This window comes from Lagenorhynchus albirostris, chromosome 15 (genome assembly GCF_949774975.1).
Source record: "Lagenorhynchus albirostris chromosome 15, mLagAlb1.1, whole genome shotgun sequence".
Taxonomy (NCBI): Eukaryota; Metazoa; Chordata; class Mammalia; order Artiodactyla; family Delphinidae; genus Lagenorhynchus; species Lagenorhynchus albirostris.
This window is the reverse complement of record NC_083109.1, coordinates 71310175-71446995: the sequence shown is the minus strand read 5'-3', so window position 1 is coordinate 71446995 and position 136821 is coordinate 71310175. Positions and strand designations below refer to the sequence as shown.

Sequence of the window (136821 nt, the reverse complement as noted above, 5' to 3'; positions counted from 1 at the left end):
TCAGAAGAGTCTTCTGTGGCTTCTAAATCAGAGGACCTCACTCTGTCACTAGCTTAACCATTTCCTGCTCTTTCAGAGTTTTAGTTTTCTCATTTGTAAAATGAGGTTAGTAATAGCTGCTTTTCCTGCCTACCTACAAGTTTGTTATGAGTTTGACATGCCTTTATGCATTTGAAATTGCTATTCAATTGCCAGTAATGATTATCACCTTTCTGCTTGCTGGTTACATTATTACAGGCACTGGAGAGAAGCAATTTGCTTAGGTCCATGTGACGCCCACAATGAACCGGAGATGCCAGACTGATCAAAACTTCCTCCAGGGTGTGCTTCTTGCTCTGGAACCATTAAGGACCTCATTAAAATCTAGGCATTAACAAAATTCATCCGTTAAAAACACCCACGTTCTGCTTGGCTCCAGTTACAGAACCTAGTTATACTCACAAAGGAAGACATCCTCGGGGATTTTTTTACTTTGCTGTCCTCACTCCCATCCATCTTCTTCATAAGACCAAGTTGTGGCAACTCAAACATTGTTAGCGTCTAGCTCTAAAGCAGCAAATCTCCCAATAATTCAGATGGCTGTGAAATAATATTTGGGTTAAAATACAGGCTAGCAGTGTGATCCTGCGCAAGTCACTTGGCCTCTTAGGAGGGCCAAGGAATTCCCTGGCAGTCCAGTGGTTAAGGCTCCATGCTTCCACTGCAGGGGGCCTGGGTTCCATCCCTGGTCAAGGAACTAAGATCCCACAAGTCGTGACATATGGCAAAAAAAAAAAAAAAGGGTTGGGACAATAATACCCGCCTTACAGGGTTGTTGTGAAGATTTAAAAGAGGTATTCATCAATAGGAACACATTTTATATTTCATGATATATAATGATATGATAGTCTGCCATTAAAAAGAATGAGCAGGGAAGAGGGATAAATTTGGAATTTGGAATTAATAGATACACACTACTGTGTATAAAATAGATAATCAACAAGGACCTAGTGTATAGCACAGGGGACTATATTCAATGTCTTGTAATAGCCTATAGTGGAAAGGAATCTGAAAAAGAATACCTATTTAGATATACATGTATAACTAAATCACTTTGCTGTATACCTGAAACATTGTAAATCAACTGTACTTCAATTAAAAATAAAATTTAGAAAAAGAATGAGAGGGCTTCCCTGGTGGCGCAGTGGTTAAGAATCCGCCTGCCAATGCAGGGGACACGGGTTTGAGCCCTGGTCCAGGAAGATTCCACATGCCGCGGAGCAACTAAGACTGTGAGCCACAACTACTGAGCCTGTGCTCTAGAGCCCATGAGCCACAACTACTAAGCCTGAGTGCCACAACTACTGAAGCCCACGCGCCTAGAGCCCGTGCTAAGCAACAAGAGAAGGCACCCAATGAGAAGCCTGCGCACCACAACGAAGACCCAATGCAGCCAAAAATAAAAATAAAAAAATAAATTTATTAAAAAAAAAGAATGAGAGATCCATAAGCATTAAAAAATGAGCTGCAAGATATATGAATAATGAAATAAGATGTAGAAGAGCACATAAAATATGACATGATTTGTGTAAGAAATCATGCCATCCCATCTCTCTCTCTAGGTAGACAGAAAGATGGTTATAGATAGACAGATAAATAGTTATCAATAGATCTGTCGACCTGTCTTTCTGTATACATAGATATAGGTATATAAAAGGATATAAATATATGTATGTATGTTCATGTATAAGGATTATATAGATAAGGATATATAGACAGAGATTGATATCCAATATCACACGTAGACATCCAAGAGATAGATAGATCTTTATACAATTCTTACACGTATACATACACCCATATATCTATATCCTTTTATGTATCCATATCTAAATACAGAGAGAGACATCTGGAAAATTATGCTATAAACTGATCATTATATTTGCCCCTAGGGAGAGAAGCTAAGGAACTGGAGATTGGGGTGGAAAGGAGATTTTTTTTCCCCTGTATATTTTTTTGTATCATTTGTATTTTTAATCATGTACAAGTATTATTTTCAAATAAAGAGAGATGATCACATGAAAGGGCCTGGAACATGGTAGGTGCTTTAAAGCTATTTGTGGATGTCCAGTGAACCTTGTTCATTTAACTAGGATGTCCCAAATGTATTTAAGTTTTTTCTTTAAAACAAAAATTGAGGGCTTCCCTGGTGGCGCAGTGGTTGAGAGTCCGCCTGCCGATGCAGGGGACGCAGGTGCGTGCCCCGGTCGGGGAAGATCCCACATGCCGCAGAGCGGCTGGGCCCGTGAGCCATGGCCGCTGAGCCTGCGCGTCCGGAGCCTGTGCTCCGCAACGGGAGAGGCCACGACAGTGAGAGGCCCGTGTACCGAAAAAAAAAAAAAAAAAATGAACCACAGCAGAAAGTGGTATGCGGTATCACATGAAGTTTTGACAATGCTTCGCGGATTGTCGGTACATAGGTGTTCATTAAAATAGTGTTTATTCTTGTCTCTATGTTTGAAATATTTCACGATAAAAAAATTTAAGAAGCCTGTTGGGTAGTGACAGGAGGGGGATACAAGAGGGGAGTTTGGGTGGGGTTCTGGTCATGTTGTGTTTCTTGATATGGGCATACAGATGTGCTCACTTCGTGGAAACTCATCAAGCTGTGCACTTATGATCTGTCACTTACCTGAATCTATGTTACAGTTCAATAAAAATTTTACTAAAAAAGCCCCCTCCCTGTTAAATCGAAAAATTTCATAATGACTTAGTAAAGGATTAGTAAAAAATAAACAGTTTGGATATGATTTTTCCTTTGCAAATGATCAGGGTCTTGGGAGTAACTAGAAACCACTCTAAAATCAGTAGCTTTACTTTAGTCTGAATTTGCATTTCTTCATCTTCAGTGACAATGATCTTCAAATCACTCAACCTCCCTTACCCTTTACTCAAGCTTCCTTGGCCATTTCAGTGCATTCCCTTTCTGTTTTGGGAAGTGAAGAGGTTGACTTCAGCATCAGGTGGATCTGTGGGAAGAGAGGGAGGAAGAGAGAAAAGGAGAGAGAAAGAGAAACAGAGAGGAAACGGGGGGAAAGTGGAGAAAGAGGGGTGACAGGCCAGGATGTGTGGAAAGGCCCTGCCACATTCTAACCCCAATATAACAGCTGTTGAACTTGCCCTGAACTTTCCTGTCTCTAGGATTTTGTTCAGACTGTTTCCTCTACCTAAAGTGGCCTCCTTCTTTCCCATGATCTGCTAAGTCCCAGTTTTCTTTCAGGGGAGCATTGTACCCCCAGTGCTAAACAATACCAGACATGCAGCAAGTGCTGAATGAATGAAACCACCTTAAAAAATGTAAAACAGTCACATAAGCATTTGTGGAATAGTGAATGAATACTAGCTAATATTTATTATATGCTTATGTTGTGCAAGGCATTGTCCTAAATGCTTCACATATACTAAGCCACTTAATTCTCATAACACCCTATGAAGTAGGTCCTATCATGGTCCTAACCTGGGGAGACTGAATCACAGAGAGGTTAGGAAATCTGACTAGGTTCACACACTAGTAAGTGATGGAGCTGGGATTCGAATACAAAGTCCGATCCGAAGTTTGCTCTAAGCCTGGCTCCAAAACCTTGCAGCTCATCAGCATCGCGTGGGCGCTTTAAGAAAGTAAACTCCTGGCCCTGAAATTCTGATTGCACAGGTGAGGTGTGTGGTTGGTTGGCTGGCTGTGAGCAAAAACACCCGAGGGCAAAGCGCGGTCGCATCCACGAATCTCGAGACCGCCTCCTCCCAGCCAAGTTTACTGCAGGCCTGACCCTGCCCCCTGCGAGGCGCGAGGGCTACTGAGAGTTGTAGTCGCACGGTACAGTTCGTCGGCGTCTCCCAGAAGTGACGCAAAGATCCCGCCTTCTCCTCGCCGCGTTTCCGCTGCTTCGGCTAAGCGGTGTGATTCTCCCGGAAGTGACGCAAAAGTCCCGCCTTCTCCTCACCGCATTTCCGCTGTTTCGGCTAAGCGGTGTGATTCCGGAGGTCGGGTGGTAAGTACTTCTTTGGCCTTTTGCTTCGGGGGGGGGACCCGGGTTGGGATACGTGCGGAGACTGTGAGGATGGGGGTCAGGAGGTGGCGGCCCGGGCCCCTTCTCGTGGCCCGTGACTTTCGGGCTTTACCGTAGGTCTGGACGCGCCCGCGGCAGCCGCTCCGCGCCGTCGCCATGTCGCGGTTTTTTACCACCGGTTCGGACAGCGAGTCCGAGTCGTCCCTGTCCGGGGAGGAGCTCGTCACCAAACCTGTCGGGGGTAACTACGGCAAACAGTGAGTGAGGGCCTGGGCCATGGGGACGACTCGGTGGGGTGAGGGGTTCGGCAGGCTGTGGAAGGCCGCGTATATGGGAGGGGAATGGAAATGGGGGCGGTGAGAGCGGGTTCTAAGGATGTTGAGAGTTTAAGGGACCGGAGCAGTGTTGGAGGGACAACCGTAACGCTAAGGGTGCTGTGAATTGTGGGAATCCACCCACCAGGCAAAGGATAGAGTCACAGAGAAAAAGGTTTCCCACTGGCTGGGTGTGTTGCATCAGCAAGAAACCCCCAATACTCGCTTGATACCTGGGAGTTCCTTGATCTGGCTCTGAGGTTCTTAAACATCTATTAGTATTTTCCTGTTGTTTATCTCCATTTAAATACTCTTCACCCATCTCTGCAAATTAAAATTCTTTTCTCCCTTTGGAACGTTGTAATGTTTCTCAAACTTCTGTCATACACATGCCACCTTCATTATTTTTGTCACATACCTGTACTTAAGAATATATATACATACCACTTCAAAGTCTTGTTTCAGCATAAAACTCTTTTTTTGTTTGTTTGTTTGCGGTACGCGGGCCTCTCACTGTTGTGGCCTATCCCGTTGCGGAGCACAGGCTCCGGACGCGCAGGCTCAGCGGCCATGGCCCACGGGCCTAGCCGCTCCGCAGCATGTGGGATCTTCCCGGACCGGGCCACGAACCCGTGTCCCCTGCATCGGCAGGCGGACTCTCAACCACTGCACCACCAGGGAAGCCCTAAAACTCATTTTTAAAAGTGAAAAATAGAATCCGTGTATACCCACATGAATATGATATCATATCTGTGTTACAAGTGGAAAATCAACATCACTTGCTATAAAATAGGAAATAATTGGAAAAGCTAATAAGATGGAAAGAAAAGAGATATTGTTGCCAGCTGAATGCTGTCTGTGGTCTGGTTTTTAATTATTAAGTAAAAATATCTAGTAATGGAGGTGTCAAAGCCGTTGAGACTCTTTCCTTGCCCTCGGCCTGTCACACTCTGGGAAATACTGCTTTCTAGGACCTAGTTCAAGTACCACCTTTTCCATTCATTCTAGGTAAAGTACCTCTTTTCTCAACTTCTTTTAGTAATTCTTAGTGACTTGTGTCTTCACATAATTAATTTTTTGACACAGTAAATAAGCACTTTCGTTTGTTTATGTTTGAGAGGCTGGAGACTGTCATTTTTTTAATGTGTTACAACATTTGATAAAAGGCTTTACTTGAAGTAAGCTTAAAAGATTGAGTTCTATATGATGAGGCCGTGAAGAGGAAGAATAAAACAAGATGAGTGTGGTAGGAATGGGTTACCTGCCCCATCGGAGAAGAAAAAGAGAGATCATTTGGAAAGACTGGAGCTAGGAACAGAGGTTAATGGTCTCTGTTCCTTCCAAATAGGCCATTGTTGCTGAGTGAGGATGAAGAAGATACCAAGAGAGTTGTCAGAAGCGCCAAGGATAAGAGGTGAGGCCTTGGGGAGGCGGGGTGATGGGGAGTTTCTGGAGCAGTGGTGGGTTTTCTGGTTGGTGATGGTGGGCATGTGCAATGTGGTATTGGGCTCTCAAACCAGGTTTGAGGAACTGACCAACCTTATCCGGACCATCCGTAATGCCATGAAGATTCGGGATGTCACCAAGTGCCTGGAAGAGTTTGAGCTCCTAGGAAAAGCATATGGGAAGGCTAAGAGCATTGTGGACAAGGAAGGTGTCCCCCGGTTCTATATCCGAATCCTGGCTGACCTGGAGGACTATCTTAATGAGGTGTGATTCCTGTGGGTGCAGGGGGATCTAGAAGGGGATTGTGGGCCTGGAGCTTTCTCCTGACCCACACCCAGGGATCATGTCTCCTCTGAGTTGTTTGCCAGATATTCAGTATTTCCCAGAACATAAGAAATACGTTCTTATAAACATAAGGAGAGGGACTTTTTTATGTTAAGAATTTTAATTGTATATATTTTTATATTAACTCTTATTTGTGGTTTTGTACTTTTGATACATAAATAAAGCATTGGTAAACAATAAGAGGTATAGTTTTTAAGTAGTATAGTTGTTTGTAGATAGCAAGACCCAAAAGTTGTGAAGCCTGAAGTTTAGGGAATACTACTTAATCTCAGATCCCTGTTCTCCCTTTCTTCCCTATTCTTTCCTTCAGCTATGGGAAGATAAGGAAGGGAAGAAGAAGATGAACAAGAATAATGCCAAGGCCCTGAGCACCCTGCGCCAGAAGATCCGAAAATACAACCGAGATTTTGAGTCCCATATTACAAATTACAAGCAGGTGAGGGTGCTAGAGGGAGACTTTCTGAACTTTGGGGGCAGTGACCCCATGACTGAGACAAAAAAGTATTTGCAAATGGGAGGTGTGTGACTGGAGAAGGAATCATGAGAAAGCTCTGTGGGGTGGAGGAGGTGGGATGGGGTAGTTGGCAGGCATCCTTAATTATTCTCTCATTTCCTTCTGTCAAGAACCCTGAGCAGTCTGCAGATGAAGATGCTGAGAAGAATGAGGAGGATTCAGAAGGTGAGTGAGGAAAACCCTTAATTGCAAATGGTTAGGAGCTCTAAAATTAAGGGTTTCCTTGGCTTTTTTCTTGGTTGCCATTCATCTCTTCACTATTCTAACTCTTTTTTTCTCTCCCCTTTCCCACCAGGCTCTTCAGATGAGGATGAGGATGATGAAGGAGTCAGTGCTTCCACTTTCCTAAAGAAGAAATCAGAAGCTCCTTCTAGCGAGAGTCGGAAGTTCCTCAAAAAGATGGAGGTAAGAGCCAGGGTTACACTGAGGGGTGGTTTGTCTGCTGTGGACCATTCTTGGGTCTCTGGGGAGAAGAAAAGACTCACAGAGCCTTAGGGTTGGGAGGGGTGGGATTTAGCAGAGTCTGGTCTGGGGACAGATTTCCTCTTCGATTAGAGCACTGAGTGTCTTGGAATCTGGAGAACTAGATTCTGGGCCCAGCTCTGCCCCAGGGGAGCTGTGTGTCCCTGGAGCAAGTTAGCACTTCTCTTTGGGTCTTGGTGGTCCAGTCCAGCTCTTAAGATCCTGATTCAACCACTCTTCTGCTGCTCCGGAGAGTCTCTGAAACATGTGTCAGCAGGGAGAGCAGAGACACAAGTTAGTCTTCCCATCTTGTTTCTTCTGATCATCTTTTTTTTCTCTAAGGATGAAGATGAGGACTCAGAAGATTCAGAAGATGATGAAGATTGGGACACAGGTTCCACATCTTCTGATTCAGATTCAGAGGAGGAGGAAGGGAAACAGACAGTGCTGGCGTCGAGATTCCTTAAAAAGTAAGAAAAGTAATGGTACTTCGGGCTACAGTGGGAGGGGTAGGAAGCTTTTAATCATCTTGAAAGTTGTTGCTCCTGTGGAGTTCTTTTATTTATTTATTTATTTTTCCCATTTCAGTTGTAATTTTTATTTGTCTTTTATTTTTATTTATTTTTACATTAAAAAGTTTTTTTATTGAAGTATAGTTGCTTTATAATACTTTGTAAATTAGGGGTGTACAGTATAGTGATCCATAACTTTTTAAACTTATTTTTTATATTATTTATTTGGCTGTGTTGGGTCTTAGTTGTGGCATGTGGGATCTGCTCTGCAGCATGCGGGATCTTTTGTTGCGGCGCAGAGGCTCTTCATTGAGGCATGGGCTTCTCTCTAGTTGTGGCTTGCGGGCTCAGTAGTTGTGGCACGCGGGCTTAGTTGCCCCACAGCATGTGGGATCTTAGTTCCCCGACCAGGGGTTGAACCCACGTCCCCTGCATCGGAAGGTGTATTCTTAACCACTGGACCACCAGGGAAGTCCCTAGTGATCCATAATTTTTAAAAGTTATACTCCATTAGTTCCTGGTGTTGTACAGTATATCCTTGTAGCTCATTTTATTCCTAGTGGTTTGTACCTCTTAATCCCCTACTCCTACATTGCTCCTCCCCCAATGGAGTCCTTTTAGGTTGTACAGGCCAACAGAGGGATCTCAGAGTCAAGTATGTTAGTTGGCTAAGATAAAGCTAATGTGTCCTGCAGATGAGATTTGAAGTTTCCAGTGTCCAAATATTTAACCATGACATTACTTGCTGCATGTGGACTGAGTGTTTATCTCTCTTTGGTGCTGATTAGCTGTGTGATATTGGATAAGCTCCTTAACCTTTCCAGTCTTCAGTTTTATCTTTTGTAAAATGGAGTGGTACTTGACCCTGTCTCAAGGATACCTGCAAAAATATAGGGAGGTGATACTCCTGGCTCAGCCCGGGACTGGCATGTGGTGTGCCCTCAGTGACAGTAGCTTCTCTTCTCACTCTTCCTGAGAACCTAGCATATAGCATATAGACTGCAGCAAGCCTTCCTGAACTTTACTAGTATCGTCATGGTATGGGGGAGGATTCTGATTTGGATTCTGGTCACAACCCTTACTACTTCAGTATCTGTCAACTTGGGTGAGTTACTTAGCCTTCTTAGGTCCTAGTTTCCTCCTTTGAAGTCAAGGTGACACCTATCCCTTTGTGTTCTACAGAAGTCGAGTATCAAGCTCAGTGATAACTGGCAGAAATACTGATGCTCTAAGGGTTGCTTTCCTGCTTTCAAAAGTTGGGGTTATGCAGCTTCAGGAGTTAGTGAGTTCCCTCACACTAGAGGGGTCAGACACAGCCATTTTATCGAGAAGCGTTTTTCTTTGTGTGCTCCAGGGAACACTGGTCAAATGCAGGGGGAGTATTGTGTATCTGATGTCTTTTTATTCACAACACTTCTGATACCATATGTGTTTTTTTCTCATACCAGCTAGTTCTCCAACTCTCTGGACACCAACTGGGTGTTCAACACTAAGTCAGTTCTGACACTACCCAAAGTTAGCATAGACCCCATGAGACTGCCACCACCTTAGAGGCCAGTTGTAAGTTCCAAGTGTGGCTCCCGTACTTCTGACCAACCGGCTCTAAATTCAGAGAGTTACTACAGTCCCCTCCTCAGATTCGATAATTTGCTAGATTGACCCACAGAACTCAGGAAAGCTCTTTACTTACTATTACCAGCGTATTATAAAGGATACAACTCAGGAACCGCCAAATGGAGGAGATGCATAGGGCAGGGTATGGGAGAAGGGGCATGGAGCTTCAGTGTACTCTCTGAGTTCACCATCCTCCTAGCACTTCAGTGGTTCATCAACCAGGAAGCTCTCCAAATTATCATTTAAGGATTTTTATGGAGGCTTCATTACATAGCCATGATTGGTTAAATCGTTGGCTGTTGATGATGGGCTCCATTTCCAGTCCCTCTTATCCTCCCCGGTGGTCAGAGGGTGGAGCTATCAATTCCACCCCTCTAATCATGCTTTGGTTTTTCTGGCAACCAGCCCCCATCCTGAAAGCTTTCTAGAGGCCTGTGAAGGCCTCATTAGAATGAAAGATGCTCCTATTGCTCAGGAAATTCCAAGGGATTTAGGAGCTCTGTGTCAGGAACTGAGGACAAAGACCACAGAATTATTTCTTATTACGCCACAGTATCATATTCCCTTCTTGGAGAGTTTACAACCATGTATCAGTTAAGCAAAATAGATCTGTTTAACTTTGTTTCATTAGCTATTTCTTAAATTTGCTTTACTGTGAAACTCATATTTTAAGCCTACTGACATCCTATAGAACTATCAACCTTATTATTGGTTCATATCTTTTATATCTTCTTTGTGTTTTTGTCTTTTCAATAATTGTGTATTGAAGTCTCCATTATTTGGACCAGTGTGTGTAGTGTACACTGCACATGTGCATTGCACAAAGGCTCCTATCTGAGGGAACAAGTGGGGACTAAGGTTAAACTTAGGACATCATGAGAAAAGAAAACAACAGACCAATATCTTTTATGAATTTAGATTCAAAAATCCTCAGCAAAAACCAGTCCAGCAGGGCTTCCCTGGTGGCGCAGTGGTTGAGAGTCCACCTGCCGATGCAGGGGACACGGGTTTGTGCCCCAGTCCAGGAAGATCCCACATGCCATGGAGTGGCTGGGCCTGTGAGCCATGGCCGCTGAACCTGCACGTCCGGAGCCTGTGCTCCGCAGTGGGAGAGGCCACAACAGTGAGAGGCCCGCGTACCGCAAAAAAAAAAAAAAACAAAAAAAAAACCACTCAGCGAAGTAGGAATAGAAGGGGGCTTCCTCTGCTTGATTATAGGGCATCTTTGAGAACACACATACAGTTGACCCTGGAACAGCATTGGTTTGAACTGCACAGGTCCACTTATACGCAGACGTTTTTCAGTAAATGCATGCTGTAGTACCACACGGTACATGGTTGGTTGAATCTTCAGATGCAGAGGACCAACTGTAGAGTCACATGCGGATTTTTGACGGGGGATTGCCACCCCATCCCCATGTCGTATCCCACGTCGATCATGGGTCAACTGTATATCTTCTCCTGTCCTTTTATTTTGTACTTTACCATCGTGTATGTTTAGGGATGTCTCTTACAAACCCAGCTCGGTTTTTTTCTTTTTCATCTTATGATCATTGCTGTTTTTTTTCTGTTTTCAATTGTGCCACTCATAAAATTTACTGTTAATCATTTTTTAAGTGTCCAATTCAGTGTCATTGAGTGCATTCACTCGATTGTGCAACCACCACCACTGTCTCCAAAACTTGATCTCTGCTTTTTAATCTATGCAGGTTAATTTACATTTATTGTGATTATAAATGTATTTTGTCTTGTTCTTGCTCTCTTATTAATGTGCTTTCTATTTATTCTCTTCCTATTTTTAACTTCCTTTTTTTAACATAAATTTATTTATTTATTTTTGCGTTGGGTCTTCGTTGCTGCGCATGGGCTGTCTCTAGTAGCAGCAAGCGGGGGCTGTTCGTTGCAGTGCATGGGCTCTCATTGTGGTGCCTTCTCTTTTTTTTTAATTTAATTTTTTTTTTTATACAACAGGTTCTTATTAGTTATCTATTTTATACATATTGCTGTATATATTGTCAATTCCAATCTTCCGTGTTGGCGTCTCTAGTTTCAGAGCATGGGCTCTAGGCATATGGGCTTCAGTAGTTGTGGCACGTGGGCTCAGTAGTTGTGGCTCGCGGGCTCTAGAGTGCAGGCTCAGTAGTTGTGGCCCACGGGCTCAGTTGTTCCGCGGCACATGGGATCTTCCCAGACAAGGGCTCAAACCCGTATCCTTTGCATTGGTAGGTGGGTTCTTAACCAGTGCGCCACCAGGGAAGCCCACCACACATATTTAAAGTTAGCAATTTGATAAGTTACATGTTTATACTCATGAAACCATCACTACAATCAGAGTAAATAAAATCCATCACTCCTAAAAATTGCTTTATGCCCCTTTGTAAACCTTCTCTCCTGCCCCACTTCTCTTTGCCCTTTCTGTGGTCAACTGCTGATTTGCTTTCTATCACTAGATAAGTTGGCAGTTTTTAGAGTTTTATAGAAATGGATTCATACAGTATATAATTTGGTTGGGAGAGATTTGGTTTTCAGAATAATTATTTTAAGATTAATCCTATCTTTATTATTTTTATTATAGAGATTACCCTTGATAATCTAAAATTAGATTTAGTTAAAATGTCAAGTGTCAGAGGTTGGGTTAACCATGGGATCCTCAAAGGCCTTATTGACATTAAGCGTTTGTGGCTTTGTAGTGTCAAAGAATAATTCAGAGACACTATTGTACTTGTATAACAAGGTAGACCAAGTTTTAAGATCGATTTCCAACCAAGACAAAAAAGAATTTGATAAGAGAAAGAGGAATAAAGAGAGAGGGAAAAACCACAGGCAGTTGTGGGAACGGTGAATTTTGTTTGCACATTTTTGTGTGTGTAAACTCATTAGCTATCTAAGCTAGCCAAGGTTAGTTTCAGTTGTTAATGGATTATCTAGAAACATGACAGGCTGTCCCTATAATGTCTGCCAGCATCCTTTTTCAGCATCTCCATATTAAACCAGTCTATACCCTTCCTCTCGTCAGAATTTCTCAGCTTTCATCTTTTGGTCAAAACAAGCACGTAACGGAACACATTTAATCTCAAGAGCTTCAATTTCTTTGATGTGGGATAATAAGGTTGTCTAGCAACATTTAAGCACCTGGATATTAGATAGTGGGTTTGGGCAGAAAATATGAGGATAGTCACAGATACAGTAAGAAACATTTAGGACCTTTATTTAATTTTCTAATCAGGCTAAGCCTATCTAGGAGAATGTCTTTAAGAATCACTTTAGTGAACTTTTAATCAAGTGGCTTTTTTCTTAATTGATTTGTTTTTTCCAAAGTATTCATCCAGGTTCAATAAGATGTTATTTATTGCACATCTTTATTTATTAGCCTTGACTGACCAGTATTTGAGATCAGTTTTATTTAGGGTTGATTCTTTTTTTTAATTTTTAGCTGAGCCACGTGGCTTATGGAATCTTTGTTCCCTGATCAGGGATTAAACCTGTGCCCTCGGCAGTGAAAGCTTAGAGTCCTAACCACTGGACTGTCAGGGAATTCCCTATTTAAGGTTAATTCTTAGCTAAGGAATTTGTTAGTTTGGGGCTAAAATGTTTAAATTATTTGTTATTTTGGACCATACTAGAGGTAAATTACAGATCACATATTCGTGTTTCTGAATTTGTAGTTGGGGTAGGAATTCTTAAGTACAAACTGATGAAATCTAGTATCTTGGACCCCTTCTCATAAGTTACCATGTTGGAGTCTTAATCAAATGTGGATATTGGTTTGCAACCGTGGGAGCTCCCTGGTAAAATCTGAAACTATCCCTATGCACAGAGGACAAGGAAAGACGGAAGAAAGAGGCAGACCACTCCAGATTGGTAGGTGGCAGGTGTAATAAGCAAGGGAACTTAAATACAGGGTTTATCTTTGGCGGCCTGAAGATGAGTAGATCTCTGCACCTGTCTTCCAGAATCTTAAGAGTTTATGTAGAGGCTATAATAGAGCTCAGTCACATATTCAGATCAGATGGTCTCAACACATTGCTCTCAAGGCTGCATCCTAAGCCTCTCAAGGCTCCTAAGGTGGGAACCGTGAGCAGAACGTACATTCCAAGGACAGAGGAGGGAGTAAGGAGCCTCCAGTACCCTGGGTCCAGTTCTTGGGTCAACCCATGGTCACATCCTGTCAATGACCTCTTCCAATAGTGAGCAACCAAGATTTTTACTGTGAAACTTGGATAATGATGAACTAATACAGAAGAAGTTAAAAGAGGAGGAATACACAGAAAACGTTTGTTGTCTCAATTATGAATCCTAATCTGAAGGGTTTTGGAGGACGTTGTCTACATCTGATATGGTTGCCCTGTGGAATCTCTCCGAGATGCTATCTGCTTCTAAGAGCTACCTGGCTTCTGGAGTCCTTTTTAAAAGTGAACCTCAGGATAGATCTCTGGTGGGACTGGATCTCCAAGTTGTTAGGATCCTAAGGAAGAGTGTATGTCTAGGGCCTCTAGATCATAGTTGTGGTTAAGAGCGTGTGGAATGGTCCTTTTCAGTGTAGTTTTAGGACTAACTTCTATTGGTGTCTCTTAATGTCTTCAGCTTCTTAGCTGTGTAAAGGTGGAGGTGTATTTGGTGATGTCCCTCTAGCTGAGAGCATAAATGTCAGTTTTCTGATCGATTCTAACAAGATGTGAATATACCAAGGTATAATCTGTCATCGGGGAGAGATCAAGTCAAGTTTTAGGTCTTTCAGTTAGAATTTCATAGGGTGAGAGTTTGTGTTTTTGAGGTGTGAATCACAATATCCTGAGGGCTTCGAGTAAAACTTTAGGCCAAGGATAATTAAGTTCTTTTGAAGTTTAGACAGCATTGATTTTTAAATAGCATGAAGTCCTGTGATCTCAGAGCTTTGGGGCTGGATGATGCAGACCAAGCAGTTTCAGCTTAATGAACATACTTCACGTATTTGCAAAGGATTTTACCTATGAAATGAGTTTTTATCATTACAGAATATTGCATTAGTACAGGAGGAAAAACCATTAAGCTTCTATTGAGTTATGGCATAGGGAGTTCCCTGGTGGTCTAGTGGTTGGGATTCGGCACTGCCATCGCCCGGGTTCCATTCCTGGTTGGAGAACTGAGATCCCACAAGTATCCCACAAGACACGTGGCATGGCCGCCCCCCCAAAAAAAATTATGGCATAAATCTTTTGGCAAGGGCAAGTTTTAATCCAACTGGCAAATTTATAAACTATTACTAAAGCATATTCAAACCTTTTAAGCAGTTAAAATGAAATTTATTTATAAACGTTTAAATGATGTTTTAATTATAGATAACTTGAATGTTTGTTCAAGTCTTTCTGGAGAGACTTTTTCCTCAGTATCTTTATAAAGTTTGAAATAATTTTTCCCTGTCATTTGGTTTATATTTCATTATATAAATATTAAAGTCTGGAAATGGTTTCAGACATCAAATAGCTTAAGTCCACTTTGAGGTAGCCAGTGATCTTTTTCTTTTTTGTTGGGGACATTTCGTTGTATTGAACAGTTTTTTTTAATTCAGAATTTATATTAATAATTGTCATAAGAGGGGAAAGAAAGGCAGGGAAAAGCAGCCAGTCTGGGAACCGCAAAAATTTTTTTGCTCTTTTTTTTTTCCTAAGCACTGATTTTTTTTTTTTTTTTTTGGCGGTACACGGGCCTCTCACTGTTGTGGCCTCTCCAGTTGTGGAGCACAGGCTCTGGACGTGCAGGCTCAGCGGCCATGGCTCACGGACCCAGCCGCTCCGCAGCATGTGGGATCTTCCCGGACCGGGGCACGAACCCATGTCCCCTGCATCAGCAGGCGGACTCTCAACCACTGCGCCACCAGGGAAGCCCGCTCTAAGCACTGATTTTAAACTGATAAATCAGTTGGTGATAAAAAGATTAGTCTGGGGACTTCCCTGGTGGTACAGTGGTCAAGAATCTCCCTGCCAATGCAGGGACACGGGTTCAAACCCTGGTCCAGGAAGATCCCACATGCCGTGGAGCAACTAAGCGTGTGCACCACAACTACTGAGCCTGCGCTCTAGAGCCTGGAGCCACAACGCCTGGAGCCCGTGCTCCTCAACAAGAGAAGCCACCGCAGTGAGAAGATGGCGCACTGCAACAAAGAGTAGCCCCCACTAGCCGCAGCTAGAGAGGACCCATGCACAACAACAAAGACCCAACGCAGCCCTAACTAACTAACTAAATAAATAAATAGATTTATTTATTAAAAAAAAAGATTAGTCTGGACAGAGCCACTAGTACCAAAGGACAACTGTGTTGCTTATGGATTCTTTGGAAAACCTTAGAGCTTAGTTGTGGAGCAACATGACAGGCTGATTTCTGTGTCTGTAGCGGCCTGGTTAGCACCCCCGTCTTATTAAACTAGGCCATACTCTTTCCTTCATATGAGTTGCTTAGTGTAATATGGTAACAGACCTTGGTAAGTGGTCTGGCAGATTCAAATGCTTAGTGGTCCTTGCTTTGGTTATGGTTACAGTTATCCATAGGTCATTCTTGTAGAGTGTAACTTGGACCCAGGAATAGAAAAAGAGGAATTTTGTTGGGGGAAGAATCCTCAAGGTGGAGAGGGGGCTGATCCTTCATCTTCTCCTGTGTCTCTTGGCAGGGCCCCCACCACAGAGGAGGACAAGAAGGCAGCTGAGAAGAAACGGGAGGACAAAGCCAAGAAGAAGCACGATAGGAAATCCAAGCGCCTGGATGAGGAGGAGGAAGACAATGAAGGCGGAGAGTGGGAAAGGGTCCGGGGTGGAGTGCCCCTGGTTAAGGTGAGGATTTTAGAACGAAAAGGAATTGGGAAACAGTTTGGGAGAGCATGCAGGTACCCTCCTGGTCGAATTCGGGAGAACAATTAAGGCAAGAATAGGTTTCTGTCGGCCTGCATATAACTTGTGTGTTACCTAGGAGAAGCCAAAAATGTTTGCCAAGGGAACTGAGATCACCCACGCTGTTGTCATCAAGAAACTGAATGAGATCCTACAGGCACGAGGCAAGAAGGGAACTGATCGGTAAGATTCGTGGGCCTGGGCTGTGTCATTACAGGGTGAAAGCTCATTTTCTCTTAAGACACGGGGTGGAGGTTGGTAGGGAAAGTGGTATTTTGGGAAGATCCGTGTGTGGCTACAGTAGAAGGAATGATGTACTTGGACTACACCAGTCTATTTTTTGCTGTTTACATTCTGTTTGACCTTAGATCAATCACTTAACCTTTGGCGGCTGTTTTCCCATCTGTAAAATGGGAATAATACTCTTCTTTAGTTATTCAGTGACTAAAGAGGATGTTAGATTGTTAGCATTATTGCTATTTCTGTTTGGAATTTATGAGAGAGAAGCAAGTATACAGGTGGTGAGGCTAGGGGTGGGTATTGAGAATGAGGCTGCCTTTCTTGTCTGAAGAGGGTGTGCTGTATGACAGGATAAGACTTTTTTATTTGTTTCCTGTGCCTCACCCAATTCTATACCCCTCCAGTGCAGCCCAGATTGAGCTGCTACAGCTGCTGGTTCAGATTGCTTCTGAAAACAACCTGGGAGAGGGTGTCATCGTCAAGATCAAGTTCAATATCATCGCCTCTCTTTATGACTACAACCCCAACCTGGCCACATACATGAAGGTGAGAACAATAACGAGCATCCCACGGCGGAGCTGGTGGGTCATGGGAAGGTGGCTAGTGACTCAAGACTCAAGGACTGTTGGAGCAGTCTTGGTGGTTGAAGGCCCGTGGATTCCTGGTGTAGGGCTCTTGGGAGGCATCTCCTTGTTCCACCTTCACACCTCTGACTGCTGTCTGATCTCTTGGCAGCCTGAGATGTGGCAGAAGTGTCTGGACTGCATCAATGAGCTGATGGATATCCTGTTTGCAAACCCCAACATCTTTGTTGGAGAGAACATTCTGGAAGAGAGTGAGAACCTGCAAAACGCTGACCAGGTAAAGAGGGGATTTGGCAGGCTATTTGGAAGTGTGTGTTGTCTGCTTCGGGAAGCCTTGTTGGAGACAGAAGGGTTGAAGTCTAGGACTGGAATCTGGGCTAATTTATTTCCTCCTTTGCCTTCTGTTCAGCCGCTGCGTGTCCGTGGCTGTATCCTAACTCTGGTGGAACGAATGGATGAAGAATTTACCAAGATAATGCAAAACACTGATCCTCACTCCCAAGGTGAGCCCGAGCAAGCATGGGCATCAGTGAGAGGAAAAGTGCAGGGATTAAAATGAAGGATTATACTAAGTGAGAATGTTCGGAAAGCCAGCCCTTCCTCACCCCAGCATTCATACCACAGGGCCTCTTTAAGATACTGGACCCCACTCCCGTAGCTTCTGATTCAATAGGTCTGGGTGAGATCTCACACTTTGCATTTCTAACATGTTCCTAAGTGATGGTGCTGTCTGCTACTTTGAGAACTGTTGGGGTATAATGATCTCTGTCCACTTGGCTTGTTTAGCTTGTACGCCTTAAGCATTAGAATGGGGAAATGCAGGACATTTACACAGTAAAATGTGAGTGTCCACATGTGTCCACCAAGTCAAAGGTATATTGATGAACAAGACAGCTTGGGGCCTTCATGCTCATGGAGGTTACATTTCGGTGCTGAAGCAAGGCAGCTCTACAAAAAAATGAGCGAGTCAGTTGTAGATAATGTAAAGTGTGAATTAGAAATTCAGATCGGGACATGTGACAGGATGTCTGGAGTGGTGGCTGCTTTAGGTAATGGTTGAAGAAGCATCTGTAGGTAGGGCACATTTGAGGTGAGAGCCGAATGAGAAGGAGGAGGAGGAGTTAATTGGGAGGAATTAGCAGAAGAGAGTGCCTGACAGCAGTGGAGAGTGAGCTTGACATGTCCCAGGAGAGGATGGTATTTTTAGGGCACAGTGGGTTAGACTTTTCTGATGGGTACAGAAAACACATGCAGAGGTAATTGGATTGATGAGGGACATATGATTGGGAAAGCCTGGGTGCCTGGCTAAGCTGAGGGTGGGTGCTCTCCCTGCCAGAGTACGTGGAGCACCTGAAGGACGAGGCACAGGTGTGCACCATCATTGAGCGTGTGCAGCGCTACCTGGAGGAGAAGGGCACCACTGACGAGATCTGTCGCATCTACTTGAGGCGCATCCTCCACACCTACTACAAGTTTGATTACAAGGCCCATCAGCGGCAGCTTACCCCCCCTGAGGGCTCCTCAAAGGTAAGTGCTTGGCCACCATGTCAGAGGGGAGAGGGGTGTGTCCATTGGTTCTGCATGTCTTTCAGGACTTCATGGCAGATCTTCTATTCCCTGGGGACTGTCTGTGGTGGAGCAGAGGGACTAGGAAGAGGCTAGATGGCGTCTCGTCTTTGGTTGCTGAAGGCTGAGCCATTTACAACCATTGTCCTTGACATATTTCCTCCTCCAACAATATCTCCCCCTACCCCCTACCCCTCCAGTCGGAGCAAGACCAGGCTGAAAATGAGGGTGAGGACTCAGCTGTACTAATGGAGAGACTGTGCAAGTACATCTATGCCAAGGACCGCACAGACCGAATCCGCACATGCGCCATCCTCTGCCATATCTATCATCATGCTCTGCACTCCCGCTGGTACCAGGCCCGTGACCTCATGCTCATGAGCCACCTACAAGACAACATTCAGCACGCGGACCCGCCAGTACAGGTAGGATGGGAAGGAGGCGCTGTGGCCCTGGTGGCAAAGGGAAGACCAGGCCAGGCCCCCTGTCCACTCTGTTCAGGCAAAGTGGCTCAGGCAGATTAGCCACGTGTCTGGCTAATGCAGATACAGGGAGACACTTGGTCCTTCCCGAGTGCGAGCATTCTTTGATTCTCCTACATGTTAACATAGAGTTCTCTGGGATAGGATTTGGGTTCAACTAACATTTATTATAACTACTGTGTGTCTGGTTTGGAACAAACATTAGGAGATCATCTTACTTAAAAAGATGAAAAAGAGTTTAAGCAGTTAAACTGAGAAGGACAAGGACCCAAATACAGTGTGATGTGTGAAACATAAAATTTTGTGTGTGGCAGCATTGTGAGGACATTTTTATGTAGGAGTATTATAATTGTGTCTAGGTATAGATCCTATAAATGTGTGTTTAGAACAATTGTGAGGTATTTATGTGTAAAACGTGGTGAGCTTGTCTGGTGGTGCTTTTTGAATAGCACACCTATTTTTTATTCCATTGTATGAATTTATCACAGGTTCTTGATATTTCTCTTGATACCTGATCAACCAGTTTGGGGTATTATAAATGAAGCTCTTGTGATTTATGTATAAGTTTGTGTGGATGTATGGTTTCTCTCAGGTAAATACTTAAGAGTGGAATTGCTGCATCATAGTGTAGGTGTATGTCCAGTTTTATAAGAAGCTAAAAAATGGGACTTCCCTGGTTGTTCAGTGGTTAAGAATCTGCCTGCCAATGCAGGGGACACGGGTTCAAGCCCTGGTCCGGGAAGATCCCACATGCCGCAGAGCAACTAGCCCACAACTACTGAGCCTGTGCTCTAGATCTAGAGCCTGCAAGCCACAGCTACTGAACCCCCGCTCAGTACTGAGTACTCTGCTCAACAAAGAGTAGCCCCAGCTCGCTGCAACTAGAGAAAGCTTGTGCGCATCAGTGAAGACCCAAGGCAGCCAAAAGTAAATAAATAAATAAATTTATATAAAAAAAAAGAAACTCAGAAATGGTTGTACCATTTTTCACTTCTACTTTGTCAATATTTAGTGTTGTTGGTCTTCTTAATTTTGGCCATCATGGTTGTTGTCTAATGGTATTTCAATGTGGGGTTAGTTTGTATTTCCCTGATAACTATTGAAATTGACTACTTTTTAAATGTTTATTGGCCCTTTATATATCTTCTTTTGTGAGATGTCTGGTCAACTTTTGCCCCCCCCCCTTTTTTTAAAGATTGGATTATTCATCTTTTTATTATTGAGTTGTAGGAAATCTTTATATATCCTGGATACCAGTCCTTTGTCAGATAAAAGCTTTACAATTTTTTTCCAGTGTGTGGTTTGCCTATTCATTTTCTTAACCATGTGTTTTGATGTATATTCTAATATATCAGTTTTATCTCTTTTGGTTATTTTCTGGGTCCTATCTAAAGAAACTTTTTCCTACTTGCAATTCATAAAGATATTCTTTCTGTATTTTTAGGTTTTGGAAGTTCTTGTGGTTTTAGCTTTCACATTTAGGTCTATGTTTTCTGCATATGGTGTGAAGTCAGGGTCAGAGACGTTCTTTCCCCATTATATTGCTTTGGTGCCTTTGTGGAAAACCACATGAAAAACCAACCACATGACCCTATAAATGTATTTCTGGGCTCTCTATTCTATTCCATTCATTCATCTTTTTGTCCTTCCTTACGCCAGTTCCACACTGTCTCGATAGCTGTGCCTTTAGGGTTAAGTCTTTTTTTTTAATTAATTAATTTATTTATTTATGGCTGCGTTGGGTCTTCGTTGCTTCGCCCAGGCTTTCTCTAGTTGCGGCAAGCAGGGGCTGCTCTTCGTTGCGGTGCGTGGGTTTCTTATTGCAGTGGCTTCTCTTGTTGCGGAGCGTGGGCTCTAGGCACACAGGCTTCAGTACTTGTGGTACTCGGGCTCAGTAGTTGTGGCTTGCAGGCTCTAGAGCGCAGGCTCAGTAGTTGTAGCGTATGGGCTTAGTTGCTCCACGGCATGTAGGATCTTCCCGGACCAGGGCTCGAACCCATGTCTCTTGCATTGGCAGGCGGATTCTTAACCACTGCGCCACAGGGAAGTCCCTAGGGTAAGTCTTGAAGTCAGGTAGTATGACTCCTCCAACTTTGTTGTTTTTTAAGAATAGTTGGAATGTTCTGTGACATTTGCATTTCCACATAAATTTCAAAATCAGCTTGTCAATTTGTGCAAAAATGCCTGCTGGGATTATATTGAATCTGTAAATCAGTTTTGGGAGAACTGACACCTTAACAACTTTGAACCTGTTGATCTTATGTGTTATTCTTCGTTTAATTTCTTCAGTTTCTCTCTGCAGAGGTAATATACATCTTTTAAAAAATTATTCCTGAGAATTATACGATTTTTGATGCTATCGTAAATGCAATTTTTTAATTTAATTTAATTTTTTATTTTGTCCACATGGCTGGTGGAATCTCAATTCCTCAACCAAGGGTTGAACCTGGGCCACGGCAGAGAAAGCACTGAATCCTAACCACTAGACCACCAGGGAACTCCTGTTAATTTCATTTTTAAATTGTTAACTACTAGTATCTAAAAATAGAGTTAATTTTCTTACATTGGCCTTGGATCCTGCCATTTTGTTAAATTCAGTTTTAGTCTGGCCTTCTGTCCTGTGTATTTGCGGATTCAACCAAGTGCAGATTGAAGATATTTGGGGGGAGGGGGAGGGATTCCAGAAAGTTCCCCCAAAAAACCAAAATTTGCCTTGTTTGGTAACTATTTACATAGCACTTACATTGTATTAGGTGTTACAAGTAATCTACAGATGATTGAAATTACATGGGAGGACGTACCGTAAGTTATATTCAAATACTATTCCATTTCATGTAAGAGACTTGAGCATCTGCAGATTTTGGTATCCATGGAGGGTCCAGGAACCAATCCCCCATGGATACTGAGGGACAGCTGTATTGGGTCTCTGAAACTTTTCTTTCTTTTTTGTTTTTTGCCATATTGTAATGACTCAAATCTCTAATACTTAGTGCTGAATAGAAGTGAGAGCAGACATCTTGCCTCCTTCCCAGTATCAGCAGGGAAGCAGTGAACATTTCACCATTAAGAAGAATGTTACCTATTTTTATAGATAGTATTTTTGTAGATAGACTTTCTCAGATTGATGGAGTTCTCTTCTGATCCTAGTTGGCTGGGAATTTTTGTCCTTAATAGGTGTTGAATTTTGTCAAAATCTTTTTCTGCATCTATTGAAATAATGCACAGTTATTTCTCCATTATTCTGTTTATATCGTGAATAATCGTGATTTTAGATTTTTATATGAGGCTTTCATTCCTGTGATATATCCTACTTGGTCATGGTATATTATCTTTTATGTATTGCTGGATTTTGCTTGCTGGTATTTTTTTAAGGCTCTTTGTATCTAAGTTCATGACCGGTATTGACCTCTATATTTTTGTTGTCAGTAAAGACTTGGTCTTTCCCCCCCATGAAAATCCGTACTACCTACAATCTTCCCTATCTTAATTATTGACAAGTCCATCTTTTCAGTTGCCTAGGCCCAGAAGCCTTGAATTCATCTTTGATTCTTGTTTTTCTCTCACATTGATTCCCCACCCATTTGTGTTGAAAATCCCTATCTGACTACTTATTATCACTTCCACCGCCACCCTCTGGTCTAAGCCACCATCATGTTCCCTGTCTCTCTCTCTCTGCTTCTGCCCTTATATCCCTTCAGGCTGTTCTTTCTTTTTCTTTTTTTTTTTAATGTTTATTCCTTTTACTTTTTTAATTTATTTTTGGCTGCATTGGGTCTCCATTGCTGCACTCGGGCTTTCTCTAGTTGCGGCGAGTGGGGGCTGCTCTTCATTGCAGTGCGCAGGCTTCTCATTGCAGTGGCCTCTCTTTGTTACGGAGCACGGGCTCTAGGGCGCACAGGCTTTAGTAGTTGCGGCGCGTGGGCTTAGTTGCTCCACGGCATGTGGGATCTTTCCGGACCAGGGATCAAACCCATGTCCTCTGCATTGGCAGGTGGATTCTTAACCACTGTGCCACCAGGGAATCCCCTTCAGGCTTTTCTTAATGCAGCAGCCAGAATAACCCTGTTAATAAAGTCAAATTATGTCACTTATTTGCTCAAAAGCTTCCTGTGGTTTCCCATCTTTAAATCTTTTTTTTTTTTTTTTTTTTTTTGCGGTACACGGGCCTCTCACTGTTGTGGCCTCTCCTGTTGCGGAGCGCAGGCTCAGTGGCCATGGCTCACGGGCCTTGCCGCTCCGCAGCATGTGGGATCTTCCCGGACCAGGGCACGAACCCGTGTCCCCTGCATCGGCAGGCGGACTCTCAACCACTGTGCCACCAGGGAAGCCCATCTTAAAATCTTTAACATGGTTTACAACGCCCTGTGCTTGCCCAGCCTCCAGTTTCTGATCACATCTTTTACCAGCTCTAGCCATAGTGCATTCCTTGTCCTTGAATACATCTGGCATAGGGCCTTTGCACTTACTTTTCATTTTTCCTAGAATATTGTTCTTCTTGCAGAGATCTGCATGACTTGCTCTTTCTTCTTCTGTTAGGTCTTTATTAATTTTTTTAAAAATTCAATTTATTTATTTTTGGCTGCATTGGGTTTTCGTTGTGGTGCGTGGGCTTCTCACTGCAGTGGCTTCTCTTGTTGCAGAGCTCAGGCTCTAAGCCCATGGGCTTCAGTAGTTGTGGCCCGCGGGGTCTAGAGTACAGGCTCAGTAGTTGTGGTGCACAGGCTTAGTTGCCCCACGGCATGTGGGATCTCCCCGGACAAGGGATCGAACCCGTGTCCCCTGCATTGGCAGGCGGATTCTTAACCACTGCGCCACCAGGGAAGCCCAGGTCTTTATGTTTTAAACATCCCCTTCAAAATGAGCCCTTCCCTAGTTATCCTACATAAAATTGCGAGTTCCCACCACTTCTGCCACCGCTCAGACTCCCTTCTTAACTCCCTCGTCTACTTTATTTTTCTCCTTAGCTTGCTTCACCACCTGCATATTATGCTTATTTTGTCTTCCACACCCCTGTCCCTAGAGTGTAAGCTCCATGGAAGGGGAGGAACTGGTCTATTTTGTTCTCTGTCCTAACCCTGTGAAAGACTTGCCTTGTGGCTATCACCTCTGAGTTCATTGCCCTTCGCTCTTAGATCCTGTACAACCGCACCATGGTGCAGCTGGGCATCTGTGCCTTCCGCCAAGGCCTGACCAAGGATGCTCACAACGCCCTGCTGGACATCCAGTCAAGCGGCCGGGCCAAGGAGCTTCTGGGCCAGGGCCTGCTGCTGCGCAGCCTGCAAGAGCGCAACCAGGAGCAGGAGAAGGTGGAGCGGCGCCGGCAGGTGCCCTTCCACCTGCACATAAATCTGGAGCTGCTGGAGTGTGTTTACCTGGTGTCGGCCATGCTCCTGGAGATCCCCTACATGGCCGCCCATGAGAGTGACGCCCGCCGACGCATGATCAGCAAGCAGTTCCATCACCAGCTGCGGGTGGGCGAGCGGCAGCCCTTGCTGGGTGAGTGTGCGGCTCTGTAGTGCAGCAGACTTTGCTTGTAATCAAAGGATTAAGAGAAGATAAAGGGAGTAAACTTTCCCACAAGATGATTCCATTTGACTTAATGGCATCTCCATGTATGGCCTAAAAGCATCATTTTTACTAAGTAGTCTCCATGGTCTCTTACCATAGGACACGTTGTCTTAGCTTACAAATTAAGCTCCCTGCTTTCTGTCATTTTCCCCTTCAGTCTTTTTTTGTCAGTAGTATCTTTCTACCAAGTGTATGATGTTATACACCCCCAGCACCTTCAGAAGTTCTTCATTGCCTGTAGAATAAAGTCCAGCCGCCTCAGTCACTAAGTTAAAAGTCTCCATGACCTGATTCCAACGATATTTTTAATTTAGGATAAACTTACATAGTACTTTTTTCTGCCTGGCCCGAAGTGTTTTATAAATAATAATAATTCATTTATTCTTCATTAGTCATAACCCTATGAAGATACTATTATGACCCCCTTTTTCCTGATTAAGAAACTGAGGCACAAAAGTTAAGTGACTTTACCCAGGGATAACACAGCTGGTATGTGTCTCTCTGACCTTTTTCTCTTTTTCCCTTTCATCCATATTATTTTTTAGCTAACTAACTGGACCCTTGGCATTCAAGAATCTAACATTGGCTTCTTTGAGCACTTTTAGAGATCTGATCATTCATTCCAGAGGTTGAGTGAGTTGTGATTTCACTGGGAAAGGAATTTGAATTGCACCCTTCCTGTAAGGCTGGTGCATGGAAGGACTTGGCAACTGAGCCAAGCTTACTGTCCACAGCCACGTCCCTCTACAGATTTGTCCTCTACTGGTTGTGTGTATGGTCATATTAAGTGCAGGCGCCCTTCAGGCAAATTATGTTTGGGCTATGTAGTGATGCTTTACTTTGTTTTGTTTTAATTGGAAAATTGCCAGTGAAAATCTGTATGTCCAGCATCTCTTAGGGCTTCTTGGTTCACATTCCCCGCCTCTCTACTACTGCCTGCAGTGGATGTTAGACATTTTTTTTAGGTCAGTGAACCTTGTAAGAATCTGATAAAAGCTGTGGACCCTTTCCTAGGAGAATGTGCGTAAGAGTACACACAGCAATTTGTCAGCATTTTCAAGGAGTTCACCAATCCCCTGAGGCACATCATAGACTAAGTCTAAATGTAAATACAGTTATTTTGATATTAAGTGACTTATACAGTCACATGGCTACTTAATGGAGAGCTGGGAGAGTCTCAGTCCAGTTGTTTGCTCTCCTAGCCTGGGTTCCTCCTTAAATAGTGCTTGTTGGGGAAGGAGCCCTCATCCCAAGTTTCCCTAGGCCCTCCCTCATTCCCAACCTTTCAGGTCCCCCCGAGTCAATGAGGGAACACGTGGTCGCTGCCTCCAAGGCCATGAAGATGGGTGACTGGAAGACCTGCCACAGTTTTATCATCAACGAGAAGATGAATGGCAAAGTGTGGGACCTTTTCCCGGAGGCTGACAAAGTCCGAAGCATGCTGGTTAGGTGAGCAGAGAACAAGACCCTAGTGGGTGGGGAAGAAAAGACTTGGTCTCCTTCACTGAAGATCTGCCCCTTTTCTCCCTTCTCCCCACAGGAAGATCCAGGAAGAGTCACTGCGGACCTACCTCTTCACCTACAGCAGTGTCTATGACTCCATCAGGTAGGATGGGCCCTGAGGAGGCACAGGAGCCCCAGCTTTGTGGTCGAGGGTCCTAACTGCTCCCTGCTCTTGGCCTTTGTCCCCAGCATGGAGACACTGTCTGACATGTTTGAACTGGACCTGCCCACTGTGCACTCCATCATCAGCAAGATGATCATTAACGAGGAGTTGATGGTAAGGGCCATCAACATGGGCACATGGGCAGGTGGAGTCATGGAGAGATTGGAGTACAGGAGACTGATCTGTCCCTTCCTCGGCCTCACTTCTGTCAGGCCTCCCTGGACCAGCCGACACAGACAGTGGTGATGCACCGCACTGAGCCCACTGCCCAGCAGAACCTGGCACTGCAGCTCGCTGAGAAGCTGGGCAGCCTGGTGGAAAACAATGAGCGGGTGTTTGACCACAAGCAGGGTACCTATGGTGGCTACTTCCGAGGTGAGTGCTTCCATCCCCTCTGCGCTCCCAGGGTCCTGGCCCCCTTACTGCCTCTCCCTTGGCATTCACCCCCCGCCCCTCCCCATCTCTCTCCTGCAGACCAGAAGGATGGCTACCGCAAAAATGAGGGCTACATGCGCCGGGGTGGCTACCGCCAGCAGCAGTCTCAGACGGCCTACTGATTGCTTGACTTCAGTCCCCAGTGCCCTAAACCATTCAGCGTTTAGGTCCAGCCACACCCCAGTCATTAAAGGTCTATTTAGAGTTGCTGCAGTTCTGCCTGTCTGTGTGTCGCCAGAGGTGTGTTGGACACATTTATTTCCTAATTATATTTCTAAGCTTCTGTCCCATGACAGGCACAAGGCTCAGGATGCAGGGATGACTTGCACGTATCCCTGACTTCAAAGAGCTTGTTGCTCTTTGACATTTGACCGGAAAATTGTAATAACATGTGATAAGTTATAACAGGCATTTTTTTAAAACGTGGTGGGCATATTGAATAGGATGTGATTATGGGGCATAAATGTCAGGGAAAGCATAATGGAGGCAGTGGTGATGGACGTTGTGAGTGGATGGGTGGTGGTTCACCAGGCAGGGAAAAGGGAGAGTTAGTCTAGACCCGTGTGAAGTGTAGTCCTCAGACCAGTGTGGATGCACAGTTAGCCTGTCCATGACAAAACAGGCACCATAATTAAGAGTAAGCACTGAGAAGCTTTGCCATTGCTGTGATATCTAAGCATGTGATCGATTTTCTAATTTGTGTGTATAGTGTTTTCGAAAGTATTTACCCACAGTAGGCTGGAAATTTTTTTAATGGCCCTTCACCACATTTGAAAAGCATTGATGTAGGCAAAGGAAAAAGCACTTAAACAGGATGAGAGGAGCAAAAGAATAGTGTGGTTGGTATAAAGTGTTTGTGGAGTATGTGCAGAAGATCAACTAGAGGCTTAATCCGGGGGCCACCTCATGAAGGCTAAATGCTTTGGACTTGTGGAAACAAAATAGAATGGATCCATCTTTAAGAAGGGAAATGGAGCAGTACTGTGGAGTATAGAGTTGGAGGCAGAGAGCCTACCAGAGTAAAAAGCATCTAAAGCCAGGGTGGGGCTTCCCTGGTGGCACAGTGGTTGGGAATCCGCCTGCCAATGCAGGGGACACAGGTTCGAGCCCTGGTCCAGGAGGATACCACATGCCGCGGAGCAGCTAGGCCCGTGCGCCACAACTACTGAGCCTGTGCTCTAGAGCCCATGCTCCGCAACAAGAGAAGCCACCGCAATGAGAAGCCCGTGCACCGCAACTAGAGAAAGCCTGCGCGAAGCAGTGAAACCCAACACAGTCTAAATAAATAAATAAATTTTAAAAATAAATAAATAAAGCCAGGATTGGGTTGGGGTTAGAGGTGAGGGAATGATAGAAGAGGGATGTATGTGTCAAGCTGTGGGGTTCTGTGACAGGTTGAATCTGAGAGTAGTAAAAGCGACAGATATCTCAAGGGATAAATTGACAATAGGGATGTTATCAAGAAATTGTTGGGCTAGTCTGTGTGTACAGAAATACAAGAAGAGCAGGGGTGCAGAGTGGGTTTGATAATGAGGTTGGTTTTACGAATGTTGAGTTTGAGGTTCCTCTGGGACATAAGCAAGGCAGTTGGAGGTTAAGGTTTGGGATGCATATTAATTAGACTATTAAGCTGCTCTAACAAACGGACTCCAAAGTAATGATTCACACAAAATAGTTTAGTTCTCATGTGACAGTCCAGAGGTAGGTGAGTGGCCCTGGCTTGGAGTCAAACAACTATATTACAGGATCATCTGGGGACTCAGGGTCCTACTGTCTTAATGCTTCACCATCCCCTAGGTGGTGGTTCTCATCTGTATGGTTGAAGCTAGTGCACCAGCCCCACATCATTGTTCAGGCCCATAGGAAGGGGAAGAGAAAATAGAGGGCCTGGAAATTACCCTGATCCCATGGGCTAGAACCTAGTCTCAAATTCTTACCATCCTGTGGAGAAGGCGAAAATGCCTCTATCTGGATGGTTGTGTGTTCATTTAAACTTGGGGGTTATATTATTAAAAGAGGAGAGTGGACCATGGGGGCACAATTATTAGTCTGTCGCAGAAGGAAAAGAACAAAAGATATCGGATTGAGTGGCTTATAAATGGTTGTCAAAAGTACAGTAGTGCGTAACATTTATCAGAGCCAGATTATTGACTGCTCACATGCTGGGTGCTTTACATGCCTTACTTCATTTAATCCTTCTAGAATAACCCTGTTATCTCTATTTTATAGTTGGGAAAACTGACGTTAAGTGATTTGCCTGAGATCACATAACTAGGAAGCGCGGTAGATAGATGGCACAATAAGGCAGCCTGACTCTATGATCCTAGCTCTTAACCGTTGTACTTAGTGATAATTATAGTTCAGGAATGGTCAGCATAGAGGAGGAGGCAGCTAATGACTGAACTCTCAACATGTGAGTGGTAGGTGAAAGGGAAGCCAAAGAAAGGAGTGGCCACGGAGGCAGTAGAACCAGGGAGGAGAGGTGATGGAAAGGCTGAAGAATCTGCATCTCTAGACTAGGCTTCCCCGTACTAAATTTGGCCACTTTAGCATCCTTTGGCAGAAGGTAGAGTCATTGTGTTGCCCACTTCCAAGAAGCCCCTTTCCATTTTCCAGTCTAGAACTGGTAACCACTGAACAGTGTTGTCAGAGCCTTTTCTGTCTGGGGCGAGATATTAAATACTTTAAGCTTTGTAGGCCACATGTGATCTGTCACATACACCTTTTTTCTTTTGAACAACTCTTTAAACATGTAAAATCCAGTCTTGGCTAACTGATTGTACAGAAACAATCCACGGACCAGATTTGCCCCAATCCCTGCCCTAGATACAGACAGAGTGATTGGTGCCACCTGGAATTGTACCGCATGGCATTATTTTTTATTTTATTTTTTTTGCGGTACGCGGGCTTCTCACTGTTGTGGCCTCTCCCGTTGCGGAGCACAGCTCCGGACGCGCAGGCTCAGCGGTCATGGCTCACGGGCCCAGCTGCTCCGTGGTATGTGGGATCTTCCCGGACCGGGGCACGAACCTGTGTGCCCTGCATCGGCAGGCGGACTCTCAACCACTGCGCCACCAGGGAAGCCCCACATGGCATTATTGACGGAGGCCTAGAATATGTTCAACATGATTCTGCCTCAGCCTGGCCTTATGGAGGGAGGCAAAATATGACCTCTGCCAATGCACGACCTTCAGGGTTTTTTTTTTAAAGATTATTTATTTATTTATTTTGGCTGTGTCAGGTTTTAGTTGCGGCACTCAGGCTCTTTGTTGTGGCTTGCTGGCTTCTCTCCAGTTGTGGCGTGTGGGTTTTCTCTTCTCTAGTTGTGGCGTGCAGGCTCCAGAGCACGTGGGCTCTGTAGTTTGCGGCATGCAGGCACAGTAGCTGAGGCACGCGAGCTCAGTAGTTGTGGCGCATAGACTTAGTTGCCCCACGGCATGTGGGATCTTAGTTCCCTGACCAGGGTTCTAAGTCCCGTCCCCTGCATTGGAAGGCAGATTCTTTACCACTGGACCACCAGAGAAGTCCCACGCCGTTCAGTTTTTGTGAAAAGCTCAACTTCACAAGTTTTTCTCAAAATTCTCAAGAGTTCACAGAATTTCTCAGTTGTACAAATCTAGCTGAAACAATAGTCTTTTATGAAAATAAGGTCAGATTCAAAAGTTTTCAAGACTTCAGCAGGGTTTGAGCAAACCTAGAGGATAAAAAACACTTTTTGTTAAAAGAAACTCCAATCAAAATGTCTCAAAAGTATGTTCAAGCAAATTTGGATGAAATAAGAATGAAACAGTTTTTGTGAAAGCTAAGCTTAGATTCATAAATTTTCCTGTTATGAATTTGAGAAAATGTAGCTAAGACAGTCATTTTTGTGAAAGCAAGCTCAAATTCACAGTTCTCAGATGCAACTTCCTAGCATCAGTTTATGCAAGTGTAGATGGAAAGCAACAGTATTGGCTCTTGTGAAATTGTGTGAAAGCACAGATCATGAGTTCTCAGAAGTTGCTTCCCAACTTCTGGTGCTGGTCAAGATTTAAGCCCACTACAGCCTATCTCCAACTGATTATAACCAAAAATTGGAAAAAATACAAAAAGTTACTTGAGGATTCTGAAAAATAAGTCAGATTAGGGAGGGGGAGTCAAAACTTATGCAGTCCCTACAGGGCTGAGTTCCTGGTGTTTTTCCTTCTTCATGGCTTTCACCTCTGAGGTCAGGCTGCAAAACCCCCAAAAGAACCCAGCTTAGCTTTGGCCAGAGGACCGGGAAAAGGGACCCTGTGAGCTGGAGAATATAATAGGAAATCCATTTCTTTTTTTCCTCTGCTGGCCCCCAAGAGCAGGCAAAAGTTGCAAGGCTGCAGCACTTTAGCTCTAGCAGCTAAAACTATTATTGTCTGGGCAGAGGAACCAGGAAAAGGGGACACTTGTCTAAAGAAGGGGAATCACCATTCTGTTTCTCTTCCTATTTTGGCCCAAGTATGGCCCCGTCATAGAGCTAGAGCTGTAGTGGTGGCACAGGCAGCTAAAACGTCTAAGGAACCCTATCTTTCTGACAGGTTAAATTGCCTGCCGAAACAAAAATATTCTTGAGGGGATTTAGACAGAATCTGGAGTCTCACAACATAATATTCAAAATGTCCAAGATATCTTCCAGAATTACCATGTGACCAATTCTCAAGCGAAAAGTCCATTGACATGCCAACTCATATCAAAACCTATAAAGCGGGGCTTCCCTGGTGGTGCAGTGGTTGAGAATCTGCCTGCCAATGCAGGGGACACGGGTTCGAGCCTGGGTCTGGGAAGATCCCACATGTCACGGAGCAACTGGGCCCGTGAGCCACAACTACTGAGCCTGCATGTCTGGATTCTGTGCTCTGCCACGAGAGGCTGCGACAGTAAGAGGCCCGCGCACCGCGATGAAGAGTGGCCCCCGCTCGCCACAACTAGAGAAAGCCCTCGCACAGAAAAGAAGACCCAACACAGCCAAAAATAAATTAATTTAAAGAAAAACAAACCTATAAAGCAGCTGTTAAATGTACTGCATGAAATTAATATAAACACACTTAAGTGGATGGAAAGATAGAAGTTCTTAGCAGATTCTCAACAAAATACAAGCAAACTAAATTCAACAGCATATTAGAAGGATTATATGCCATGACCAAAAGGGTTTATTGCAGAAATGCAAGGGTGGTTCAATGTAAGAAAATCAGTCAGTGTAATACACCACATTAATAGGACAAAGAAAAACCCATATGAGCATCTCAGTTGATGCAGAAAAGGCATTTGACAAAACGCAATGCCCTTCCATGATAAAACAATAGAAAACTAGGAATAGAAGGGAATGAATGTTCTTTACATCAGGGGTCCCCAACTCCCAGAGCCCAATCCACGGCCTGTTAGGAACCAGGCCGCACAGCAGGAGGTGAGCGGCAGGCGGGCGAGAGAGTGAAGCATCATCTGTCTCTCCCCATCGCTTGCATTACCACCTGAACCATTCCCCCGCAAACCAGTGGAAAAATTGTCTTCCATGAAACCAGTCCCTGGTTCCAAAAAGGTTGGGGACCCCAGCGTTACGTGATAAAGGGTATTTATGAAAAACTGATAGCCAACATTCTCTGGTGAAAGACTGAAAGCTTTTCTCCCAAGATCAGGAACAAAACAAGGACACATGTTATCACCATTGCTGTTCAACATAATACTAGAAGTTTGAGCCAAGCCAATTAGACAGGAAAAAGAAAAGGCATCCAAACTGGAAAGGAAAAAGTAAAATACTCACAGATGAGGTGATCCTATATAGAGAAAATTCCAAAGAATCCATAAGAAAGCTACTCGATCAGCAAAATTACAGGGTACACAACACAAAAGTCAGTTGCATCAAAGGACACTACCAACAGTGAAAAGGCAACCCACAGAATGGGAGAAATTTGTAAATCATACATCTGATGAGTTATTCAGAATATACAAAGAACTCTTAAAAACAACAACAAAAAGATTTTTAAATGAGCAAAGGACTTGAAGATATTTCTCCAGAAAAGATAAACAAATGGCCAATAAGCACATGAAAAGATGTTCAACATCACTAATTTTTAGGGAAATGCAAATCAAAACCACGAGATACCCCTTCACACCCATTAGGATGGCTGCTATCACATAGAAGATGAGTGTTGGTGAGGATGAGGAGAAATTGAAACTCTCATATGTTGCTAGTAGGAATGTAAAATAGTGAGGCTAGGGCTTCCCTGGTGGCGCAGTGGTTGAGAGTCTGCCTGCCGATGCAGGGGACACGGGTTCGTGCCCTGGTCCGGGAAGATCCCACATGCCACGGAGCGGCTGGGCCCGTGAGCCATGGCCGCTGAGCCTGCGTGTCCGGAGCCTGTTGCTCCGCAACGGGAGAGGCCACAACGGTGAGAGGCCCGCGTACCGCAAAAAAAAGGCTACTACAGAAGACAGTTTGGTGGTTCCTCCAAAAGCTAAACAGAATTACTGTATGACCAAGCAGTTCCACTCCTAGGTATATACCCAAAAGAACTGGAAATAGGAACTCAAAGTGATGCCTGTACAGCAGTGTTCATTGCAGCATTACTCACAGTAGCTAAAAGATGGAATCAACCCAAATACCACCCGCAGAGAAATGGATAAAATGTAGTATATACATGAAGTGAATAATTGTTAGCCTTAAAGAGGAATAAAGTTCGGATACATGCTACAGCCTTGGAAAAATTATGCTAAGTGAAATAAGCCAGACGCAAAGGACAAATATTCTGATAGTCCATTTATATGAGGAATCTAGAATGGGCAACTTCATAGAGGCAAAAAGTAGAATAGAGGTTTTCAGGGGCTGGGGCGGGGGAAATGGGGAATTACTGCTAATAGCTAAAGAGTTTCTATTTTGGGTGATGAAAAAGTTTTGGAAATAGATTGTAGTGATTACTATTACACACCTATTAAAATGACCAAATTCCAGAACACTGACAACACCAAATGCTGGCAAGGTTGTGGAGCAACAGGAAATTTTATTCATTGCTGGTGGGAAAGCAAAATGAATGGTACAGCCACTTTGGAAGACAATTTTGGCAATTATCTACAAAACAAAATATGTTCTTACTATACCATCCACCAGTCATGCTCCTTGGTATTTACCAAAGGAGTTGAAAACTTAACGTCTACACAAAAACCTGCACGTGGGTACTTAGAGCAACTTTACTTATAATTGCCAAAACCTGGAAACAGCCAAGATGTCCTTCAGTAAGTGAATGGGTAAGTAAACTGGTACATCCAGATGATGGAGTATTTTTCAGCACTAAAAAGAAATGAACTGGGACTTCCCTGGTGGCGCAGTGGTTAAGAATCTGCCTGCCAATGCAAGGGACACGGGTTCGATTTCTGGTCTGGGAAGAGCCTACATGCCACGGAGCAACTAAGCCCACAAGCCACAACTACTGAGCCTGAGTGCTGCAACTACTAAATCCCGTGTGCCTAGAGCCTGTGCTGCACAATAAGAAACCACTGCAGTGAGAAGCCCACGCACTACAACGATGAGTAGCCCCCACTCACCACAACTAGAGGAAGCCTGCGCACAGCAATGAAGACCCAACGCAACCAAAAAAAAAAAAAAAGCCATGAAAAGATGTGGAGGACATTTAAAATGCATTCCGAAGAAGAAAAGTTTACATATTGTATGATTCCAACTATGTGACATTCTGTAAAAGGCCCAACTATGGAGACTGAAAAAATCAGTGGTTGCCAGGGATTGGGGGAGAGGGAGGGAAGAATAAGTGAGGCACAAAGGATTTTTAGGGCAGTGAAACTACTGGGTGTGATACTATAATGATGGATACATGTAATTAAACATTCCTCCGGACCCATAGAATGTATAACACCAAGAGTGAACCCTAATGTAAATTATGTACCTTGGGTGATGATGTGTCAATGTAGGTTTGTTGACTGTAACAAATGTACAGGGGGCTGGGGGACATTGATAATAAGGGAGGTTGTACATGTGTGGGAGCAGGGGGTATATGGGAAATTTCTGTACCTTCTGCACAATTTTGCTGTGAACCTAAAATTGCTCTTAATGGGAATTTCCTGGCGGTCCAGTGGTTAGGACTCTGCTCTCTCACTGCTGAGGGCCCAGGTTCAATCCCTCATTGAGGAACCTAAGATCCCAGAAGCTGCAGGGTGCAGCCAGAAAAAAAAAAAAAACTCTTAAAAATAGTGTCTTTTTTTTTTAATGATAAACTTCATCTTATGTACCACAATAAAACAAAAATGGATCAAAGGTCTAAATGTAAAACTTAAAACTATAAAACTGTTAGAAGAAAACATTGGTCGGAAATCTTTGTTACCATGAGTTAAGCAAAGATGTATTAGATGTAATACCAAAAGCATGCTTCAAAGAAGAAAAAAAGATAAATTGGACCATCAAAATTGAGAACTTCTGTTCTTCAAAAGTCACTGATAAGAGAATGAAAAGACAAGCTAGGACTGGGAGAAATTTACAGATCATGTATCTGACAAAGGACTTGTATCCAGAATATATAAGGAACTCTCGAAACTCAGAAAGTAACACGACCCAATTTAAAGATGGGTAAAAGATTTGAACAGACACTTTACCAGATGTATCAATGGCCAATAAGCACATTAGAAGGAGGCTTAACATCGTTGGTTATTAGGGAAATAAAAATTAAAGCCATGAGATACCACTATATACCTATGAGAATGTCTAAAATTAAGCAGACTGACAGTACTAAGTGTTGGGGGCGGGATGTAGAGGAACTGGAACTCATACACGGTTGGTGGGAATGTAAAATGGCATAACCATTCTGGAAAACAGTTTGGCATTTTCTTAAAGCTACAGCTACCATATGGACAGAGGTCTCAAGAGGTTTAGAGCATTGAGGACACCCATATGTAATGCTCTCCATGGCTTGCTTGCCTTTCCTGGGCTGGTGACAACCTTGTGGATAGGAAGGACAGAGTGAAGTGGGAGATGCAGGGCCAGAACCTGGTTTTGGTTCCTCTGCCACCACTTCTGTGTAGGTGTGATCTGGGGCAGATTTCTCTCAACCTCTCTGAGCTTCCATTTCTCCATGGCTACATCACTGGCACACTAAGATTTAACAAGATCTGTGATAGCATAATTGTAAAAAGCTGTTTAAGCATGCAATGTGTTATGTTGTCATAAACATCAGGGAGTTTTAATTGCTTGAGGTCATACAGCTTTTAAATATAAAAGAAATATATGATGCTAGTACTTGAAAGGACTTTCAGGTGTTGTAGTCAACATTTGCCAGATGAGGAAATTAAAATACAAGGAAAGTTATTTTCCCGAGGTCGTTTGCATCCCTCTGTGACTGTCACGAATTCTCACTCCATGACTCTCTCCACCTTAGTGTAGGAAAGAAACTCAGGCCCCAAGTTGTTATCTTCCTGCTACAAGTTATGGATGCCTCTCCTGGAATCTCTGCCACAATTCCTGGGCTGGCCTCCCCAAGAAAACAGGACAAGATTTCCTAGCCCTTGTCTTGGCACATCTCAGTCTAAGAAACAAATTCTGGAGTCTGAAAACAAGCGGCAGCCTTCTTTGGGGTAGAAAGTGGCTGCACAGCCCAAACCTTTAAAGACCACATGGTGTGTCTAAGTCAGGCAGAGAGAAAGGCTATGGCCAATGAAAAGCTAAGGGCATTGCTAACGGATGTCAAGCCCCCACTTGGGTTCAGTCCAGGCGCTGGGGCTATGGGAGGTATGGAATGTGGTAGGAAGGGGCATGTAGTCGAGAGGTGTGGCAGACCCACCAATAACTCATACGTGCAACCTCAGTGATATTTCAAAGAAAAAAAATTTTTTCTGACTATAAAGTCACCCTTCTTGTAGAACACTTGGAAAGTACTAGAAAGTGTAAAACCGATAAAATCACCTGTATTTTTAAATAAACACTTTTAACATTTTGGTGCCTTTGGTTTTTGTTCTGGCATGTGTATATTAGTTTACTACTAATTGGGATCATCCTATATAACTCTCCAGCGGGTGGGGTGAACCAGCAGGAGGGGCTTGGTACATACATGATGGGTGTGTTTTCTTGGCCTCTGGGGAGCAGCCACTGGATCTTTCCAGGGGAATATCTGACCTGGCTACTGGGATTTCTGCTCTGAGTCACGTTCTTTTTAACAGGAAAACTTGTTTCCTTTTGACCTGGGTAACCACTTTTGGGAATAATGTTTCACTTCCCAGTGTCTTATTGGGGGTCAGGAGAGAGACACCCCTTTGTTCTAGTCTAGGGATCACAAGACAATGCCTACAGGAGGCAGTCATGAGTAAATAATGCAGTGAAGCAAGATAAATGAGAAAGGCAACAGGGGATGTGGAAATGTGACAAACTGGAGAGCTTTGCCCTATCTCAGGAGGCAGCCTCTCAGAATATGGGCCCAGTGTTGCCAGAGCTGATTTTTCAAGAGAAGCAGAAATTTGGATTTTATTGTGAAATCTCCTGATCTTGGTAGTTTGGATTTTTTTAAAATTTATTTATTTAATTTATTTATTTTGGCTGCGTTGGGTCTTCGTTGCTGCGCGCGGGCTTTCTCTAGTTGTGGTGAGCAAGGGCTACTCTGTTGCGGTGCGCGGGCTTCTCATTGCAGTGGCTTCTCTTGTTGCGGAGCACAGGCTCTAGGCTCACGGGCTTCAGTAGTTGTGGCACATGGCTTCAGTAGTTGTGGCTCGCAGGCTCAGCAGCTGTGGCGCACGGGCTTAGTTGCTCCGCAGCATGTGGGATCTTCCTGGACCAGGGCTCGAACCCGTGTCCCCTGCATTGGCAGGCGGATTCTTAACCACTGTGTCACCAGGGAAGCCCGGTATGTTGGGTTTTTATAAAACACTTTACTGATCAGTACTTTGTAGGACAAACATAATATTTGCTGGCTAGGTTCAGCCCCAGGGCTCTCAGTTTGTTGAATTCTGCTCTCATCATGCTGTTAGAATTAATTAAGCATTCGGCCAAAATTTAGAGGCTTTCATGCAGGGCTTCGAGGAAGGCACTGGGGTGAGATTCAGTGAATGTCATTCATTTAAAGTCATTTTGGTTCACCTTTTCTGTGCTAGCCCCTGATCTGGGCCCCATGGTTACATATGAACAAGGCCTCACTCTCAAGAGAAAGAGGGGAACGAAGTGCCACCCCTGTGCTCTGGAGAACAGATCTGCAGTCAAAAGAGATGAGAAAGAGATTGTCAGGACAGTCCAGACAGTTGTCACAAAGCAAGCCTTTGGTCCCCTCTTCAGGACCCAGGATGCCCTCAGATCGAACCACCAGGCCCCAGATTCCTCAAGTTTGAGTGTAGAAGAGTCTAGTATTTTGCTGCCTTTCAGTCCTCTGACATCCTTGACCTAGTGTCTGTCTTCACCCTCCGCACTACCTTTATTTCCCCAGGGGGCGCTATTCCCTCACAAAACACAGCCCAAGGCCCGCTCTGTATATCATAGAAGATACAATGCAAAAGAAAGCTGAAGTGTTTATACTAATATCAGGCAAAATAAACTTAAAGAAAAAAATGTTTTTAGAGACAGAGAAGGACATTTTATAATGATAAAAGCATACCATTGTGAAGATATAATAATTAAAAACATATAAGCACCTAACATTAGAACCCCATGAAGCAAAAACTGACAGAATTGAAGAGAGATTACAGTTCAACAATAATAGTTGACGACTCCAGTACCTCACTTTCAGTAACGTATACAATAAGTAGGCAGAAGATTAACAGAAATAGAAGACTCGAACGATGCATAACCAACTAGACCTAACAAGCATCTATAGAACACTGTACCCAACAACAGAATAAACATTCTTTTCAAGTATACTTGGAATATTCTTCTTGATAGAACATATATTAGGCCATGAAACAAACTTCAGTACATTTAAAAAGACTGAAATCACACAAAGTGTGTTCTCCACGCATAAAGGGATTAAATTAGAGATCAAGAACAGAAGGAATACATACATACAATGGAATATTATTCAGCCAGAAAAATGAATAGAATTCTCATAGAAGCTGCAATATGGATGAACGTTGAGAACATTGTGCTAAGTGAAATAAGCCAATCATAAAAACATAAATACTGTATGATTTCAGTTACACCTAGAGTAGTCAAATTAATAAACAAATAGAATGATGGTTGCCAGGGGCTGGAGGGAGAAGATAATGGGGACTTTCTTTTTTTGCGGTATGCAGGCCTCTCACTGTTGTGGTCTCTCCCGTCGCGGAGCACAGGCTCCGGACGCACAGTCTCAGCCGCTTCGCGGCATGTGGGATCTTCCCAGACCAGGGCACGAACCCGTGTCCTCTGCATTGGCAGGCGGACTCTCAACCCCTGCGCCACCAGGGAAGCCCAGGACTTATTTTTTAATGGGTACAGAGTTTCAGTTTTTCAGGATGAAAGGAGTTCTTGAGACAGTGATGATAGTTGATTGCAGTAACCAAAGAAATGTGTTCAGAGAAAATAGACTTGTTTAGACTATTAGTCATTAGGTGAGAATAGTTGCTCAAAAGAGATGAAGAAATTGGGAGCAACATGAATGACAATTAAAAAACAAGGTGAGGGCTTCCCTGGTGGCACAGTGGTTGAGAGTCCACCTGCCGATGCAGGGGACACGGGTTCGTGCCCCATTCCGGGAAGATCCTACATGCGGTGGAGCGGCTGGGCCTGTGAGCCATGGCCGCTGAGCCTGCGCGTCCGGAGCCAGTGCTCTGCAACGGGAGGGGCCACAACAGTGAGAGGCCCGCATACCGCAAAAAAAATAAATAAACCAAGGTGAATGGGAATTCCCTTGTCCAGTGGTTAGGATTCCATGCTCTCACTGCCGAGGGCCTGGGTTCAATCCCTGGTTGGGGAACTAAGATCCCACAAGTCGCATGGACAAAACAAAACAAGGGAATGCTTTCAAGTGGTTTTTCTTGGCTCTTGATGATTTAACAGATGTTACCAATACTGTTTAGTTAGTGTGTTTATTTGAGGAATCAATGTTTGAAGTAACTCAAGAATTAGCCTCTATGAATAGTCTGTGAAATAAGTACAGGTAAGAACATGTTTAAAGAAATTGAGAAAACACTAATTCAGTACAAACTGAAGTGGAATCTGCTAAGATATGTTACAACTGATGTTGGTAAAAATATATGTGGAGTAGAAAAAGCCTTAGTTGGACAAATTTACAAAGCTTGTGAAAATGTGAGGTATTTAAAGCCTATAATTATTAATTGTATTATTCATCAGTAGGTACTTTGCAGAAATTATTTGAATCTATTATATGATATGAAACTAGTACTGTCAGTTGTGAACTTCATTTGCTCTTGTGGACTTAACCATCATAAATTTTTGTTAGAAATGGAAGCTGAATATCCTGTCTTACCCTACCCCATAGCAGTTTGATGTCTTAGCAGTGCTAAAGCTTTATTGTGGTTTTTTGAATTCACAACTTAGATTAAAATTTTTTCTGAATGAAAAGAATCAAACTCAACCACTACTATCCAACACTGAATGGCTTTGGTAACTAGCTTTTGTTGCAGACTTGACAATGTTTATTAATGAATTAAACCTAAAATTACAAGGCAAAATAGCATTTATATACATAAATTATGATGCTGTAAAGTAATTTCAATGACAACATTGTCTGAATCACAAGTAATGACAAGCTGCATTATACACATGATGTCAAAAGTTAAAACAAGAAGCAAGATCTCCATTCCCCCACAAATTTGTAATAGCTATTATTTTCCAAGCTCAAACTACTACAGTTCCAGCAGCATTTTTTAGGATTTTAATACAGGCAGTACAAAGGAAATTTCCATATTTCAGAATCCATTTAACAGTGTGATTGAGGCTATTCCACATAACCTTCAATTGGAAGTGATCAATCTGCAATGTCGTGACATGCTAAAAAGTAAATATCAAGAAAAAAATCTAATAGAATTCTTTAAATGCCTTTCCAAATGATGAATATGCTCAAGTAAAATAAAATGCTTGGGATTTCCCTGGTGGTCCAGTGGTTAAGAATCCTCCTGCCAATGCAGGGACACAGGTTCAATCCCTGGTCTGGGAAGATCCCACATGCTGCAGAGCAGCTAAGCCCATGCACCACAACTACTGAAGCCCACGAGCCCTAGAGCCCACGCACTGCAACTACTGAGCCCCTGTGCTGCAACTACTGAAGCCCGCGTGCCTAGAACCTGTGCTCTGCAACAAAAGAAGCCACCACAATGAGGAGCCTGTGCACCACAACGAAGAGTAGCCCCCGCTCGCCACAACTAGAGAAAGCCCGCATGCAGCAATGAAGACCCAGTGCAGCCAAAAATAAATAAATAAAAAATTTTAAAAAGATTTAAAAAAAATAAGCATCCTATTAAAAAACAATCAAATGCTTGTGGATTGATACCTGTATTTTGCAGTACCTGTCTGTGTGAAAGACACAGATTAAAAATATCATTACAAATCTGAATTAACATATAAACATTTGTGATAGATTTTGATGATAGGGAACACTCACTTTGAACCCCAATTAAGCAAAATGTTATACAAAAAATTCCATTATTTTCATTAGTAGACTTATATTACAAAAATTGTACTCATTGTTATTATATATATATATATATTTTTTTTTTCGGTATGCGGGCCTCTCACTGTTGTGGCCTCTCCCGTTGCGGAGCACAGGCTCCGGACGCGCAGGCTCAGTGGCCATGGCTCACGGGCCTAGCCGCTCCGCGGCATATGGGATCTTCCCGGACCGGGGCACGAACCCGTGTCTCCTGCATCGGCAGGCGGACTCTCAACCACTGCGCCACCAGGGAAGCCCTGTTATTATATTTTTAATCTGGCAAAAAACTGTTTTCTCTCTCGTTATACAAGTACCTATAGTATCCTCATTTTTGCCTCTTGTCCCACAACACCTATAATATTTACTGTTTGGTCCTTTACAGAAAATGTTTGCCAACTCCTGCTCTAGAAAACGCGGGCAATCTGTAGTGACATAAAGCAGATCAGTGGTTGCTTGGATGGGGGGCCTGGAGAGGGTCAGGTGGGAGACATTACAAAGGGTCACAAAGAAACATTTGAGGTGATGGATATGTTTACTATTGTGATTGTGGTGATGGTTTCATGGTTGTATACATATGTCAAAACATACCAAATTTTGCACTTTAAATTTGTACAATTTATTGTATTTTAATTATACCTCAATTTAAGCTGGTTTAAAAATGAATTCTATGAGTTGATGAATTACATATGAATAGTTACATTCACAGTCTCACAAGTTTCTTATATGTAATTCTGGACACTGGTTGGGAAAGATTGGGATCCTGAAACTTGGAATAGGGATGTCTTATATTGAACCATGATGAAACTGATAATCTTGAATACACAAGTTTTCTGGGCCTCCCTTGCCAGTAGAACTATCTTGCCTTCTGACGTCTAAGGACACTAGTGTTCCTTGCTTGAAAACTCTGTGATAACCTCACCTGGGACGGATTCCTTGGAAGGGGATATTCATCCTCCTTAAAACCACCTGTTGCCATTAGATCCATAACAAGGGTCAAATCTTGGTGGGCTCCAGAGGATTTAGGTGCACACTGTAACCCAGGAGGAAATAATTTATACAGCAAAAGAACTGCAAGACTTTGCTAATATATATCAGCAGAAACCTGGGGAATTTGTGCAGAAGGGGATCCTAAGAGTGTTAGACCAAGTAGACCGAAGTATAGCCCTGGGTTGGGTTGACTTCATTGATATGGGTGTACTTGCTAGAGACTCTGGATTTAATGTGTTGGCTCATATAGCTGCAGGTGGCTCTTTAACAGTTTACATAGTAAGTTGACTGCAACGTGAACTTAACAGTGGCCTACCTTCAGTGAAGTTGAGATGCCAGAACTTTCCTGCCATGATGTAGAGCAGGGAATAGAGATAGGAATTTTGGAGTAGATTTATCACATGCAATTAAAATATTCACCACCTAATTACATTTCATGAGAAGGCCTATAAGATATTTCCTTCACAAAGGCATTGAGTAATACATTAGTGAGGAAAACACCTGCATTTTTTTTTTTTTGGCCACGCCAAGTGGCATGTGGGATCATAGTTCCCCAACCAAGGATTGAACCCGCGCCCCCTTCCATGGAAGTACGGAGTCTTAACCACTGAACCGCCAGAGAAGTCCCAACACCTCATTATTGAAAGCTCCGTTTTGCTGTGTGTTTGTGTAAGCCAGGTACTACCATGGAGGATGCCACTGCTGAGATGGGCTCTCTGATTTCAATGGGGATAATGGGAACCTGAGGTAGCAGAGGCCAAATGACAGTATATTACTACCAAAGACAAGATGGATGCATCTGCTGTAAAGGGCAGCAGGATATACCATTAATTGGAATGCCTTGGCCCACAGCAATCTTTGGCAGTGGCTAATTGGTTACCATGTTCCTAAGAACAAATAGATGAGAAGCCTACTAAAAATTTGCTTCGTCTATATAACAGGGGGAAAAAAGCCTGCTCTGGTAGCCAAAAACCTAACTTGAGTCACCACAGTGGAGAGCCCTGGCTTCTCTCCCAGTTTCCAGACCTAAGTCAGCATAGATCCAGAATCCTTTGATTGAAGGGGAGGTTGGGCGTCCTCAAGAAAGGAACTGTGGCCCATTTACTAGAGTGACTGTACATTAGGGAGAAGGAAATACCCAGACCTTCTGAGGATTACTAGATACTGGCTATGTATTGTTGATAACTCCTGGGGATACAAATGCTACTGTGGCTCACCAATCAAAGTGGGGGCTTAAGGTGGTCAGGTAATAGATGAAGTCTTAGCCCAACTCACAGAGGGCTCAGCTGATCCACAGTCCCACCCTGCGGTTATTTCTAAGTTCCTGAGAGTGTAACTAGAATAGACCTTGATAGCAAATGGAAGGATCCCCACAATGGCTCCCCAGTCCATGGAGTGAGAATATTATGGCAAGAAGGGCTAACTATAAGGGCTAAGGGCTAATTATGGCATCACTTGGGCGGCCACACCCTGAAAGGATGGCGCTCTCTTTTACAGCATGGAGTGTATACTTTAGTCAGAGACCGTTATATGATGCTGTTTCCCCTAAAGCCAGAATACATGGGTCTGAGAATCAATGGGTGGAAATGAATCTTGCTCTTCTCATTATTATACTTCATAACCCACTTGTAGAATTTTTGCTTCTCATCTTGGCAACTTTGAGCTCTGCTGATTTGGAGGACTTAGTCCTCAAGGGAGGAATTCTTCCACTAGGGCACACAAGGATGATTCCATTGAATTGGAAGATGGGACTTCCACTGGGCTATTTTGGACTTTCATGCCACTGAACCAATCAGCAAAAAATGGGAGTTACTCTACTGGCTGGAGTAACTGATACTTATGACCAGGGGAGACTGGGTTGCTGCTACACAGTAGGGGTGAGAATGGTGTGTCTGAAACCCAGGGGTTCTCTGGGGTGCCTCTGGGCACTACTTCCATGCCCAGTTACAAAGGTTAATGGAGAGCTACCACAACTAAAAGAAGGCAGGACAATTGAGGACCCTTAAGGAATGAAGCTTTGCATCACTCCACCAGGTAGAAATCCCAACTATCTGAGATTCTGGCTGAGTGCCAAGGAAAGATGGCTTGGATACTTGAAGAAGGAACTATAGTTATTAATTACAGCCTCATGACCACTTACAGAAATGGCAACTGTAGAAGCTAGGAATATTTTCTCTTCCTTTAATATATTCACGTGTTTATTTGTATATGCTAACCAATTTCTTTTTCTCTCTCCTCATTTTTATTTTTATACAAGTTGTTGGGGGTTAACTTTACAATTAGTGCTTAGGTAGTAGAATATTCTGTAGGACTGTGGCTGAATTTGAGGAGTAATTCATATAACCAGCAGTTTATACAATGATGGTTCCCTCATTTTAGGGAACAGGAAAGAACTTCACTTGTATGAAGGGTAGCTGTATCTTATAAGGTGGGAACACAGTGGCATGGGTGTTCTAATGTGTAAAAAAATGGGTGCATACAAAAGCTGAATAGCCAAAGAGATGGCTGCGATGACGGTTATCAATTTATTGCCTCTCAGCTTCAAATCCACCCTTCATTGCTAGGGTTGTGCTGGGCACATAATAGACGCTCCGTTAATGCTGATGCGTAAGTGAATGAATGAGTGAGAGAACGGGATGATGAGAAGGTTACTTCTAGAAATAAGAAATCGTTTTGGAAAGCAGAAGTCAGGAGAAAGGGACATGGGTATGAAATGAATCCAACTAAAAGAGAATTGGAAAGGTTGAAGGAGGAGAGAAGGTATAACTTGCCAGAGAACCGGAAAGAGGAACCAAAGAAAAGAGAACAAAGGGCACCTGGGGAAGTGAATGAAAAAGTAACTCAGTGTGTGGCATTTTAGGCATGAGAGACAGGGGGGCACTGGGGAAATGAATACAGGTCTGAAAGGCAGAAGAGGGTGTTCATGGAGAAAAGTCTGGGCTTGGTTCAGGCTTGGTCTGGGGTTGGACAAGGAAAGTTCTTGAATGTGGACGCATCCATCCAACATCACGAAGAGGCTACGTGGTCAGAGATTTGGAGGGTACTCAGGAGAGGGATCATTTCTAAAGGATTTGAACACTGAGCTATGGGAAGGTCTTTCTCCTTGGAACAAGTGAGAAAGTTTCCAGGGCGAAGAGTCTGCTCCAGAGGTCTCAGGAAACTGACTCTACTTTTTTCCTTCCTCCATGGTCAGGAGACTGGCAGTGGCAACAGGGTTTTCAAGGTGATGATGAGCCCTAGGAATATCATCCTGACCGTTCTGATGAGCAGCACTGCCCTGGCTGTGTGATTTTCTACATCTAAAGAAGCACAGAAGGGCTTCCCTGGTGGCGCAGTGGTTGAGAGTCTGCCTGCCGTTGCAGGGGACACGGGTTCGTGCCCCGGTCCGGGAGGGTCCCACATGCTGCGGAGCGGCTGGGCCCGTGAGCTGTGGCTGCTGGGCCTGGGCGTCCGGAGCCTGTGCTCCGCAACGGGAGAGGCCACAGCAGTGAGAGGCCCGCGTACCGCAAAAAAAAAAAAAAAAATTAAAGAAGCACAGAAGTATCTGGGGGTAGAGAAGGAACAACGTGAAGACCCTAGAGTGAGACAAGAAATAAAAGTTGGGGACATGGTGACATGGCTAGGAGGGGCAGGGCAGCTTGAGAAGGGCAGGAACTTCGCTGCCTTTCTTGTGGAAATCCTGGGATTCTGGACAGGGAGAGGAGAAAATTAAACAATTGATTCTTTGGAAGGAGAAACTACTCTAGCATCCTTATGTATTCCCAGTCTTCAAGATCTGAAAAGCAGCAGATGGAGGGGACAGGGAAGAGGTGCCACAGAGAACTGAGTTCCTGTCCTTGAGGTAGACTTGGAAGCATAGTCCCTATGATCAAGTGGGCTGGAGCTCCCAGGAGGCAGGAGTGCTAGACCCCACTGTTCTCTGGATTACTGGAAGGTGGGGGAGAGATGAAAACATGATATGTAAATACTGAAATACAAAGCCCAGGAAAGTGCAAAGGGATTGGGGGCCAGACACTAGCAAGAGAGAAAGATGGTTTTTGAAGAATGGAGAGGTTCCTGGAAGGAGATGGAAGGAGTTAGCTTGAATGTGTGAGAGAAAATGAGCTCAATCTTTGAGTCTATGTTCAGGAGGACAGAGATAAACATGAGAGACTGGTCAGGGGGGACAAATGAGAGAGCCAGGTCCTAGAAGCAGTGTGAAGAAATGTTTGATGAGCAGGTGCCAAAAGAAGGTGATGGAACTTCTGAGACACCTAAGGAAGATAGAGAAACCCAGTGAATCCAGTGGGAAAATGTGGGTAGAGCATCTGTTAATGTGTCATCGCTCTTGCCCTTACTTTCCTCCTGAAGGATGGAAAGTAAGGATGGAGGAAGGATGGAGATCTGGGCCTAGTGGTCCATTGGGAGGGAAATGAGAAATCCAGAGTCTTCTTTTGGAAAGGAAGTGCAAGATATGCTCAGAAAGGGAGCTTATTCTCCAAACTGATTGCAAAGGCATAGTAAGGTGTGCCTACCTTCTTCTGATGAAGGCTGAAGCAGGTCTTCATACCATATTTGGATAGCATGAGCGGCATTGGAAAGACTTTGGTGAAGGAGGACAGCAGACACTGGGGTTCATCCAACCTGATGGCTGCACACATACATTGTTTGGCACACAAAATATTTCCCCCGAAAAAGAAGAGAAAAATTGGGAGATTTCTATTTTTAAAAATCCAAACTTCTGGCTGCTGCTTCTTTTTTTTTTTTTAAATCAAGATCTCTGGCAACACTGGGACACATCCCTGCCTGGCATTCGTTGGTTGGAGCTGAGAAGCAGGCACCCCTTTTAGATAGGGCACATGCTCTCCAGTTTCACGGTGCCTCTTTGTTTCACCCTATTTTATTACCCGTCTCATGCAGGAATTTGAGTATGGGATCCTTCCTCCAATCCAGCCCCTCCTTTTACAGATTCAGACTGGGGCCCCAGAAGTCCAATCACTTGCCCTCGTCGGTAGAGCTAATAAGAGACAAAGGCAGAGCTAGAGTTCTTGTCTCCGGGGACAGACTCTCTATTCTTTCTGCTACCGTGCAGGCCTTTGTGAAGGAAAACTGCCCCTGTGGGATATCTGTCGGGGAGATGTCGTAGAGCTGGGCTTCATCATAACGGATGTCTCTTGCTGTTCCAGCCACTCTCTCTTAACATGTCTTAAGTGAGGAATGTGGCCTCTTTGTATCAATGGAGTCTAGTAACACCTGAACCTCAAAGTGGGATTACTTTGCAGTGAACACTGGGGTACTGCCTAAGGGTACTCTCAAGAGCTAAAAACTCTTCACCTAATTTATCAACGAGTTTATGAGTGTTTAGTAAATATAATTAGGTGGTTTATTCCTTTCCTTAACTTTAGAGGTATCAAATAATTTTAACTTATTTAATTACATGTTAATTCCTTATTTAAAAAAAATAATTTCAGGGAATTCCCTGGTGGTCCAGTGGTTAGGACTCGGTGCTCTCACTGCCGAGGGCCGGGGTTCAATCCCTGGCTGGGGAACTAAGATCCCACAAACTGAGTGTCAAAAAAAAAATTTTTTTTTTTAATTTCAAATTTACAGGTAAGTTGAAAGGCTACTACCTAGAACTATAGTATAACATTTACCAAGATTCACAAACAACTAATATTTTGCCAATTTGCTTCATCATTTTCTCTGTGGGTGTATAAAGAACATATGTAACTTGAACTATTTAATAGTAGGCTGCATATATCATGTTCCTTTGCCCCATAATACTTTGGTGTATAATTACTAAGAATATACTCCTACACATCTACAGAGTTAGCACATTCAAGAAATTTATCATGGATGTAATACTTCATAGTCTATATTCCAAATTCATCAAGTTTCCCCACAATGTCTTTTATAGCAATTTTGTTCTGGATTTAGGCCAGGATCAAGTATTTCATCTAGTTGTTAGTCACTTTTAGCCTCCTTTAATCTGGAGCAGTTCCTCAACCTTTCTTTACCTTTCATGCCATGGACATTTTTGAAAAACACAGTCATTTCTACGTTTCTTCTTTTTAGCAGTGTATGCACTATTTATTTATTTAATTTTACTTTTGGCTGCATTGGATCTTTGTTGCTGCAAGCGGGCTTTCTCTAGCTGCAGGGACTACTCTGTTGCGGAGTGTGGGCTCTAGGGCACGTGGGCTTCAGTAGCTGTGGCACGCGGGCTCAGTAGTTGTGGCTAGCGGGCTCTAGAGCGCAGGCTTATTAATTGTGTTGCACGGGCTTAGTTGGTGCATGGCATGTGGGCTCTTCCCAGACCACGGATCGAACCCGTGTCCCCTGCAATGGCAGGCGGATTCTTAACCACTGTGCCACCAGGGAAGTCCTGCATGTATGTTTATATCTGTTAACAGTATGGATGCATGGATTCTTTTATTCAATGAGCTATAATCACTCACTATCCTTATTTGTTTCAATGCTCAAATTGTGCCAAATTTGGCCACCTCAAGATGGCTCCAGTGGCTCTTTGATGCGCTTATAAATGTTTTTAGTATTTATTTTCTGGCACAACAAAATGTTCCAAGCTCATCTGGTACCTTCCTCGCGCCTGTCCAGGCTGGAATCAGCCATTTCTTCAAGGAGCCCTGGTTTCTTTCAGTGGAATATTTAGTAAACAAGATCTGGGAACTTGTGTAAATATCAGTCTGGCTATCCACCTAATTTTTCCCCATAAATTTTATACTGGAGCTTCCCTGGTGGCGCAGTGGTTAAGAATCTGCCTGCCAATGCAGGGGACATGGGTTCGAGCTCTGGTCCGGGAAGATCCCACATGCCGCGGAGCAACTAAGCCTGCGCACCACAACTACTGAGCCCGCGTGCTACAGCTACTGAAGCCCGCATGCCTAGAGCCCGTGCTCTGCAATGAGAAGCTACCGCAATGAGAAGCCCATGCACCGCAACGAAGAGTAGCCCCCGCTCACCCCAACCAGAGAAAAAGCCCGTGCACAGCAACGATGACCCAACGCAGCCAAAAATAAAAATAAATAAAAATGAATAAATTAAAAAAAATTTATACTGATGCTTCCCATTCCAATCCCCACAGTTTTTGCTCACTTCTCTCACTCCACATTTGCTTCTCCCTACTTCCTCAGTGAGAACGCTCCCAACCAGTCTGCATATTTACTCATGTGCTCAATCCTACCATACACCCAAAATAATTTCCGAATTGCCATGCCCTTACTACTAGAGCAAACTGACTTAAGAAGAATTCAAGGTTTGCAGATATTTTTTTTCTTTAGCAGAAGGTGCTTAAAAGTTACTTGAATTAGTTCTATTTTTTTGCCCTTCAGGGTATTTTTTTAAATAAATTTATTTGTTTTTTATTTTTGCCTGCGTTGGCTCTTCGTTGCTGCAGGTGGGCTTTCTCTAGTTGCGGCGAGCAGGGGCTACTCTTCGTTGGCGGTGCGCAGGCTTCTCATTGTCGTGGCTTCTCTTGTTGTGGAGCACAGGCTCTAGGTGCGCGGGCTTCAGTAGTTGTGGCATGCAGGTTTCAGTAGTTGTGGCTCACGGGCTCTATAGTGCAGGCTCAGTAGTTGTGGTGCACAGGTTGAGGTGCTCTGCGACATGTGGGATCTTCCTGGACCAGGGCGCGAACCCATGTCCCCTGCATTGGCAGGCGGATTCTTAACCACTGCGCCACCAGGGAAGCCCAAGGGTGTTATTTTTACTTATCTAAAATAGTGTTGGGTTCATTTATTTATGTCTGTATTCAGATTTTACGTACTCTGTTTCTGTTGATTTAATTTTTTAAATATGTTGACCATTATTTGAAAAGTCAAAACTATATGAGAAGGCTCAAAGAAGTGTCTCCCTTTCCCCATTCAGGGCACTGTTGTTTCCCTCAAAAAGAGGGATGTAACCCAACAACCAAGGAACCCTCATCTTCTCCCACCCCTCATGGGTGCCCAATTTTATTAGTTTTTGGTTTACCCTTCTTGTGTTTTTCTTTGGAAGAATTTGCAGATATATTTGTTTTCTTATTTCCCCTTCTTCCTTGCACACAGGAAGCATAGTTTATACTCTTTGCTTTCTTCACTTAACAGTATACCCTGGAGATCACTCCAGAGCAAATCACAGTGATATAATCTCTAAACTGCAGGTAATAAGACATTTCATTCATTTATCAATTTATTGAATGACTGTGTGCGAGCCACTGAGCTAGACAGGAAGTATAGAGAAATGAGTAAAATACAGTCCCTGACCTTAATGACCTTAGGCTCCAATGGAAAGGGGAGCCAAAAAAAAAAAAAAAAGAAAATCACAGTGTTCTGGGAACCTGGAGGAGGGAGTCAATAACAAGATGTTCGAAAGGACTGACACCTGAGCTTGAAGAATGAGAAGTAGGTGAAGAAACAGCACATGTACAGGCAGAGCTGAATAAGGGCAAGGCATGTTGCGGAAATGGGAGTTTAACAGGCTGAGACAAAACAGAGTGTGGGAGCAGAATGTGGGTGGGGAGACAGGAGTGCCCATAACGAGGCCGGGGAGGTGGCATAATGCCAGGAAAGAACTAGACAGTTATTCAGACAACCAGGAGACATGGTCCTCAAAATACCTCTTGGATCCATCCACTTCATAGGTGTTTAATTGACTGCCTGCATTGTGCCAGGTGTCACAGAAGGAGCAGCAAGAATAAGATCCCAGCCATGAGGGCGCTGATACCAGCAGGAAAACAGAACGAAAGGGAGCTCACAGAATACAGTGGAGAAAATTGCTGGCCAAACACAGAGGGATCCCTAACACCTAACACTCTAAAAAGCTAGGAGAGAGGTGGGGCGAAGGAATAGTTCCCAAAGAGTAAGGTAGACTTTTAGCTAAGTGTGTGCATGTTCAGGGGAGAGTTGGGAGCTGGAGGAGTTCCAATGCTAATGCCTGAGTGAAGAGAGGATGACATGTTGAAAGTTTTGCCAGGATTAAGACCACAGACCCATCACTCCACTCCACTCTCCACTTTGCAAAGAAACAGTAATCCTTAACAATGCAAATATGTTCTCTTCATTTTCTGTAAAAGGCTCCCCACTGCTTTGAGGATGATGTCCATGTCTCTTTTTAAAAAATAAATAATTAATTAATTAATTTTGGGGGGGTTGGGTCTTTGTTGCTGTGCGCGGGCTTTCTCTAGTTGCTCTAGTTTCAGCAAGCAGCGCCTACTCTTCGTTGCGGTGCACGGGTTTCTCATTGTGGTGGCTTCTCTTGTTGTGGAGCTCGAGCTCTAGGCATGTGGGCTTCAGTAGTTGTGGCACGCGGGCTCAGTAGTTGTGGCACACAGGCTTAGTTGCTCTGCGGCATGTGGGATCTTCCCAGACCAGGGCTCAAACCCGTGTCCCCTGCATTGGCAGGCAGATTCTTAACCACTGTGCCACCAGGGAAGTGCCTTTTATTTATTTTAAAAAATATTTATTTATTTGGCTGCACCACGTATTTGTTGAGGACCACAGATCTTCGTTGCCACGTGCAGGATCTTCGTTGTGGCACACAGGATCTTTAGTTGTGGAATGTGGGATCCAGTTCCCTGACCAGGGATCGAACCCGGGCCCCCTGCATTGGGAGAGTGGAGTCTTAGCCACTAGACCACCAGGGAAGTCCCTCCACATCTCTTTTAAACTCTGGTCCTTGGTTACTTACCTTTCCAGTTTTGTGTTTTTGTTTTTTTTTTAAATTCCTCCCTCTTATCTTATACTCGACATAATGAAGTTTTCTTACCTTGTCGTATCCTATTTCCCCTGCCTAGAAATCCATCACCCAAAGCTGAATTAGCTGTACTATCATAGTGCCCTGTGCTTCACCTAATAGATCTCATCTAATTCTCTGAATCTACCATTAGTTTGAACTCCTTGAGAGCAAGAAGTGGTTTAATTAGTTACATCCGAGGCACCTAGCCTAATGTCCTAATGCCCAACTAATTTGAATGAATGAAAGCTGCCTTCATTGCGGAGTTGGGTGGAGGATTTTGAACTAGACCCTAGGAACTATGGCCTTCAGTCTCTGTTACTATAGTTTAAGGGTTCATCCTAGGGCATGGAGAAACCATTTGGTTGAAAATCATTAAAATAATTTAGAATTAGGCATAGATTTATCCCCAAAGATCAGCATACTCAAACTGATAACTTTAATGCCTATCAGTCTTTTATGTAAAGCAGATAAGGGCCCCATGCAACGTACCACAAGCCTAGGATAAGTCCCTGGTCTAGTCGCGGGATTTCTTTTTGCACTCAAGACTCCGCCCATGGGCCCCCAAATGGCGGAAGAACTGTACCCTTCGTCGTGACTTCTCACACGACTGCGGAGGTATCCCGACGCTACGCCGGCGGCCTAGGCGGGGCGGCCGGCTCTTCCTTCCTCTCTGCTTCTTCGGCTCCACCCCCAGCGCTTCAGACGCTCATTGTGAAGCGACAGCGGTTGGCAGCCTTTCGGGCTCCTTGAGACCTAGAGACCATAAGTCCTTGGCGCGCGTGAGCGCCCGCGCTGCTCTTTCCCAACTCCAAAGGCGAGGGGCGCGAGATTCACCTTTTTTTATTCTCGCCTCTCCCGCCCGGAGCTAAACGCCCCGGTGCGCGCGGACAGCTCGCGCCGCCGCTCCCTCTTCTCCCCCCGCTTCGGGAGCTCCCGCCCGGGAGCTCTTCCCCCTCCCCTTTCCCCGGCGACGCGCACGCGCGCCAAGCCGGCTCGCGCCCTCTTGCTTTCCTCCGGCCCGCGAGACCCCCTCCCCTTCCGCCTCGCGGCGCTTCCTCGCACCGCGATCTTCTCTCTCCACCCCCGACACCGCGGGGCTCGCCCCCGCCCGCCAACGGCGGGTCCCCAGCTTCCCAGTCCCCGTCGTTTCCCGCGCTCTCCGGCGGGGGCCCAGCCCCGGCTTCCTCTCTCCCTCCCTTCCCCCTAATTCCCCTTCCGGACGCTGCCATCATGTTGAAGCCTCAGCCGCCACAACAGACCTCCCAGCCCCAGCAGCCGCCCCCCACGCAACAGGCCGTGGCCCGCCGGCCTCCCGGGGGCACCAGCCCTCCCAACGGCGGCCTCCCGGGGCCCCTGGCCTCCACCTCGGCTCCCCCAGGGCCTCCCGCCGCTGCTTCCCCCTGCTTGGGGCCTGCAGCCGCTGCCGGGAGCGGGCTCCGCCGGGGAGCTGAGAGCATCTTGGCGCCGCCGCCGCCGCAGCAGCAACATCAGGAGAGGCCAGGGGCAGCGGCCATCGGCAGCGCCAGGTGAGGATGGGTGGGTTTCCGGGCGCTGGAGCCGAGGTGGCTGAGACACCGCGCGAGGCGGACTTCCAGCCTGGCCACCTTTGAGGGGCGCCAGGGGGAGTGGGGAAACCCCGGGAAGCTGGGGTTGGGCTCCTCAGGTCCAAACAGGTCGGAGGAAAAGGGCCCCCGGATGGCCACCGGGGCATTTAGGGGCCGTGTTCACCTCTGCGAGCCTAGTCAGGGCTCGGGACCTGGGCTTTAAGGGCAGGCAGGGCGCATCCCGCCAGCGGCGTCGGAACGAGGAGTTTGGGGGGGGGTGAAGAGGTGATCGGGGTCCCCGGCTCCATTACCACGAAGGGTCTGGCGGTCCCCGGCTTCAGCCAATGGGGAGTCAGCTGCGGGAAGGGGTCCCTGGCCGTAGCCAATGGAGGGGGGCGCGCGGCCCACAGTTTGGCCAATGGGGAGGGAGGGACTTGGGAGCGAGTTGCTACCTCCCCCTTCCCAGTCTGGCCAGTAGGAGGGGAGCAGGGTGGGCGGGGGGACGGGAGGAGGGACGAAGCTGGGAGGACTGCGGGTCGGGAACCTCCAGCGCGCGCGCGCGCTCTTCCCCTACGTGTGCGCGGATGCTGTGTCTTATGACCCGGCCATTCTCCAGCCCCGGGTAACATATAGGGCAGCTGCTGGGAGTGTGCGTGGACGGGATCGCCTGGTGTTGTTGGATGAGTGGTGGACACCCCACTCGGTTTCTTCTTGTGTGGGTGTATGGAATTGAGAGTGGAGGTACACGCAGGCGCAATGGGTTCTGATCGCGTGAGGGGGGGTTGGAAGAGGCCCGTGGGCTTTAGTGCGCAGGCGCAGACCGGGCGAGGCTTCCCGGTGGATAGGTTTTGCGGCTGCGCTGTCCCCCAGCCCCGCCAACGGCCCCCCTGATCGCCCTCTTCAACCGCTGGTTACATCACCCAGCGAGGAGCAGGGTTACCGGGCGATAGGTGACCCCTCCCAGAGTGGGTAACAGGCTGAATGAGTAAAGAAGTCGAGAAGGGTGGATTATAGAGGGAGTACCCCCATCCTCCAGGGTTTAGGACGTAAAAATGATGGTCTTTTCTGTTTCGGAAGTAATATGCCTGAGCTAGGTAGTTCCAAATCTGCACTCTGTGAGTTTCCACCTTTACATCGGTGGTGGGTTATTTGTTGTCGAATATTGTAGCATTTGTCTTTTGGAAGCATGCGGCCCTGGCCCTCTTGCAGAAAGTGAGACGGTTGTGTTGAATTGGCTTCTTAAAGCAATTGACAACTGTTGATGATTGACTGGCATTTGGAGAAAATGGCTTTTAATGCCTGTGTTTCTCTCTCTATAAAGTGGGAATTTGAAAATCTTATTGATTAATTGGTTTGTACCCTAAATGATCATCTTCACATGGCATCTGACTCTAGCATACCAAGTTCTTTGAAATCAGTTGTATAAGAGGGATTGAACATATTTAAATAACTAGTTTCTCATTTCTTTCTCTTACAGGGGACAAAGCACAGGAAAGGGACCCCCCCAGTCACCGGTGAGTGCCTTTTCCCCCCTGCCTAAGGTACAGAGACCTAAAAGATGTATATGTGGGGGTATAGGGCAGATTAGGTGCAGAAATAGTCAGATGGGTTCAGAAGCGCAAGGGGCACAGCACATACAAGGTGGGTGTGCATGGAATGTGGACATTTTGAAGGAAGGTGAGATGGTGACTGGCTGTTCCTTTATTTGTCCCTCTCCTGTGTTACTGACAGGTGTTTGAGGGTGTCTACAACAATTCCAGGATGCTGCATTTCCTTACAGCTGTTGTGGTAAGTGGGTACCTAACCTCTAGGTTGAGGAATGTAATGCATCAGTTTGCTAAAGGCACTCTTCTTACCCCCCGCCCCCCTTTCAGGGCTCCACTTGTGATGTAAAGGTAAAGAATGGTACCACCTATGAAGGTATCTTCAAGACCCTGAGCTCAAAGGTCAGTGTATTCAAATTAGCTTAGCTTTGGAGTTACATGGGAGGATGAGGGGGAGAATGAAATAGGCTCAGTTGCAGATATAAATTGAGTGGTGTTGGTCAGCATTGTGGCTGTACTCATTTTTGTAGGCCTGTGCCGGAATAGTGCTGCATGCACTTAAAAGATATGGGTTTGAGATTTGAGGGCTCAGTACTATGATGTTAAAATGCTCAACTTTAAAGATGTGAATTTTTAAGTTTGGGACTTTGGCTAAGTCCTGTGGCTGGTGTTGAGAAGACAGTGCACGTGAGAATGTGGTGTTGGGGAAAGTTTAGAAAGGGTAAAACAAAAGTAGTCATAGTTTTGTCTTCACATTTCTTGATCCTGACCCTTGGGTGTTGGGAAATGGGACTTTTGTAGTTTGAACTGGCAGTAGACGCTGTGCACCGGAAAGCATCGGAGCCAGCAGGTGGTCCTCGTCGGGAAGACATTGTGGACACCATGGTGTTTAAGCCAAGTGATGTCATGCTTGTCCACTTCCGAAATGTTGACTTCAATTATGCTACTAAAGGTATATTTTTGGGCCAGGGTGTTATGTCAGACCCACTTCTTGAGTAGAGGGCAGAGAACGTGATGACTTGTTTCTCCTCCTCCCTCCCCCTCTTTACCATCTTCCTTTATCTCTGAGGAAGATGGCTAGATTTTTCTTCTTGAGAATATGTCTTAGTGTCTGAGATGCAGGGGAAGGAGTTCCAGCCTGTGTTGTGGTTCTTCATAGTCTCCTTGCTTTGTTTCCAACTCCTTGCTCCTTCTGAACTCTTAGAATGAGGCTTTTTATGCCGTACCCCCCCTTGCCCCCACCCCCAGACTCCGGCACACAGAAACTTTTCTTTACTCCCGTGGTGGGAGGGGTGTTGGAAAGAAGGCTGTGAAATATCACCTGACTCCTGATCTTCAATCTGCCCTCACAGACAAGTTCACTGATTCAGCCATTGCCATGAACTCGAAGGTGAATGGGGAGCACAAGGAGAAGGTGCTTCAGCGCTGGGAGGGGGGCGACAGCAACAGCGATGACTACGACCTGGAGTCTGACATGGTACAGTCTCCTTCCCTGAGAACCTGAGAGCTGGGGAGCTCTGCTCCCAGAATGTGGGTTGTTGACACTGCATAATTCTTGGAACCGAGCGTTGCTGGGGTGGGCGGGGGGGACCACTTTTACTATTGCTTGTTGATGGCAGTTAGAGTCCAATGGAAAATACAGAAAATAACAAAACAGAAATACCTGTTCTTCCATCATCTGTGATTGACAGCTGTTAACCTTTGCTTCAAGTCAGTTTCTTTCCAGCCTGGAAAAAAAAATATATATAGATGAGATTGAGTACTGTGTAGGCCCATTTTCCTTTATCAGAACAACTACTGTGAACATTTAAAGTTGCTCATTAGTGAGCGCATTGTTATTTCACTGCATTAATTTGTCTAAAATTTACTTTTCTTATAGATTTTGAATTTTTCATGTTGGTCTGTGGATCTAGTCATTGCTCTTAACTGTTGTGTAGTGTCCTATTTATATACATGTACATGTATGTATATACAACAAATTGTATTTATCCCTTTCCTTACTGATTGGTGTTTCTTTGGGCATTATTTTGGTATTGAAAATAGCGCCTTAGTGAATTGTTAGAACATGTATCCCCATGTACGTATGCCAGAATTTCCCTGGGATATAAACCTGGAAACGGATGTTAGGTCTTAAAGACTTCTCTTTTGCTAGATATTGCCGGTTTGTACTACAGTCCGTAGTACTAGTTGACATTCCCACCAGCTGTGTTCCTTTTTTCACTCTTGATTTGGTCAGATTTTTAGTCTTTCAACCTGATGGATGACAAAGACAGGTTATTGTTGCTTTCCTTTCTGGGTTTTAAAACATTCTCCCTTTTCCTTTAGTCCAATGGATGGGACCCCAATGAAATGTTCAAGTTCAATGAGGAGAATTACGGCATAAAGACCACCTATGACAGCAGTCTCTCTTCTTACACGTGAGTGTCTTTTGGTACTTCTCATGTGGTACAGCTTGAGGTGTGGGGTCATCAAGAGAGGCGGGTGGGTCTCTAGGTGGAACGTAGCTTTTGTACATGCTTTTCTGGGTGCTGGGTTGCCCACTCTCCACTCCTGATCTGCCTGTGAACTGCTCCCGCAGAGGTTTTCTCTTTTAACCTTGATTCCATGAGTAGAATTAACTGCTTTCTTGTCGATACTTTTCCTCTAAAACCTTAACAGATTTACATGTGTGTCTAAGTGTCCCTCAGATTCAGAGATAGGCCTTGCTGCTCTGCCTGGGACCCTCCTAAATGCCAGTTCAATACATGCTGAGTTGTTGAAGGGTTTAAGCACCTACATATCTGAGCTGGTGATGGGACTGATAGAAATGTCTTCCCTTTTTCCCCTCTTGTCCTGTGGCACTGGGATGGTCGTGGTCCTCTCAGGGTGCCCTTAGAGAAGGACAACTCGGAAGAATTTCGTCAGCGGGAGCTGCGTGCAGCCCAGTTGGCTCGAGAGATTGAATCGAGCCCCCAGTACCGCCTGCGGATCGCCATGGAGAATGATGACGGGCGCACCGAGGAGGAGAAGCACAGTGCAGTTCAGCGACAGGGTTCAGGGCGAGAGAGCCCCAGCTTGGCATCTAGGTGATTACTAGGGGTGGCTGGTCCATGTGGGGCTCACCGTTTGGGCCAGGGCTTGGGCCAAGAGCTCGGTATACTCTTGTTGAAGCCTCACAGCCATATAGGTTTATACATAGTTATTCCTAGTTCTTAGGTTTAGGAGACTGAAGTCTAGAATCATTAGGTAATTTGCCCAAGGTAACAAGGCTAAAGCTTATGGATTAAGGACAGGTTTTTCTCAGCTTTTTGATACATGTTCTTTTTTCCTCTGCATATTCATTCATATGTTTTTCTACTCTTCCCTTTATGAAAATGAAACCAAAGCGTATAGTGTCTTATAAAAGCTGCACCTTAAACCACAGTGTGAAACTACCTTTCTTGTAGGCCAGGAGGGTTAGGATTGTGGAGTACTGGCTGCTTTGTTCTGGTCAGGGGTTGATGCAACATAAGGGCATAATCCTGGAGTCACAGAACACATAACCAGGACAGTTCGTCGAGTGCAAGAGTGCAGATAGCCGAAACCAGGCATAGTTGTGTGTGTGTGTTGAGGCAGGAGGTAGACTTTAGGAGGAGGGCTTCATCTTTGTAAAATGTGTTTTGTGGCTACTTAATGTTATTTGAACTCTCTCCCCAGGGAGGGAAAGTATATCCCTCTACCCCAACGAGTTCGGGAAGGTCCCCGGGGAGGAGTTCGATGCAGTAGTTCTCGGGGTGGCCGGCCTGGCCTTAGCGCTTTGCCACCTCGTGGCCCTCACCATCTTGACAATAGCAGCCCTGGCCCAGGTTCTGAGACACGCGGTATCAATGGAGGTGAGTTATGAAGCAGACTTGCTGGGGGCAGGGAACAGGAAGGTAAGGAGGTGGGGAAGACAATTAAAAGGATTTAGATGGGTTAGAAGGAAGGTGTGTTGATGGTAATGTAATAGCAAGAACTCTGCCTCTTTTTTCCCATCTTTAAAAAAAAAAAAAAAAAATTAGGCCCTTCCCGCATGTCCCCTAAGGCACAGCGGCCTCTGAGAGGTGCCAAGACTCTGTCTTCCCCCAGCAGCAGGCCTTCTGGAGAAGCTTCTGTTCCACCTCCTCCTGCAGGTAAGATTCCAGTGGTGTTACATGAAGAAATGGATAGAAATTTGTGAAGGGATGTAAGCATGTCAGTTGTTAGAATGCTGGGATGGGAGACAGTTTCGAGATGTGATGAAAGGTGTTTTGGAGGCTTGGATTTATGCTTTTTAGGAAATAATTTTTCAGTTTCCCTCGTGCAGAAATCCCAGCGTGGCAATCCATGGGTTGTGTCTGGCCAGCAGATGTCTTTTGTTTAAATTAGTTGCCAACATTTTAAGACAGGAGAAAACATAGAAAATTTCTAATTTCTTTTGAAATACAGAAAGTTCTGCCAACACTGAACCTGTCTTGCTGCATAGCTCTGGTTGGCTGGAACTGAGTCATGCCTGTCCCTTTCAGCATTCCAGTCTTTCATGGTAGCCATGAAGCCATTTTACCTGCTTACCCTATCTGCCTTGCCCTTCTAAGTATTTAGGTTTGTGACCTTGTGGATAAACTTTTCTTGGTGTTTCTGGTGAGTCCCCGGTACCCATTGCTCATTGACCAGCAGTAACTATCACGTCGCTCTCCCTTTTCTTCCAGTAGGCCGGATGTACCCCCCACGCTCTCCCAAGTCAGCTGCCCCTGCCCCAATCTCAGCTTCCTGTCCTGAGCCTCCCATCGGCTCAGCAGTACCGACCTCTTCAGCTTCCATCCCCGTGACATCATCAGTTGGGGATCCTGGAGTAGGCTCCATTTCCCCAGCTTCTCCAAAGATCTCACTGGCACCCACAGATGGTAAGAGCCACCTGCTTGAGGGCCGTGGACAGTGGGAAGTGTGGTTCTGGAGAGAAGGGCCTTCATGCATCTCTCCTTTCTTGTTCAGTAAAAGAACTCCCAGCCAAGGAACCTGGGAGAACGCTGGAGTCCCAGGAGCTGTCCCGGATAGCAGGGAAAGGTGAGGATTTTTTTTTTTTTTTTTTTTTTTCTGCCAGAGTCTATTATTCCTTGGATTAGGACAGACTTTCAGTTAGGAAAGTTGTTGGGATTCAGAAGAAGACAACGTGTATCAGCCCTCTGATCCTAACTTAAAGGGCTCTAAAGAGCTCTTCTTCTTGTTTTCCGTGGTTTCTTTGTCCTTTGGGGTGCTGTGTAGCCACCTTCGAGAAAAGAAATGTATATTTTTTCCTTTTTCGGTATTTCTCATAGTCCCTGGCCTTCAGAACGAGCAGAAACGCTTTCAACTGGAAGAACTGAGAAAATTTGGGGCCCAGTTTAAGGTGAGAAAAGTGTGGGAATGAGCTAGGATGTTAGGATGGAGATGAAGGGGGTTATGGAATAGGCACTGGTGGCACCAAGAGGTGAGAGCAAGCAAAGATGAAGGAAGGAAGGGGGGCTTGGGGTCTGGACTGGACAGTACTCTGTACGTTGTGTATGTGTTTCTCTCCTTCCAGCTTCAGCCCAGTAGCTCCCCTGAGACCAGCCTGGATCCTTTTCCTCCCCGGATCCTAAAGGAGGAGGCCAAAGGGAAGGAGAAGGAGGTTGATGGTCTTTTGGCTTCAGAGCCCATGGGGTCCCCTGTTTCCTCCAAGACAGAATCCATATCGGATAAGGAGGACAAACCACCCCTGCCACCAGCAGGAGGCGCCGAAGGGCCGGATCAGCCCCCACCGCCTTGCCCAAGCCAAACCAGTAGCCCCCCAGTGGGCCTCATCAAGGGAGATGACAAGGATGAGGGCCCTGTTGCTGAGTGAGTGGGGTGGGGAGCTGGGTGGGTATCGGGTGATGAGGGGAAACCGTGAGCATTTACTTTATTTTTCTCTCATAGACAAGTGAAGAAGTCAACATTGAACCCTAATGCCAAGGAGTTCAATCCCACTAAGCCGCTGCTGTCTGTGGTGAGACGGGCTGGGGGCATGTGGGCTTCGGGTTCCGTGAGGGAGACTTGGGAGCAGGTGCTAGAGCAGTGCGGGGCGGGGGCACCTGACTGTCAGGCAGCGAGAGGTGCCAGATGGTAGTTAGGACACGGGCCCACTGACTGCGCGTGACCCTCTGCCTGCAGGCTTTGTGATCTCAGGCCACTTAACCTCTCTGTCTCAGGTTCCTCACCTGTAATTTGAGAAAGCTCATCTCATAGGGTTTGACGTGAGGCTTAACCAAGAAAAAGCATAGGATGCGTTGGGCGCACAGCACTCCGTGGATGCTGTTGACTGGCGGGGGGGTACAAAAGTCATTAAGATATCTTACACGTGTCCTCCTTTGTCTCTCACAGAATAAATCCACCAGTACTCCAACTTCTCCTGGGCCCCGGACTCATTCAACTCCCTCCATCCCGGTGCTGACAGCAGGCCAGAGTGGGCTATATAGCCCCCAGTACATTTCCTACATACCTCAGATCCACATGGGACCAGCTGTTCAGGTGAGAGAAGAGACTGGGTGGCCCAGGGTAAGAGGTTTGGCTGGGCTACCTGAGGGACCGAGTCACACCTGTTCTGAGCATTGATAAGCAAGTCGTTCAGTCTCACCTGTGTTCTTGTCCCTAGGCACCTCAGATGTATCCATATCCTGTGTCCAACTCAGTGCCTGGACAGCAGGGCAAGTACCGGGGAGCAAAAGGTGAGCAGGGTCAGGAGGGGCAGGCGGTGGCACTGCCTGGTGCCTGCTGGCAGATGGAGCTTGAGCTCTGCACTATTTTCCCCCCACCGGCAGGCTCCCTGCCCCCCCAGCGCTCGGACCAACACCAGCCAGCCTCAGCCCCTCCGATGATGCAGGCCGCCGCCGCTGCTGGCCCCCCTCTGGTGGCTGCCACACCTTATTCTTCCTACATCCCCTACAATCCACAGCAGTTCCCAGGCCAGCCCGCCATGATGCAGCCCATGGCCCACTACCCCTCGCAGGTGACTGAGGCGCGGGAGGAGAGAGGGGTGCAGAGCCCCCGCTTCTTAGGAAGCCCGTCTTCTCCATCTCCCAGACTCCGGGAGCTGGCGAGGGAGGCAGGCAGAGTTCTGGGTGGTGGTGTCCCACTTGGGCTTCAGTCCTGGCTCTGGTAAGACCTGTGCAAGGCAGTGGATCCCTGGGCCTTAGTAGTGCTACACTTTATAGGGAAAAAGACTTAGTAGGGTTATTGTGAACGGGAAGCAGGGTGGTCGTGATGAGACCAGGGTAGCGCTGTTCCCAGGGTGCTCGGCAGCAGGCTACGCCTCCCGAGCCCTCCGCCGAGCCGACCGCTCCTCTCCTTGCTCCTCCAGCCGGTGTTTGCCCCCATGCTTCAAAGCAACCCACGCATGCTGACGTCGGGGAGCCATCCCCAGGCCATTGTGTCGTCCTCCACCCCTCAGTACCCTTCTGCAGAGCAGCCCACCCCCCAAGCCCTTTATGGTGAGTTCTGTACCCTCCCCCCTCCCGCTGTGCTCCTCGGCCCCCTCCAGTGTGCTCAGCCCTGATTCTCTCCCCCTTTCCTGCTGTAGCCACTGTTCACCAGTCCTATCCACACCATGCCACGCAGCTCCATGCCCACCAGCCGCAGCCGGCCACCACGCCTACTGGGAGCCAGCCGCAGTCCCAGCATGCAGCCCCCAGTCCCGTCCAGGTGCCTGCCATGGGGGATCCAAGTGGGCGGGGCAGGAGTGAGTGGCTGCAAGAGGGATAGGGTAGGGATCATTCCCCAGCGGGGAGGGAGGACCAGGGGTCAGCAAGTGGTAGGCCGGGGGACCGGAGAAGGAAGTGGCACTCACCCTCCACTTCTCCTTGACAGCACCAGGCGGGGCAGGCCCCACACCTGGGCAGTGGACAGCCACAGCAGAACCTGTACCACCCAGGGGCCCTGACAGGCACGCCGCCTTCTCTGCCGCCGGGACCTTCTGCGCAGTCCCCTCAGAGCAGCTTCCCCCAGCCAGCCGCTGTGTATGCTATCCATGCCCACCAGCAGCTGCCCCACGGCTTCACCAACATGGCCCATGTTACCCAGGTAAGAGCCCACGTGACCTGCTTTGCCACAAGGACCTGAACCCTCAGTGCACCTTTCACTTCAGGCTCCTGACACTGGGATTTTCAGAGCCCGTGTCTGAAAGGTGCCGCTTTTTGTTCTCTGCAGGCCCATGTCCAAACTGGAATCACAGCAGCCCCGCCCCCTCACCCTGGGGCTCCCCACCCGCCCCAGGTGATGCTGCTGCACCCACCCCAGAGCCATGGGGGCCCCCCCCAAGGCGCGGTGCCCCAGAGTGGGGTGCCTGCACTCTCAGCTTCCACACCCTCACCCTATCCCTACATCGGACACCCCCAAGGTGAGCAGCCTGGCCAGGCGCCTGGATTTCCAGGAGGAGCCGATGACAGGATTCGTGAGTTCTCGTTAGCTGGGGGAATTTGGCATGGAAGAGCTGATGGGCTGCAGGTGGGGCAGGATGCACGGGTTCTGGGTGGGGAGTGAGGGGTCTTGGAGGCAGGGCTGTCCCACAGGGCGCCTGCCGACCTGCACCTGTCTGTGAAGTATGTAGGGTGGGCAGAAGCCACAGTCGCCGCCGCCAGGGGCTTGCTCCTGGCTCTGTCCTTTGCTTCCCTCCGTCCTCGCTCAGTTGTGATCCAGCAGCCCCCCTCCCCACTGCCTCCCCAGCTCTCAGTGACCCCGACTGTCTCCTGACTTAGCCGAGGTAAGGTCAGCGCAGCAGACAGGGCCAGGCTGGGGTGTGGGGGGCTGAGCTGGGCACATGAGGAAGGGCTCTGGCTCACTGGGAAACGGCGATTGATCTGTGCTTCTGACAGCCCCATGAGACACCTTGAGGAGGCGCTCCTACCAGCACTGCCCCACACCCCGCACTGGACGGCACTGGATGCAGGGACAGCTGCTTGGGTTCTAATGCTCCTGCTCTCTTCTCTTTCCCCTCCAACCAGTTCAATCTCATCCCTCCCAGCAGCTCCCCTTCCACCCCCCGGGGAACTGAAGATTGTCCTGGCCGCGACCTGAGACCTCCATGAGTGGAGGGAAGAGTGACCTATGTCTCTTCCCCCAGCAGCTCGGACCAGTCCCAGCCCCCCAATCCCCCTTTCCCCCCGGGGGCGGGGGGAGCTGGGGAATTCCTGCCAAGCACCTTGAATGGGAAGGGGGGCCTCAAAGTGGGCAGGGCCGGGGTCCAGCGGGGGTGGGGGGTTCCTGCTCTGCCCCTGCCCATCCCCACCCCATCTTGCCCTTCCATCCTCTCATCTATCCCCCACCGCTGGAGACGAAGATCTTTTATTTTCTATTATTTATAACCTCAGACTTGGGCCCCCTGTTCTTTCTTCCCCATTAACTTGAATGACCTGCGTGAGAGACACAGATGCCCCACAAAGGATGGTTGGACAAGGACTTTTACTTTTTATTACATAAAAATATTTAAAAAAAATTAAAAAAAATAAAATTTTAAACTAACTTAACCCGCTTATAGTTTCCTCTTTGGAGAATAGTGAGATCGCAGCTCCGTTTTACGTGGTTCCCAAGGTGGGGCAGTGTGACAGTACAGCCCAAAGATGCCTTTCTGGTTCTGTAAGTGCTGCACAGGTCACCCAGTCTCTGTGGCTGTTTTCTCCCCTCAAAGTTGGCCTCATAGGTATGGTTTGAGGTTTTCATTTCTGATATAAGTACTTCATGAGTTATGTCTACCTCTTTACACTGAAAAGTACGTTTAGTGTTTTGGGCCACTGGAAATAAGGGCCTGACTGGTACACAGCTGAGAGGTCTTGGGTGTGGGTGAGAGCTGTAAGATGAAGCTGCTGGTGAAAGTGGGGAGAGGGCTGAACTGAGCCAGGCTGAGGGGAGCAGGAGCTAAATGAGGAAGAGGGGAGGCAAGTATGGGATGGAGAAATAACAGGCTGCAGAAGAGGGGGTTCTTTCAGAGACGGAATTCTTACTAAAGGACCTGGCCTTGGTTTCTTGTCTATAAAGTGAAGATTCACCCTTAGAGGTTAGAGGATGGGACTGGTGTTCAGTTATAGGCAGAGAAAATTGGCTGAGACCAGGGCAGGAAGAATGAAGTTAGATATTGGGGGAGAATTCCCAAGTGTGAGTATCTGAAACCTGGTATTTGGCAGGCATGGCACTGGGGAAGACAGGCGAGGTGTTTAAAGAGGCGAGGAGAGAAAGGGGTTATCTGTAGCAGCTAACTGGCTGTTAAAAATGGGCTGGTGTGGGGTTCCAAGTGACTGGAGCTGTCTTAGGGGCCATCCGTTGGGGTTGGGAGGCAGCCCATGATGGAAGAAACAGGAGCAGGAAAGCCTTCAATTGGGCTCCTGATGTTTGCAGTGCAGATGGAGACAGGTTTCTGTAGTCCTGGGAGAGGTGTAATTGCAGGCATTCCTGAGTAGCCCTTCTGATGATAATTTATTCCTAAGAGCAGAAGTCTTGAAGTTGGAAGGGAACCAAGCCTCCCCCTCTGTCAGGAATCCTGAGAAACCCTTCAGCCTCACCTTGGACACTGAAGAGGGTAAAACAAGTAACCTTGCTTTACTGTTGGACAGTACTTTTCATGAAGTTCCTTTGTCCTCTCAAGTTTGCCTCGTTCTGGAATCACCGATCAGGCTTTTTCAAAACAGCTCTCAGGTTGGGCCCAAGACTACCCTCCCTTCTGAGCTGCTTGTGAACAGGTTGTCGGTCCTGAATATACTCATTTGTCAGGATCCAAGTTTGAAAGGGTGCCCATTAATCCCTGCTGAATGTTACCTTTTTTGTTGGGGGTCAGCATCTGACCGGTAATTTCAAGTTTTTATAAGTCGCAGCACTTTTTTCTTTTGGGCCGTGCCATGCAGCTTGTGGTATCTCAGTTCCCCGACCAGGGATTGAACCCTGGCCCTGGGCAGTGAAAGCAGAGTCCTAACCACTGGACTGCCGCGGAATTCCCCCAAATCTCAGCATTTTACTCCCTGTGTATTTGATAAACAGACCTTATTAATGTTAAATATAAGTAAATGTTGAAAATGAAACTTTCATGCTATAATTTTTTTTTTAACTTGGACGAAGTATTTTATTCACTTTCAGTAACCATAACTTCAGTTATGATTGATTGTTCCCAGCAGGATATGCTATAGTTTCTCACTCCTGTTTGGAATTAGTGATATGGTGGTGGTAACCCATCAAGCAAATTATGTATTTACCAAGTGTATTTTATGTGCTGGGTAAGATGCAGTTCCCAGTATCAAGCTTAAATAAAGGCAGCTAGACATTAACAGCCTAACTACTCAGAGGAAACCAGGTGGGTGTGGCACCTGAACTGGGCCCAAGCTACAACCACTTTCCCGGTATCTCCCAGTAGGATATCCAAAATATAGCCTATTATATGTAGCGTTTTGCTAGGCAATCAGACAAAGCTCACAGAATAGCTTCCAATCCTAATTCAGCTTCTCTGCCTTTTCTCAAGTTGTCACGGCAGTGGTGACAGCTTTAAGACAGGAGCTTTTCCACCCTGTACCATAGATGAACTCTTGAGGCTAGAGAGGTGATCTCAGTTCAAATGGCTCAGGGATCTCCCAAGCTATGTGTCCAGCTCCATTTTTTTTTTTTTTTTCTTTTTTGCGGTTCGCAGGCCTCTTGCTGCTGCGGCCTCTCCCGTTGCGGAGCACAGGCTCCGGACGCGCAGGCTCAGCGGCCATGGCACACGGGCCTAGCTGCTCCGCGGCACGTGGGATCTTCCCGGACCGGGGCACGAACTCGCGTCCTCTGCATCGGCAGGCGGACTCTCAACCACTGCGCCACCAGGGAAGCTCCAGCTCCATTTTTATATTCCTCATCCTCTCCAGTGTGTACAAACGACACAAGGCAAACAAACTAGCTTTCTATTCACAGAACAGTTTATTGACCTACCTCACCTGGCCAGCCACGTGGCCCTCTGGCCAGGGGAAGTGTCAGTCTAGCCGCAACTCGGCTGGGCTGCAGCCTCTGCCCTGAGAAGGGGGCACGAGAGGCAGGAAAGAACACTGGCCAGGGCAGCCACACAAGACAGCCCCAGCAGAGGTCCAGACTCAGCTCCACTTGATGTTCTTGTCCGCCTCGGTCATGGCTGGCGTGTCAGTGACGAGGCCAGTGCCGATGGTCCGGTTGCCATCTCGCAGGGTGAAACGGTGGCCTTTTTCTAAGATCATTGGCTGCCGCAGGATTAGGGTGAGCTTCAGGTCCTCCCCGGGCATGGCAAGCTCCTGGAGGGCAGAGACAAGGACCACTCATGTTCTTCAGGGTGCCTCCATTCCCTATTTGCTACCAACAAGGTTAAAGGTATGGGAAAATGAAGCAGGGTGACGATTCCTTCTGGGGATACCTTCATCCCAGCCGTTAGGCACATGCAAACAGCATACGCAAAGGCAGGAAAGGACTGGTGATTAGTGTTGCTAACATTTTTCTTGAGAAAAAAATGTTTAGGGAATTTTGGGTTATACAAGTTTCTTAGTTACAGGGCTTCTCTGAGCCCTTATGTAAAATACACTGGAACTCTCAACCACAGGAACTTTTCTGGGAAATCTTTGTGGGTAAATGCTACCAAAGCTAAGGAATACTGGATGAGGACTCATCCCCCCTAAATCCACTGATCCAGGTCCTTCCGTCACCAGTTCCACCTGCATCATCAGCCAGCTTCTCTTTAGGAGGGAAAAGTCCCCCACGCCGTCATATACATCGTACCTTCCCTGGAGGCAGGACAACCCGACAGGCCATGTCCCAAGTCAGGGAGAACATGACAGGCATGAAGTGGGATACAAAGGGCTTGTGGCGGCCACCCTCCTCCTTACTGAGAATGTACACCTGTGAGAGAAAACGACGGTGGAGCTGGGCGTGGCTGGAAGCACCGAGCCTCTCCACAGTGCCTGCCCACCATCGCAGGGAGCCCTCACCTGTGCCTCCACCTTCTGGTGGGGCTGGATGGAACCTGGCTTGGCCATGACCAGGCCACGCCTCAGGTCCTCCCGCTTCAAGCCGCGGACCAGGGCCCCAAGGTTGTCGCCTGCCTCTGCCCTCTCCAGGCTCTTGTGGAACATCTCGATTCCTAGGAGGGAGGAGGGTGTGGGGCAGAGGGAAGGCACAAGGGGTCTGCGAGGGGAGGGGTAATCCTGGAGCCCCTGTGTCCCAAGGCTTCCTTCTGTACCTGTCACCACACTGCGAATATTCTTGCTATGTCCCAGGAACTCACACTCATCTCCCCTCTTCAAAATGCCACGCTCTAGTGTGCCTGTCACCACCGTGCCCCGGCCTGGGAGAAACAGGACAGGATATCAGGGATCCCGGGTGAAGCTTCTGTGAGGGGAAGGGAGTGCAAATGAGCAGGGTCCTCACCGGGGATAGAGTACACTGACTCTACAGGCAGCAGGAAAGGCTTCTCCAGGTCCCGGGTGGGCACTGTGATGTGAGTGTCCACAGCATCCAGCAGCTTCTGCACAGACTTCAGGCCTAGCTCAGGGTCACGTTGCTATGAGCGGGAGGTGACAGGACGCTGAAACTTCCATTCTGCTCCTCTTACTTGCCAAGAGCCAGTTTCCAGACTCAGAGCAGAGCTCTGACACCCATCCAGCCCCATCCCCAGCCAGCAGCAGCTCCTGCCCGACCCCGCCCTCACCTCAAGGGCACAGAGGGCAGAGCCAACGATGATCGGAGTCTCCTCCCCTTTGTAGCCCAACTCAGTGAGCAGTTCCCTGATCTCCAGCTCCACCAGCTCCACCATCTCAGAGTCCTGCACAGCATCCGCCTTGTTCACATACACCACCACATGCTCTACTCCTATCTGTAGGTGGGGAAAGACATAGAGATGGTGTCCCGAGTAGCCCAACGCCGCGCCCCCTTCCTCCTTCCACCCGTACCCAGGCTCTGGGTACCTGTTTGGCCAGTAATAAGTGTTCTCGGGTCTGGGGCATGGGGCCATCGTTGGCTGCCACCACCAGGATGCAGCCGTCGAGGGGGGCTGTGCCTGTAATCATATTCTAGGGAGAGGAGAGGAGAGGAGAGGAAACACTCAGTGTAGGTCAGTGACCTCCTCAGCTCCCCAGCCACCTCCTTACCACCTGCTGTGACTGGCCAGGCCCACAGATCCATGATCTCAAAACCATACACCTCAAGTATCTTAACCTCCTCCCCACAAGCCTAACATTTTTCCCGAGGCGGGGGCAGTTCCAGGCCCTGTCCCCAGCAGCTCCCACCTTAACGTAGTCTGCATGACCGGGACAGTCAGTGTGTGCGTAGTGGCGCGCAGCGGTGCTGTACTCCACATGGGCGGCATTGATTGTGATACCTCGGGCTCGCTCCTCCGGGGCGTTGTCAATCTCCTCGTATTTCTTAAATTTGGCCCCACCTCCCTCGGCTAAAACTAACGGAAGGGAGGGAACACACATTTCAGCTAAAGTTCCACAGGTAGAGGAGGGGCTCAGGCCACACCCCTGGGCCCCTCCTACCTATACAAAGGACAGTCTGGAAGAAGCAGGCTTCCGAGACGCCCTCCTTCAACTCCTGGAGCAGAGGTAACTTCAGGTCAGAAAGAAAGGTTATAGGGCCTCAAGGGCCATCCCTGTGACTTCTCTAGGGTAACACCTCTGCTTACACGGCAGTCCCCAGGGCTGGAGGTAGGCCATTCGGGGTCCCCCAATTTATGCATCACAAACTTCTTCATGTCTACGGGAAATCTGTTTCCTGCATGCTGCAACCTACTGTCCGCCCGAGTTCCGGCGCCTGGGGTCACACTAAACACCTCTAGCAGCCTCTCCGCGGGTCCCACCTCCCTGGCTCCAGGTCCCGCCAGCAGAGCGGGCGCTGCCGGAAGCCTCCACCCCAACCCTGCTTACTTTTCGTGATGGCCGCGGTCAGTGTGGTCTTGCCGTGGTCTACATGGCCAATGGTACCCACGTTTACATGGGGCTTGTCGCGCACATAGATCTTCTTGGCCTCCACAGCCAGGCCGCGGCACAAGAGGGGCAATGCCGGGCCCTTCAGCGGCCGCAAAAGGCCCTTCAGCAGTGGGGTCGGGCCGGCGCCGAGACCTGCCGGGGCAGAGGCTTGGAGTCAGGGCGCTGGTCTGAGCCCGGCCGCTCCCGAAGAACCCACGTGAACCCGGGCCGCAATCGCCCCCCCCGCCCCCTCACCGCTGAAGAGGGGCGTCGCGCGCAGCACCGTCGAGGCCGCCATTGTGGTCGTACTGATGCCCGGACTAGTGTGTACCGGGCACTGGCGGCGGCGCGTGCAGTAAGCAAAGGACAACTGTGGATGGAAGTCGCTTCCGGCGGAAGTGAGGGCCGAGAGGGCAAGTCTGGGAGTTTCTAGCCCCCAATCTCTATGGCCCCGTCAACTTCCGGGCGCGGGACGTAAGACGTCCAGGAAGGTACTGATGGCTCTCGGCTGGGTGAGGGTAGAGAAGGTTTCCAAGGCGCCCTCGGGCCTCGCGGGCTCAGGGCCCACGCAGTTCTCTCTGGTGGCACCGGGGGGCGATGTGGAGCGTCCCACAGCGCACCTGCGCCCCGGAGGCTCATGGGCGTTGTAGTTCCCAGGGCGGCGAGCTGTGCTGGCACTTAGCGTGGGAGGGCGAGGCCAGGTCTGGAGGCACGGTCCCGTCCTCCTTGAGGCAGAAGCGGTTGTCCCGGCGTGGATGACTCCGGAGCGTCCTGGCCTCGAACCCCGTGGAGTGCGACCCACTGCGCGGGTTTGGCGACAGATCTGGCGGCCGTGTGTCGCAGCTGGAGGTAGGACCAGGCCCTGCGGCCTGGCTGAGGAACACCGTCCTGGGAATCTTTCGGAGGTGGGGCTCTAGTATGACCCATCTCTCCGCTAAGCCTTTGTTTTCTTATCTGTAAAATGGGAATAGTAGTATCTACTTCATAAGGAGATGCTGACATCTGGCTCTGAGAGGAAATGAGCTGGGCAAGAGACAGAAAAGGGCTCCAGAAGCCTCCAGGTCCCACAGTCTTTGACCCTCAAATACCCTCGCTCCTGGCTCACAGCCTGAAGCGACAAAGTTTGCCGTCCACCCTTGTGGACCCTCAGCAGCCCAGAGAGTAATTCCCTCGATCATCTTTCCACCCACCCGATTTTATAGATGACCAGGTGAGAGACAAACTTCTAGTGCCTTTAAGGGCAGCCTGAGTCTTTCTTGTTCCCGCTGCGTCCCTGGCTCCTACCACGGGGCGGGGCACTCAGTGAGTACTCAATAAATGTCTGTTGACTGAATGAATGAGTGCAAGGATGACCTTTAACTTTCACATCCATCATCTCATCACCCTGGGATGATAATAGCAGCTGCTTAACCTTGATTGATGTTTCCGAAACGCATCAGAGCCTAAGACTCAATTCACGGTGTCTGTTTCAAATAGATTCCTTAATTCCTCCCTTGGAGATTATGATTCAGTAGTGTCTGGGCATAGGCAAGGAAACTATATTTTTAACACACACAAACACCCTTGTTAAGCTCAGAGGAGTTTGGGAAACTCAGAATTAGAGACTTTTATGGAACAGACGTTGTGGAAATGCTTCATATTGGTTCACATTCAATGCTCCCAGTGTTATCGTGTGTAATAGGAGCCATTATTTACCTCATTTTAACAATGAGAAAACTGAACATAGGGTGACCAAGGAGCCCAACACAGCTAACCTCCAAAAGAGTGTGCACTTAGCCACTGCACTGTACTATAATTTAACTGTCATTTTACAATGAGAAACTTGCTAAGAATTCTGTCCTCCTGGCCCTCCAAACCCATCAGCTCTGCTTACGAAGGGTTGGTACAGTATAAAAGGGTTCTCTTTGTCCCCAGCCTGTACCTCAGTCACTCCTGGGAATTTCCTAAGACACTATTGTCTGCCACCAGGATGTGAGATTTTGGGGGTTGGTACTTGAACTGATGCTTACTATTTTAGTGGTGCTGTATTTATTTTAATGTGTATTAGTTTGACAGAAAGACTGGCATTGTAAATATTGAGTTGAAAAAATGAATCAATTTGAAAAACAATACTTGGTAGGTAAAATGGGTGGTATGAATATATGGCAAATTTGGGGAGAGGTGAACATGAATGATTGAAATTTGCAAAACACAGTGCCTGGAAAAGAGTCCAAAGGGAGAGAATTTCTTGTAGAGCTATTGAATGTAGCATCCTCTGTGATAGTCAGGCGTCTTGATTTACAGATAACAGAATTTACAGGGGCTGGTTTGAGAAGAAAGGGATTTGTTTAAAAGTGGTAGGCAGCTTGGGACTTCCCTGGTGGTCCAGTGGTTAAGAATCTGCCTTCCAGTGCAGGGGACGCAGGTTTGATCCCTTGTGAGGGAACTGATATCACACATGCTACGGGGCAACTAAGCCCGCGTGCCACAACTACTGAGCCCATGCACCACAACTAGAGAGAAGCCCATGTGCCGCAGTGAAGAGCCCACTTGCCACAACAAAAGATCCCTCATGCTGCAACTAAAGGCCGATGCAGCCAAATAAACAAATCAATAAATAACAAAAAAAAGTGGTAGGCAGCTTATAGACTTGTGGGGCAGGCTGCAGAAATGGCTCCTAAGCCATAGAACTGATCTGATAAGAAAACCGCTGCTACTGCCACTGCCACCAAACACTAAATGCCAGAACTTAGACTTACCTGTAACAGTGACTGCTTATGGCACTGAAGCCGCTTTTGCATCAAGAAAGTGACCTTCTCTCTGGGCTTCCCTGGTGGCACAGTGGTTGAGAGTCTGCCTGCTCATGCAGGGGACATGGGTTCGTGCCCCGGTCTGGGAAGATCCCACATGCCGCGGAGCGGCTGGGCCCGGGAGCCATGGCCGCTGAGCCTGCACGTCCGGAGCCTGTGCTCCGCAACGGGAGAGGCCACGACAGTGAGAGGCCCCCGTACCGCAAAAAAAAAGAGAAAGAAAGTGACCTTCTCTCCTCCCCCCAAAGCCAGGCAAATTCAAAGGCTCACGTGGATGTGTCTGGAGAAGTTTAGATCATCATATTTCAGTGTTCTTGTATCAGAGGAGGCTGAGGGATGTATTTTTCTAACTTTGTTATAAGAACAAGACTGATAGCAGGGAATTTCTCCAGATGTCCAGCCATGCTTATGACCAATACCACAGTGAAAGAGCAGAATGAATACAAATACCCAGTACGTGGATACAGTAGCATAAATTTTGGCCTAGCCACTAGATGAAATGTTGGGCTCAGGGTTGCAGAGACAAGAGCCAGCCACCTGTGAAAATGCCTGTGAGCAGTGTTAAATGAAAGAAGTTTGGCCCCTATAAAAAAAAAATAGCAAGTGTACAAGGTGGGAGTGGGGACAAAGTGGAAAACAATTCTGATTTTAGGAGGCTGTAATTTGCTTGGAGAAGGAGAGATTTTTCTTGCAAACATTTCTTTTATGTGATTACAGTTAAAGAAGTTTTTTGTGCAGAATCTTGAACTTTTTAAAAAAGATGCTCTTGAAATCAAACGACCTTCTTGGTCTCCCCAGCAGTGCATTCATTCTGTTCTATGACAGACACTTTGAGCTCCCGCTTAACAACTATTTTTTCCATCTTCCTGCAGTCAGGACCCTGATTTTGTTCAGGTGGCCCTTTCCCCAGTTCCAGGAATAAATTCTGACAGGGCTAGCCCACTTCTGCTGGTCTTATTCTCCTTGCCAGGGGGTTTGTTTAGGGTTACGTGTGTGATTCCTTTGGGGCTAGTGATTGGTAAGAGGATATCTACCTTGGGGAGGGCTTCTAGGAGAGGATCCCTCACTTTTAAGAAGGAGACACTGGTGAGATGGACATCCTTCAGATTCTGGAAGTTGTTGGGTCTGGATGGGAAGCCTGGAACTACTGTGCCCATCGTGCTCCCAGTCCATGATGAAGCCAAAATCCAGAAGAGGGCAAAGCGAAGAGGATCTTAGAAGTCTGGACTCCTCATGGTGTGAGATAACAAATGTCTTTATTGTTTAAGCCAGACTGTGTCAGAGTTGTCTCTTACTTGCAGCCAAATACACCCTAACAGATAAGTCTGCCTTACAGCACTTGGTACCCTGAGACATATTTCTTGGTTTCACTTGTCTGAGACTGAGTGACTTGAGTAGGGCAAGGACTGGGCTTCCTTTATCTCCGTATACTCTGTGCCTGGCCACAGTAGGCCTCTGTGCATGTTTACACTTGAACTATATTAATGAGCCTTCCAAACCGAAGGGTGCTACCACTGTGATGCTATGAACCTAACATATCCAAAACCGGACTCTCTGTATTCTCCCACAGTCTCCCTACACATCCGAATAAATGACACCACCTTTCTCCTTTCCCCTTATCTGACATCTATCCGTTACCCAGTCCCACTTGTTCTGTCTCCAAAATAAGGCTCAGTGTGGCCACTTCTATCTCCACTGTCAATACTGTGGTTCAAACCGGGATCACCTCTCCCCTAGGTTACCTCATGACCTCTCCAGTGGGTTTCCCAGCTTCTGTCCTTATTCTCAATACCTGTCAAATCCATCCTCCACACAGCAGCCAGATCAATCTTTAAATGTGATTCAGAAATGAATCCTCCCTCAGTGACTCCTTATTACACTTAGAATAAAATCCAAACTCCTGCTTTAAAATGGCTGAACTGTATGGCAGGTGAATTATATCTCAATAAACCTACTATTAAAAAAAAAACCCAGAGTCCTCCCTGTGGCCCACAAGATGCATGATCTGGCTTCTGCCCACCTCTTTGACCCCCATCTCAGTACTATTTTCCTCTCACTCTCTCCCAGCCACACTGGCCATCCTTCTGTTCCACAAACATCCACCATTGCTTCTACCTCAGGGTCTTTGCAAATGTTCTTCCCTCTCCCTGGAATGCTCTTCCCTGGAGATTTCCCCACAGCTTGTTCCTTCTCATCTTCCCACCTCAGATGTCACCTCTTCTGTCACTCTCTTATCAATGGTCCTCTTTGATTTTCTTCATAGCATCTAAATATCCAAAATTATCTCAGTAGTTTGCTTGTTTTGGGGGTTTGGTTTTTTGATTTTTTTTTTTTTCTGTCTCATCAGCTCCTGACAGTAAGAACTTATTTTTCACTCTAGGAACAGTGCCTAATGCTTAGGTGAAGAAGTATTTGTTGAAAGAAGAATTTGTTGAATAATTTCAGTTGAGCGTTCAGTTAAGCACTGTGTTGGGCTTAAGTTTCTCGATGTCTTCGATGGAAGGCAAATTCTGTATTCACGTTCATTTAAAAAATAAAGGTGAGTCACTGGAACTTGTGGGGCTTCTGCTTTATTATCTGTAAAGTGGGGATGAGTGAAGAGGTTAAACCTGATGATCTCTAAGACCTTTTGTAGCTCTAACTTCTAAAAGGAGATGGGGTCTGCTATAATTGAAATAGGTTCTGGGGTGACCCACAATTTAGTGGCAAATTGGGGACTAGGACCCAGAGCCTTGTTGTTGGTGTCACTCAACAGACTTATTGGAAGCTCAAGGGCATCCTTCACTCTTCCCCACCAGCCAGCCTGGCAGTGTCTCCTCAGAAATCTTTCTGGACGTTCTCCTTGGAACTAACCGCACTGCACTGCCTTGGCCAGGTCAGCCTCAGCCCTCTCCTGGACCACTGCCCCCGTCTCCTCTCTGCATCCAGTCCTAGCCCTCCCATACTAGCCCTGGATGCCCTTCCAAACGCAGAACGCTTATCACACTCATGTCACTCAGATGTGACTGGAGACATTCCAGTTGGAAACACTTTGTGAATGTCACACAAAAACTCCTAAGTAAAAGGCACTTGAGTGGCAACCTAGGTGTGTTAGTCATGCATGGCTTCCTAGAGGAGGCTACACTTTGAAGCCTGAAACCAGAGGGAGGAAGATTGGCAGAATTAGGGGAAATGGTGCGTGCAGTAGCAGAGGCAGAACCTGAGTAAAGGTGGAGTTCTTCAGCTGTCAGAATGTCCTGATTGAGCAAAGCATGATTTGCTTGGAGGGTAGGAGGTTCTGGTCAAAGCACCAAGGTTGAATTTGACATCCCAGAAAATAGGACAAAATAAGAGAAATTTCCATCTCTTGGGGTGGGGGAGGGTCAAGATGACCTCCAGAAGAAGCCCACAAGCAACCACTTCCCCTTCAGTCAGAGACTCCAGTTTTCCTTTGAAGAGCCAGCCTCTGCCATGCTCAGTCCATGGAGTTTGATTGGAGCTGAGCCCATCCCAACCTCAGGTGATAGGTCCGTGATCCAGTGTTTACCAGTCAGCAGAATCTATTTCTCCTAGTCACAAGTGTCTGCTCGGCGTTAGTTTTCTGTTTCAACCCTCACTGGTGTACTGAAGTGCAGTTCTGGCACTGACTGCCCAGAGTTAGCGCAGGCCCTGCAAGTTAAGGGCTCACTCCTTCACAAGACCGCACCCACTTCAGATGCCACCTGCAAGTGGGGTCCCCCAGCCATCTCTACTTCTGGTCAACTGCCTACGGATCTGGGAGTTTCCCATGACCCCCGTCAGGTTTGATAATTTACTAGAACAACTCACAGAATGCAGGAAGGCACTATACTTACGATTACAATTATGATTACATTTTATAATAAAGGATACAAGTCAGGAACAGCTAAATGAAGAGCTACGTAGGGAGAGGTCCAGGAGGGTCCACAGAGACATAGAATCTGGGCACATCACCCCCACCCCCCCGACACGTCAGTGTATTCACCCACCAGGAAGCCCCACTGAGCTTCAGTGTCCAAAGTTTTTATTAGGGGTTTCATTACTTAGGCATGATTGATTAAATCACTGTCATGTGACTGAACTCAATCTCCAAGTCCCCTCCCCTCCCTGGAGGTCAAACTGGCTCAAAATCCCAACCGTCTAATCACAAAGTTGGTGTTTCTGGTGACCCCATCCTGAAGCTATGAGGGGCTTGCCATTAGTCAGCTTGTCAGCAGAAACTCGGGTGTGACCTGAGGGGCTCACGAATAACAGGCACATCTGTCACTGAGGAAATTCCAAGTATTTTAAAAGCTCTGTGCCAGGAACATGGGACAAAGACCAGACAAATGCTTTATTATACGATAGATAGGCATTGGGTGACCTAAGCTGAGATGATGAGACACAACCCTATTGCACTCGCTGGAATTACTGGGAAAGCTATGATCTTCTTCTGCTAGGATTATGAAGCTGGTAGAGTGTAAGCTTGGAATTCTGGTGGCCATCTTGCTATCTATGAGGGGAAAACCTGCCTGAGGAGGAAGACAGTCCAGAGGAAAGCAGAGCTAAGAGACAGAGAGCAAGTTCAGATGGACATCGTTTGAGCCTGTGGCTGGCTCCAGCCATGCCTAACATCATTCTACCTCTGGTTTTTAAATTCTGTAAACCAATAAACTCCCCCTCTTTTCATGTTTAAACTACTTAAACGGGGTGGGGGGGTGTTCCTATTACTTGTAACTGAAAGAATCCTGAGTATTACATCCCCTGTTCGTAAGGAGGAAGAAGTGTTTTCCCTTTCATATTAATACCTTGGCTTAACCTGGGCCCTGGATCCATCCTTCCCACCTTCCCCAAACTTCACTCCTTCAATTACCATCCTTTCTACTGGCTCCTTTCCCCTAGGACTTCAGACATAATCAGGTTTCCCTCAGGATTGAAACAAACAAGCAAACCTTTCCACCCTCTAAAATTGCAGCCCTCCGTATCTCTCTCCTTCCCTTTTTGGCCAAATTGTAGGGCAGCTCTAAGCATTCCTCCTCCCACGTGTTCACCTTCCATTCATTCCTCAGTCCACTACCATTGGCTTCTGCTTCCTTTTCACTTCCCTAAAGATACTCTCAACAAAGTGACCAAGCAATCTAAGTCAGTGTATTCTATAGGAGACAATGACAGTGCCCAGTACCATGGATCCCTCTTTTGTCATTTGTGTGTGAAGTGTTTGCCCAATCCCCCCACACCACACACACACACACACACACACACACACACACACACACACACACACACACACACACACACACACACACACACACACACACACACACACACACACACACACACACACACACACACACTGTATTCCCACACCCCCTGGTCTTTGGTGTGTGGTTTTTCTTCCAAATAATTAGAACTTCCAGATTTTTTTTTTTTTTTGAGTACTGTCCTCAGGCTACTGGAGTCTTTGCTTTGACGAAGTGCCTGAGAATTGACATCTCCCAGGGGAAGCCCTAGTCTACAGCTGAGGGATGTTGGTATATGAAAGGCCCAGCTCCCTTGTTTCTGGATAAATCTGAGGGACAACTTACATCCAGGGCTCCCTTGAGGGAGGAATCAAGCTGAACTACTCTCTTCCTGAGATCACATGTTTGCTTGGTTTCCTCTCCTGCTTCTCCCACTCCTTTACTAGTTTCTCCTGGTAGCACTTTTTAAATAAATCACTTGCACAAAAATTCTCATCGCAGAGTATGCTTCTGGAAAATCTTACCCAAGACAACATCTCAGCACTTTGTACTTCTCTTTCTTTGCCTGCCTGTTACATGTGGCTTTCCCCCCAGAATTAGATTTCAGGCTCTCTTCTCTCTACATATATTACTGGGATGATCTCATTCGTGTCCATGGCTTTAACCACTCCTCATGTCTGATCACGACCACACTACCTTGTGCAGCTGAGGCTGTAGAGCCATCTCTGCTGGACAGCTCCACCTAGTTGCCTACAGGCACCTCTTACACCAATACAGTAGTCATTAGGCACATGTGGCTATTTTAATTAATTAAAATGAAAACTTCGGTTCCGGGAATTCCCTGGTGGTCCAGTGGCTAGGAGTTGACGCTTTCACTGCCATGGCCCAGGTTCAATCCCTGGTCAGGGAGCTAAGATCCTGCAAGCCGTGCAGCATGGCACAAAAAAAAAAAAAAAAAAAAGAAAAAGAAAAGAAAACTTCAGTTCCTTAGTCACATTAGCCACATTTCAAGTGCTTAAAAGCTACATGTGGCTAGTGCCTACCAAACTAGGCAGTACTAATACAGAACATTTCAGTCATTGCAGAAAGTTTTATTGGACAGCTTAGACACATTTCCAAACCAAACCCATCATCACCAGCCCCTTACCTTTCTGTATTCCTCACCTTTTCTCTCTCCTGGACAAGGATGGGCCAACTACAGAGAAAGGGTATGTAAGAGTATCAGGGAGGAGTGGGGGGTGATCACGGAACTAGAGGCCTTTCCATTGACATCTTTTTCTGAACTGGAAGATGGAATTGACAAAGACGGTGATGAAGACCTTAACAAAGGCCATCTGGGAGCTGATGTTAATTTGGTTAGATCTGGGGTAGAGATGGGGACAAAGGCTGGTTAGGCCAGAACTTGCCCTTCCACAATGATTTTTTCCAACTCCATCCAGTAGCCTCAGCCTCAAACATCCTTGTGTGAGTCAGGGCATTTATCCATCTCCAATCTCGTGGGTCACGAGGCCTTTGGGTTTCAGGATAAGCACATGATCCAAGCCAATCAGCTAAAGTCAGTTCTGGAAATTTTACTGCAAATCTCAGAGAAAAAGACATGCTCCTACGAGAGTTGCTAAGCTACTGGGACTTAAGTTTGGAGCTATGGAAATCCATTTTGCCACTAAGAGAGGCATGGGGAGAGCTCAGCCTAGAGGTGAAGCACAGGTTCCCAATATCTTTTGGCCCTTTTATTTAGCTGTTCCTGAAGAAGCTTGATCCATTCTTTTCAATGGCTTGAGCCAAAAGACTCCCTTATTGCTTAGGCCAGTTGGAGCTGGGTCAATGAGAGACCTGATCGATTAGGATCTCATCGTGCTCATGATTTCGACTGCCCTCTACTACACCTTAATGAGTCTCAATTTCTGTATCTGGCCTTGATGTCTCTCCTCAGCTCCAGACTGTATGTCCACCTGCCTCCTGACGTCCCACAGACATGCCCCAAACTGACCTCATTATTCCTGCCCCCACAACCTTTATTTCCCAGTTCAGAGCTGGAACCTCCTAGAACCTCCAGTACTTTCCTCAGAGAAGCCAAGGTCGTAAGTTCAGGCTCCGCCTCCTCGCAGGGCCTCATCAAGGTCACCCGCATCTTCCCTCCCCCAGCTCTTTGGGGGCGGTGTCCTCGAACCCGTCTGCAGCCCGGCTGGGCGCTCTAGGCTACAGCAGGCCCTTCAAAAAGCCTTCTCAACTCGCTGGTTTCCGGTACCGGTGGCTCCTCTAGCCTTCATCAGGGTCTCGGGATTCTAGTCCCCTAAGGTGCCTTCTCTATGGTTGACTGCTCCCTACTGTCCCGACTTTCCTCTGGGAGGACGCTCTGGTGGGACCCAACCCCGTCCTATGGCTGCTTCTGCGGTCCCTTTTAGGCGCAACTGGAGAAGTCACTAAGCACTCCGAGACTCCCACCTTCTCAACTCTGGAAGGGTGGCACGGAATGGGAGGATGGCGGAAGTGAGTGTGAACGTGCCCTTCCTTCTCCTCGGTCTTCTCTATGGTCACTTCCTTCGGTGACGGGAAAAAGGGGGTCCCGGCGCCTGCGCAGAACCGGGCTGGGAGCTAGTCGCGGAGGCGGGGGGTGGGGCAGGGAGCGGGAGCTGCCGCCGCCGCCGGAGCTAACCGCGGGGACCGAGATGCAGGTGGGACCGGAACCGGAACCCCCCTCTTCAAGTCCCTCTTCCCTCTCCGCGACCCGGCGCCTGCGAGGAGCCTTGGGTGGGGGCGGGCGTGGGGGGCTAGAGGCAGGAGGGGCGCCCGGCCCCGGAGAGTGCAGCAGAGCGGGCTGCTTCCCTGGAGGCTGCGGCCCCGGGGAATGGGCGGGTAGAGGGTGTCCAGGGAGGAGGGTCGGGTCGGAGTGGGTTGACTACCGGGTCCGGAGGGTCCGAGCCAGGAGCGGAGCCTGCACGCTCCACCACCCGCCCTTCGGGAAATATCAGAACTGAGCCGAGAGGCAGGTGCACTGGGAAAAGGTGCCTGAGTCCTACTTGGCAGAAGAGAAATTGAGTCACCAGCTCAGGAGCCGCAGGGTCAGCGGGCCTGAAGGGGGCTGGGTCTGCCTGTGGTGCAGAGGGTTGGGTCGGCCGGTGTGAGCTGAGGTGGCCTCTGCTTGGAGATTGGTCTCTCTGCTGTGTCTGCACCTCTTGGCTCGGTTCCCCCGTGCTCCATGACTCTTTCATCTCCTGGCGTCTTCTCGTTGGTTTGGAATTGTCCCTATGGTTGGAGCCATCTGAGTGTGTAGGGTCTAGGTCAAGGAGAAAGGGGAGGGGGCGCTGACCGCGGGTCTGAGCAGGAGTCTGGGGTTTGGGGAGATTTGCCTGAACTGCTTTCACCCCATTCTTGGTGCCAGTCATCTCCCAGTATAATATGGGGGAGGAACACTAACAGAAGAGCCATGGGTTGTAAATTCCATGCCCAGCTCTGCCACTTGCTAGTTGTAAGACGTTGGGAAGGCTCTTCCTTTCGCTGATTTCTCTTTGAGAAAATTGGAACCCATAAAGATAGTAATAACGGCAAGTCATTTATTGTGTGCTTACTTTGTGTCAAGCAGGGACATGTTCTGTTTAATTCTTCCAACAATTTTAGGGGTTAGAGATCATTAGCTCTGTTTTATAGATACGAAAACTGAAGCTCGGAGAGGACATGCAATTTGTTCACGATCACACAGCTAATAGGTGGCAGAGATGGAATTTCATCCTAAGCCTAACTCCAGAACCTGTGGCCTTAACCATCAGGCTAACCAGCCTTTAGGGCACGCTCCCCTGTGAGAGAAGAGGGAGGTGAAAAATCCAAGGCCCCAGCTTCCTGTTATATTTTATTTACTTTGGGGCCAGCAGAGACTTGCCCGGACCCAACCCACAGTCTGTCCTCACCTGGTGCTGCTGCCTCTGGGCCCCCGCCTGGAGGAGCACCAAAGAAGTGGGCTCTGGGCATTCCAAGCCTCCTTGACAACAGTGCTTGGGTGCTGGGCCCTGGGGTCGGCTTTCAAGACAGTTGTTTGAATCGGTCATCCATCCATCCTCCTTAATGAGCAGCCTCCCTCCTCAGAGATGGACCTCGGGGGTGCATGAGGCAGGGTCTCTAAGCTCTGCAGGCCTAGCTCCCCTGAGAGCTGGGGCAGTGAGGGGCGGTGACTGAGGCTGGTGCAGTCAGGACTGTGCGGTGGGAAGAACAGTAGACTTGGAGTTCTGAAACTTTTTCTGAGCTTCGGGTTCCTCATCTATTACAGAGGTTGTTAAAACCTCTCGCAGGGAAAGGTAAGAACGGCACATGGGAGGCACGTAATAAATATTGAAGGATGGTTTTAGAGAAGGGAGGTGACGTGGACGAGTACCTTTTAGAGGAAGGTGCTGCACAGCCGTCCACCACACCTGGAGCTGAAGCCAGGGAGAGTGGACTGGGGAGGCAGCAGAGTGGGTGCAGGCTAGACCTGGGAGTGGTGGGGCACGAGGATCTGGGGAAGGGAAGGGTGGCAGCGTGGTGTTCAGCCCTGTTGCTCTGTTGAGGAGTCTAGACCAGAGGAGGGAGTCTGGCTCGGGGTGGGGCTCTGGCCCCGGTCCCACCTCAGCAGTGACTCGATGTATGTGCTTCTTCCTTCTGCAGCTGCTGCCGCTCACCCTGTGTCTTCTGGCTGCTTCCCTCTTTGCTGCCCCTCCCCACAGGCTCCCCCTCTCCACCTCCTGGGGGCCATCATGAATGGTGCCCCTTCCCCGGAGGATGGGACCTCGCCCTCCCCTCCCCCCTTGCCCCCACCCCCTCCCCCGAGTTGGCGGGAGTTCTGCGAGTCCCACGCCCGGGCGGCTGCCCTGGATTTTGCCCGCCGTTTTCGCCTCTACCTGGCCTCCCACCCCCAATACGCAGGGCCTGGGGCCGAGGCTGCCTTCTCCCGCCGTTTTGCTGAGCTCTTCCTGCAGCACTTTGAAGCCGAGGTGGCCCGGGCCTCCGGCTCCCTCTCGCCACCCATCCTGGCTCCTCTGAGTCCTGGTGTGGAGATCCCGCCACAGGACCTGTCCCTTGAGAGCTGCAGGGTGGGCGGGCCCCTGGCTGTGCTGGGCCCTTCTCGATCATCTGAGGACCTGGCCGGCCCCCTCCCTTCCTCAGTCTCTTCCTCTTCTACAACCTCCTCGAAGCCGAAGCTAAAGAAACGCTTCTCCCTCCGCTCAGTGGGTCGCTCGGTCCGTGGTTCAGTCCGCGGCATCCTGCAGTGGCGGGGGACTGGTGACCCTCCCTCCCCAGCGGGGCCCCTAGAGACCTCATCGGGCCCCCCAGTATTAGGTGGAAACAGCAATTCCAACTCCTCTGGCGGGGCTGGGACCATTGGTAGGGGACTGGTTAGCGATGGAACATCCCCTGGGGACAGATGGACTCACCGTTTTGAGAGGCTGAGACTCAGTCGGGGAGGGGGGACCTTGAAGGATGGAGGAGGCGTGGTGCAGAGGGAAGAGCTGCTGAGTTTCATGGGGGCTGAAGAGGCAGCCCCTGACCCAGCTGGAGTGGGCCGGGGAGGAGGGGCAGCGGGGCCTACCTCAGGGGGAGGAGGGCAACCTCAGTGGCAGAAGTGTCGCTTGCTGCTTCGAAGTGAAGGAGAAGGAGGAGGAGGAAGCCGTCTGGAGTTCTTTGTACCACCCAAGGTGAGGGCCAGAGGAGGAGGGTGGGTGACCGGGAGTGAGGGATTGAGCGCTGGGGACGTGGCCCACATGCCTAGCTTTGCTTACTTGGATTTTTAAAGCTAGCTCCTGACTCTGGGTTCCTAGTGTGGGCAGGACAGAGAAAGTAGTGTTATTTGTCTAACTCCCTTGGGGTGTGGAGGGAAAGATGAATCTCGAGGGAAAGGAAAGCTGGTCTCTGCACACCAAAAGTCTGGATCTTGTTCTCCCCCGACGTAGGCGTCTCGGCCTCGACTTAGCATTCCCTGCTCTGCGATCACCGACGTGCGGACAACCACAGCCCTGGAGATGCCTGACCGGGAGAACACGTTTGTGGTTAAGGTAGGAGCCCTGGGCTCCCCTGTCCACTTGGAGCACTCTTAGCACATTGAGGCAAGGGATACTGATGCAAGGAGAGGCACATATGCCAGGTACCTTGACTGTGTGTCCCTGGGGCGGCAGCTTTTCTGGGACGAGGGGTGAGAGGGAGGATGTGCTTGTTCCTGTTGGGGGTGAATTAAGGCCTCGAGACCTGGAAGTGGCCTGTGGGCCTCCTCTTGTCCCCATAGGTGGAAGGCCCCTCGGAGTATATCCTGGAGACAGCTGATGCTCTACACGTGAAGGCCTGGGTGTCTGACATCCAAGAATGCCTGAGCCCAGGGTGAGGAGCTCGTCTTCTGTCACTGAGGGGACCAGGGGGTGAGGGTGGTGAGCAGCCTTTTGCCTCTCGCCTGGTGACTTTCCTCCCAGCACCGTTTTCCCTGTCTCTGCAGACCCTGCCCTGCTACCAGTCCCCGCCCCATGACCCTCCCCCTGGCCCCTGGGACCTCATTCCTGACAAGGGAGAACACGGACAGCCTGGAGCTGCCCTGCCTGAATCACTCGGAGAGTCTGCCCAGCCAGGGGCTGCTGCTGGGGCCCAGCGAGAGCAGCGACCGCCTTTCGCAGGGTAAGGGTGGAGCCTTAGAGAGCTGTGAACCTCGGGACCCGCCACGCAAGAACCCTGGCCATCAGGCCCAGCCCCTCTCTCCAGGCTCTGCTGTGCACCCCATGCCTGCTCCTCAGCTGCCACGACCAAATGTCTGACTTTTGTCCCCGAACGTGCCTGACCACAGTTTACAGTTTAGAACCATCACCATCACCAGCCCCACACGAACCCCAGGCCAGCTCCTCTCCAGCCTTCTATGCCCGGCCTTGTCCCCTTTTCTGGAAGCCTTATGCCAGCCACCACTCTGGCTAGAGGTAATGGTTCTCTTCTCCAGAGCTTCCAGAACGCTTTGTACATATCTTTGTTTTGTTCCTACTCTGCATCTCTGTGCACATGTTGACAGTACTAGATTTTCTTTTGACTCCCTACTTTTAAACACACGTGTATGCTGCCCACGTACATAAACACACAAAGATGTGTCTACCTGGTCCCAGCTCACCTTTCTAGACTCCACTACACCCTTTTTTTCTGATCCTCCATTCCGAGCTTCAGTTTCACTGTCCTAGCACACAGGCTGTATGCAATGAGTAAACAAATGAATTAAAGACTCTTAAGAGCCAGAACGGACCCTACAGGTCGTCCATTCCAATCTCCTCGTTTCTCAGGCAGCTAAGAGCAGAGAGGAGAAATGGCATTTCTGAGGGCATCTGAGAGTCACTGACAAAGACAGCGGCTATGCCAGCTTGTTGCCTGAACCATGGCACTCTGCACTCCGCATATTCCCATCCTTGGAGCACTGATTATGTACGACGTGCCTGTAGGCTCACGCCTGCCACTCAGCAGACATTGAGGAGCGCCCCAGTACATCCTCGACCCTCTGTTAGGCTCTGGGCCAGGATGAGGAGCTCAGAGCTGCCCTGTGGGCTCACAGTCTAGCGGAGTTGGCAAGACATCACTCCCTCTAAAAAGCAGGACTCCCAAATGGAGACCCTGTGCTTAGTGTCCTTTGAGCGGCACCAGCAGGAAGCCTCGGGAGCTCAGAGGAGGAAGAGAATCATGGGAGGTGGGATAGATGGGGAATTCTACACAGGCGAGGTGAGAAAAGAACGTGGCTTGGAGAAGCTAGGAGAGCAGAGACCTGAGATGGGGAGAGCCCCGGAGAGCTGGAAAAATTAGACGGGATAATTGGGTTAAAGCGGAGGACACGAGAATACAAGTTAATCTGAAGATCAGGTTGGTTAGGTTGGGAGGATTCACAGAAGGAGAATCTTTGATGCCTCTCAGAGTTGGGGGTTTTGTCCTGCAGGCAAAAAAAGGACCCCTTTTTAATGTGAAAATATTTGAGGGATTCTACCCACCCCCATCCCCACTTCTGCAACTATAGCTGTAATCAGCTGTTGATTCAGAAGAGATGTAGGCACATTAGGATTCTAGGACCTTGTTGGAATAACTGCAGTCCTTCAGCAATGCGTGAAGCATAAGTTAGGAGTCATTGATAACAGTCAGGGCTCAGTGCCTGAAGAAAGATTCAGCATTTCAGCCAGCTGACCACCAGTGTCCCCAGGGCAACCTGTCTGGTGGGGAAGTGGGCCAAGCAGACCAATCCTCCCAAAGAGTAGCTTCTTGAGCTCAATTTTGCCCTCTTTTTTTTTTTTTTCCAGGGGCATATGGGGGCCTCTCAGACCGCCCCTCGGCGTCCATCTCCCCCAGTTCCGCCTCCATTGCCGCCTCCCATTTTGACTCAATGGAACTGCTTCCCCCAGAGTTGCCCCCCCGTATCCCCATTGAAGAGGGACCCCCGGCAGGGACAGTTCATCCCCTCTCGGCCCCCTACCCACCCCTGGACACTCCGGAAACAGCCACAGGTACCAGAGGTGTGAGTGTGTGTCTGCCCCCAAGCCTGGTTGACCACCTGCCTGAAACTCTTGTCTTGGGATCCTGAGGGATCTGACCTGGGGGGCTGGTGGGGGAACAGATGGGGAGTGACATATGAGGGGAAAGCAAGGCTTGTCATTTCCCAGGATGAGGGAGGCTTCCCTGACACCTCAGTCTCCTTCCCTCTCTCTTTCCTGAAGGGTCGTTACTGTTCCAGGGAGAGCCAGAGGGAGGTGAGGGGGATCAGCCCCTCTCAGGGTATCCTTGGTTCCACGGGATGCTCTCTCGACTCAAGGCCGCCCAGTTAGTGCTGGCTGGAGGTACCGGCTCCCATGGCGTTTTCCTGGTACGTCAGAGTGAAACGAGACGGGGTGAATATGTCCTCACTTTCAACTTCCAGGGCAAGGCCAAGGTGAGTGAGGAGAAGGCTCCGCTGTAGGCAGTGGGCCTGCGGGTAGAGTGGGGAGCGCTGCCATCAGGGGAGAAGGGTTCTGTGACTGGCGGGGTTCGGGCTCCTGCTTTACCCCACTCATCCTGCCCTCAGCACCTGCGTCTCTCGCTGAATGAGGAAGGTCAGTGCCGGGTTCAGCACCTGTGGTTCCAGTCCATTTTTGATATGCTCGAGCATTTCCGGATGCACCCCATCCCTCTGGAGTCCGGAGGCTCCAGTGACGTTGTCCTTGTCAGCTATGTCGTGTCCTCCCAGCGACAGCAGGGTGAGCAGAGCAGGTCTGCAGGGGAGGAGGTGCCCGTGCACCCAAGAAGTGAGGAGGTGTGTGTGCCAGAAAGACGGGGCGGGGGGCTTGAGGAGGAGAGGCCTTGTCAGGGAGAGAGGGGTAGAGAAGCTTCCTGTGTGCTGGGTTTCTTGGGGAAAGGAGTACACGGGGATGTAGGAAGGCAGGGCGCTCCGTGCTGGAGCCGGGAGGAAGTGGAGAGCTGGGTTGGCGCATTCCCATTCCATCGGACCGTCTGTTCCATCGTTTGTCTGTCTCCTAGATCCATCCTCCCTGGCCTTGTCTTTGCCTTTCATCACAACCTTGCCTTGGGCCTGCCCTTCTTGGGGGTGCTCGGTCTGATCCCCCTCCCTCCTCCCTTGATGTCTGATGTCCCTGTCTGATCTCTCCCTTTTCCCCACCCCAACGTCCCATCTGTCCCCACGTTGCCCCTCCCCCCCCCCCAGGCCGGGAGCAGGCCGGGAGCCATGCAGGGGTGTGCGAGGGAGATCGATGCTACCCCGATGCCTCCTCCACCCTCATGCCCTTCGGAGCGAGTGACTGTGTGTAAGTGTGGTCCTCCTCTCACCGCCGCCCATGATCCATCTTCCATGGATGGGGGTTGCTCAGGAGATGGGATACGGGGGAGACAGCACATGGCTCCTGGGGGGATGAGTGAAGGGGGGGCTGCTACAAGAGCTCGCCTCCCTCCACAATCAGTCTGTCTTCTTACCATTCCTATCCAGAACCGAGCACCTCCCATGACCCACCCCAGCCCCCTGAACCCCCTTCATGGACAGATCCCCCACATCCTGGGGCAGAAGAGGCGTCGGGGGCGCCAGAAGTGGCGGCAGCAACAGCCGCAGCAGCCAAAGAGAGGCAAGAGAAAGAGAAAGCGGGCAGTGGAGGGGTCCAGGAAGAGCTGGTCCCCGTGGTTGAGCTGGTCCCCGTGGTTGAAATGGAAGAGGCCATAGCACCAGGCACGGAGGCCCAGGGAGGCGCTGGATCTGGTGGGGCCCCCGGGGTAACCCTGATGCTGCAGCTCCAGCAGTTACCACTAGGGGGCGATGGAGAAGAAGGGGGCCATCCCAGAGCCATAAATAACCAGTACTCCTTCGTGTGAGATACCCTACCCCACCCTTTCTCCACTCTTCTTGCTCCCCAGCCCTCAGTTCGTGGGATTGGGGCTGGGCAGGGACATAGAGGAGCAGTGGGAATCCCCTCCCCACATGCTTCGTGACCCTTGACGGCTAAGGGCATACATGTTGGTACAAAAAGGTTCAAGAGCCCTGCTAACTCCCCAGTTCATACACTACAGGTGCCCCGTCCCCTGGGCAGGGGATTCAGGCTCCATTACCTCCCCAAGGGGCTCTTATGGTCAGCCCCATCCCTGGGGGCCATTTCCCCATTAACCACTCCTCAGCCCAAGGAAGGGTGAGGGGGAAGGGCTGTCAGTTATATTAAGGTGGTTGTTCTTGTTGTTTTAAACAAAATGGAGAAGCATAAATAAATAAAAGGGTTTATCTCAGTTCCATCGTGATGGCTCTGACCAGTTTTTGCAGCGGGGACTGTGACAGGTGGGTCAGGAAGGCAGCCCACTCAGTGTTGCGAGCACCAGAGCTGAGAGACTGGAGGGCTGTGTCAGGTTGAGTCCCTGTTGCTCTCCAGACCTGTGCTTTCGGCCCATCACTTCTCGGGTGGCTGTCCTGTTTCTTGAGCGGTAAGTGCAGAGCCAAACGGTGCTTCTCGGGGTCTCCAGCCAGGTTCTCTTAATGGGACAGGACAGTGAATGGCAGGATTGATGACCTCCAAGGAGCCTTCCTGCTCTGAATTCTTCAGTTAAGAAGTTAAGGCTTCCTACCCTCGGGAGAAAGCAGGCCGAGAGAGATTGTAGGGGGGCTGGGCTGGGGGCACAGTGGCTGTGTTGGGAGAGATTTAATGTGGCAGCCAGAGGGACCCAAGGGCAGGCTGACTGCCCCCCTTCTCAGAGCCAAGCTGGGAAGCTGCCAGATAGTTGATAAAGAGTGCTGGCTTCCACTCCTGCCTTTGCTTCTCATTTGCTGTGTGGCCTGGGCAAGGTGTAGCCTCTCCAGGCCTCAATACCCTTATCTGTAAAATGGGAAGTTTCATCTAGGTTGGATGAAACTGTTTCATCTAGGTTGGAGCTGCTGACATGATTTGCTTGGCCTGGACAATGTTTCCATTGGAATTTCACATAAAAGTTCAGATTACTGGTTTCTCTTGAAAATTAGAAGATCCAGCCTCACGTGGTATCCACCTTCCACATCTGCTCCATCCCCACCAGCCCACTTCACTCACATGATGTGCCTAGCTAGGCCTGTGAGCATTTGAGTTTGCAACATCTCCTCATCCCTGCGCCCCCTCCCCCACCATTAAACCCAGGCTCTCCTCTCTGGACTGAATTGCGGCTGTGCCCTCCTCCAACCGAGGGCACCCCTGGGCTTCCCAGCTCTGTGGGTGCCAACAAGGAGGGGCCGGGTTCTGAAGAATCCCACCTGTCTTGTTGGCCCTCTCCCTTCCCCACCTCCATCCAGCTCCGCCTCTTAACCATTCTGCCTCACTTTCCTTCCCGGGCAGTGTGGAGTCTACACTTCCACGCCCCTCAGCCTCTGCCCCCACCTCCAGGAGGCCCTATGACCGTGCGTATGACCTTGCTATTCTGGGCCTTGCGTCCTATTGGGAGATGGACAGGAGACAGCTGGGCTCACAGGCCACCCATCCTGGGGGCTAGATGGGGGAAGCCTGCTGTCTCTCCTGGTTTTGTCTAATCCCTGGGGCTACCCCAAACCTTGGCCTCAGGAGACTGGGGATAGGATTGGCCTTGCAGAGGGAGGGGGATGGTTCGTGGACCTGGATGCTGTGTTCTCAAAGTGAGATGGCGAGTGAAGGCTGTGGCGCCCCAGGGTAAGCAGGACCTGATCCTCTCCTAATCTAGCAGCAACTGGTGCTGCGAGGCTCCCCCCTCCCCCTAAATCCTGCCAGCCCTCAGGGACTTGCCTTCTGAAGATGTGCGGGGGGGGGGGGGGGGAGGGCACAAGAGCCTCCTCACCACACCCGCCCGAACCCCCAAGATTTGCATGTCTTGGCTGGAGGAGCCTAAGACACTTTCCCTCTAAGCCCGTCTATGGATGGTTCAGCTGAAGTTCGGAACTGGTCGGGGATTGAGCAGGCTCTGTCTCTGTGTCCTTCAGAACTACGCCTCTCCCATTCTCGGCTTCAGTGCTCAGGAGGGGATGAAGACCTTGCACCTCTGGGCCTGGAGACCCTAGGTGAGGGCTCCAAGACAGCACGCGCCTGCGTCCCGGTTCACGCCCAGCCTCCCTGACGGTGATCCCTGGCAGCTCTCGGCTGGTGGCTTTCCCTCTCTGGCTCGCTTCCCCTCTGGGAAGCTGGGGGAGGCAGAGATGAATAACCTTACAGGGCCCTATTGGCAGCAGTGCCCTGTAAAGCCTGCCTCCTTTCCTCGGCCTCATGCTCTCCAGTCCCTTGAAGACGAGATCTGTCCAGTCTTCTCCCCCTTCTCCGTGTTGGGCACTCCTGCTCCTTTAAGACAGTGCCCCTGGCACTCCTCTAGGTGGTGGCGGGGAGAAGCCAGCCGGCACCAAAAGGCTTGGCTAGATGCTGAGCCTGACTCTGGCCTGAGAAGGTGGGTGCTGGGCCAGGTGGAGGGTGTGACCCCCAACACCTCACGCCATGGTCTGAGCCCTCACACCCGCACATCGCAGCAGGATTCTGCTTCAGGGAGGGGTTTGTTGGACCCATGAAAAGGGAGAGGGAAGGAGCGCCGTGTCCTCAACTCACCCGAGAGGCTGCCCTCCCCCAGGTCCAGGCAGAGGAAAGGATGGGTATGGGGGGTTAAATCCTTCAGTGCCATCCATCCCTGCTGGCCTACCCACCCCTCAAAAGTGGGGCTTCCCTTTCCTTTGCCCCGCTGTCTCCTGTGCCATTGTCTGCTTAGGAACTGGAGTGCCAGACAGCGAAGCGACCTCGAGAACACTTTCAGTAGCCTATACCCCTCACTGTTCATTTCAGGAAACAGGCCTAGATGGAGGAAGGACTTGAGGCCAAGGCCATAAGCCTGCTTCCCCTCACTGACCTCTCACCATTCTCTCATTCAGCCTTTCTCCTCTCTGCCCTTCTTTCTTCCCCTGCCTACACCCCATGCTACCCTCTTGTCTGTTCCTCCCGCAGCTGGTAGTAACCAAGAGACGCCCCTATCCCAGAGCAGGGATGGGGGTGGGGTGTTCAGAGCAGCTGCTTCTCTGAGGAAGCTGATACTAGGCCAGCCGCTCAGCGACAGCCTGTGGCTTTGCACCCAGCCCTGGGCCCCCACCCACCTGGCTGCCGCGTGCCAGCTCCCTGCCGTCCCTTTTCCCCACTGCTCCTCAGACTTCCCTCTGACCCTGGCAGCCCTGTCTCTATTCCCCCAGCTATGACTGTCCTTATTTCCCCTAGACCTGTCCCCATCAATCTGCCCGCCGTCCATTCCTTTGGTCCAGAGCCTCTGCTCTATCCGGCTTCCCCGAGCCCCTTCCCTTAACGTCCCTTCCCTCAGCCCTCTGCCGACAGGGTATGTGCCCAGGGTATGCCTGAGCACACAGCTCTGATCTTCACTCCCTTTGAGGACAGCTACTTCAGGGCCAGGGCGGAGTGCAACCACACGCCACGTGGGGTCTGCCATGTAAACCCCGTGGGTTAAAGAGAGCACAGTGTGGGATGAGGTGACCCTTATTCCATGACTTGGGGTGACCCCTGCCCCCATTCTGAAACATTGATCCCTCTCCCCCTGCCATCAGCACATTCTGTAGGCTCTTGGGTTACCCGGCTGCCTGGGTATCCCATTTTCTTGGTGGAGGGGATTCCCTGTCAGGGATGCGAGGCCCTGAAGGCTCTGTTCCCAGTGGCTGAGTTAGAGTGATGGGGAGGGGTGGGTAGGGGAGAGACAGGCAGTCCTGGCTTTGCTCACCAGGGCCTGGACACTAAATCCCTTGTTGATGGCTGCGGCATCCCCTCCCTAGGGTAGGGTTACCATCTTCTGCCCTGTCCCCTTGACCCTCTCCCCTCCCTACTTCCCCTTGTCCCTCTAGAGCCACTTCCTCTCGCCCCCAAGGGATGTTCTCCCCCTTTTCAATCCCCTGAGGGTTGGAGTATCTCTGCTGCCCTTTCAACAAGGTAAGTGAGAAAGGAGGAGACTGGGGCAGTAGAAACAGGCAGGTTCAGGGAGATGAGATGGGAAGGGGACACGAGGAAAGGGAACGGTGAAGGCCTGAGAGGAGAAGTGGGTGTAAGGGAAGAACTGGAAGGGGTGAGGTTGGAACAGGAAATTCAGTGCAGCTGAAGAAGTCGAGGCAGTTGGGGGAGGGCTCAGTAGCAGAAGACAGAAAGTGAAGTCTCTCTCTGCCCCCCCTTCCCTGGGGCTGGGGCCACCTTAGCTTCCCTCATGAGTGACATCTCAGGCTGCAGCCCCACTGTTCCCCCTCTGTCAGCAGAAATATCTCTCTCTTCTGACCCCTCCTGCTAGAGTCTCAGCCAGCCAATCCCTGATCTGGGGGAGGGGGGAGCCTGGCCCCCCCCACTCCCTCATAAGGACCAGCTGGGGGCTGGGGCGGGTGGCTGGCTGCTGCAAGTGGAACGGGGCTCAGAGCTTCGTGGAGGGAAGAATAACTTGGGGGGGGCAGAAGAGAAAAAGGAAGAAACCCAGACAAACAGGCAGGTGGACACACTGAAGAAGGCCCCTGACGTGTGAGAACCCCCCAGAAGGAACACACCGCCCCCTGGCCCCCAGGAAGGGAGCACAATGGAGGCTGCACACTCCAAGACCACAGAAGAGTGTTTGGCCTATTTTGGGGTGAGCGAAACTACAGGCCTTACCCCGGACCAAGTTAAGCGGCATCTGGAGAAATACGGCCACAATGGTAAGTGTCCCTTGATGGACACACATACACACACACACACACACACACACACACACACACACACACAGACTCACACTCAAACACACTGGAGCCTCTCCCTCCAGGGTATCTTAGGGAAGAGGCAGGACATGGTCCAATGACTGCAACAGAGGGGAGGATACTAAGAAAACAGGGTCCCTGAGACCCTGATTTTTGGGAAGTTTTATGGGATAAAAAACTTTTGGTGGCCTGATTCTCTTACCTTAGCCACAAAGTCCTGGGTGTGGGCGGCATTAGACTGAACTCCAAATGAATATGTCCTTTTCTTCTTTTTCCCTGGGCAGAGCTCCCTGCCGAGGAAGGTAAGTTACTGGAAGCCCTGAGCTCTCATAAATGACACCTCCTCCCCTCTGTGCCCCACTCCCTTCTCCCTGCCCTTTCCTTCCAACTCCTGGGGCAATCGTTCCTCCCCAAAGGTTAGAGTCTGGCTGGGGTCAGAAGTTTCCAGGCACTTTCTCCTTGAGGCATCCAGTCCTTGAACAACTGCCCACCACTTTAAGGAGCCTGTTTCTGGACTCCGGGCCAGCTCCTCTCAGCCCTTTTCTCAGTACCAAATGGCCTGCCGGCACCTGGAGTCCCAGCCGTTCATCCGTTAGACCTTAACCCCGGGGGCCCCCTCCCCTTGCCTCTTCCCTCAGGGAAGTCCCTGTGGGAGTTGGTGGTAGAGCAGTTTGAAGACCTCCTGGTGCGGATCCTTCTCCTGGCCGCCTGCATTTCCTTTGTAAGTGTGGGAGGGCATCTGGGGGCAGGCTGGGAGCGTGGGTTGGGGGATCTGGAGAGTCTGCTGGCGGGCAGCTCCAAATCATCGGCTCCTGTAGACCAAGCATTCAGCATCCTTTCCTACAGACCAGAAATGAGGGAGGTGGGGTGACGCTGATTTGTATACTCCTCTGTCCTCCCCCACACCCCGCAGGCAGGTTTTATTTTAAGCTTTAAGGGTGTTCTCAGCCAAAACACTGAAGTTAAGCCGCCCCCGGAGCTTCAAGGGCTCCGAGGGCTCGGGTTACCCCCGCGAAGCGCTGGGCTCCGCGGCTCCAACGCTGCTGCTGTTCCCAGGCCACCGCTGCTCCCAGCATGCCCCGGGGGCACATGCACTGCTCCACCAATCCCGCGGCATCCTGGCGCCCCTGCCCCGCCCTCCTGACACTGATTGGTCGAGGCAGAGACTCCCCTCGTAGAGGCGGGAAAGAGCTGCTGGTGCGAGGGTGACTCCAGAGAACCAGAGCCTCTCCTGTCTCTGGGCCTCACCTCCCTACTCACCCCATCAGGGCTAGAACTCCCAGGATCCCCCTCGTCACCTACCTGGCCTGACCCTCCCCTTCCTCCTCACAGCCTCAGGGCTGCCCCACGCCGGGTCTCAAGGCCCTGCCACCTCTCCTGCCCTGGAGCTCCCCTCCGCACCCACCATCCTAGCAGGCCGGCCTGCGTTTTGGAGTTTCTTCCTTAACATCTTAATGGTCCTGGAAGGCAAGACTCTGGAGGCAAAGAAGTCTCCCTGTCCCCTGGTGTCTTTAGTGGAGGCCCCTGGGCCCCTGAGTGTAGCTGGCAGGGCCTCACTTCTCCCTCCTCAGATTTGCTCCTTGACATTTGCCTGAGGCTGTTGCCTGGTAGAGGCAACAGCTGGGGTGGGGTGTGCACAGGAGGCCCCGTAACACTATCCCCCACTTCTGCTCCCTCATGAAATTGGAGCTCCCCTGCCTTGGGCTGTTGGGGGAGGGCCGTGCGTGGGCCGGGCGCCTGCGAGGACCACAGGGTTTTTCCTACTGAGTTTTGGCTCCCGGGGGATGGATGTGGCTGCGGGGGTAGTTGGCCTGGGTGTCCCCTGAGCTTCGTTTACAAGCCAGTAACTTGGTCAGGGAAACCTGAAAGCATTCCCAGTTAATCCCCTAGCTGTGCATGTCTGTGCCGGCCTGCACCCGCTGAATAACAGTAGTGGCCACGCTTACGTGAGTTCGAGCTGTGGAGCACGTAGACCCTTAAAGGGATGTGGGGCTGCAGTGCCCCCGTGGTGCCCTGCCCCGTTTGCTCCTGCACATGTTCTCACCTCCATTTCCTCTCCTTCCTCACGTGAGGGGCTTTAGAACCTGTTATTCTCCCTTCCCTTGCTCCCCAGGTGCTGGCCTGGTTCGAGGAAGGCGAAGAGACCATCACCGCCTTTGTTGAACCCTTTGTCATCCTCTTGATCCTCATTGCCAATGCCATCGTGGGGGTTTGGCAGGTTAGCTTTGACCCCGCCTCGTTCCCTCACATCCTGACACTGGACGTGAGGCCAGCCTCCCTCCCTGTCTCCTTCTCCTCCATCACTTACCCTGGGCTTGCCTTGTTCTGAATTGGGCAAAAGGACCAGAATGTTGGAAAGAGGCAGGAGACTGGTGTTCCCACTGTCACTTGCTGGTTGTACAACCCTGGGCAGGTTCCTTCATCTCTCTGAGTCTCAGTTTCCTCATCCATAAAATGGGGCTCATAATCCTATCCCTCAGAGTTGTGGTGAAATTTAACAAGATGATGAGTGTGAAAGTGCCCAGCCCTGTGTCTGGCATAAAGGAGGATCTCAGGAAATGCTAGTTTGATGTCCTTCTTTCTCTTACCTTATACCATCCTCTGCTTCTCCTGTCCCCTGCTTTCTGGTTTTCTTTGTTTCTCCTTCCTTCTCTCCCCGAAACCCCCTTACCTGTTCTCAGCTGTGGGTGATGGTTTCCTTAACCGTCATGTGGGGTTTGTCTGCTCCCCTGGGCCAGGAGCCAGGACTGCATAACCTGCCTCCTTCTCTGTGATGCCCCTACTTCCCCCGAGACTCTGGCCCCTGCTCCTGCATCCCTACACCTCCCCATCCTCCCTGACCAGTCCTCTGTCACTCCACAACCTTCCTCCCTCTGCTGACCCTCCCCTCCTCAACCCTGTCCCCCCAGGAAAGGAATGCAGAGAATGCCATTGAGGCTCTGAAGGAATATGAACCGGAGATGGGGAAGGTCTACCGGGCTGACCGCAAGTCAGTGCAAAGGATCAAGGCTCGGGACATTGTCCCCGGAGACATCGTGGAGGTGGCTGGTGAGTGATGGGGACGAGTGGTCCAGGATGGGTTCGAGGCCAAGAAGATGTGCATGTTGGGGGCTGGTCGGGCCCTGATCCCCACTGTCCAGGAGGTAGCCAGGGTGGTGGAGTCTCTGCTTCTCCTTCCCAGACTCCTCAGGAGGTCACCCCAGGGCACTGTGGCCACAGCACCCCCTCTCCATCAGAGTCTCAGCAGGAACAGCCAGTCCTGTCCCTGACGCTGCAGGCAGACCCCTGCTCCCCCTCCTCTCACCCAGCACTTGCAAGTAACAGGTGGAACCCAGTCCCTGCCAATGGCCCTGTCTCCACCCCCCTCCTGAGGCCTGGCTTCCCTCTCCTTCCACCCACCCCCAAGCTTGGTCAGCTTTAAATCTTGACCTCTCGGTACCCTTGAGCCTTCTCAAAGGGGAAGGAGCAAGGGTAGAAGGGAGGAGGGGGGCCGGAGGCTCAAGCCCCCGACCATGTAAGGGAAACTCAGGCCCCAGCAGAGAGCACGGGACTGGGAGGAGGGGAGCTCAAGGAGGGCCCCGCCTCTCCGGTGAGGGACACTTAATGCCTGACCAGGGAGGGGTGGGGGCCGGGAGGCTAAGATTACTGGAATTCTGCCCCCTTCAGCGGTTTTTATATTTGCCCTGTGCAGGCCTTCCCACGGCTCCAGGCCCCTGGCATAGGAAGGTGTGTCTTTCTAGGCCTACTTCCCTCCACCAGATACCCAAGTCCCCACCCTGGGAAGCTTGGTGACAGGGAGGGCGGGTGGGCTGAAGACTCCGGTGCCTCATCACAGGGCCGTCCTGCCACGGTGACAGTTTGGAGTCAGCGCCATGAATGTCTATAAATATCGCTTCAGTTTGGGTGACAGGGTGTCCCGCCCAACTCCATTGCCGACCTCCTCCCTCCTCCATCAGTTTCCTCTGGCACCGGAGGAGGAACCTTGGGGACGGGGAAAGGAAAGCAGTCAAACCCCACCCCCAGGACCATCCTTGGGACCAGGCGGGATGAGGCTGGGAGGCAGTTGTCTTCCTTGGAGGCCTCGAAGTCTGGTGGGGCATCTGCCGTGTTCCCCAGCAAGTCTCCTTTGTGGACCCCCTCCTTCTGTGCACATCCCTTGCCCTCCCCCTCCCTGTTTTCTCAGCTCTCTGCTGTGTATGGCTTCCCCCCCCACCGCCCCCCACCCCCCCCAGAGCCTTGTTTCCTGCAGACTCCCCTTCTCTGCTGCCGTCTCCCCAGATCGCTCACCGTGGCTTCCTGCCTTCCCCAGATACTCAGACCAGGGCCCGGCAGGCTTCTGATGTGCGTCCCATCCACGCCGTGTGGACCTGCCAGGCCTGCACCCTCTGCCTCCGCTGCTCCGCCTTCTCCGCCTGCATCTGTCCTTCTCACACTTCTCTCTCCTGCTTCTCACTCCACCTTTTGTCTGGGTTGACATTGATTTTCTCAATTCCCATATTTTCCTCCTGTTTCTTGCTGCCTTCTCCGGCTGTTCCACTTTGCTCTCCGCCACGGACGCAGGTCTGTGAGACTTACCCTGTTTTCTCTAGTTCTTTCCTTGCCTGTCCCTCCTCACCTTTCTCCCTCGTGTTTCCCTCTCTGTTTTGCTCTCTCTCGGCCTCAGTTTTAGTTTCTCGTTAGATGACAGGATTGGCCCTGATTTTCCCTGTGTCATTCAGGGTACATTTATTGAGCACATACTGTGTGCCCAGACCTCCCCTCGCCAGGCTCACAGCCTGGTAGGGAGAAAAACATTCAGCAGGGGGGACAATTGGAGTGAGTGTTAGAGGGGGATGCTTGCTTGGGTGACAGGAGCACAACCCGGGTGACCTCCCTGAGACCTGAAGGATGAGGTGAGATCATCAAAGACTGGGTTTTTCTTAGGAAGAAAGAAAACTCCCATCTCAGCTGACTTCACTCTCCTCTCGTCTCTCCACAGTGGGGGACAAAGTCCCTGCAGATATCCGAATCCTCACCATCAAGTCCACCACCCTCCGGGTCGACCAGTCCATCCTGACAGGTCTGCTGGCCAGGGTCAGGGGATGCATCAAAGGGGAGGGTGATGAGGATTTGATGAGGGAAGAGCTGAGTGGACAGACAGGGATGAAAGGGGGCCCTCAGCAGTAGGGCCCCCTCCTGGCCCCGTAGTGGCAGCGACATCAACCCTGCTCAGCTTTGCCCACTGCCTAAGCCTGGAACACGAGGGGTCATGGGAAATGGCGGGATGTTTGTCCCCATTTCCAGATGGCCATCAACCCGTCCCTTCCACACGGACATACGGACACGCTCACCCAGAGAACTATCCTGCCTCCTCAGAAGCCCCCAACTGAGGAAGCAGAGATTCTGGGATAGGATGCAGGGTTCAGATACACTTAAAACCTCAGCTGCTTCTCCTTTTGTCCTGGGAGAGAGAGGGTGAAGAACCAGTGCGCATGCTCCATGGTCCAAGGAGGCAGGGTGGGCTGGCCCAGGGTGATTGCCTGAGCTCCTGCCATTCAGGTGAAGGAGGCAAGGTCCCAAGGGTGGGGGCCTCTCCCTCCCAGGAACGTGCTTTCCAGTTGACTGCGCACTTCCACATACGTCAGCTTGTTTGACTTTCACCAAGACCTTGCTCTGAAGTGTACACATCCTTGTCCCCATTTTACAGAAGAGCAAACCAAGGCTAAGTGATCCAAAGCCATGCTGCTTGTGAGTGGTCAGGCTGGGAGTGGGGTCAAGGTCTTTTCACTCTAAGTGCAGTGGGTTTCCCATCTGCCTCCAGGGCCTTCCTCCAGAGTCCAGACTTCCTCCAGGATTGTTGCTTGGTCCTTACCAGGCCCTGTCCCGCCAAGCAGAGAGTTGCGGGGGGAAGTATGGGAGAACGACATGATGTCATCTGAAAACCCCTCTGCCCCTTCTCCACAGGCGAGTCTGTCTCTGTCATCAAGCACACAGAACCTGTTCCCGACCCCCGAGCTGTCAACCAGGATAAGAAGAACATGCTCTTCTCGGTGAGGCTTCCAGGGCCAGCTGTCGTGCGCTCAAGCCGGGGGCCCTGGTCTGGGAGAGACATGGCGGTGTGGGAAGAGATGAGACCCACAGCTGGGGGGATGCGGCACGAGGGGCGTCACCTGACTCCCTGCCTCTTCTTCCCCCTCCAAGGGCACCAACATTGCAGCCGGTAAGGCCATAGGCATCGTGGCCTCTACCGGTGTGAACACTGAGATTGGGAAGATCCGTGACCAAATGGCCGCGACGGAGCAGGACAAGACCCCTCTGCAGCAGAAGCTGGATGAGTTTGGGGAGCAGCTCTCCAAGGTCATCTCCCTCATCTGCGTGGCCGTGTGGCTCATCAATATTGGCCACTTCAACGATCCCATCCACGGGGGCTCTTGGATCCGTGGTGCCATCTACTACTTTAAGATTGCCGTGGCCCTCGCTGTGGCTGCAATCCCAGAAGGTAGGGCCACCTCTCTCTTTCCTCCCATTCGCTGATCTCATCTGCAGAGATCCTTTACCCAAATAAGGTAACATTTACGCGTTCCAGGGATCGGGACCCGATACCTTTGGGAGCTGCTCTTCAGCCTACCCCACTAGGCCTCTCCCTCCCTCCCCCAGTGTCGTTCCCTCACCCCCTCTCCTTCCTCGCCACAGGCCTTCCTGCAGTCATCACCACCTGCCTGGCCCTGGGCACCCGCCGGATGGCAAAGAAGAACGCAATTGTGAGGAGCTTGCCCTCCGTGGAGACGCTGGGCTGCACCTCTGTCATCTGTTCCGACAAGACAGGCACCCTCACCACGAACCAGATGTCTGTCTGCAAGGTCAGGGAAGGGTGGCAACTCCCACTTAGATGGGAGGTGAAACGAGCCCTCCAAAGTTGTGGTTACCCTTTCATCATGGGTAGCTTTTCATTTTGGCCCGAGAAAGAAATGCTTAGATGGCACAGAGAGTGCCATCCTGCCAGCTAGGAGAGGGAGCAGAGAAGCCCCCCTGGCCCAGGCAGGCAGCTCCCTGCAGCCTCCGTCCGTGTGCTAGGTGCTGCCCTGTGTTATCTCTAATCCCCCAGAGCAGCCCTTCAGGGGAAGGTCTTGTTTACCCAGTTTTCCCAAAGAGGGAACTGAGGCTCTAGGAGATTCAGTGCACAGTTAATAAGGAGCAGAATTGAGTTTCAAACCCAAGTCTGTCTGGCCCTAGAGTGCCTGCCTGTGCACCAGGCTACCCTCCAGAGTGGTCATCCATGACAGGGCCCGGGGAGCCCAGCCACACGAATCTTGAACAGCATTTCCTGAACCAGGGCCCTTGATCTTTTCCGTGCCTTGGACTCTTTTTTATATATATATAAATTTATTTATTTGTTTATTTATTTTTGGTTGCATTGGGTCTTCATTGCTGCGCGTGGGCTTTCTCTAGTTGAGGTGAGCAGGGGCTACTCTTCCTTGCGGTGCGTGGGCTTCTCGTTGCAGTGGCTTCTCTTGTTGCGGAGCACGGGCTCTCGGCTCACGGGCTTCAGTAGTTGTGGCACGCAGGCTCAGTAGTTGTGGCTCGTGGGCTCTAGAGCGCAGGCTCAGTAGTTGTGGCGCATCGGCTTAGTTGCTCTGCGGTATGTGGGATCTTCCCAGGCCAGGGCGGTAATCCATGTCCCCTGCATTGGCAGGCAGATTCTTAACCACTGCGCCACCAGGGAAGTCCCGCCTTGGACTCTTTGGCAGTCTGGATCTCTACATTTAATATTTTCAATGTATAAAATAAAACGCACAGGATTCTGTTTCTAAAATACATCGGATTGGGAATTCCCTGGTGGTCCAGTGGTTAGGACTTGGTGCTTTCACTGCAGTGAGCCCGGGTTCGATCCCTGGTCAGGGAACTAAGATCCTGCTAGCCACACAGCGCGGCCAAAAACATAAATTAAATAAAATACTTTGGACTGGGCTTCCCTGGTGGCGCAGTGGTTAAGAATCCGCCTGCCAATGCAGGGGACATGGGTTCAAGCCCTGGTCCGGGAAGATCCCACATGCCGCTGAGCAGCTAAGCCAGTGCGCCACAACTACTGAGTCTGCACTCTACAGCCCACGAACCACAACTACTGAGCACACGTGCTGCAACTACTGAAGCCCACGCCCCAGAGCCCGTGCTCCTCAACAAGAGAAGCCACTGCAATGAGAAGCCCACGCACCACAATGAAGAGTAGACCCCGCTCTCCGCAACTAGAGAGAAGCCCGAGCGCAGCAATGAAGACCCAACGCAACCAAAAAAAATAAAAAATAAAAATAAATAAATTTTTAAAAACTACACATTTAAAAAATAAATAAATTGAGTGTCTCTATTAAAAAAAATACATTGGATTACAGAGGAAGCCAATGATTGAAATACAGTAGTCAAAATATTTTAAAAACAGATTTGTACGTATAGCTGATTCACTTTGTTATACAGCAGAAACTAACACAACATTGTAAAGCAATTATACTCCAATAAAGATGTTAAAAAAAACCACAGATTTGTGATTTGGTAGAACGTATGCTTCTTTATTAATGTATTAAGTAGCAAGTCCAGCAGTGGGTCTCACAATTGCCATAACGCTGAAGCAGTGATGAGCGTAAATGCTGTTTTGAGAGCCCTGCAACAATACAATGTGACAAGAGAGTATTTGTGATTATATTGGTGGCCAAGTCACAGGTTTTGCTAATATTAATGTGGTCCATTGCCCCCATTCATAATTGGATGGAAATGCTAAATGTCAGAGAGAAAATAAAAGATGTAATTTTTGTTTCGCCATCAAAGTTCACAGACACCCTTGGTCCGGGGTGTCATCCATGGACCCCAGGCAAAGAACCCCTGACCTAAACAGAGTTTTCTGGAATAGCATGTTTGTGAAACAGAAATTGGTGTCCTAAGGATCAAGGGTTGTGTGGTCAGACCAGGCCGAGAAAGGCTGTACCACATGCCTGTTGGCATTTGAAAGCCTCGGAGAAGGCTGACCATAGAGAGGGTGGATTTCGCTCAGTTTAAACGAGTTTGCCAAACTTACCTGGCCACAGAACCATTTTATCCTGGAGCACATCTTAAGCCCCATCCCTTCCATGCGTGCTCTGGCTCAGAGTGGGCTGCTCCCCTCTGCTCTGTGTGATCTCCATCCCTCCAAAGCACAGGCTTCAAAGCCAGACCACTGGTCTTCTGTCATGTTTCATAAAAATGAATTAATTGCCCACATTTGAAAAGTCAAGGGATATCATAGGAAAATAACCTGAATTTCTAATTCTTCCTGCAAAACTGGAAGATCTGGCCACAAGAGGCTGGAGCTGTAGATGGGCCATGTACTGACAGGTAGACTGGTGGCCACCACACCTTGTGATGCACGTCTTATTTTACTAATTGATCTGGAAGAACCTCCAGCATGGCCTTTTGTTTTAAGGCCATGAACACAGAACTTAGAGAATGATTTGCAAGGGAGTGGTGTGAGAGGGGAGGAAAAGGGAGGAAAAGGGAAGGATGAATCAGGGGATGATGGTGGGAAGTTGGGTAAGTCCTAGCAGATGGCCGGGTATAGGGACACTTGGGGCACGGGCCCCCTCGGTGCAGACTGCCTTCGGGGATGGGGAGAGTTAAACATCTGTGTGCATGCCCTTGTCCTCTGCAGATGTTCATCATCGAAAAGGTGGACGGGGACATCTGCCTTCTGAACAAGTTCTCTATCACTGGCTCCACTTACGCTCCAGAAGGAGAGGTGTAAGTTCCCCCAAAGTCGTCTTCCCAGTTCCTCGTGCCCCTCCCCACCACACACACACACACACACACACACACACACACACACATATCCTCTCTCCCTGGGGCCTCCCTCTAGTTTTGTCTTCCTGTTTCTCTCTTGTTCCTTCCCCAACCTTATTCTCTCTCCCACCTGATCTCCAAGTTGGTTGCCATCTCCTTGCTGCATTCCCTGTGCTCTCTCTGCATCTCATTCCCTATCTTCTCTACCTGTCTCTTTCCCTTCCTTCCTCCCCACCCGGCCGCCAGCTTGAAGAATGATAAGCCAGTCCGGACAGGGCAGTATGATGGGCTGGTAGAGCTAGCCACCATTTGTGCCCTCTGCAATGACTCCTCCTTGGACTTCAATGAGGTAACCTCTCCACTCCTGAAGCCGCCCCTCCTTCCCCCTCCAGCTGCCTCAGAGTCCAGGCCTCCTCGACAGGCCGCAAGGAAGGGCTCGGGGGAAGGGGGTCCCTTGTACCAAGCCCTCTCCTGGGTGTAAGGGGAAGAGAGTGGCTTGCTCCCTTCCTGTTCTAGGTGGAAGGTGGGCATGATAGATGGGAGCACGGGGCTGGGAGCCCAGGGCACCTACTTCCTCTTCCTCCTCTGCCCTCTCAGGCCAAAGGTGCTTATGAGAAGGTGGGCGAGGCCACCGAGACTGCACTCACCACCCTGGTGGAGAAGATGAATGTATTCAACACTGAACTGAGAAACCTCTCAAAGGTGGAGAGGGCCAACGCCTGCAACTTGGTGAGTCTAGGCACTCCCTCCCACGGTCCTTCTCCAGCCCATACTGTACAGGCCAGGACCTAAGGAACCTCAGGAGACAGGGCCCCCCACCCCCACCCAGGTCAGGCTGGTCAGGGCCTTGTGCCCCATGCTGGGACCCAGCCGGCACAGGCAGAGAGCCTCTCCGCAGCTTTCCTTGGCAAGGCTGACTTGGGGTAGGACCTACTGCACCTGCACTTACACTGCTCTTCCTGGTGCCCGGTTGCAGCATCCCTGGAAGAATTTAAGATCACTTTTCCTGTCGTGTCCCTAGTTGAAAGGGACAGAGCTGGACACAGAAACCACAAGTGACCCATCCTGGGACAGCCCCAGTTTCAACTATTCCCCATTGTCTCTAGAAACACACTTGTTTTTATCAGATCACAATGCCTGATTTAGGATTTGGGAAATATGACTGCCTCATATGCCTCTGCTTCCCCGTGTCCAGGTGAACAAGCCCAATTCTGTGACCATCACTCCAAGTTCTTGCTATTAATATTTACTGAATGTCTCTATTGAATTCCTCTGGGATATTATATTATATTCCCCACACCGCTCATTCCTTTTTTTTTCATATAGGCAAGATGCTCATGGCTGCTTTATTTAATATGACAAAAATAATGCAAACAACCTAAGTATTTATCAATACAGGATTCATTTTAAAAATTTACAAATGATAATAAAAACATCAAATTATTTTTAATTTTATTTATCGTTTTTATTTTTGTTTTGTGGAGAAACATCTACAATGCATTTGGCACATTCACTTTTATGGAGTGCTTAGTACTACGTGCCAGGTACCAGCTCTCCATTGTCTAGCAACGTACGTCTGTAGACTCACACAGGTGGTTGTCTACATTTAAATGATTACATAAAAGTAGAAACTCAGTTCTTCAGCTGCACTCATCACATTCCCCAGGCTCAGTAGCCGTTGTTCGATTGCACTGTATTGAACCATCCAGATTATTAAACATTCCCATCATCACGGAAGGTTCTATCAGGCAGTGCCACACTACGCCGTCCTGTTTCTATTGTGCTTTAACCTGAACATAGGAAGACAGTGGCAGCACTAGCCTTGGAATTCTCTCCATTTCTGCTGTAGGCAGCAGACTTAGCTTTATCTCAGACTCAGCTTGGGGTCTGCTCTGACCTCCAGATCCTTTTCGACTATGTTTTAAAGGGTCTGGGACTCTTCCCTTCTAGCATAGCATCATCACTCTTTCTCCACTGGTCTCATATCTGGCCTCTCCCTCCCTGTCTCCTCTCTCTCAGGTGATCCGCCAGCTAATGAAGAAGGAATTCACCCTGGAGTTCTCCCGGGACAGAAAGTCCATGTCTGTCTATTGCTCTCCAGCAAAATCCCGGGCTGCTGTGGGCAACAAAATGTTTGTCAAGGTCAGGAATCCGAGTGCGCCTCAGCCCCGCTTCTTCCCAGTCCTGAACCCTCCTCTCTTCTCCCTGCCCCGCTCACCGTGCACTGGAAGGAACAGTAGTCTCTGAATACTGTTCTGTTCTCCTAGGGTGCCCCAGAGGGGGTCATCGATCGCTGTAACTACGTGCGAGTCGGCACCACTCGGGTGCCCATGACAGGGCCGGTGAAGGAGACGATTCTGTCGGTAATCAAGGAGTGGGGCACTGGCCGGGACACCCTGCGCTGCCTGGCCCTGGCCACCCGGGACACCCCCCCAAAGCGAGAGGAGATGGTCCTGGATGACTCTTCCAGGTTCATGGAGTACGAGGTGAGCAGACGGAAGCATCCCGTTGTCCCAGAGTCACCTGCCTCACCCCTTCCGCCACCCTTGTCATTTCCTACTTCGTCACGGGGCCTAGAATCACAGGACGTTAGAGTTTGAGAGAACCTTAGGAATAATCCAGCCCAGGGCTACTTGGCATGTGGTCCGTGGACCCATCTGAGATGAGGTGAGGTGCTTGCTCCAGAACAGAAGCCAGCCAGGTCCACTCGGGTTTAGCTGATGTGTTTCCACAGTGAGGTTTTCTAAGGACGTGCATCAGCCTCCATTCTGGCACTAGCGCTTTATCTCGTAGTGGACCTGCTCTCTGAACAGCACCAAAGCCCACTCCATCTTACAGAGGCAACAGCGTGGCCTGGCAGGTGACACAGATTTGCTCCAAGTTGTAGATCAAGTGAGCAGCCCTGCTGAAAGCAGAAACCACCTGCCTCACTTCCAGTTCAAGTTCTTTCTATGAAAGACACGCTCTGCCACCTACAATGGGCCTGGCACCGCCAGGCCTGCAGACACACATGTGAACATTTCCCACCCCTGAGCTTTGAGGCCCCACTGAGGTTTAAACACCAGGCCCAGGGACAGCTCTCCCCTCAGCTCCCCCCAGGCTTCCTCCTTGACCCTGTCGCTCTCTTCTCTGTCTCCCCAGACGGACCTGACATTCGTTGGCGTGGTGGGCATGCTGGACCCACCCCGCAAGGAGGTCACAGACTCTATCCTCCTGTGCCGTGATGCTGGCATCCGAGTGATCATGATCACTGGGGACAACAAGGGCACAGCCATTGCCATCTGCCGACGAATTGGCATCTTCGGGGAGAACGAGGATGTGGCTGACCGAGCCTACACTGGCCGGGAGTTTGATGACCTGCCCCTGACCACGCAGCGGGAGGCCTGCAAACGCGCCTGCTGCTTTGCCCGCGTGGAGCCCTCGCACAAGTCGAAGATCGTGGAGTATCTGCAGTCCTACGACGAGATCACAGCGATGGTGAGACGACTGGCGTGGGGCGGTCTGCTTGGTGTCTATTGACATGACCGTCCTGGGGAGCTGGGGACCGAGGGAGGACGGGGCTGAGCAGGGGCCCTGGCGAGATGCACGGAGGGGAGGGATTCGGGCCCCGATGGAAGAGTCTCAAGGAGGGTACGAGGAAGGGGCTGGTGCCCACCTTCTCTCCCTCCCCACAGACAGGTGATGGCGTCAACGACGCCCCTGCCCTGAAGAAGGCGGAGATCGGCATTGCCATGGGATCCGGCACCGCCGTGGCCAAGTCGGCCTCCGAGATGGTACTGGCCGACGACAACTTCTCCACCATCGTGGCTGCCGTGGAGGAGGGCCGCGCCATCTACAACAACATGAAGCAGTTCATCCGCTACCTCATCTCCTCCAATGTGGGAGAGGTGGTCTGGTGAGCAGCCGGGAAGGGCATCTAGGAGGAGCTCGGGGCTGGTGGGGGGTGACCACAGGCCTGGGAGGCAAGACAGACGTGTGACCTCCTCCTTCTGGCAGCATCTTCCTGACAGCTGCCCTGGGGCTGCCTGAGGCCCTGATCCCCGTGCAGCTGCTGTGGGTGAACCTGGTGACAGACGGGCTCCCGGCCACAGCCCTGGGCTTCAACCCCCCCGACCTGGACATCATGGACCGGCCCCCCCGGAGCCCCAAGGAGCCCCTCATCAGTGGCTGGCTCTTCTTCCGCTACATGGCAATTGGGGGTGAGCAGGATGAGACCCCCACACCCCTTCCCGACCCTCAGGGCTGATCCCCTCTCTGGGACACCAGCTTCCCCACAGCAGCCACTGCGGCGGGCCCTCTTCCTCCAGCTGCTGTTCATGGCCAGGAGGCCCTCTCAGCTCCTCCCGTCTCCCCAGCCCTGGGCCCCCAACTCCCATCTTCTCTCCACCACAGGCTATGTGGGTGCAGCCACGGTGGGAGCAGCAGCCTGGTGGTTCCTATACGCTGAGGACGGGCCTCACATCACCTACAGCCAGCTGGTAGGGCAGCACGGAGGGAGGTGGGAGGAGGCGAGGGGAGCAGGAGGGTGCCGTGGAGGCTTTTTCGGAACCCCGGCTTCTCCCCTCTCCTCCTGCAGACTCACTACATGAAGTGTGCGGAGCACAACCCTGACTTTGAGGGTGTGGATTGCGAGGTCTTCGAGGCCCCCGAGCCCATGACCATGGCCTTGTCCGTGCTGGTTACCATCGAGATGTGCAATGCTCTCAACAGGTGGGGTCCGCGCTCCCTCCCTCTGCGGCCCTCTGGAGGCCACCCTCCCCCTGCTTACCGCTTCTCTCCCCTTGTGCCTCCACCCCTGGCTCCGCCCGGCCGCCCCCTCGCAGCCTGTCTGAGAACCAGTCCCTCCTGCGGATGCCGCCCTGGGTGAACATCTGGCTGGTGGGCTCCATCTGCCTCTCCATGTCCCTCCATTTCCTCATCCTCTACGTGGACCCTCTGCCGGTGAGCCTTCTTCTGGCCAGGGGCTGCCTGCCCCCCCCCCACCCACAGGGGGCCTCTGCAGGGGTCCGCGACCACGACCCCTGCCAGAGGGAGGAGGGCGGGGTCAGGCTGGTGCAGTGGCAGCTCCTGGGCTCCTTCTCACTGCCCTTCCCGCCTCCTCCCAGATGATCTTCAAGCTGCAGGCCCTGGACCTGCCCCATTGGCTCATGGTCTTCAAGATCTCGTTACCAGTCATCGGGCTCGATGAACTCCTCAAGTTCATTGCTCGGAACTACCTGGAGGGTAAGAGCGCGCCGCCCCCAGCCCTGTCAGCCCCTGGCCCCTGACACAGCCCCTCCCTCCAGGCCGTGAAGGCGCCTGCCCCGCTTCCTTGTCAGGTGGGTGAGTTCCCAGAGCCCCAGCAGGCCCCGTGTCCTCCGCCGAGGGGCGCACCCAGCCCCTGCCCCGCCTTTGCCCGCTCCTCCAAGCCCGTCTCCTTGGCGCCCCAAAGCCTCCTCAGCCCTCTTGGTCCCCTGCGCCCACCTCCCTCCCTCGATAACGGCTGTCTCTCTGTCCTCTCTGGCCATAGGATAACTCGTTTCCCCCTCCTCCATCTCTCTGAGCCGTGTCACAGGTATCACCCCCCTTCTTGCCCGTGCCCTAGCTGCTGTACCCCCTCTGCCCACCCCCTCTCCCCCTCAGGCGGCGCCGGGGTCACGTGCCCTCACAGCTCCACCTGGAGCCACCGCCGCCGCCGCCACTGCCGTGCTTCCAAGTGGGGCTGGGCTGCTGCCTCTACTCTGCGGGGGTGGCACTGCCCGGCCCCGGGCACCACTGTCTGCTGGGCTGCACTGCGTCGCGCTGGCTGGCCGCTGAGCCGTGTGCCGCTGGGGCTGCAGTGGCTGGGGGGAGTGGGGGCTGGGGACACAGGTGAGTGGGGGGGTGGCGGGGGGCCTCCAGGTGAGTGTGCTGGGGGACTGGGACAGGTAGGGAGCTGAGAGGGACTTCTCCTCTCCTGTGCCGCCCTGCCACCAGTCTCATCCTCCCCCTTTTTCTTCCAGATCCAGAAGATGAAAGAAGGAAGTAACCAGTCCTTTTGCCCTCCCTTCCCCACCCTGATAGTGACACGTCTTCAGCCAGAGCTGTGGCACAGGCCGCCACCACGTGCCCCCCAGCCCGACATTCTTGTTTATAAACATAATGTCCCCTTCACGTCTCCTCCCCCCTCAGCAACCGCCCCCCCCCTTTTGCCCTTGTAAAACCTCCCCTCCCCGACCCCGTGGGGCTTGCAGGGACAAGGCGACCGACTGAGCTGAGCTGCTTATTTATTGAAAATAAATGACAGAAAAATCTGGCCTTGTCTCTGTGCACACCTTGGGGCCTGGTTCGGGCCCCTGGGGACAAGCATCTTAGTGTCATGCAGTCCAGGAAGCAGCCACCTGTCCCAGGGCGCGTGTGTGGAGGGACCCGGGGACACAACCCAGGGCTCCCGGCCATCACTCACAGCTCGGCTGTGCCTGGGGAAGGGGACGGAGGTAACAGGCATGGCTGTTAGGCTGGGTGGGGGCGGGGGCGGGAGGCTTGGAGCCCAGGAGGCAGCATGGCAGCCAGAAAGCCACAGGGCTGAGCCTGCCCCTCTGGTTTCCAGAGGGGGTTGGGACCCTCACCCAGGTGTCATCTTTGGAAGCAGAAGACCCAGCCGCCCCTGGGAGGAGGCGCTGGAGGGACAGGGCTGCGGTGGCCCCGTCACCTCAACCCCAGGCTTGGAGAGGGTGAAGACTCCATCCTGAGACCCCCCAAAGCCTCGGCCTCACGGTTCAGGAGTGGAGAAAGACGGTCTCCCCCCAGGGTGGGTGGTGCTGGCCCCTCAGGTGTCCTTGATGTCCCCGACGTCCCTGAGGGGCGCCTCGTCCATGATGCTGCGCACCTGCTCCAGACTCTCTGCCTGGCGGATCCGTTCCAGGCGCACCTGTGGGGGCCGGCGAGGGAGGCAGAGGGCCCTTGGTGGGAAAATGCAGCCTCCACCCCATCGGCCAGCCCCCTGAGGGGCAAGAGCACGGGACCAGTGTACCCGTGTACCTCACCTCTCCCAACCCCCAGTGAAAATGGTTCAAGGGAAGAAATGGATCCTAAGAGAGCAGCCTGAGGAAGGGTTGGCAGGGGCAGGTGGAAGTGACGTGATGAGCACAGGGCACGTCGGCGTGCCAGGCCCTGGGCCACGGGCTTCGCACCACCGACAAAGATGGAAGCACAAGATCTTCAACGTTTTTTGAGCACTAGCTCAGAGGAAAGGACCATGCCAGCCCCAGAGGGAGGGAGAGGACTCTTCTAACTGGGAGACTATCCTTGCAAGACGAAGGACAAGTCACCTGGAGTCATGCCAGTCTGGTGGGGAGGGGGCACGCCGTACCTGCAAGGCCTGGGACAGTCGTACGAAATCCCTCTGCACTTGCTCACTGGTCTCCAGCTCAGCCTGCAGCCGCAGCATCTTTGCCCTCTGTTCCGAGAGGAGGTCTGTGAGCTGGGCCTAGGGGCACAGGACGCAGAGCTAGGGCCCTGGGCTGAAGAAACAGGATGTCTGGACAGGGTAACCCCTTCAATATTGCCCCCGATCCTCACCTCTTCTGTGCGGCCCGAGCCCAGTGGCTGCCTCAGGACTTCCTGCTGCCTGGCCTAAGGGAGACATAAAGGGCAGCAGGGGCTGGTGAGGGTCCTCTCCACGCTGCCACCCTCCTCCGCCATCCCGGCCTGGCCCGGGTCCTGCCTCACCTTGCTCTGCTCCTGCTGGACCCGCTCCATCTCCATCCTCAGGCTGCACAGGGAGGCTGGGAAGTCAGGCAGGGCCAAGGCGTCAGGCCCACAACCTCTCTCCTTCCCCGCCCCGCCCGGCCCAGCACAGGCTCCAGCCCATACTCACCCTCTAACACCTCTGTGCGGGAAGGAAAGAAAGAGAGGTCAAAGCTCATCATTCTCGCACTGCATCCTCTCTCCCCTCCTGGTGCCCAGGCAGTCCCCGAGGGGGTGGGGACTCAGCCTCCTGGGGAGCGAGGGTGGGGTGGCTCGCTGCCTCCTCCCTCACCTGTCTCCTCCCGCTGCCCCCTCAGCTGCCCCTCCAGGCTGGCCCTCGCCGCCGTCTCTTCCTCCAGCGCCTCCCGCAGGGTCACGATCTCAATCCGCAGCCGCTCGGCCTCGTGCTCCTGGGCCTGCTGGTGGGCCCGCGCCTCCTGCTGAGTGCGGCGCACCAGCTGCCGCAGCTCCTGGAAGGATGCAAGTCACGGGCTGGGTGCGGGGCCGGCCGGGGGCCAGCGGCTAGAAGGGGATTGTGGGGAGGGGAAAGGAAGGAAAGAAGGAAGAAAACAGAGGAAACAACCCGAACACCCATCACGGGGAGAGTGGACAAATACCCTGGGACGGCAGTGAATGTTTTCCCACAGCACAACCCGGGGTGGAGGACCTCAGGAGCGGTGCTGAGTGAAAGCTCCAGGAGACTACCCAGAGCAAGATTCTGAGTTTTTATAACTAAAAACAACTAAAATTAGCACTCCACGGTTTAGGCAGACGTGTATATGTAATAAAAAGGATCCCAGAGAAGGGCAAGGGAATGATAAAGCTCAGGATGGCAGGAACAGAGCCAAGGACCACGGGGCGGGGCGCACGTAAGGCGATGTCAGTTACAGTTCTCAAGGTGGGCAAGGGTTCCGGCTGATGTTCATATTTTTAATAAATTCAATCAGCAGAGGCCACACACAGATCAATGATGACAGCTTGTTATGAACCAAAGATGATGATGAATTCAATTTTGTGGATCTCATGTCACTTAAAAATAACAAGCCAAATTACTGCTTCCTTTGCATCAAGCATTCTGTTAACTCGTTTTCTCTCTGTGCTGATGCTGGGAGGGGGGTGTGGTCCCATTTGGCAGAGGAGGAAACTGAGCCTTAGAAAAGCTGAGTGAGTTGGCCGTGGTGACGCAGCTGATACACAGCAGCCTGGGTGCGTCCCCGACTCCCGTGGCCCCAGGCCAATGCTTTGCTGTGCGTGGAGAGGAAGGGCCTGTCCCCCGCCTTACCAGCAGCGAGCCGGGCAGCGACTCCTCCTGGCCCTCATCCTGCTCCAGGCCCCAGGGGGCTGAAGACGGCGGCTGCTCAGCCCGGAGCCCTTGGTTTTCCTCAGTCAGTCGCTTTACCTCGTGGCTCAGGCACTTGTGCGAGGTAGCCAGCTCTGCCTGGGGATGGACAGTTAGGACGAGGCGATGAGGGGACAGGGGGTCTCCAGTCTCCCGTGAGGCCAAAGCCTGAACACTCCTCCCAGTGGTCAGGAATGAGAGCCAGGAAGCCCACGCCCTCCTTCTAGGCTGAGAAAGAAAGAAACACCCTTTAGTAAGCGTCTTTGGCTCCCAAGCTCTTTTTTTTTTTTTCCTGGCCACACCACGTGGCTCACGAGATCTTAGTTCCCTGACCAGGGATCGAACCTGGGCCCCCTGCAGTGGAAGCGTGGAGTCTTAACCAATGGACCGCCAGGGAACTCCCTCAAGCTCTTTCTACACCGTCCTCAATGACTTGGAGGTCACACAGTGGCAGCCACAGGCCACATCGGGTGTTTTATTTGGTCCATATGGGTGTTTTTAAACCTTAAACAAGGGGCTTCCCTGGTGGCGCAGGGGTTGAGAGTCCGCCTGCCGATGCAGGGAACGCGAGTGCGTGCCTTGGTCCGGGAGGATCCCACATGCCGCGGAGTGGCTGGGCCCGTGAGCCATGGCCGCTGAGCCTGCACGTCCGGAGCCTGTGCTCCGTAACGGGAGAACAGGAGAGGCCACAACAGTGAGAGGCCCGTGTATCGCAAAACAAACAAACAAACAAAAAAACCTTCAACAAGTACAACATTAAAAACTGGGAGACTACACACAAACATCCGGATCTCTGGCTTCTCCCAACAAATGAGAAAACCAGGCAGCATCAAGCCTGCACTCCCACGCACCATGGGCAGCGAGTCAAGGGGTACTACCTCCCTTTACAGGGTCTCTTGGTTTGCCCTGCTACTCCTTCCTGCCTCACACGTGGCCCAGTTCAATCATCTGCCTCTCCTGTCTGGTCTCAGGAAGTATCCGATTTTGCAATCCCTGCTTCTCATTCTCACAACTCTGTAAGCTAGGACCCATTATCTCAATTTCAAGGCATCAAGGCTGAGGCTCTGGGCTTGTGGGATTAGCTCAAGATCACAGTGAGTGCGTGGTGGGTTCTTCTGAATCAGTACCAGGTGCCCTTGAAACCCTTTTACCCTCCTGGCACCAACTCCAGGGCAAAGCCAGAGCGGCTGGTGGGGGGGGGGGGCAGGGGGCGAGGAAGGACAGGTGCCTCAACCTTCCACGTGGCTCCCTCAACCAATTCCCGTCCCACTCCTCTCCCTCCCGTCCCGGCCCGCAGCCCTCACCATCTGCAGCTGAACCCGCTCCTGGGCCTGGCTCACGGTCCCCTGCAAGGTCCGCAGCAGCTGCTCTGAGTTCTGGACCTGGGCCAGGAGCACCTGCATCTGTGGGTGGAAGGAGGGCAAGGGTGAGGCCAGGCCAGGAGGAGGCAGGGAGCGGAGGCCCTGCGGAGCAGAGGCTGAACCCACCTGCTTAGCGCAGTCCTCGTTACTCCGTCTCAGGCCCTCTTGCAGCTCATCCCGCTCCCGGCTGATGCTCTCCAGGTCCTTCTGCAGCTGCCGCCCCTGCCACAGACGCCGGCCTCAGCCCCAGCCGCCAAGGGGAGGCCTTCCCTCCTCGCCAGACCTCTCACGCCTTGCTCCCTGCACCTCGGTGGGCAGTGCCATCTTTCACCCAGTCGTTCAAGGCAAAGGCCCAGGAACGGATGCTGACTCTTCTAAGTCCTCCACTCCCCAGGTCCAACCCACCAGCAGTCCCTGCCCGGTGGCCTCCAAAGTGGATTCCAAATCCACCCATTTCTCTCCACCTCTGCTGCCATCTCCTGGTCCCAGTCACCACCTTTCTCTAAACTATGTCAAGCATCGCCCTCCCAACCGGTCACTACCCTGCTTCTCCCGTTGCCCCCTCCCCCAACTGCAGTCCATTCCCACCCAGAGGCCCCAGTGACCTGATAAAGGCCTGGCGCAGAGAAGGCTTCTCCCTGCCTGACACACCACAGAGGCTTCCTGCAGCTTCTCCTCTAAGATGCAAACTCCATGGCTGGCCCCAAGGCCAAGGCCGACCTCCTGTGACCCCTGCCTGCCTTTCTGACCTCATCTCTCTTCCCCTCCTCTGTGGCCTTCCTGCTCCTCAGACACACCGTGGTCTGTCCGTCCTCTGGGCCTTGGAAACTGCAGTTCCTTAGGTCCCCAATCTTCAAAAAGCACCTCACTTTCCAGCCAGGATGGTCTCCTGCATTGCCAGTCTCTACCCCATTACCCTATTAAGTCTTGTTCTGGGTGTCTCACCCAGTGACACTGTCTTCCTCATGTGCCCATGTGCATGTTTGGGCCTGGCTCCCTCACTAGAGGAAGCTCCAAGAGGGTGGGAAGTTTCTTCTTCACTGCAGGATCCCCAGCTCTAGCTCAGGGCCTGGACATAGTAGGTGCTCAGTAAGTACCTGAAGCAAGAAACGGATGCGTGCACGTCGGCTGCCCACTCCACCCACTCCACTCACCTCCACCTGCAGCTGCTCCCACTGGTTGTCTGGGACGAGCTGGTAACCAGGAGGGGGCAGGTAGATGCCCTCAGGGACCAGGGTGCCCGTGGACACCAGAGAGGCTGTCTCCTCCTGCTCGGGGCTCAGGCCATGGCGGGTGCGGGGCAGGGAGGCACTGCCGCTGGCTCCACCGCCGAGGGAGAAGGAGGAGATGGAGGCGCTGTCATCACAGTTGTGGGCGAAGGCCTCGGCCGCCGCACCCCCGTCTCCACTCAGCTCCTCAAGAGGCTCCAGTGGTGGAGATGGGTCCCGGGACAGGAGCAACTCCGCGGAGCCGTGCAGGGAAGGGGGATGCCGGGGACGTCTCTAGGGAGAGGGGGCAGGGAAGAGGCTGGGGGGCCAGGGTCCTACAGCACCGCTTCTTCTCTCAGCGCCCCCTGGCCAACCCCTCACCTGGATCTCTTTTTTTTTTTTTTTTTTTTTTGCGGTATGTGGGCCTCTCATTGTTGTGGCCTCTCCCATTGCCGAGCACAGGCTCAGCGGCCACGGCTCACGGGCCCAGCCGCTCCGCGGCATGTGGGATCTTCCCAGACCGGGGCACGAACCCGTGTCCCCTGCATCGGCAGGCGGACTCTCAACCACTGCGCCACCAGGGAAGCCCCACCTGGATCTCTTGGATCAGCTCCTCTGCCCTCAGCAATTTCGCCTTCAGCTCCTCAATCTCCTGCTCCATGGGCAACACGATCTCCCGCAGCTTCTCCGAGTCCTCGTGGGCCTGAGGAAGGGGGGTTGGGCAGTGACTGTCCCCCTCTCCCGACTGCAGGACCCTCAGGACTGTTCAGAGCTTTCCCTCCAAGCACATCAGCTCTTCTAATTCTCCCAAGCAGGCACCGTCCACCCCCACTTTATTTATTTACTTTTTAAATATTTTATTTATTTATTTTTGGCTGTGTTGGGTCTTCGTTGCTGCGCGCAGGCTTTCTCTTGTTGCGGCGAGCGGGGGCTACTCTTTGTTGCGGTGCACAGGCTTCTTATTGCAGTGGCTTCTCTTGTTGTGGAGCACGGGCTCTAGGCGCGCAGGCTTCAGCAGTTGCGGCACGTGGGCTCAGTAATTGTGGCTCGCGGGCTCTAGGGCGCAGACTCAGTAGTTGTGGAGCACGGGCTTCAATGCTCTGCAGCATGTGGGATCCTCCTGGACCGGGGCTCAAACCCGTGTCCCCTGCATTGGCAGGCGGATTCTTAACCACTGCGCCACCAGGGAAATCCCCACCCCCATTTTAGAGAGAGGAACACAGAGGCTCTGAGAGCTTACATGACTTGCCCCAGGTCACATGGTACAGAGCCAAAGTCACAACTACCTTCCTGTTGCCCACTTGTAGAGTGACATACATTTCTTTCCCAACATCATGTATCCCGTTTTATCATAGAACGTCACATTTTTAGTTGGGCTCATGACCTAAATTCTAGAATACCATCTACATTTCTCAGCTTCCCTATAACTAAGCATGGCCATATGATTAAGTTCCAGCTATGAGATGTAGGCATATGTGTCAGGTGCAACTTCCAGGACAACTCCTCAAAGGGAGAGGGTATGCTTTTCTTTACTCCTCCTCCTTCTTGCTGGCTAAAATGTGGATGTGATGGCTGGTGCTCAAGCAGTCATCTTGGACCATGAGGCAGTAAGCTACCTATGGCAAAACAGCAACATAGGAGAAGCCTGGGTTCCTATTGACTTGTTGAGCTGCCACATAAGTCCTGGAATGTCTACCTCTGGTTCTAAGAAAAACAGATTTCTATCTTATTTAAGCCACTGTTATTTGGGCTTTCAAACTTTGTCCTAATCAATATGTCTTCCCATATTCCCATTACTGGCATATTTCTGGCCACTTCTTTTCAGTCTTTTCAGGTTTGGGATCCTGTCGAACTTGCACAGCCAACAGCCTCTGGACACCTCCACTTGGATGTTGCACAGGCTCCTCTGTCCAAGTACAGCCAAATCTGAACCAACTCATGATGCCGTTTCTCCTCCCATAAGCGCTAGATTGGCGAGAATGACACTGCTATCCACCCAGCTATCCAAGGCAGAAATCTGCCAGTCATCCATCCTCTTCCAAGTCATGCCATTTCTACCTCGTGAATCACTCAAAAACCCGTCTCAGACAAGTTCAGTCTAACCCTCCAAATCTCTTGTGTGCACAGTGGCAACAGGTAGGGTAAGCCTGCATGCTCTGCAGATGCCCACGCCGTAGATGGATGCAAGGCCAGGACTGGAACTTCCCGACTCTGGGCCTGTGGCTCCTTGCGCCGTACCAGGTAGCCTTAATTCACCGGAGTCCTCTCCTTCACCACCCTGTGTAACCGCTCCCGGAGGAACACTCTGAACGCAAGTAAGTAGCAGCCTCTGCTGGCAAACTGTGGGTTGGAACCTTCCTTTCTTGGGCTCCTATTTTGATCTGTGTCCTTCTAACCAGGCAACTTACTCCATCTACCTGAGCCGCAGTTTCCTCACGTATAAAGTGAGGTAAGCACCTACCTCACAGGGCAGCTGTGTGAATCAAATGAGGGAAGATGTGAATTTGCTCTGAAAGATGAAGAGTTTGGTAATATGTGCTTCCTACAATTGTTCATGACAAGAATAATGGAGGCAATATACCACAGAGATTAAGAGCAAAGCTTTAGAACCAGACTGCCTAGATTTTAAAATCCCAGATCTGCTCCTTTTTATGTGCATAACCTGGGGAGAATTACTAAACTTCTCTGAGCCTCACCTTACTCATCTGTTAAATGGATCTAATGGGTCCCTCTTTTAGGGGAAAGACTGGGGAGACTTGAATCCGTCAAGCAGGTATTGCAATGCCGAGTGCATGAGAGGTATCCTTAAATGCTAGCTCCCTCCCCTCTACACGACATGACTTTTTTCTTTTTTTTGGCTGCGCCACGTGGCTTGCGGGATTTTAGTTCCCCGACCAGGGATCGAACCCGGGCCCCTGCAGTGAAAGCACAAGTCCCAACCACTGGACCGCCAGGGAATTCCCTACATGACTTTTCTTAATTTGAGGGGTAAACACACCTGGCCATCCCACTAGTAAGTGGCAAGCCAGGACCGTGCTGAGTACAGGGCTCGTGTATGTTATACCTAGAATTATTACTGGGTGCCCTGCTCCCAGTGATGTGGCAGTGGGACACAGATAATCCCTCTGCCCCACAGTCACCTTTGGCTGCTTCAACATATTTCCAAATCCCTGAGGAGGGGGCGGGTAGGCTATCCCAACCCCAACCTTTTCCATCTGCTTCTCCAAGGAGTCCAGGGGGTGAGCCCTGGACAGCAGCTGCTTCAGGCGCCCCAGCTCCCGCTCCTTCTCCTCACAGTCCTGCTGCTGCTGCTGCCGCTCCTGCTTCAGAGACGTGATCTGGGCTTCATAGCTGCTGATGGAGTCTGGCGAGACAGGAAGGGCAGAGGAGAGGGAGGGTCAGTGCACTAGCCATACCTCGGGGCGAGCGGGGGGCGCTCCATCACTGCCGCTCTCTGCAAGGCAATTTACCATAGCAGTGATGACAGTGGACTTTGTGGTGGGATGGTCCTGGGCAATCAGTTCGCCTCTCTGTATAATGTCCTCGGCCAATGATTATCCCACTGGCTTGTTACAGGATCAAATGACGTGATATTTGGAAGGGGTTCAGCCCTCTTCCTGGTACATAATAAATGCTAAAGATAGGCTATCTGTTGCTATTAATACATACCGATAACAATCAAAATCTAGTAAGAGTCATAAATATTCACTCTGGACCAGACTCTGAGCTGGGCTCTGGAAATAGAGAAATTAATCAAACACAAACCCTGACACCAGGAGCCCACAGTCCAGTGAGGAAGACAGCCGTGGAAATAGTTACAAAGCAGTGTGAGGAGAGCTCATGAAAGGACCACTCCTGGGCTTGCGGTTCCCAGAGGAAAGAGCCCCTCACTCTACCTGCCAGGCCAGGAGAGACACCAGCAAGTGGTAAAGGATGGAAAGGACACATTAAGTAACAGGAGCAAAGGCTCACAGGTGGGAAGGTGGATGGTGTGGCTGGGGCATGGTGGACACATTGGAAAAACTGGAGTGAAGATGTAGGAGGAGATGCTGGGAAGGGTGAAGAGGGTGGCCGTGAATGGCTCCTAAGGCCTTGAATGCCATGCCAAGGAGTTTGGGATTTATCCTACATGTCAGTGGGAGGTAAGCGGATGCTGGGCGGAACATGGTCATTTTTCATTTGCATAGTTATTTATTTTAACACATACTAACATTAGAAGTAAGGGTTCTGTTGCCAGACTGCCTGGGTTCAAATCTCCTTTCTATCTGTATGACCTTAGGCAAGTTATCTAACCTCTCTGGGCCTCAGAGCTTCCTCTGTAAAATGGAGATGGATAATAGTTCCTTACTCATAGAGATTATTATGAAGATTAAATACTCATAAAGCATTTAGCTCAGTGCCTGGCACTCAATAAATGTTAGTTATTGTAATTATTATTACTATTATTATTATTTAGGACAGAGTTTCTTACAGGGACAGGAAGTTCCCTTTAAAATAAATGTATATAGGTTTTTTAAAAGTGGATCTATTTAAAGAACAATATTAAGTAGATGACAGGGTAAGTCATACAAGGACAACCATGTTGCACAGATGGTACATGGATGCCTGAAATGTGGGGAACCATGGCCCCAGAGAAGTCTGGAGCCAGGAGCAGCTGTTAGAAAGGGAAATGACATGGTGGGACGGGAACTGTAGGAAGTTTACTCTGGAAGTCAATGTCAAGGCCAGATTATAGAGGGAGACTTGTAAGAAGGCTGGGACAACAGTCCGGGGAAGTTGACGAGAGCTTTGCTACAGCAGTGGCCGTGGAAGCAAAGGGGTGGGATGCAACTGGGAGCTATTGCAGAGACTCTGGCCTTGGACTACAGGAGAAGGGGAATGGAGGAAAAGAAGCTGGGGGATCTGGGATAAGGGGAGCTGATGCGTCCCAAGTACAGAGGATGAGAGGGGGAGAAGTCGGTGCATGTGGGGCGAGGTTGCGGGGAGGTTGTGCGCAGATGCAGGGGTGTTTGGGGAAGAAGGGAAACCAGATGATGAGACTTACAGAGACTAGGCCCAGGGCCGAGTCTGAAGGCCAGAGGCTCAAACGAGTTCTCAGGGAACTGAGAAGCTGCTCACTTTCAGGGTTGATCAGTCATCAGTGAGGGACAAGAAATGACACGACATGGGGCCAGAGAACAGGTAGCAGCTCCGAGCTAAACTTAGCTGGAACTGACAGAGCTGCTGCTAGCGCAGGCAACGCCGCTATGCAAATTAGAAAAGGGCGCGTCTCCCTCTGAGCCCCTGGGTCTGCCCTGCGCTAGGCAGCCCTGCTAACCTACCCCATAGGTGTAGGTTATGCCCGCTGACCCCTTTCTTGTCATGTCCTCCCCCTTATGGGGCTGAGGGAGTCTGGGAGGAGTGCCTGCCTCACCTTTCAGGATGGCCTGCAGCGAGGCCACCTCCTCTTGGCATTGCCGCTGCACTGCAGCCACAGCCTCGGCCTTCGTGCTCTCGCTCACCTCGGCCACAGCCTTCATGGTTTCCATTTCTGCCAGGGCGCCTGCCAGCTCAGCCCGAAGCCGGTCGAGCTCCCCTGACTCGGCCTCAACTTTTGTCCCCTCCGGAGTCTGGGGGTCCAGCGCTGTGAAGGACAGGGATCAGCCTCTTTTCTCATCACTCTCGGATTCCCAATATTCCCAGGGCATCAAATCCTCAACTTCTGCAACTTAGTACAGCAGCCAAGGTCCCTGCACCTTTACCTAGCCCCGCCCCCCTCACCTGGCCCCTCGCCTTCCCCGACTCCTCCTCACCTAGCTCTGCCTAGTGTTGCCTAGAGCCCCGCCTCTTCCTCCCTCGGTTCACCCAATCCCCTCTTTTCTCTGACACGACCCCTCCCTTTTAGTGGCTCGCCCCTTGTCCACCTGGCTCCTCCCCTCCCACACTGGGCCCCACCTCTAACCTGCCACTGGCCCTCTCCCTTGAATCGCTAGACCACGCCCCCTCCGTCTCCCCCCCCCACCGGCGGCGTGGTCCCGCCCCTTTCTCCAGGCTCCCCGCACCACCCCCCACCCACCGACGCCAAGCTCGGCCCCGCCTCCGGCCTCGCCGCCCCTCGCGTGCACGGACGCATCCTCACATACCGGCCTCCGGCTGCCGCCGCCGGGCATCCTCGCCCGCGGCCGCCGGCGCAGGTGCCGCCATCGCCTCCGCTCAAACGGCGGGTTCCCGCACTCCCTGGTGACTGCGCTCACCGCTTCCGGGTCCTCTCGGCTGTTTCCGGATCCGCTCGGCTGTTTCCGGATCGGCCCTGGGCTCGAGACTGAGGCCGGAGTTGGGGAGGGGTGGCCGAGACTCGGCCGAAGACTTCCTAGTGGACTCCCGGCCGCGGCCCCAGGTCCCGCCCCTCCCCGCCTTCTTTGTTGGGCAGCGATGCTCGAGAAGGACGCCTGCCGTTCAAACCACGAAGTAGTTCTTTCGTCAAAGGCCTTTGGGCGTCTCCGCGTGACCTTGGAAGCTTTGCTCAAATTACACGTCCTCCGGGACGCCCACTGCCTCAGCCTACGGAGGGCGAAGCTCTCGCGGTCTCTCCCAAGCCTCGGAGCTGACCCCTTTGATCGGTTCCTGGCCGCCCTTCCGCCTGAGCTAGGCTCACGTTACAGCGAATTGTGGTCTGGCCTCCTTGCACCTCCGCTTTCGTGGAGCGTCCTCGGGGCAGGGCTAATGGGTCGACTTCACTTTTCTGGGCGCCTGGGTCCCCGCGTAGTCAGTCGTAGAAGTCAGAAACTTCCAAGTCCCCATCCCCACTTTGATATTCAGCCGGTCACCGCTTCCTGCTAATCCTCCCTCCACCTCCCAGTGCCTCTCAAATCCCTCCTTTCCTCTGTTGGCCGCTGCCCTAGGTCAAGCTCTCATTATCTGTGACCTCTCCCCTCCAACAGCCGACCTGATTTCTCCCCTTGGACGGTGACAGGTAACTCAAACTTCAGTCTAGAGCCTTGATTGCCTTTCTCCCAAACCCGTTTCTCCCTCTGGAAAGTACATTCCAGGAGCCTGCAAGTCCTTGGTTCTTCGTGTCCTCCTGCAAGTCCTGTAAGCTCTACCTCCAAAAGACTGAATATTCCAGAACGGGTCCCTTTTTCTTCATCTTCAGCTCTGACACCTAGCCCCAGTCCCACCACCACTAGCCCCACCCAGCCCCAGTCCCCATCATCTCTTTCCTGAACTTCCACGCAGCCAGAGGCTCCCCCTGTGTTGCCATTTGGCCCCTTTAGTTAATTCTCAAAGCAATTAAGAGTGATCTTTGTAAAACAGGTCATGTCTCATTTAAAAATGGGCGAAGGACAGGAATAGACATTTCATTGATGTCGCAGATGGCAAATATGTGCATGAAAGAAGATATTCAACATCATTAGCCATTAGGGAAGTGCAGATTTCCTACTTGCACACCTACCAGGACAGCTAAAATTTAAAAAGAGTGATAATACCAAATGCTGGTGAATAGATGGAGAAACTGAGTTTCTCATATATTCCGGATGGGAATGTAAAACGGTATAGCTACTGTGGAAAAGGGCACGACAATTTCTTACGAAACTAAACATGACCGGGCTTCCCTGGTGGCGCAGTGGTTGGGAGTCCGCCTGCCGATGCAGGGGACGCGGGTTAGTGCCCCGGTCCGGGAGGATCCCACATGCCGCGGAGCGGCTGGGCCCGTGAGCCATGGCTGCTGAAAACTAAACATGACCTTACCTGAACACATCAAGCTTTTCCCCACCCCAGGTCTTGGCTCCGAAGTCACCTTCTCAGTGATGCCTTTCCTGACCACCCTATCTAAAGTAGCCACTTCTATCACCTGTCCACCATTAGATCGCGTTAGAGACTTCTCACCACCTGAAATTGTTTATTGGTTAACTTATTTATTATTTATTAACAATTGGTTAACCAATTGTTTACTGGTTAACGTGTTTATTACGCCCTTTAGCCTTCTGTGGCCCCCAAGACTTGAATCAGAGCTCCATGAGATTAGGAACATTGTCTTATTTGCACCCTGTTATTTTCCCAGCACCTAGCACAGTGCCGGGTAAATAAACAGTAATAAATAAATATTTGGTGAATGAATGAATGAACACTTTCCTTACTGATCTCTCTGGCCTCCCTCCAACCCCCTCCCCTCCCCCACCCCACTGCAGCCTGGGTAGTTTTAGAAAATGCAAATCTAACCAGGTCAACTCCTAGATTATAAATCCCCAAGAGCTTCTTGCCCTCAGAATAGAGTCCAGACTCCCTGTATATGTGGCAGGGTTTCTTGGGAAGGGCATGAAATGATGCCTGTAAATAAGGTTCCGGTCAACTATCAGGCTTGGATTTTAACCCGAGACCCTGGGAGTCATTGAAGGCTGTTGAGCAGGGGAAGCACAGGGCTAATTCCAAGGAAACACTCTCTGTGAGGAATGTGAGGAATGTGGGTGGGAAGTAAAGGAAGTAGAGGACAGAGAGCCCACAAAAGAAGCTGTTGAAATGGTTCTGGTTGAGAAGAGTCCAAAATAGGAGAAAATTGACTCTAAAAATATTGAGGATAGAAAATGAACTAGCTTTGGTGACTGAGTACATGGGGGAAAGAGAAAAAGTTTCCTGTCACTCTTCCTAACTTCCTTCCCCTTTTTATTTATTTATTTTAGTTGATTTACAATATTATGTTAGTTTCAGGGTACAGCAGAGCGATTCGGTTGTGTATATATATATTTTTTTCAGATTTTTTTCCATTATAGGTTATTACAAGATATTGAAGATAGTTTCCTGTGTTATACACTAAATCCTTGTTGCTTATCTATTTTATGTATAGTAATTTGTATCTGTTAATCGCATACTCCTAATTTATTCCCCCCCCCGTTCATTTCCCCTTCGGAAACCATAACTAACTTCCTTCCTTTATACAACAAACACTTATTGAGCACCTACTGGATGCCAGTGAACCAGGCAGTAAAGAGCCCTGTTGTACCACATTGAATAATCTAGGGCAGGTGGCCAATGAGAAGACTAAAAAATAAACAAGCGGACTTTGGGACTGGGGCAAATGCTGGGAAGGAAATAAAACAGGCGTGTGAGGTTAATTTCAAAGTACCTGGGGTGTCAGGAAAGGCCTCTCTGAGGAAGGAATGTTTGAACTGAGAGTTGAGCAATGGAAAGGAGCCAGTGGAGTGAAGAGCCGAGAGCAGATCCAGGAAGAAGGGCAGCAAGTGCAAAGGCCCTGAGTCAGGGGCAGAGTGGTGGAGAGTTGAGGTAGGAAATGTAGTCACGGGCAGCCTCCCTCAGGCCTTTGGAATATTTATTTTAGGCAGATAACAGTCTCTGGAACCTTCTAAGCAGGGAGCTGGCATGCTCTAGCAAGAAGACTCTGCGTGTGAGGCAGCTGGGAAGCTAGTGAAGGGATGAGAGAGATTCTGTTGAAGGAAAGGCAGATGGGGTCCTGCCCCCTCACTGGCTCCATGTTCTTCCCCCCTCCCCAGCCACCCCATCCCCCCCAAAGGGAGGTGGGGGCCCTGCCAGCTGGAGGGTCCCCTGGGGTTTGCCTAAGGCAAACAGGAAGCCACAGCCCAGTGAGACAGGCCTGGGAACCAGCAACTGAGAAAGCAGGTCTCCTGGGTCCCTGGCCCTTTTCCCTCGGTGACTGCAGCAGTGACAGACACAGAGATTCACATGGAGGGGGTGGGGTGGGGGGGGGAGAGAGAGAGAGAGAGAGAGAGAGGGACATGGAGGGGTGTGTGTCAGAAGAGCAGATTTAAGAGTCAGGACGCCTGGGTTCTGGTGCCCAGTTGTACCACCAGCCCAATGTGTGATCTCAGGCAACACCCTGCCTTTGTGTGTGTGGGGGGGGCTCAATTTTCCCACTTCTAAATGGGTTCCTTCCATAACTGAAGCAGGGGCTTCCTGGGGAAGAACTGGGAGACAAAGGGGCATTAAGCATCAGTCATTCCTCAGCACCGCTGCAAAGGAGCCCCAGTAGCAGAATGGCTTGAATCCTTAGCTACTAATGGACACTGTCCATTAGTCTCTCACGAACTGAGAGCGCTTGCTATGTGCTGTGCTAAGCTACAAGTGCCGTATGTATATCATCCTGTTTAATCTCCACAAACAATATATATACATTTTTTAATTTATGAAATTTATTTTCTTATATAAATTATGAATTTCTCTGGGCAGACAGCCTTCACCTTACTGCACGAATAGCACATCTGTAATACCAAGCTACAGGACAAGTCTTAACAAGGTCTGTATTCAACATAGCACTTGTCTACCGGGCACTGTAGAGCAGGATGAGGAAAAGCCAGGATCCATCTCAGGGGAAGAAGGGCGAGGGGGCAATGTGTCTCCCTTTCTGACAGTTGGTTTTCTCCCGGGAAGGGGAACATGCAAAGTTATGTCTGGATTCTGGAAGTGGGAGGAGATCTTGGAGGCCGAGAAGCCCAATGCAGCACTGCAGCTCGGCTCCCTTTATCTCTGAGGGAAGCAGGGACTCCTCTTTCACTCATCTGTAACACGTCACTCTGGCCCAGCTGATGCTTTGGGGAAACGGGGACAGGGGTCATCATCGAATTAGCAGCAATTAAGAACAGGCCATACACTGCCACAGTGTGGAGGTGTCATCCTGGCCCCAGGGACCTGAAAGCACAAACAATATTTTGAGACTACGGTTATTATCCCCACTTTACAGAGAAAGAAACTAAGGCTTAGAAAGATGAAGACATTTAGCCAAGTGGCGGAGGTGGAGGATTCACACTCAGGTCTGCCAGATCCCACCGTATGTGTGATGGGCTGCTTGTACGGAGGTGGAGAAAGGCCCAAGAGACGTTGGTTGAATGAATGAAGGGGGTGTGTGTGTGAAGGGAAATGAACTAAGAGCCTGAGGTTGAAGGAGGGAGGAGGGGGAGAAGGAGGGAGCCTGGACCCACTCATTCAATAAATATTCCTTGGGTGCCTACACAATAACGTGCCAAGCACTGTTCCGGGGCACTGCGTGTACAGTTGTGAACAGGACAAAGTCTGCCACAAGGGGCTTTCTAGTGGGGAAACAGAAATCCACCAAGAAAGGAGACACGCAAATAAGATCACCTCACATGGTGGTAAGTGCTGTGATGAAAATAAAACACGGTAGCAGGGAGGAGGCGAGTTTTGTGGCTCTGGAGGGGTGCATGGAGAAAGGGCCTGAGGCATGACCACCCCTTCCTCTCCGGGGGGACTGCCTGTCCTCCCCCACAGACGCCCATGGTTCAGTGCCCACCAGGTCCCCGCCTGCCCCAGCATCCCCCGCGCGGCGAAGCTGGGTGCCCCGGGGAGTCTGGCCACCATGCCACCTCCTCTCCTCCTCTTCTTCCTCCACCTGTTCCTTACCCCCATGGGAGTCAGGCCCCAGGAAACACACCTACTGGAGGCTAAAGGTATGTCCGGAGGGCAGAGGTGGATGGAAGGGCTGGAAACCTGGGTTCCGGTTGGGTGCCCTTGGCCAAGTCACTTACCCTCTCTGAGCCTCCATTTTGTTACTTGTAAAATTCAGGGGACGACTGCAAGGACTCTGAGGACTCTTCCACTCCCAGCTGGTGGGGTCGTTGGCTTTATAACCCAGTGTGAGGAGTGAAGGGGGCTAGAGGCTCCTCACTCCCCACCCCCATCCTTCTCTCTCTCCACAGAGGGAGGCAATGCTGTGCTGCCATGCCTTGACGGTCTCTCAGATGGTCCCCCTGAGCAACTGGCCTGGTTTCGGGGCTCCCAATCAACACCCTTCTTAGAGCTGAGCCTAGGGTTACCAGGCCTGGGCATCCATGTGGGGCCCCTGGGCACCCTGAAGGAGCCCCAGGGAACCTTGCTGTTCATCTTCAATGTCTCCGACCAGATGGGGGGCTTCTACCTGTGCCAGCGAGGCCCCTTTTCTGAGCAAGCCTGGCAGCCTGGCTGGACGGTCAGCGTGAAGGGCAGCGGTGAGGTCCGGGCTGGGGCAGGGAGGGCTGGATGAGAAGAGGGAGGCCCACCGTAGATGGAGGAGGTCCAGCAGCTGAAATGGATCTGGAGGGAGGGGCTGGAGGGTCCGAGGGACAAGCTGGGAGCCAGTTTTAGGTGGCTTCTAAAAACTGCTGTGGCTTCGTGACGTCAGCACTGTGCGCTCTGTATTTGTCTTTCACTCTTTTCTCTGAGTCGCTGTTTCTCTGTCTCTCTCTGGGTCTTTGCCTCTGCCTTTCTGGGTCTCCGTATCTCTCTGCCTCTCCTAGATGTCTCTGTATCTGGTTCTGGGTATCTTCCCAGGAGAACTGTTCCGGTGGAATGCTTCAGACCTAAATGACCCAAGCTGTGGCCTGCGGAACAGGTCCTCAGAGGGCCCCAGGCCCTCTTCTGGTCACCCCACAAGGTCCCAGGTCTATGTGTGGGCCAAGAACAACCCTAAGATCTTACACACAGACTCTGCCTGTGCCCCACCTAACGGCACTTTGAACCAGAGCAACAACCATGGTAAGGTGCTGGGGAGATGCCAGGAAGTGGTGGGATGGGAACTGGATGGTGTGCAGGGGAGGAGACCCCAAGGACTACACTTCCCTAGCCTTGGCTCTCCTTGCCCCAGACCTCACGGTGGCCCCTGGCTCCACACTCTCGCTGTCCTGTGGGGCATCCCGTACCTCACTGGCCAGAGGCCCCATCTCCTGGATCCATGTGCGTCCCGAGAAGCCTAGGATCAAATTGCTGAGCCTAAACCTGAATGAGGATGCCCAACTCAGAGAGATGTGGGTCATGGGCACCCTCGGGGGAAAGGCTGTTCTGTTGCTGCCCGAGACCACAGCTCAAGATGCTGGCATCTATCACTGTAACCATGGCAACGTGACCACCCAGATGCAGCTGAAGGTCACTGCCCAGTCAGGTAGAGTTTCTCCCAATTGTGGGGCATCTGAGTGGGGCTACTGGGAAGAACCGGAAGCCCGGCAACCTTGGTTACCCAACCTGAGGGCTAGTAGCAGCCTCATCCCGAGCCCCAACCTCTACACTGAACACTGACCCCAACTTTTTCCTCCCTTGCTTCCAAGACGCTACTTTTCTGGGTCTTTTGCCACTGGTTGTTTCTTCCCATCAACTTTGGGAGAGGCTTCCTTCCTCCCTCATTCCTCACTGTTGGAGCCTTGAGCCCTCTTCTTATCCCTGTCTACACTTTCTCGCCCTTGATTACACACTCTTCTTGTTTGACCTCCTTTACTCCCATGGCTCCTTAGGCCACCATGCCTTGGTGACTCAGCTCCATACACCCCACAGCCAGCCAACTCGTGGCATTGCCATTTGATGTCCATGGACATTGCAACATGTACAAAATCAAACTCGATATCTTCCTCAAGCACAGTCTTCTAGGTGGCCCTAGAAGTGAAGGACACTACCACCTGCCCGTGTGCCCAAGCCAGCAACCTGGGCATCCTTCCTTTTCCTCCCCTGTCCACCAAATTGGCCGTAATGTTCTGCCCATTCTGTCTCCCTTCTTTCAATCCTACCATGCTACTGCAACCACAGAAAGTTCATCCTGAACTTTCCCTCCAAACTCGACCTTGGCAGCACATTGCCGCATCTCACCTCTAACCTTGTGAACTTGACTTTGCCCTTTACATTGACCATGGCTGTCCTTAACTGCAGCAGGAAGCTGATAATTATGCTCCCCTTAATCCTAACATTGTGCCTGACTATAGTCATAGTTTGTTCATGGTTTGCTTAACAGATGCCACTCCAGGCTCCGTGCCAGGCTCCGGGTCCTCAGAGGGAGGGAGGAGAGCCCTCCCTGTAGCTTGGGACGTTGAGGATCTGTGTCTTGCCCCGGCCCCCCAGACTTAGGGCCCTTTGAGGTATTGAGGCTGGACAGCAAGATGCCAGCCCGGGGTCTTCATCTCATAGCTCCTTCCCCCTAGCAGTATGGCATTGGCTACTGGAGACTGGTGGCTGGATAGTCCCTGTTGTGACTTTAGTTTATCTGATCTTCTGCCTGGCTTCCCTGGTGGGCTTTCTTCATCTTCGAAGAGGTGAGTCATGTCCCCCAGCTGGTCTTCCCAAACTTACCCCTCCCTCCTCAGGAGAGGCCACACTGGCCAGTCTGACAACCATCTGTTTCTCCTCCCACACCTCCCCCACAGACCTCAGAATCCTGCCCCCACTCCTTTTCTACCCCCTCCCCCAAACTACCCGAGCTCTTTGGAATTTGAAATCCCAATCTCCTCCAAGTGACTTCCCCAGCATCCCCCAAATCTTCACTCTTGAGTCCCTCCTCTGATCATTCCCCTTAACTCCCCCCAGCCCTGATCCTGAGGAGGAAAAGAAAGCGAATGACAGATCCCACTAGAAGGTAATGATGCCAGTGCTCTCCCACTTCTGCACTTTCACCTTATGCTTTGCACTTGCTGTTTCCTCTGCTCAGGGTGTTTTTTCTCCATCTCTATGGTTGAAATACTGCCCAACCTTCAAAGCCCAGCACCAAAGCTACCTCCTCTGTGAAGTCCCCCTTCGAGTGAGCGCAGACCCCTCTGTAGGCTGTGGCAGAACAGAGGTGCTCATAACAAGTGACCACATTTTAACCTCTGAGGGTCTAGCCTGAATCTTGAGTGTCCCCTCCAGTCCCCTCCAGACCTGGCCTCACAGTGGAATTCCCCTTCCTCCGCCAGGTTCTTCAAAGTGACGCCTCCCCCGGGAAACGGGGCCCAGAACCAGTACGGGAACATGCTCTCCCTCTCCACTCCCCACTCAGGCACGGGTAGGAGGCACCGCCAGGTCCCTGACCCAGAGCTAGAGCCCCACCCACTTTCCTCATCCTTCTAGACCCCTGAGCTCCTAGCCTTCCCGAGCTCGGAGCTCCGCCTTCAGAAAAGAGCCCGCCCCATGGTGCGGAGTCCCGCCCAGACTTGAGCCCCGCCCCCAGGACCAAGGCCCGCCCCCAGAACTCGTATCCCCGCCCCCAGACTCGGCACCTTAAGTCCGGTTCTGACCCCAGAACCTCGCCCGAGACTTCAGGCCACGCCTCTAGATTTAGATCCCGCCCTGCTGGCTCAAGGCTGGGTACCTAGACCCGGAGTCCTCCAGCAGGCCCTGAAGCATCCTCTGCCCGTAGCCCTGACCGCCCCCGTCTCCTCTCACCCGCCAGGACGCGCCCTGCGGTGGGCTGCGGGCCTGGGAGCCACCGTGCCGCCCTACGGAAATCCGCGCAGCGACGTCCAGGAGGCCAGAGCCTCGGAGTCCCGGAGCCCACCAGGGACCGGTGATTGAGGGGGATGGTTACTCACGTGGGAGGTGTTGGAGCGGTCTGTGGCAGGAATAGTGGACTGGGGCCTGGAGGAGGGGGCCCGTGACCCGGTTCCCACCCCCATCCCCAAACCCCAGGCCCAGAAGAAGAGGAAGGGGAGGCCTATGAGGAGCCGGACAGTGAGGAGGGCTCCGAGTTCTACGAGAACGACTCCAACCTTGGGCAGGACCAGCTCTCCCAGGGTAAGACTGCCCTCCCTCATCCTCACCTTCTCAGCTGGGGCGGGCTGTGAGCCCTCCCTGGATCCCCCTCCTTCTCCACCAGATGGCAGCGGCTATGAGAACCCTGAGGAAGGGGTCTTGGGTCCTGAGGATGAAGACTCCTTCTCCAATGGTAATCTGGGGTACTCGTGGGGCCTCATAGACTTGGGAGAACCCACAGGGCTGTGGATCCCCTACAGGGCCGGAGTGGTCCCTGGAGTTCTCTTTTTTTGGCAGCAGCTGAATCTTACGAGAATGAGGATGAAGAACTGGCCCAGCCAGTTGCCAGGACAACAGGTGTGTGTGAGGATGGTCACATTCCTGCGGGGTGGATGGGTGGTGGTGGTGTGTGTGACGCGAAGGCCGGGAGTGACTTCCCTCTTCCTTCTCCAGACTTCCTGAGCCCCCATGGGTCAGCCTGGGACCCCAGCAGGGAGGCAACCTCCCTTGGTGAGAAGTGCTTGGGACCTGCCTGTCTTTGTCCAGATTGGGTTGATGTGGCCTCGGCTCTAATGTCAGGCCCGACCTTGACCTTGGTTCTGACCCCAAACCCAAGCCCAATCCTGACCTTAGATTTGACTCCTAACTCTAACCTCAACACTGACCCCAATGCCCATCCTGATGCCCAGTATTCACCCCATCCCTCATCATCAACATCAGCCCCGACCCCAATCCAGTTCCAGCCTGGACTTTGACCTCCAGCTCACCTCAGCCACAATGCAGGCCTCACCTTTGACCCGAACTCTCTCTACAACCTCCTCACAACTCTGACTTTGACTCCTTCCAATTCCGTTCTTCACTTTTTCTCTGACCACGACCATAATCTAACCACACGTGATCAAACCCTACAACAAACAAGGGCCCGGAACCTGATGCTAACCCTGTCACTCCTTCTTAGTACAATATTGTTCAAGCCTTCCACTTTCCTCTGCCCCTAAGACTCCCTCAGTATCTTAGGCTGCACTTCCCTTCCCCAAGCCCCCAGCATGGCTCCCGGGCTTCCAACTCTCCATCCCCTGGCCAAGCAGGGTCCCAGTCCTATGAGGATATGAGAGGGATCCTGTATGCAGTCCCCCAGCTCCGCTTTGTTCAAGCCCAGCCTGGTCCCAGTCATGAAGAAGGTGGGTGCTTCTCCTGCTGTCTCCCATTGTCCTCTGAGGCTTCCTCCCTCCCAGCTGACTTTCAGCTCCACTTATATCTTACTCCTTCCTGGTCCTGACCAGATGCAGACTCTTATGAGAATATGGATAATCCCGATGGACCAGAACCAGCATGGGGAGGAGGGGGCCACATGGGCACCTGGAGCAACTAGATGATTCCCTTCAGGTGAGCTGGGAACTGCCCTCCAAGGATGGGAAAGAAGGAGGGAGATGAATAGGGATGGAAGTGGGGTGCTGGCTCCTGGACTGCTCCCCATTACCATTTCTTCTGCATAGCATGGGCCTCCTCAGGCCCCTGAGATCCACACCTGACTCTGAAATCTGGGGCCCCCAGCAGATGGCGCCAGCCTCTGGAGCAGTGTTACTCAGGACGCGCGTATCTGTGTACACACACAGTGTACACAAGCGAAACTTCGGCCCCCTTTGCACTCCCCAAATAAACTCAGTGAGCTCTTCCAATCCTGTGACATAGTGCCCTTGTGTGGGAGGGGAAGGGAAGGTGAGGATGCGTGTATTCCCATCCCCTCTTGAATCCAGCGGAGGAGGGAGAACTGCATCTCCGGAACCACAGGGCCTTTTCCCACCTGGGGATTGACCTGCACTCATCTCCCTCACTTGCCTGCCATTCCTGCCAGCCAGTCCTTCGGTCATTGTTCATTCAGCAGTTGTATTTGTGGCGCCCAGTGAAGACGAAGCAATCCAGGAATTGGCAGTCATCACTGCCATTTATTGAGCATCTACTATGTTCTAACATCAATGAAGGCATTAATCATCTGTTATGTGCCAGGATTGTATCAAAGTATTTTATGTATATTTTAAGTGTGTGTATGTTTATATATATTAGCTCATTTTATCTTCACAAACAACCCTGTTTCGTGGATGAGGAGACTGAGGCAGAGACCCTAAATTACATGCCCAAGACTTACCTAGTTAATAAATGTTGGGGTCAGGACTTGAACGCTGGCCATCTAATTCCAGACCCTATATCATTCTTGACACTCTCTCTTCCTAGGTGCAGTTGTGTAGATGGAAAACTGAGGGTTAGAGAGGCCAAGTCATGCAAGTAGCACTTCACAGAGCTGAATCCAGAAATCTGGCTGCTGTTCTAGCCATGGTGCCTGCTGCCTGGTAAACTGCCTATGATATAAACCACAAACACAAAGACTTCAGAGCTAAAAGTCTCCAGGCCCTGAAACCATTATGTAGCAAGCTCTACCACTCCCAAATTCCTGCCTGTCTCAGGCAAAGGTGGACTCAAGTCATTGATAGTCTTGGTGTCTTCTGCCTGGTCTCCCCAGCTCCAGTGCTCTTCTGAAACCCAGGATTGGCATCTGAAACCTAGTCCCTCTCCTCCAGAAGTTTCAACGCTCTCTGTAAGATGGTCTACACTTTTTCAGTACCTATATTTTTATTTCTAGAATTCCTTTCTTTTTTTTTTTTTTTTTTTTGCGGTACGCGGACCTCTCACTGTTGTGGCCTCTCCCGTTGCGGAGCACAGGCTCCGGACGCGCAGGCCCAGCGGCCATGGCTCACGGGCCCAGCCACTCCGCGGCACGTGGGATCCTCCTGGACCGGGACATGAACCCGTGTCCCCTGCATCGGCAGGCGGACTCTCAACCACTGCGCCACCAGGGAAGCCCTAGAATTCCTTTTCTTAATGTACCTGTTCTTTCTTCATAATGTCCTGTGTTTGTTTTTGAGACTCTATTCCTTCTTTATCTCGGAACCTTTAAAACTTACTTTAACTGTATTAACGCCATTATGATGTGCCAGGCATTGTTCTAATAAATGCTTTACAAGTAGCAGCCCATTTTATCTTCATGACAATTCTATGAGGAAGGTACGCTAAAATTATTATCACCTTAGAGCTGAGAAGACTGCGGCACAGAGAAATTAAATACTTCAGCTGCTAGCTGACTTTAGGCACCTTACTCAAGCTCAATGGCCCTCAGTGTTCCCAGTTATAACGTAGCATTAGGGAGGAGGCGATTATCACCATCTGTACAATGGGGTGAAGCCTCCCATGGTGTATCACCATGGAAGCGTTCTTTGGCTTCTTTGTGTTTCTCCTGCAGGAGTCCTTTGCCTCACTCACATCTTCTGGGGCCAGCTTGCTTTGGCTTCTGCCACAGTCTTACAGGCTACACAGGTTTCTGACCATTTTATTTAGAGCAGGCTTTTGCCCTAGGGGTTTGGTCTGACTCCAAGCCCATACTCTGGTGACTCTGGGGATTCTGATTCCCTGCAGTGACTTTTTCCAAACTGCATCCCAAGGCCTGTGGATGGATTGTTTTCCCCTCTGTCTTCTGTGCCCAGGAGAGACAGTCCTTTCTCAGCTCCCAGCTTTGCACATGGGGCTTAGTTTCAGCAGCCAGATTTCTGGATTCCATCTCTGCTCTTCCTGGGGCCTCAGCCTTAACCTCTGTCCCCATGGGGACATTAAAACTCCAATCCTAGGGGTCCCAGCATTCCCATGCGCTGCCCTCTCAATGTTGTAGCTTTGATTTCCTTCGTTATTTCTAGAACCAGGGAGATTCTGTCCTGCTTTTGAGCTCAGGTATCTATTAAGAAAAAGAAAAGAAGGAAAGCGATGCCTCTTGTTATATTTGCATAGTGTACGTTTGGAATGCAGGGGATGGGAAATGAAACTTCAGCATTTCCTTGGCCTTCCCTCTTGGACACAGTCCCTGTGGCAGAAACAAAATTAAAAAAATAATAATAAATATCCCAGATCTAGCTCAGGATTCACACCCTGACCTGACCTTACCCTTCAGCTAATGTAAGCTTTCCATATTGCCAAAGTCCCCACCATTCCCTATTGCCTTTCACCCAGTCTGCTTCATTCATGTTGGTCTCCTGCCTGTGCCTGAATCATTTGAACATGACACTCCTGGTGAAAACATCCTACCTTCTCAAGGGTGAATCCATGTCTGGGTCTTCTCTGTGCCCCTGGTACCCAGCCAGGGGATGGCAAAGATCAGGAGCTCAGGAAATGAGTGGAGAAGGAGGAGTGAATGAAGGACTGTGCCAAGTCCTGAGATTCAGGGGCCAGAGGCTGGAGCTACTCCTGTGAGCTCTGCTACCCAGCGAAGTCTTGGGAGAAGATGAGGAACAGAGGTATGCTAACTCCAGCCCAGTGCTCTGGAATTAGACTACCTGAGTTTGAATCCCAGCTCCAACCCTTTCTGGCTGTGTGACTCAAACTCTCTGTGCTGCAGTTTCCTGGTCTGTAGAACAGGGATAATAATGATAGCTACCTTGGTGAATCTTAAATGAGATGTAAAGCACATGACAGTAGCATAGTAGGCACTCGAACATTAGCTATTATTATTATTTGGCATTTATTAAGGGCCTACTGTGTCCCAGGAGCCAGAGGGCACACAGAATATTTGGATTAGGAATTCCTCCAGTGCAGGGACCTGCTCAGAAGAAAGCCACACTCCAAAGCTTCACAAATTCCCACCCCATGACCTGTTTCTTTGGCAGGGACTGGATCACTTATAGTTCCTGAACAAGATTTAGGGACAAGGAGGCTTGAGAGAGGTTTCAGGCCCTCAGGGTCACCCCTAGTTTGCAGGGGCCTCCCAGGTAGGGACCGAGGCTGCAGAAGGGCTTTTGGTGTAATCTCTATGCTTCCAGCCTTACTATAAAGAGTGGATGAAGAGTTCCCAGGGCTAGGAGGTCCTTGGAGTCCACTCTGCCAGGTCCAGAGCCTTTGTTCCTTGGGGAACAGCCTCACCTGCTGGGGTTGTGTGCTTTCAGTCTTGACCTTGGCTGAGTCTACGTGGAGCACTTGAAGTGTGGGCTGAGTTGGGCTGTGTGTTTAGGGGATATCAGTGTAGGAGAGGAGGGGGATGGGATGGGATGGGATGTGGGTGGTCATCAAGATGCTGTACTGGGGGAGCTTCCCTGGTGGCGCAGTGGTGAAGAATCCGCCTGCCAATGCAGGGGACACGGGTTTGAGCCCTGGTCTGGGAAGATCCCACATGCCGCGAGCAACTAAGCCTGTGTGCCACAACTACTGAGCCCGCGTGCCACAACTACTGAAGCCCGAGCGCCTAGAGCCCGTGCTCCGCAACAAGAGAAGCCACCACAATGAGAAGCCCGCGCACTGCAACGAAGAGTAGCCCCCGCTCGCCGCAACTACAGAAATCCCGCGTGCAGCAACAAAGACCCAACGCAGCCAAAAAAAAAAAAGATGCTGTACTGGGACTTCCCTGGTGGCGCAGTGGTTAAGAATCTGCCTGCCAATGTAGGGAACACGGCTTTGAGCCCTGGTCCGGGAAGATTCTACATGCCACAGAGCAACTAAGCCTGTGCACTGCAACTACTGAGCCTGCGCTCTAGAGCCCATGAGCCACAACTACTGAAGCCCGCACGCCTAGAGCCCATGCTCCGCGACAAGAGAAGCCACCGCAAGGAGAAGCCCGCGCACTGCAACGAAGAGTAGCCCCCACGCGTCGCAACTAGAGAAAGCCCGCGTGCAGCAATGAAGACCCAACACAGCCAAAAATAGATAAATTAATTAATTTGTAAAAAAAAAAAAAAGATGCTGTACTGGATGGATGTGTGAAGTACAAGTTATGTGAACGTTAAGTGTGTGAGAGACAGGTGGTATTGGGTGTATGCCGTGTGGATGTTATGTGTGAAGTATAGTGTGGCGTGTATAGTGTGAGGTGTCAGGGGAGTGAAAATTAATAAAAGGAAACCTCACTAAAATGGAGTCTGAAGGGGGAGCTTTCATGCTGTACCACTTGTCATCAATTACAGGAAGAACTGTCAGTTAAAGACCCCAACAGAAGAATCATGGACAGGAAAGAATCATCAATTACAGGTCCCAACAGGAAAAGATGTACATTAAATCTCCTAGAAGAAATCCACTACCCGAGCAACTCAGGCAATGAGAAACCATCATCACCCTGAACTTTCACATTTCTCCAATGGACTTTCCTTCAAAACGACCCCTCCCAATGTCCTCCCTTTTCTCTATAAAATAACCTTCTTTGTTGGACTTGCCTATGGCTTTCGCTAAAGATTCCTTGTCCCAAATTGCAATTCCTCTGCTATTCCTGAATAAACCCATTCTTGCTGGTAGAATAACTGACTTTTATTTCTAAGGCCAACGGGGGTCATGCAGTTGGAGGCAATATGGGAGGTGTGAAGTATAGGAGGGGTGTGTCTCTGTTAGCGCGCAAGTTCGTGTGCCCAATGCACAGTGAGGCCAAACAAACCAAAACATCGAGGTTTGGAGCAGAGAAAGGTTTATTCAGGCCCCTGTGAGGAGACAGGTGGCTCCTGCCCTAAAAAGCCTGGAGCTCCCCAAATGGTTTCGGCAAAGCATAGTTTTAAAATTTTATTTATTTATTTATGGCTGCATTGGGTCTTCGTTGCTGCACACGGGCTTTCTTTAGTTGCAGCGAGTGGGGGCTGAGCAGGGGCTACTCTTTGTTGAGGTGCGTGGGCTTCTCATTGCTGTGGCTTCTCCTGTTGCGGAGCAGGGCTCTAGGCGTGTGGGCTCAGTAGTTGTGGCTCGCGGCCTCTAGAGCGCAGGCTCAGTAGTTGTGGCACACGGGCTTAGTTGCTCCACGGCATGTGGGATCTTCCCAGACCAGGGCTCGAACCTGTGTCCCCTGCATTGGCAGGCAGATTCTTAACCACTGCCCCAAGTCCTGGTGGGGGGTTTT

The 136821-nt window shown here is 50.3% G+C and overlaps 7 protein-coding genes and 3 long non-coding RNA genes across 79 annotated transcripts; 6 read left to right on the top strand and 4 right to left on the bottom strand.

Moving 5' to 3' along the window:
- Positions 1–3961: 3961 nt before the first annotated feature.
- On the top strand, positions 3962–26861 carry LOC132505275 (eukaryotic translation initiation factor 3 subunit C). Of its 2 annotated transcripts, none has more exons than XM_060123264.1 (21): positions 3962–4028; positions 4164–4303; positions 5709–5774; positions 5881–6070; positions 6462–6587; positions 6776–6830; positions 6961–7070; positions 7470–7597; positions 15897–16056; positions 16196–16296; positions 16758–16899; positions 17089–17214; positions 17347–17440; positions 18274–18464; positions 18704–18928; positions 24118–24481; positions 25843–26002; positions 26094–26159; positions 26246–26333; positions 26432–26594; positions 26694–26861. In XM_060123264.1, the coding sequence occupies exons 2-21, from the start codon at positions 4203–4205 to the stop codon at positions 26774–26776; spliced, it is 2739 nt and encodes a 912-aa protein (XP_059979247.1). In that variant the 5' UTR covers positions 3962–4028; positions 4164–4202; the 3' UTR covers positions 26777–26861. The 2 variants fall into 2 exon arrangements, with proteins under 2 accessions (XP_059979247.1, XP_059979246.1); XM_060123263.1 differs by having other exon boundaries at positions 16193–16296.
- Positions 26862–52736: 25875 nt separating this feature from the next.
- Positions 52737–64507, top strand: ATXN2L (ataxin 2 like). 34 transcript variants are annotated; one of them, XM_060124166.1, is made up of 24 exons: positions 52902–53454; positions 54950–54986; positions 55204–55260; positions 55347–55418; positions 55818–55968; positions 56369–56493; positions 57342–57433; positions 57881–58081; positions 58692–58867; positions 59036–59146; positions 59702–59896; positions 59985–60056; positions 60308–60378; positions 60553–60848; positions 60927–60996; positions 61371–61517; positions 61642–61714; positions 61808–61995; positions 62347–62476; positions 62566–62687; positions 62853–63065; positions 63192–63381; positions 63708–63744; positions 64009–64507. In XM_060124166.1, exons 1-23 carry the CDS (start codon positions 53159–53161, stop codon positions 63737–63739), a joined length of 3117 nt encoding a protein of 1038 aa, XP_059980149.1. In that variant the 5' UTR covers positions 52902–53158; the 3' UTR covers positions 63740–63744; positions 64009–64507. The 34 variants fall into 34 exon arrangements, 26 of the variants coding, with proteins under 26 accessions (XP_059980150.1, XP_059980159.1, XP_059980155.1 ...); XM_060124165.1 differs by having other exon boundaries at positions 63986–64507; XM_060124164.1 differs by having other exon boundaries at positions 63857–64507.
- Positions 64508–66891: 2384 nt separating this feature from the next.
- TUFM (Tu translation elongation factor, mitochondrial) lies at positions 66892–70329 on the bottom strand. Its single transcript, XM_060124198.1, has 10 exons — positions 70178–70329; positions 69881–70075; positions 69242–69408; positions 68921–69025; positions 68665–68829; positions 68385–68517; positions 68197–68301; positions 67946–68097; positions 67737–67856; positions 66892–67258 (listed from the first exon to the last, which is right to left on the bottom strand). Exons 1-10 carry the CDS (start codon positions 70218–70220, stop codon positions 67085–67087), a joined length of 1359 nt encoding a protein of 452 aa, XP_059980181.1. The 5' UTR covers positions 70221–70329; the 3' UTR covers positions 66892–67084.
- A 51-nt stretch (positions 70330–70380) lies between these two features.
- Positions 70381–77250, top strand: LOC132505902 (uncharacterized). Its single transcript, XR_009535612.1, has 3 exons — positions 70381–70827; positions 75092–75250; positions 77148–77250. It is a non-coding gene; the product is annotated as an uncharacterized LOC132505902 (long non-coding RNA).
- A 1747-nt stretch (positions 77251–78997) lies between these two features.
- Positions 78998–82629, bottom strand: LOC132505899 (uncharacterized). Its single transcript, XR_009535609.1, has 2 exons — positions 81833–82629; positions 78998–81204 (listed from the first exon to the last, which is right to left on the bottom strand). It is a non-coding gene; the product is annotated as an uncharacterized LOC132505899 (long non-coding RNA).
- On the top strand, positions 80334–88649 carry SH2B1 (SH2B adaptor protein 1). Of its 9 annotated transcripts, none has more exons than XM_060124184.1 (9): positions 80334–80417; positions 82563–83590; positions 83846–83947; positions 84175–84266; positions 84379–84554; positions 86195–86407; positions 86609–86820; positions 86953–87124; positions 87868–88649. In XM_060124184.1, the coding sequence occupies exons 2-9, from the start codon at positions 82652–82654 to the stop codon at positions 88242–88244; spliced, it is 2283 nt and encodes a 760-aa protein (XP_059980167.1). In that variant the 5' UTR covers positions 80334–80417; positions 82563–82651; the 3' UTR covers positions 88245–88649. The 9 variants fall into 9 exon arrangements, with proteins under 9 accessions (XP_059980167.1, XP_059980166.1, XP_059980170.1 ...); XM_060124183.1 differs by lacking the exon at positions 80334–80417 and adding an exon at positions 80506–80602; XM_060124187.1 differs by lacking the exon at positions 80334–80417 and adding an exon at positions 87589–87688 and having other exon boundaries at positions 80745–83590; positions 87868–88024.
- On the bottom strand, positions 88627–94144 carry LOC132505900 (uncharacterized). 2 transcript variants are annotated; one of them, XR_009535611.1, is made up of 2 exons: positions 93299–94144; positions 88627–88978 (listed from the first exon to the last, which is right to left on the bottom strand). It is a non-coding gene; the product is annotated as an uncharacterized LOC132505900 (long non-coding RNA). The 2 variants fall into 2 exon arrangements; XR_009535610.1 differs by having other exon boundaries at positions 88627–88889.
- ATP2A1 (ATPase sarcoplasmic/endoplasmic reticulum Ca2+ transporting 1) lies at positions 92746–109150 on the top strand. Of its 2 annotated transcripts, XM_060124179.1 has the most exons (23): positions 92746–93057; positions 93381–93398; positions 93735–93817; positions 95210–95314; positions 96006–96144; positions 98075–98155; positions 99040–99125; positions 99277–99574; positions 99769–99935; positions 102749–102837; positions 103123–103225; positions 103474–103605; positions 104896–105018; positions 105144–105362; positions 106018–106353; positions 106551–106771; positions 106873–107075; positions 107269–107354; positions 107453–107586; positions 107700–107817; positions 107982–108099; positions 108386–108430; positions 108858–109150. In XM_060124179.1, exons 1-22 carry the CDS (start codon positions 92940–92942, stop codon positions 108388–108390), a joined length of 2982 nt encoding a protein of 993 aa, XP_059980162.1. In that variant the 5' UTR covers positions 92746–92939; the 3' UTR covers positions 108391–108430; positions 108858–109150. The 2 variants fall into 2 exon arrangements, with proteins under 2 accessions (XP_059980162.1, XP_059980161.1); XM_060124178.1 differs by lacking the exon at positions 108386–108430.
- Positions 109105–120934, bottom strand: RABEP2 (rabaptin, RAB GTPase binding effector protein 2). 4 transcript variants are annotated; one of them, XM_060124189.1, is made up of 14 exons: positions 120614–120934; positions 119905–120114; positions 117698–117855; positions 115084–115194; positions 114438–114785; positions 113410–113505; positions 113227–113325; positions 111866–112150; positions 110876–111053; positions 110714–110725; positions 110566–110621; positions 110416–110469; positions 110207–110323; positions 109105–109765 (listed from the first exon to the last, which is right to left on the bottom strand). In XM_060124189.1, the coding sequence occupies exons 1-14, from the start codon at positions 120672–120674 to the stop codon at positions 109664–109666; spliced, it is 1887 nt and encodes a 628-aa protein (XP_059980172.1). In that variant the 5' UTR covers positions 120675–120934; the 3' UTR covers positions 109105–109663. The 4 variants fall into 4 exon arrangements, with proteins under 4 accessions (XP_059980172.1, XP_059980174.1, XP_059980173.1 ...); XM_060124191.1 differs by having other exon boundaries at positions 110207–110293; positions 111866–112021; positions 120614–120930; XM_060124190.1 differs by having other exon boundaries at positions 111866–112021; positions 120614–120926.
- CD19 (CD19 molecule) lies at positions 116586–136224 on the top strand. 23 transcript variants are annotated; one of them, XR_009535607.1, is made up of 18 exons: positions 116586–116806; positions 124671–124737; positions 126155–126442; positions 126765–126968; positions 127078–127371; positions 128399–128506; positions 128778–128826; positions 129143–129231; positions 129619–129732; positions 129855–129959; positions 130042–130110; positions 130215–130274; positions 130371–130427; positions 131006–131098; positions 131201–131303; positions 132150–132265; positions 132436–132510; positions 132636–136224. XR_009535607.1 is itself a non-coding variant. In XM_060124194.1 (15 exons), the coding sequence occupies exons 1-14, from the start codon at positions 125680–125682 to the stop codon at positions 131287–131289; spliced, it is 1845 nt and encodes a 614-aa protein (XP_059980177.1). In that variant the 5' UTR covers positions 124748–125679; the 3' UTR covers positions 131290–131303; positions 135908–136224. The 23 variants fall into 23 exon arrangements, 5 of the variants coding, with proteins under 5 accessions (XP_059980177.1, XP_059980178.1, XP_059980176.1 ...); XR_009535605.1 differs by having other exon boundaries at positions 126022–126442; XR_009535606.1 differs by lacking the exon at positions 124671–124737.
- Positions 136225–136821: the final 597 nt, after the last annotated feature.

Bases quoted from the DNA above. Each gene is read 5' to 3' on its own strand.
- ATP2A1 (XM_060124178.1), top strand. From the start codon at position 92,940: ATGGAGGCTGCACACTCCAAGACCACAGAAGAGTGTTTGGCCTATTTT. The intron at 98,156-99,039 runs GTCTGCTGGCCA...CCTTCTCCACAG, and splicing joins CGACCAGTCCATCCTGACAG to GCGAGTCTGTCTCTGTCATC. The intron at 107,587-107,699 runs GTGGGGTCCGCG...GCCCCCTCGCAG, and splicing joins ATGTGCAATGCTCTCAACAG to CCTGTCTGAGAACCAGTCCC.
- ATXN2L (XM_060124175.1), top strand. From the start codon at position 53,159: ATGTTGAAGCCTCAGCCGCCACAACAGACCTCCCAGCCCCAGCAGCCG. The intron at 62,477-62,565 runs GTGAGTTCTGTA...TTCCTGCTGTAG, and splicing joins CACCCCCCAAGCCCTTTATG to CCACTGTTCACCAGTCCTAT. The intron at 62,688-62,852 runs GTGCCTGCCATG...TCTCCTTGACAG, and splicing joins CAGCCCCCAGTCCCGTCCAG to CACCAGGCGGGGCAGGCCCC.
- CD19 (XM_060124194.1), top strand. From the start codon at position 125,680: ATGACCACCCCTTCCTCTCCGGGGGGACTGCCTGTCCTCCCCCACAGA. The intron at 126,443-126,764 runs GTGAGGTCCGGG...GTATCTTCCCAG, and splicing joins GGTCAGCGTGAAGGGCAGCG to GAGAACTGTTCCGGTGGAAT. The intron at 128,827-129,142 runs GTAATGATGCCA...TTCCTCCGCCAG, and splicing joins ATGACAGATCCCACTAGAAG to GTTCTTCAAAGTGACGCCTC.
- RABEP2 (XM_060124189.1), bottom strand. From the start codon at position 120,674: ATGGCGGCACCTGCGCCGGCGGCCGCGGGCGAGGATGCCCGGCGGCGG. The intron at 115,195-117,697 runs GTTGGGGTTGGG...CCCCTTCCTCAG, and splicing joins TGGAGAAGCAGATGGAAAAG to GCCCACGAGGACTCGGAGAA. The intron at 112,151-113,226 runs GTGAGGGCTGCG...TTTCTTTCTCAG, and splicing joins AGCGGGTTCAGCTGCAGATG to CCTAGAAGGAGGGCGTGGGC.
- LOC132505275 (XM_060123263.1), top strand. From the start codon at position 4,203: ATGTCGCGGTTTTTTACCACCGGTTCGGACAGCGAGTCCGAGTCGTCC. The intron at 6,588-6,775 runs GTGAGGGTGCTA...CCTTCTGTCAAG, and splicing joins ATATTACAAATTACAAGCAG to AACCCTGAGCAGTCTGCAGA. The intron at 6,831-6,960 runs GTGAGTGAGGAA...CTTTCCCACCAG, and splicing joins GAATGAGGAGGATTCAGAAG to GCTCTTCAGATGAGGATGAG.
- SH2B1 (XM_060124180.1), top strand. From the start codon at position 82,538: ATGTATGTGCTTCTTCCTTCTGCAGCTGCTGCCGCTCACCCTGTGTCT. The intron at 84,267-84,378 runs GTGAGGAGCTCG...CTGTCTCTGCAG, and splicing joins CAAGAATGCCTGAGCCCAGG to ACCCTGCCCTGCTACCAGTC. The intron at 87,125-87,867 runs GTGAGCAGAGCA...ATTCCTATCCAG, and splicing joins GTCCTCCCAGCGACAGCAGG to AACCGAGCACCTCCCATGAC.
- TUFM (XM_060124198.1), bottom strand. From the start codon at position 70,220: ATGGCGGCCTCGACGGTGCTGCGCGCGACGCCCCTCTTCAGCG. The intron at 69,409-69,880 runs GTAAGCAGGGTT...CCCTTCCGTTAG, and splicing joins GACCGCGGCCATCACGAAAA to TTTTAGCCGAGGGAGGTGGG. The intron at 68,518-68,664 runs GTGAGGGCGGGG...TCCCGCTCATAG, and splicing joins CTGCCCTCTGTGCCCTTGAG to CAACGTGACCCTGAGCTAGG.